We start from the raw sequence: 121,896 nt of genomic DNA, 5'->3' as shown, positions 1-121,896 counted from the left end.
GCAGTTTTAATAAAAGCACTAAGTTATTTTTGTATCCTATCTATTTCTAATTCGGACCTACTTTAATGACCACAAAAATACTTCCTTTTGTTCCTATTGTCACTAGGTGAAATTTTAAAAGATTCGTGAATTATTATTTATATTTGTTATATTAATCTATGAAATGCAATTGAGTATCTGTTACCGTAGTATTAGTTTAAAAAAAATTGCTTTTTCCATATGAATGTGGGGTATACCACATGTGCATGTATGTTCGTATGCAAAAAAATAAAAAAAATAAAATTACCTGTGGTGGTAAGAAATGCACTGACACCAAATGCAATAAAAAATTAAGAAAAGCATCGTCATTCCATATTTTTAAATAACACGTTCGGTGCGAAATATCCTTTGCAACAGTGCGGCAGCTAATCAGCAGAGGATCAAGGATTGCTGCAATTGTTGTGTACGGCAAACCCACCCATAATCAAATGGATATACTTAGACATTCTGCCAGCTATGTAGTAAAATAATGAGTATTAACACGATGTTTAACTTTAAGTTAAACCCAATTTAGAGCGCTATCGAGAATCCCGCATCACACCCCCATTTCAGTCGTTGGTGTTGTTGTTGTACCAGCATAAACGGTCCCCCCATAAATATTTGTTGAGGTGAGTGATTGGTTTGATAAAAATCCGGGTCGTACTGGTAACGTAGAACCGACTGCCGTGAAATCCCTGTTCAGTTGTTACTGCCTTCTACATAATAAAGTAAAACACTTTTATTTTTGTATTATTATACTCAAATGATTAAAATGTAGGCATTTATTTTTAATCTTGTTTCTTATTTTCATTTTGCATTCAACTTAACGCAATTAGATTCCTATGTTTTTTTTGTTTTTCTCTTTTATTCTGTGTATTTTCCAATTAATCCGTTTTTCAATACAAAATAATTTTATTCACAATAACTCTTAAATAAAAATCAATACATCTAGGAAAATGCCTATTTTTAAATTACATTTTACAAACTCCAGCATATCCTTATCATGTAACTTAGTTTCCTTTCCGAGTTATGGTATTATTGTTTTACTCAATTACTCAATTGCTGCTATTTACAAGCAAACATAAAAAGTATACCATCATTCTTAGGTGTACAAAATATACTTACGGACTTAATGTTAATATGCGCATATCACTGATATTAATGTATTGTTCAACATTAAACATAAATGGATTAATGCACTGATTTGACAACTATAATTTAATTTATAAATTATAATATATAATATAATATAGTTTTGTTAAAAAAACCAATTACCTACTTTTGTTATATATACATACGACTAAGTCAAAAAGTTATTCGTATTTATGCGAGCGTTATATATAATACACCTTCCATTCAATAAACTGCTTACAATACAAAAATTTATGAAACAAATTAATAATAGGAGCTGCTCTTTCATTTATTTCGTACGTTTAAATCTAAGGCAGAGTAAAATTTCTGCAAATGAAACTTATGCGTATTTACGAAGATAAGCTTATTATTATATTATGCAAAGGCTCTACCGAGAGTGGAAGAGTGGAGTAATAAAGAAAACTAATTACTCTTATTCACATTCATTTCACTCTCCATTTATATTTTTCGCTCATTAAATTAGTAGGCAAAAAACAAAACAAAAAAAAAACCTATGCGTCTACAATATTACGCCTTAATGCCTAATAAACTCATGTTTAACTGCAAATATTAAACGATTGTTCAAATAGTTCTAAACTGTTTACTAAAAAGTATATACAACAGGACACCAATTGTCTGCTGGTGTTGTGCGGCAGCAGAATCCCATGCTTTCTCATTTTGTTTAGCTGCTTATGTTACATAATCATTTGCACATGTTTATCACACGCCTCTTTGTTTTTAATTAATCAAGATGTGCGCGTCCACCCAAACGTCGACGCTGTTGCTTAAAGCTAGCATACTTCTGTCAAATTCAACTTTCTAAATGTCTGTTGTTGTTGTTATTACTGTTGCCTGTGTTGCTGATGCTGCTAGTAGGCAATTTAGATGACTCCGTTGTGGATGTAAGAGTGAGCGTCGTAACCGCAGTGGCATTTGAACTACTATGTCCGACAAGAATTGTGCTTGCGGGGGCTAATGTTGTAGCGGGTGAAGAGACGTTAGAGGACGGCTGGGTGCTACTATTGCAATGCGAAGCAATAGTTGCGACTGTTGTTGGAATAGCGTTCGCTACCGGCACGTTGCTACTACTACCGCCGCCACCAGCAGCACAATTGCCCCCACCACTACCACTGGAAGTCACTTTGTAACGGTTATAAACTCGATACGGTGTACGTTTCACATCGTTCTGCGGTATTACTTTGGTTTTCAAAGCCCAATTCACACCATTGCTATTCGGCACGGTCTTGCCTATCAGCCAATCGGTGCATTGCTGTTGCATCTGATCGCTTACGTGCTCTGCCAACCACTTTTGTGTAAAACGTTGGAACAGTTTATGTTTACGTTGCGTTACAACAGAATGTGACTGGAAAAGAGGGAAGAAAAATAAATACATCAATTGAGTTGAAAGACAATTAAACAACATAAATTGACTTTAGCATACAACTAATACAACTACTCACAATTTTCGCACGACGAACAGAGTCCCACTTGAACAATTGGAGATTCTTATTAATTGTGATTACTTGTCGTCCGGATGCGTTGAACTTGATTTCGTCGCGATCATTGACAAAGTATTTCTCAGCGCCACTACCCATCACAATGCTGCCAACACGCTCTAGCGGCCGCTTGCTCCAGTTCCACAGTGGATCTCCACTAGTTGTCGAAGTATTGTTGTTTACATTGGCCGCTAATGAGGCGCTATCTGGTGATGCGACGACGGCGCCGCTACCAACACTGGATCGCAGCGCATCGACGGAAGAGTTCGATATTGATACAGGTGCTGCATTGGCATTGGCTGTTGAAGCCGCCACTTTTAATTGCTGCAAACGCGTTTGCTGTTCGGTACGTAGACAAGCCATGCGTTTGTTGCGTTTAAGGAAACGTGCTTTGCGCGTGATCTGCGGGTCCTATAAACACAAAGTAAAAGTAAAGTAAAAGAAAGTGATTAGTGCTTTTTGTGGCTCTGGCAAGAATCAGCATAGTTTTTTTTAGTTCGCATGCAAACAACTTAAATGTAAGCAATAATTTTAACTTAAAATCAAAATCTATCAAGAGTACTTCACGAAGTTAAAAAAATGCAACATATTTATTGTTCCCAGGTGAAAGAAAAAAGAATGAACGACACCATGTTCGAGACGGACAGGAACCGTAAAAATTAATAAGTACCAGGTCAAATGAGATTTTTTTTGTACAAGTTTTGTTTAGCACTTGCATTCTAAATGACTTAGAAAAATTACTGTTGTTATGTACATAAGTGTACATACATAAATACATTCAAAAAAATAGTGCATCCAAATACAAAACAAAAGCGATTATCAAAACATAGTACGATTTCGAGTTGGCTGTTGTTTATAAAAACGAAAAAAAAACAATACAAAAACCCATTTCTAAATTAATTTAATGCTCTTTCCCTCAACTCTCGAACCAAAAGCAATAACCACCATAAACAACGAAACAAGCTAATTATAGGAATTGTGTGAAAAAAAAAACATTTAAATTTCCAACCTATCCATATACGCACTCATAAGATCTATTTACACCAAGAACTTGATGAAAAGCGCCTCATCTCGATCTAAAAATTCAATTTGTTTATTGCATTACATAAAAACAAAGGAATACAGTTTCAAAACGAAAATTCCACACAGAGATATGATTACAACAAAATAAAACGAAAGCAGCAACTAAGGAAGACACAAATGAAAGAAAATAGAAAATAAGGGCATCATCAAGTGTACGCGCACACAATTTACGATGACGACGGTGGGGGGGATTAGTATCAGTCCCTCACTTTCCATTACAACAACACATTACAAATTATACTTATGCTTTTCAAATGAATCGACAGATTCTGGTTATTCATTCTTGCCCAAGTCGTACACTTACCTTGCAATGAATTTCAGTTTAGCAAGCAGCCGATGCGTGCATGAGTTAGTAAATGCGTTTTTTTATCTGAAGACAATGTATTAAAACTATTATCAAGCCCTACTTTTATGTTTCCAAATAATATGTGCATAACAGAATACCATTTGCCCCAACACCAAATTGAGATAAAAGAAATATCCGCGTTTTCTTATAAAAACAATCGCATATATTTATTCGCCCAATATTAATTTCTGTTTGGCATGGCCACAATAACTTTAAGATTATCTACATTTCAAAACTATTCAACTAGTTTCCGATTGCTTTTGTGTTTAATAAATGCTATTAAATTATGAATGTAGTTTACGACGTTAAAAGTGTATATATGAACATTTAGTATCTACATATTTTGAAATCTTGTAAATTAATATTCTATACAAGAAAATTTAAAAAAAATTACATTTATAGTTAACAACTGGTTAAAAAAGTTTGGTGGTTTCGTAACTATGTGTATATTCAATCCTACTAATATTTGGACCGCAAATGTATACTCGCATCTTAGAGTAAGTGATCTTAAGCTAACTTATGTACATCCGATCAGCATATATTTACAAGATTTATTTGATAGTGTCAACATAATGAGCGAAAAATAATAAATATATGCGTGTTAATCTTGAAAAAGAGCAAAAGTAATAAGACACTTTCCACAAACATCACTAAAAAATAATATATAAAATATTTATTTGAAATCAGAAGCACACTAACGCCGCACAGTTTGAAACAATAAAACAATGATAAAATTTCTTTTATTTCTATTCCCGGTCGTCCAATCGTTTGAAGCCAAAAAATTAAAGGATTCGATTAGATTATTTTTTTTTTTAATTTGGCAATAGTAAGTTGAATAGCATCTTCTTTTCTCAAAGTTTCTCCTAATCATTTTCTTTCAAACTGCCTTTATTTAGAGAAAAAAGAATAAGGTGCGCGGGCACATGTACACTTGGCTTTTTTATTTTATTTTTTTTTTTTTTTTTCAGTTTTTACAAAAGTCTAGCTCATTATATAAGCAATTCCATGAAAATGTAAGTTTTACAGACTTTCTGCAAAATTATTAAACTCTCATCCGATTTTCAACAAAATTTCACTTGTTAATCAGAACTTTTAAAAAATTTAGAGTATGTAGTTTGAGTACAAGTAGCTAAAATATCGATTTGATTATTGACAATTTTATTTTGCTGACGGTCATGTGCATTTGCTCCAAACTGGATAAAGATGCAAAGCAAATGGGTCTGGTCGAGCAAGCAAACAGTCGGCACACTCGCGTGTCGACACCCACGTCACTGTTAACAATTATGATTTTGAGGTGGTAAGAGGAACCAGCATTAACACCCATAACAATGTCAGCTTTGAAATCCTATAGAGAATCTCTTTTGCCAACAAGTACTACTTTCGATTAAGTAGTAAAGTCCTCTCTCGACGAACAAAACTAACACTTTTTAAGGCTATCATCATGCCCGTCTTAACGTATCCGATTAGGCGTCACTTGGAGTGTTTGAAAGAAAGATTCTGAGCAAGAATTTTGGACTTTTGCACGATAGTGATGGCGAGTTTCGCAGGCTATGGAACAATGAGCTGTATGAGCTTCACGACATAGACATAGCGCAGCGAATGAAGATCCAGTGGCTACGTTGGGTGGGTCATGCCGTCCGAATGGATACAAACGTTACGGCTTTGAAAGTATTCAATGCGGTTCCAACTAGTGGTAGCAGTGGAAGAGAAAGGTCTCCTCTGCGTTAGACAGAAGTGGAGAAGGACTTGATGTGTCTAACTGGCACCGGTTAGCATGAGAAAAAGCCGACTGGTGCGCTTTATCAAACACGGCCAAAATCGCGTAAGCGGTTATCGCGCCAATCTAGAAGAAGAGAAAGAACGAAGGCACGATTTCTTTTTTTTTGTTTTTTTTTTTTATTAAATGGAGAAAAAATTATGAGTATTTTGCGCCATTTCAAATTTGCACTGCACTTTACTAAAATTTAAAGGGTACCACAAGTTTGTTGCGAATTTCTTCTAAAAAATCTAAATACAAAGGATTAAATTTGTAGGGAATATTTATAATTTTTGTAAAAAGTTCAAAATGTGGATTTATATGGTAGTGGTATTTCTTATTTGAGCAAGACTTTTATAAAAAAAGAAGAAAGATAAACATTAAATAAGTAAAAGAGAAAAGAAAAACAACCAGAACTGGTCAAAATGTTGCTGGTCCACAGCTGTATATGCGTCGAGGCTCTGAATTGAGTTTAATTTACATACAGACTTACCAGGCCATATGTAAGGGCGATATCACGAATTTGAATCATTCTTGTGCATATTCACAAAGTGCAGTAATATTAAATAATGTTTATGCTATTTTAAGTAGCAAAAATCTAGACATGATTTGAAAAATTGTACAGTGTAAAAAGAGGTACCTCATTGAAGAAGCAAACGCTATAATATGTAACATGTTATACTTGAAGAACCATTCCAGATCTGCATGCTTTGCTCGTATTTATCCATTTGGCTATTATTATAAGCCAACAGTGCATAAGTGAAATCTACTTTAGCAATAATATGAACTAACATTTGTTCGTATGGAAAAGGAGTTCGAAAGTTGCCATAGGCTACTTTTTTTTTTAACTATGACTGTATATAGCTCAAGTACACTCCTCCCCTACTCAGTCATAGATAGTTATGAATTTTGCGAAATTCGCTAATTTTTGTGAATTTTCAAAATATAATCGTCGACTATTTAATTATGAACCGAATGTACTCTCTTTTTAACCCTTAAAGGGTAACGTTATTTCACATATTTAAAAGTAATCATTATTGATGTAGCCCTTTATATTTTAGATTTTTTTCAAAGAAAAATTATCATAGAAGTTTGTCGCATCACTTTTAATAACAATAAACTTTGACAGGAAAGAAAAGAAACTCTACTATGACATCGAAACGTCGACGACTATCCCGTTAGGGTTAAACACGTTAATTTAAGGTTTTTACATATAACGGTCGCTCACGATAACATGGGTGCCAGTATTTTATTTATTTTGCAATGAAAATAATTGAACACAAAAAGTAAGACTTCAAATACGGAACAACAAAAATAAGTGAGTGGTGTGGAAAACAATTAAAACGCCAAATAGATTACAAAATATGACATTACTTGATTTCTGAAGTGCTGCTAATGTTTTTTTTTGTTTGTTTTTAATTTTCAGCATATTTACTATGTTAAATACAATATGAATAAGTGCATGTGTGTTCTCAGTGTTTGTTGGGGGAAAACAATTAGCATTGATTTATAAATATGTATATCACTTCCGTTTGACTTTAACATTCTGCAGTGTTTTTTTTGTGCAATAGTTATGAAAATGTTAGAATCGGGTCAACTAACTTTACAACATTTATCAGTTAGTTTTTGTTCATTTTTAAGCCTTGTTGGGAGATTTGACCTGGTACGAAAAAATTGAAAAAATGAGAAGAAATGCAAAAAAGCATTAATTAGTGATTTGAGGCGACTTATACGTTTTCTAAATTGAACAGAGTTGTACTTTAAGGCGAACCATTGCTCAAAATTATGTGAAACAAAAACCAAAATAAATGATTTTACATCAATACACTACATTCAATTCAAGCGGATGCAGCAATGAAACCCAAAAGTGACAAAACAACTACTATCTCGCAAACATTTTCGGACAGGTTTTGTACATAATGCACCATCGAGTGAATTTCAATGCAATTGCCACACAATTTCAATGAAACTCAATTGAAAGTGAATTACAGAGAATTACCGTCCCGATTGTTTCAAAAATGTGTGTATATAAGTATTTACAGATAAAATAAAAGGTTTGTTAAAAATTACATTGGTGCTAACATTCAATCGAAAGTGCTTACGAGGAGGTAAGAAAGAAGGTAAGGAAATACTAATGTTTTACCAATAGATAATCGGAGTTCTGGTTTGAATTCGATTTTTTAATGTTTACATTAAAATGACAAACGTGCTAGCGTAATTCAAATGAACTTTTTGTGGAAATGTTGACAGTGCATGCGTGTTTTATGTACAGTGCGTTACACAAGAGCGTATATACCTAATACATTTTTTGTGAACAACGCTGTATACAGATGGTTAACGGTAATTCTCTAAAAGTGCAGCAAATTATAGCAACTTTAGTGACGTTTGTTGAAAACTGAATCTGATGAAAGGATTGGAAAATAATATATTTTATCTTCTACGTAACCTTAAGTGATTGTCTGAGATATGGATTAGGTGGTAAAAGTTAACCAAACTTGCAAAAAACAAAAAATGGAATTCGAAGAAATATTATCGCACTCACCAATGGTATGGAATTAATGCTAAGCTATTATTTTTAATGAATACTTGTTTTCTTATGCATTTGTATTGAGGAACATTTAACTGGATTTGAACCTCAAATAATAAAAGAAACCGTTAGAGCACCAGTTGCAAACATTGTTTTGTAAAAATATTTTTGGAGATTCCTGCTGGTTTGGCTTGGCATGCAGGCCTTTGAAGCCGTTGAATATAAATTCGGACCGTTCCGTATGCGTGGAGATCATTGACTGTCAACGGGACAGGGCGTGCAACTAAACAAAGTACTAGAAGCAAGTTAGAAGCGTAACTAAACACCTTTTCGAAAAATACAATATCTTTTAAAATATCCTCTGCTCTGTATTCAATTCATACCCGTTTTTGTGAATCGCACTGTATGCATGCAATGGAAAGGAAATCAAAATACTATATGCGACATGCCATATTCGAACTGCTAACAAAGTGTCAAATTAAAAAATCAGACACTAGCACCAGCGTATTTCGTTGTTAATTCACTTCTCTCCTACCCGCCTCCCATTTCACTCTACATATTAACAAAAATTACATTGTCATATATGCATATACAATTTTCGAAATTAAATCAAAAGTGGCGTTTTATTTCCTCGAAGAAATTTATTATTATATATTAATTATGCATGTGTAAAACCGAGTGGAAAAAAATTTTAGATGTAATGAATTCTTTTTTTTTTGGATTGTTTAAGGGCAACAAAAAAAAATAATTTGAGATTAGATTTTTTCGCGAAAAGAAAACGTCATCACTGAACTCGTGATAAGTATAACTTAATTAAATTAAAATAGCACACACACATAGATTTCCATTTAAAATGAAGGTAGATCGAATATAAAATTCTTTACTCACCAGTGAGTCATCATCCATGCGTTCCAGCTTCATTTCGCTTCCGTTAGCGTCCAAAACACCACTGCTTGGCATTGTTGGCAAACCTGTCGCATTTAGATTCACCGCATTACTTAACATACTCATGCTGTTGGCATTACTCGCCGTACTACCGCCAACACCGGAGCTAGCTAAATTCGAAGAGCCCATCGTATTTTGGCCCAAATTGGCATTCCCCGCTGGATTGGCCAGACGATCAACATATTTACTCCACGATTTTACTTTATTTACAGGCTTTTCAGCTTCTTCCACTTCAGTGTCAAGCAACTCGATTGTAACACGGCAGTCAATTTTGTACTGAAAAAATACCACAAACATACGTATTATAGAGTTTATGCATAGGAATTACGTTAGAACTGATTCCATATTAATAAACAAACTTACAATATAAACTTTGAAGCAGTTTTCTTCATGCAGACTGGCCTCGGCCTTGCGTTGGTACGCTAATTCGTTGGCATAATTCTTAGACGCTTCGCGACAATAACCACCTGCACCGCCCCGTCGTTGTTCATTGTGGTACAGTTCAACGCACTCAAGTGCACCACGTTCAGTGACACAGTTTTGTAGCTGACGCACAGCATTCGAAACCACCTGCAAATCAAATTTTTCATAAGCACTCATTTTCAAACTTTTACTATCATAAGCACAATTCAAATGGATTTTTTATATCCATAAGTAATGAATACCCACCTTATCAAGCGTAAAGGATATGTACGCGTATATACCGAACATCTCACGCATCGAATCTTCGAATGTATTAGAATCCATATTGCCATCCAGTACATTCTTGAGCATTTCCAGGAATGTTGGGTAGTAGTCCTCGACTTGTATTTCGGATTTCTGTTTCAGTCTTAGTGCTGTCGCTGTACTCTCGCGACGTTTAGAGCGTTGACGTTCCTCTTCAGCAACCAGTAATCGCGCTCGTTGGTACATTGTTCGCAAACGTTCACACAGAATGGCATGCAGACGCAAGAATAAATACCAATTGTTATTGGCAAAGAATAGTGTGTACGCTTCGTCCTGAAGTAAAAATAATTATTAATTGAATTATTAAAATAGTTTAAGTTAAAAATTGTAGGAATTCACACTAGGCTGTATAATCTAACTATATCTATTAAATGTGTTGTTGTGTAAGAGCATAAAAATTCCCCGGGTCGTTCCAGTATCGGCATCCCCTGTGGAACTTCGAAGTGGGGAATGAGAACAATTGATAACCGCTCTGTAAGCAACGAAATACTTACCAAATGCTTGCTGATCGCATGGGGCGGCAATACTATATCCACATCCATATCCTGCACTTCTTCCTTAATTTGTATATCAACAGAATTACTACCGCTGGATTGACCCTGTGAAGCGATAGTTGCGCTTGCGGATGTTACATTTGTGCCCGTTGTTATGCTATCAGTAGCAGTGTAGCTGCTTTTCTCACTTGACTCTTTCGTTGCATTTCCTTTTAACCCTGTCGGTGTTGTGGCGTTAGACGACGCCGCAACTCCCGCAGTATCACATTTATGTGCAATTGAACTTTTGTCTCCCGAAATGGCACCACTAGCACTATTACTTGCGTTTTCAGACGTCGCCGCTGCTGATGTTAGTATTGTTGTGGCGGAGACTACTGCCGAGTTGACATTTATTACGGAGTCTGATGTTGTTCTCCCGCTGTTATTGGCTTCTTCAGTGGCAGTATTATTGATTACTTGCCCCTTAGTAAGCGCCAAGGTGGAATCCTTTGGAGAAGAGGATTTTTCGCCCGGAGTCAACGTGGTAGACATAGATATAGTGGAATTGTTGCCATCACCACTAGTATTGAGTATGGTAGTATTGTTGTTACTTGATGATATCACATTTGGTTCAGTAGTTTTGTGATTTTCAAAGAAATTGCCACTTGCTGCCGTCGTTGTTGGTGAATTTTTATCAAGAGGTTCAGTGCCATCGGATTTAGAGCCCGCAGTGCCACATGATATGTCGGTGTTAGGCAGAGCAGATGTGTTCCCACTTACTATTTTACTACCACTGCCCTTACCACAGCTGCCAGCATGAATTTCGCCTCTGCTACTTGGTACGATGGAATCTGCATCCGTCTTTTCGTTGTCATCTATTGAAAATGGAAACAATTTACAGTTAAAACATGAAGCATGGAAAAGCGTGGGATTAAATAGTGGGACAAGGGTAACAATGCAATGCAACTTAACCAACTTTTTTCCAAATATATGATACATAAAATTAGCTTGAGTAGATGTACTCACCTTCCTCGCGCTCATCGTCGCTTAGCGGCTGGCGTGCCGAGAAAAATAGATCAGGCACGAATTGCCTTAATATATGTTTTATTTTAGTCTTTTCCTGCTTCTGTATACCTGTCTGACGCTTTACATGATGAATCAACAAATTGGCAGCATCATCAAGTATAGTTTTGTCGTTATATGGCAGCACGAGATGTGGCCCAGTGACGGGTTCCCCATTCTCATCATCTTGATCATGGCGCTAAATAATAGGTAATATGAATTTCATTATTTATTGTTTAACTAGTTTTGAAAACACATAAATACAAAGCACAGCGACCAACTAGGGACACTCACCTCATCGTACAAGGTTTCTATTTCATTAAAAAGATTTTTGGAGCGCAATGCCTTCATATCGTTTGGCTTGAAATTGATAGCTTGATGATCAAGAGACTTTAAGTAATACTTTTCATTTTGTTCACGCCACACCTTATTGAAGGCCTGAAAAATATTAAACAAAGTTTAATAATGTGCATCCTATGTTTTTCGAACATAATCATACGTACTTATGTATATATCATATTAAAACTAACCTTTTGAGCATCTCGCCATTCCTCCTCTTTAACTTTCAAACGCTTCAGTACTATTGGCACTGCTACAGATGGGTTCTTCTTTAAGCCTTGAATTATTTCGCCTGCTTTGTCGCCGTATATGCGATGTATAGCCCGTTGGTGTATCGTCTGCGAAGTGCCACCCAAATAGTCGTCTAAATAAAACCGGCCCAAGTCCTCTGGCGGCATGCGAGACATTCTTTTCTGCACACCCTCGAGCACACGAATTGTAGCACTGTTGGTTTCAATCACTACATCCAGTTCGAAGCGTTCATCTTCCGTTCTGTGAATGTTCCTTTTGGTTAAAATTTTATTTTTTTGTTGACATAGTTATGAGTTCGTTGTGTTTAAAATAGTGAAAGTGGTAATGGAAATGTGTAATAGTATATCACCATTAGACACAATGAACAAACATTATTTTCATGAACAAACTATGATGAATAATACTCAATATATGTAGGTTAAAAAATATTATAAGTAACCCCACCTGTAAATCGTCTCCTCAAACTGTGTTTTGCGTGAGGTCACAAATGTGGAATCCTCACTAGCCCAAGTTGGGAATGAAACCCACTTGTCGTTTAGTACTTCACGGCATAACGCTGTACGACCGGAACATTTTTTTGGTACAGTCGATTGGGGCAACGCACAGTAGGACGCACCCAGTCTTTTACATGATGTTAAATCGATATCTTGTGCCAATTCACCGCCTTGGTGATTACCTTGGCGATCGTTTATTGCTGCTGAATTGCTTAGATTATTGTTTTGTCTATGTGCCGCCTGCATGGGTATTTCCTCCAAGCCGAAAATGCCGGAACTACTGCCCCCAGCACCGCTCGAAGCCATTTGCGATATTGGTTGCCCCAGAAACTTAGTAAATCCGTTTAGTAGATCAGGGAACCTACTCAAGAATGGCGATACCAATTGTAGCAATTCAGTCTTTGAAATTATCTCATGATTGAAAACAGTCAGACAACGCAAAAAGTTGTCATATACATCGGGGTTTCGTAGTGCTTTGCGCACCTTGTCGAAAAACGCAGCATCGGAGATCGTACACTTTCTAGAAGCTTCCGCAAATGAAACGTCCTTACAAATAGCTTTGTGCTTTTTAGCAGGAGGTGGCCCACTACCGAGACTTCCACCCCCACTACCACTACCGCCATCATCAATTGCTGGACGCCGCGTTGCCGATAAGTGATGATGTGAGCCACCAACTACTTGTTGTGGATAGTTCATACCAAGAGCGGAGCGATCCATGCCGCCACTACTCAACGCAGCATTGCCACTGCCGCTCAGCGACGAGGCCATACCCGAATTGTAACTTGGCGACTTCTTAGAAGAGTGACCGGAAACCCCACCAATGTTAGTTCCTGGAGCGTGCGGATATTTCAGCCCACTTAGCGCGTGGTGATTGCTACGATGTGTGTCTTTCTCATAACTACGTATACTTGTTGTTGCAGCATTTATATCGTGATGTACACCGCCGCTGCCAACAGCACCATCATGTATTACCTTCATATGAAGAGCACTGCCAGTAGGGTGAAGAGTTACATGGTGCGGATAATCTTTGTCATAGACTAACTCTCCGCCACGACCGCTTACTGAACTCGTGTTAATTATATGGTTTTGCGATTGTTGCTGTGCATTGTTATACGATTTAATGCTCACACTAGTATTAACGGCCGATAAATTACCCAAAGCGGTTGCATGAGTGCTGCTACCGATCTGCGATAATGTAGCGCCGCTGTTGAGATGTAGCGGAGAGCCTGAGGCTGCCGGCATAGTCATGTGATGACTACTGCCGCTTCCACTTCCTACAGCACCACTAGAGCCGCTGCCCAAAGGTCCACTAACTGTGCCAACATTAGAGCGTTTGTCGTTGTGTGATTTAGACATATATTGGGCGCCTTGGTGATTTGTAGCGTCCGGAAGAAATTGGCCAAACTCTCTCAGTAAATCTTCATCTTGACCAAATAACTTTGCCACTTGGGTATAGACCTCTTGTTCAGTTAACGTTTTCCCTTGGTTGGGACTACCTTCTTTAACTACTTTCTGTTCTTTTTGATAAGTATGGAGAATTTCAAGGAATTTTTTATATTTCTCTGGTTTATTCTGGAAGCGACTCTGCAAAGGCCAAAATAAAACTATATTAATTTAAGGAGAATATTTTAGGAATATTAATATAATCGCTATTTCGTACATTTGACAGAAAAAAATTAAATGTCGATTTTAAATGTAAATAAATTTACCTTAATTTTATTAACATACGATATGGCATGATTGAACTCGACCGGTTGATTTTGCTGACCAACTGTCTCACCCATTAGTATTGAATGATGCGCCTGTGAAATGTGGTGAAGATTGTGATGCGCATTACTCCCTCCAGTACTCCCACCACTGCCGGGGACTTGTGAATTAAGTTCGCCGAGCGTATTCACTGTGGACGGGCCACCGGTTATATTAGTTGTAACAATAGTTTGCGCTACATTGCGATCTCGGTCTCGCGAAAAATTTTGTGGTAGGTGTGCTGCCGCAACTGGTGCCACCGTCACATTCTGCATTTGTGGCACCGTCGATGGTGCGGGTGATACAGAAACGTGTGCATGCTGAACCATTGCTGGTCCACTTGGCGATGGTTGAGAAGTTGTGGACTGTAATGCATGTATTGTTGTTTGTGATAACGACGCACCACCATGCGTCATAAGATTAACAGCACCACCACCAGTAGTATTTGTATTGCTCTGCAATTGGTGGTGTTCAATATTACTAGAAGCATTACTAGTTCCAGTCTGATTCGCAGCACTGCCTCTGATTAGTGGAGTTTGAATACTTGAGACACTGCCAGCGACATTTTGAAGACCACCATGTATACTGTTCGGCGAAGCTGATGGCATTGATACGACAGGAACAGAAACACCCAACTCATCTGATTGTATTTCGATTTTATAACCGGCTGGTAAAAACATGTTGAAGCCGTAAATTAGTTCTGTATGCCCCTTAAAAAGAGTGGAAACGCGCTGAATAACTCCAGGTGTGTCAATACAGTGTGATTTGAATTCTTTCATTATGTCCAAGAAATTATTGTAGATTTGGGGCTGATCAGCATATTGAAATTTCACTTGATCTAAGTAACTTAGGGCATCCTCCACCTTAAGCCGAGGAGGAGCACCTGGCTGGCCGGGCTGTGGAGGACCTTGTTGAATCGCTGTTGGCGGTTGCGGTGCTGCTTGTTGCACAGTCAAAGCTGGCGGTGCTGTCAGCGTACCCCCACCGCTAACAGAAATATTTTGAGAGGAGCTAATCGTGCGTGTTCGCAAAGAATTTGGCTGAGATATAGAATTCGAAACATTACTAACGGCTCCTCCCGATACATGAATTTGAACGGGTCCATCTGAAGTAGTTTTCAAATTGCCACCACTGGAAGATACGGTGGAAACATTGTAGGCTGAAAACGGAAAAACCAAGTTAGTAGATATTCGAAAGAATAGAATATGTACAATTTTGCAAAAGCTCGTTGAAAAATAAGTAAATTTTGAGGAATCTTAATAGATACAGATTACTAAATCGAAATAGCAAGCCAATGCAAAAATGTTTTTTAACTGTATGCTACATTTAATTTATCGTCTACTCACAAGTTGAATACTGTACAGCCTGTGTGGGAATAGCCCCTGTATTGACCGTACCGGCAACTGCTCCACATGAGGTAACAACTGTTCCACCAGTTAACTGCACTGTACTGACACTGCTGCCTCCACTGCCGTGACTTGCTACACCGCTGTTACTATCTACAAGTCCCCCCGTTCCCTTCAAGCTGGTCGCCGCTGGTGTTGTTGATGGCAAATAAGCGATCGTCTGTGCACCGCCATGTTGCGGTGTTAGGAGTCGATGATGCGGAATAGAACCGCTTGCGATAGCCCCCGATAATCCGACACTTAAAGAGGTGCTACCGTGACTACCAGGAACAACATTGCCTAGATTAACGGTATTACCACCAGAATTGGTGGTTCCCCCTATACCTCCACCACCTCCACCGCCACTTCCACCCACTCCCCCAGGGCCAGGTCGCGTGCCATATTGGATTTCATCCGCACGCGTACGTTTCATCATTACGGTTGCAATTTCTGCAATTAATTTTTATCGGGTTCGTTATGCACTTTATGCAGTATCTTAATCGTTCTCAACAAATTGTGTTAAAGTTAATTCAAAGATTCTGTTGTTAAAAATCTGTCGGGCACTGGATCAAATGTTTTCAATATTTACTTAATTTTCAACTATTTCCTTTAACTTTCATAAGGTTGAAATTTAACCCCCTTCACTCTTATTCCCTTTTTTTGAAATTTAGATATTTGTAAATTATTTTTATATTTCTCTTGGGTGTACTGTAGTTTTGGTTGTTGAGAAATGCGATAGCTGCGTTGTTTTCTCATTGCGCTGTGCGCCTTCGCCGATTCACAGGATATGAATTAGAATAGAAAACTCTGATTAAGAGTCCTATCACTTTTTCTACAACCACTGCTTTTGAATTCCAGAGCTGAAAAAGAATTAAAGATAACATTTGATTTTGACATTAGTTGAATATGTGGAATGTGAGAAATATAAATTAATTATTCTCAATAGATATATCTTTTTATCGAAAACAATAATTTAATAATAAGCACTGATTAAAGAACATATTGTTGTAGTTGTTGAAGCAGTTCACTAGATCCTGCCATTGCGTCACCGTTATAGTCACCGATCGTCATCGTCTAACTCATCTAACGGTAGGCCTAGGAAACGTGCTGAAACGTCTCTTCGTCTTAAAGCTCTGCTTTGGGCTTTAACTAGGCAAAAAACACACCTTTTTCAGGGATGAGTGTCACATCAAACCAGCTTGTACACTGTGGAAGGACGACACTCCACTTTAAAAGAAAAACAAAAACACATTTAAAGCACTTTGCTGGGCAGAAATCAACTGGTTTTCTTGTGTTTGATGTTAAAGTTTGTTTCATTTTAATTTCATTGTTATTTAATGTTATTTTTGTTTCATCTTAATTTCATTGTTATTTAATGTTATTTTTCAATTTTTATTTAGTATTATATTATCATTACTGTGTAAATCTGTTGTATTAAAAAATAGGTAGTTTTTACTTTTATTTAAATGTATTGAATAAAAACTAAATTAAAATACCGTTCACTTCAAGAACGGATGTGCAGCTCAGGTCAGAGAAATAGCACACGTAGTGTCCTCTATACGACTTGTTATATCTTAAAATATTAACCAAAATTCGTGCATATTTTTATGCTAATGTCATCGGATAATGAGTCCCGTTAACTTTGTTAATGTTCCTTTTTGTTACATATATATGCTTCACTCGAAATACATATTATTGCGAGGGACGACGAAATATCGCAGTTCTATTTCAATTAGTTAAGATGATTAGTACTAAATTTTCCATTAAATTATTGTTTGCTACAATTGTAAAAAAATTGTTTCCTTTAAAATTGTTATTGGACACGAAATGGGGAATAGGACCCACCTGCTCACTTGAAAAGAAAAACATTATTTCGGACCTTTACAAAAAAAGGTACAAAATAAACCAAAATTGCAGAAATAATGAGTAGTTCATGTAAAATGGTACACAATATCATCAAACATATTAGTGCAAACAAAAATATTCTGAAAAGAAAAAAAGTCCGAAAGACACCTGCGTGGAAGACTAAAATTCAAAGGAACAATTCATCTTTAAGAAAAGTAAACATGACCTTTTTAAGTCCTCTCGAGCCTGAATATATCAATCAGACTTATGCCAAGACGTCTTAATGAAATTAAATTGCATGGGTGTGTCAGCAAAAAGAACTGCTACTATAGCAAAATAAAATAAATAACGAGGCACGTTTTTCTTTCGCAATTCCTATATGTAGAAGGAAAGACGTAAAATTCTGGAAAAGAATACGTTTTACGGAAAAAACTAAAATTAATATGATTGATGCGGATGGGATGACTAATAAGTTTGTTACGTTCCCACGACAGTCGGTTCTACGCAACCGAAACGACCCGGATTTATATTCGGCCAAGGAATGTCACTTCAGCAGCATTCCTCGTAATTGCACGGGGAATGTTTATGCTGCCACAACAACAACTAATAAGTTTGCTTATCTTTAAATTGTCAAAAATACCATTTTTTCGAGTCCATGCCATTTAACTGGTTAAACATTCATGAGCGGAAGTGGGGGAAAACTGATTTTCAAAGAAAAAATTTCAGTTCTGTGGAATGATATTAATAAGTTGGGGAATGAACTCATAGCGTTTTATATTTTCTTTTATTTTACCACGATTGTTTCCTGTTTGGCAAAACTATATTAATTGTATTTCAGTTATTTAATTTTTTATTAATTTTGGGGTTTAGAAATTGAAACCCAGGAAGCAAAAAATCAACTTTTTTGACACCTGCTCATCTTTGCTTTTCATCGAGGTCAAAAAGCAGCCGAAGCAACCCGGGAATTTGCGAAGCGTATGTAGAGGGTGTCATAGGCGAATCTACACCACACAAAGTTCAAGAATGGCGACTTTGACATCGATGACACATCCCGCAGCGGAACAGTGGAAGGCCTTTTTGTGAAGACATGTGAAGGAAAACGGTCGCCAAACTAGTCGTGAATTGGCGGAAAAAATGAACTGCGATCAAAAAACAATTCTCAATCACTTTCATTCAATGGGATTTACCGAAAAATTGGGAGAAGAGGTGCCTCACGAGCTGAACGAAAAAAACAAAGGTCGCTCAAATTGTTTCTCAGCATCTCGCCGCCATTGAGCAACACGCGGACATATACAGCACTTTTTGTACCGAATCTTCATCGGAGTTAAGAAATGGTGCCTATACATCAATATCAGCAAAGAATGTAGCTCCAGGAGATACGCCAAAGCCAAGAGCCAAGCCGGATCTTCATCTATAGAAGAACATGATATGTGTCTGGCGGGACTGGGAGGGCAAGGTGCACTGAGAACAGACCGATTACCATATTTTCCGATCCCTGTCGAACCATATGAAGAGCGAAAGCAACAGGGGCAATAACAACCAAGGGCGATAACAAAGAGGTCCTTCGTTTCCACGACAGTCGGTTCTACGTTACCGAAACGACCCGGATTTATATCCGGCCAAGGACTGTCACTCCAGCAGCATTCCCCGTATGTAAATATGGGGAATTTTTATGCTGCTGCTACAACAACAACAACAAAGAGGTCCTTAAAAACTGGCTCAACAACTACTTTGACACCAGACCAGGCGATTCTTGGCAAAATGGCACCAACAAATTGGTTGAAAGTTGGGAAGAGGTTGTAAACAACAACGGCGAATGTATAATTGATTATCTTATGGATATAATTATTGCTTTTTATTTAAATAAGTCTTTGGTAAAAACGCTATGAACTTATTCCCCAATCCAATAAAGTTAGGAGAATATTTTGGATTCGCACATTATTAAGGCCGGCGGGCCAATTAAAAGGTCAAAAAAATCGATTTTTTTTTTTTTCCTGAAATCAATAGCTTAGATATTCAAGAACATGAGACACAAATTTTCAGAGTTAAATTCCAAGTATTTGCAGAGCTACAGAGCCGAGCGTAGTGCGGCGTCGAGCAACCGTGCGCTTACTTTGAAACTTTGAAGCGCGTTTTCTGGGCTTTTCATTTTCACGATTTTACCTAATTTATGTACACGATTGCAAAAAAACTAAACGAGCTATCCATTTCATTCAAAATGCGTTATCTTCAGTATTGTTTTCTCTTCTATGTGAACTAAAAAAAACATCCAAAAACTTTTTTTAAGCGACTCTTTTACCCAGTTGAAGAGTTTTTTTTTCCTTGAAAACCCACTTTTTTTTTCTACCTTCCCCAAAAATTCGAATTTTACGTGTTTCTCCCAATTTTCTTAGTTCACATCGAAGATAATTACATCAAAATTAATAATCTTTTTTTTTTTTGTTTTAAGATGAAAATTGCAAGTTGTATCTTGTACACAAGTTGGATACTTCAGTGGCAAGGCGCTCTGGGAATCTATTGATAACTCGGCTTACAATATATTGTTGGAGATTGTACAAATTATTTTTTTTAGTTCAAATATATATTAAACTATCCCCAAAACTTCATTTGGCTAATTGTTTTTTTTCTCATCCTACAACGCTTCGCGAAAACTACTGAATTTAGGACATCTAATTGGCCCGCCGGCCTTAACATACTTGATTCACCAACCATTTTTAAGGCATTTCAAGATTTTGGAAATATGTATGATGTTATATTATGAATATCTTAGTAGTTCCGTTAAGTGCATTGATATTTGCGGCAGGAATTAGAACGCTGACTTGAGATCTATAAGCAGGTGGGCTTCAGACAATAATTAATTCTTAGTCTTGATAAATCTCAATGTGACGCTAAATATAAGAAACATCAGAAGTAAATTCAGACAAAATAGCGTTTTAATCGGAGAACCGAACATACTTCTTCCGAATGGTAGTCACACACCAACCCATTCGCGTTCCAACCCCTTTTAGTAGTTACCGCAGGCCTCACCCATGTAGACACCTGCTCGAGCCTGGGCCACCTCCCACATGGCACATCAGGAGGCATTTCCTCAACTACGCGGACGAGATCTCAGACAAAACAAACAGACAGTTACTGGATCGGACAGTGTACTCGTACAGACAGGCCATAAACGACATTCATCGGGAGACTCTCACCACCTTCTTAAGCTCCCGATCCCTGAATGCCGTTATCCGAGTCCAATCACCACCAATCGAAAACGAAGAGCTCCAACTTCCCCGAGAGTCCCGCGTAACCTGGGCACAATTACGTTCTGGATATTGTAGCAGGTTAAACTCCTACTTATTCAGAATCGACCCCGACATACTAAACATATGTCCAGCATGTGAAGGCACCCCGCACGACACTAACCACTTTTTTACATGCCCTATTAAACCCACTCATCTAACACCCCTCTCCCTCTGGACCCAACCCGTCGAAACAACTAGTTTCCTGGGCCTACCGTTAGATGAGCTAGACGAAGACGACCGGTGATTACGCTACACTGACAGGGCGAAGATATTGCTACAACAATAACAAGTAGTTACTTTTGGTTGAAACACTAAATTTTAAATGGTTTTAAATATAATGCATGACAAAGAAGATTTTTTGGTTTTTTTTTCACTGTAGACATGAAAACGTTTATTTAGGCTTTGAGCTTCTGCCTGCCTATAGAAGTAGTCAAGCATTCTTCTATTTACTTATTCTCTAAATTGTCAAATTTCGTTTAACTTACTCAAAATCCATCTTTCTTTTGTTAGACCAAAATCAAAAACCAAATTCCTTTCTGTTTTTTTCTTTTGTCTACTGCTACTACCTGATCTAATGTGTATTCAACGAAATTAAAGCATAGGGAAAATAGCACGTGCAACGCCTAAATCCCACAGATAGGTAACATCGAATAACTGCATACATACTTGTCTTCACTACATATTATTATTATTGTAATGCATGTTTATATATTTATACTTTAAGGCACTCAATGACCAAAACGTCCGGAGTCTATGTCATACTTTGCATAGTTATTTGCAAATTATGCTCCATAAATACTTTTAGTAAAATTTTAAGAAAAAAAAAAACCAATCGAATATTCACGGTAAAGACGCAGCAGCCATACGTTTCGATTGTGGTGATAAACGAAAGATGCAATAATTCTCAGTGCTTCCCATTGTTAATTACGTCGACATTTCATTCAAATTTTTATTTATAGTTTTGACGGAAAAATATAAAGCATATTCTCCAACCAAATGGAAATGCAATATTGTGGTATGTATATATTTCACCATATATAACATATTTATACAATGTACATACATATGTATGTTGCACCGAATATTTATGATATATGTATATATAATACATTCGTATGTATATCTACGTATTTTGTATTTATATCATTTTATTACATCGGTGACGAAACTCGTATTTTATTAAATATCTAAATGAAGCGATTCCTATTAGAAGAAGCGATTCCTAAATAGAATTAGTAAAAACAATCCAAACAGCATCATCAGTGTTGAAGAATACTGTATTTTTAAATTATATTTTTAATCGATTTAACAGTGCCCGAGTATTCGAATTTTTTATTATTGTAAACTGTACTAGCAGAGATAAGAAAAATACAAACACTTCGTCGTTTTGCTGATATGTGTACTCATCGTATATAACAAGAGAAAGCTACGAGCCGAGCCATACCAACCAAACAAACACGTGTGTTAAAGTGAAACAACCTCAGCGAGCGCCACTAGTTGTGACATCACCGTGCGAATGAGTGTAAAGGAGAAACCAAATGACACAATCCTTGAAAATGCGTTTGCTTGTGTGCGATTAGTTGTTTTTGTTATTGTTTTGAATGGGTCACCAGTGACGACGCAGACTGGCGACGGTAACCAAAAGCTAGAGTGGAATATTCGAATGCGATTTTTAAGACTTGCCTTGGAGAAGAGAACTTGGCGACGAATGGGGTGGTGAAGCTGCATACGAATATGAGGTATGCGACCGCGAGCACACCGCGTCTTTCTTTATACTATAAACGGCGAAGCAAACGCTAAATACTCTTGGCTTCCAAACAAGAGCTCCCAAAAAGCGCCTATACGAACTGAAAATGGCAACGATTGTCACTTGAGGCGGGGTAGGGTGGGCATGCGTAGGGTTTCCCTCCATTTTTTTTGCGGGTATCTTATCTTCATATACAAAGTTAATTGCATTCGTTGCTATAATTAATAATATACGCGTATGCATATAATAAAATGTGAAGTGCAAATACCAATGAATCGGAATCGATTTCGAATATATAATTTAATTAAACTGATTTTTCACCTTAAGTACGAGTACATTCATGTAAAGTTACACTCAAAGTTTTCAAGTTTTTCGACTATTAGATCCGTCCTACTATCTTCTCTCTTAATAAATTTGCGAACTCACAAAACAACTGAAAATGAAAATACAATAAAAGAAACGGTATGAAATAAAAGTAAATTTTCAAGTCGTTCTCGGCTTTCGTTGTCTATTTTATTTCTATTTTGCTTTTTTCACCAGAAAGCGTACAACAACCGAACAGCCGATTGCGCACGAACGTTTGTAACGATTTGCTTTGTAGCCACTTGCCGTTTTTCCGTTTAGCACACGATTTTTTTCTTATATGTTACACAAAATCTCCAACTCTCAATTCAAATAAAATAAATAATTAAGCTAATATCATTAATTTTAATATCTCTCATTTCCACGTAATGCTGCCATGTGAAACGGTCCTGTCCGTATAGGTATCATAAAAAAAAATTGTCAGCCTCACCGGAGCGGCGGCTCACCATTGACTTCATCGTGGTTGCCAGTCATACGCAATTGTCAGAAAAGAAAATGTTCGTACATATATTCACAATTCACACACTGTATATATGAGTATGAAAATGTACATATGTTTCTCAACTCTGCATATATCGTTCGAGTGTGTGTTTTATTTTCACGAACGCGTGTGTATGTAAGTGCACGATTTCAGGGGAGGTGAAGCAGAGGAACAAAACGACGTATATAAACCAATTGAATTGACCTAACCTAAAAATTTATGTATTTTTTCATACAACTTCTACACTTCAGAAGCTTTAGCAAATGTTGATTTTTCCAAATTATTTAAACAGGGGAGTGTATTTGAAACCATTAACATGAGCTAAAACGTATAGAACCCAGATAAAAATCTCCAACATTATGAAAATTCCACTTACATCAGCACCGTCAGCAAATGCAAAGAAACCAATTTAAATTTGGCCTTTGTTTTATATTTCTGCCCAGCTATTGAATACAGATTTTTTCAGTACAATTCATTTTTTTCACAGTTTTTAGTATGTTTCACTTGATTTCATTACAAAATAGCTGTACCCGTTTACCCGCGCCATAACTTTATTCCAAAACTTCATTTAATGTTTCACTTCACAGCAAATAAATCGCATACACTATTTGCTCCTTCATCAACGAATTCAATTATTTTAATCCTCACTTTTACTTAGTCTTTTCTAATTTTCAACATTTTCTCACTATTGAATTCATTTTTTAATAATTTTTTTCTCAATGAATTTCTACAGATATTCACAAATATTTGGCGAGAAAATGTTTTACTACATCTTAACGCCGCCGCAAACATTTTCGATTAATGCAAACTTTTCAAAAAGACTACCAGCGAAGCAAGACGAAGCTTGTCGATTGCAAACGAACGAACTCAGCAAGTGGTGCCACCTGAAACAAATTTAAAAATATTGCATGACCGTAGAGGTGCATACAAGGCAAACTCAATCTAGATGGTAGCCAAGCAGAACTTACACAGGTAGAGTAATAAAAGCAATACGAGAGGTTTCACTATTCGATTTTTTAGATTGTCTAAAACGAGTAAAGGACAGAAATGTAAAAACTACTTACCCTATTTTTTCGGATATTTCGCCCGCTATGAAAAATAATTAACCCGGCACAAGTTATTCCATTAGGTCTGATGGAATGTATGAAACAACTTTTTATACTTTTATGAAGCCCTATACTTTTTTATATTATATTTATTGGCAGCTTTACTTCATTTATCAGTATGCCTACAAAGTAACCAAATCACAAATTTTGCGTTCTAGAGATACTAAAAATGTTTTAAATTCGGGCAAAATAAAATGAAAAATTGCCAAGCAAACAAAAATCATTTCTTAATCATTTTTTGATAGCTTCACATGGTCAATTTCAATGAAATTGCCAATCGAGACAACAAATTGAAAAAATTTGGCAATTCATGTCATGAAATATTTTCAGTCATATATAACATAGCACACTTAAAAGATTACCACCGCATTCAATTAACTATGACAGTTATAAAATGAACAATTGAATGTAGATTTTGAGTAAAAGCATCTTGCTCTAGAGGCACCAACTTTTATAGATTCGCCTTCTTTGTGCATCTAGCAGTTTGACATTTAGTTGTTATTCCTTAAGCTCATTCACAATATTTTTTTCCTAATTTTACAACACGCCATCAATACTCAATATATTATAAGATTTTTTTGAGGGATTCGTGCCCAGAATAGTGGCAGCACTCTATTTATTCCTCTCTCTCAATGCGCTACTTCTTACTCACGTAATGCACACACATATATTTCGTATTGTGTGCCCTGTAGAAACTGCTTAGCAGTATGAAATGATGATGACAAGGCGAATGCATACATAATCATAGCGGTAAAGCAGCTATTTGTTTTTTCTCGCGATTTGGTGGTTTGAATGTCAGTATTTTTTTTTTTATTTCATCACGAAAATCGGACTAATGTATATGAAATTGAGAAAGCGGAATGCGTTTCAAAACTGGAGAATGCCGTTAATTTGAGCTCGTCACTTCTCGCATGGCAACAAAAGGGGTACTCACACCTATTTCATTACTTTAATGATATGCTGGTTAGCAGTTCGGCAAATGTGTTGTGCTATGAACGGTCTTTTTTCTCATTTCTGATAGTTTGGTTTAAAACAAAAACCTAAAAAATGGCATTTCGCGAGAAAAAAAAATTAATCAATTAACCAAAAGAGCTGTGAAAATAGTTACTTTGATCGCAGGTAAATAAATTTATATATTTCAGTTAATTGTATTCATTCCACAGTGCATATTTTCTATTAAATTCCACAGAACTTAACTATAACAGTTAGACCCGATTTACACGAGGAGACATCTGGAAGGGAAACATTTTGTTCAAGGGCGAAGGACGGTCGGGGAAGAGAGAAGGGATTTTGTCTCCCGTACTCGGCGACACGCTTTGCTCTTCTTATTCGTATTTCTTATCTTAAAACAATTTTTGACAGTTGCTTCATTCGTTTTCTTCTTTTGTGGAAGAAAGTTCTAAGTTATGGTATGTGTTGGTTTTCAATCAAACGAAAGATAACAACGATGACAAACATCCGAACGCTGCTTGGGAAATGCACGATTATTTTTGCTAGTAAAGTAGGTATAATTTAAAATAGTTATGGGATATGTTTATGTTGATTTCTAATTTTTCCCTGCATTTCTAGATACTCAAGTTAATTTTAAGTTAATTATTTACATATGAAGTATTTTTAATTTAATTTTTTTTATTCAAGTCTAAGAATTTATAAATATATTTCAATAAAAAAAAAACAGCAAATTATTTATTATTTAACCAGTTTGCATTTTTCATTCATATATTTAAGAAACTGTTGTCGAACGCTCTCTGCTTTACATGTAAGCGCGTGCTAGAATACACCCGACCCAGACGATGCTAAAGTATTAAATGTCAAAATGTCGCGGAAACATTTTTGCCCGTGTGTACGCGAATGAAACATCAAAAGAGAATTTCCAGTGTCTCCCTTCCAGATGTCTCCTCGTGTAAATCGGGACTTACTTACTTTTTTTCTCTAATTTTTTTAATCTTTTAAACTCAAGCGCACATTTTTTTCACATTACTGGTTGAAAGATATACTTTCTTTGTTTCAGAACAAATATATATTAACAAAAAGTATATTATTTGGTTTCCAATATTTACCAACAAATTTCAATTCAAAAAACGCATTATTTCTTAACCAATTGCTTTCCTGCAAGGTATTTTCGAATATTATGTTCTCTTATGCATATTTTGCGTAGTGTGCCCAGATTGTGCCAAATTTGCTTTAGGCTCGGTATATGGTGCAAACTCGGGGTTATTCAATACAAATTAATTTCAAAAATATTAATGAAAATTTATATACATGCATATCTGACTTCATTATATATAATTTAAAATAAAAGTTCAAAGCCAATGTATACTTCTGAAGTTAATAAAATTAAATTAATTAAAATAATTTTGAAGTGAAACTTCTTTAGGCTATTTTTTCTGAGTTTTTCCTTGTGGTTGCCAATTTCTAGTGAGAAATATCACTGCCTACTTTTTGGCGCTTGTTTGTTGGTGCAAACATGTAGGAAATATATTTTTGGTGCCTACTTTTTGGCGTTATATTTCCTTGGTGCCTACTGTTTGGGGCGTTTTTTGGTCCCAATTTTTTTGGCGTTTTTTTGTGCCTACTTTTTGCGCTTATTTCCGTTTCCTGGCTAGTGCTTGTGCATACTATGAAGTGCTATCCATTCCGGCGTCGGATTTATTGGTATTGCCTCCCTCTTTCTTTGTCTGCCTTGAAAGTTTCACTTCTGTTATGTGTACTACGATACACGCACTTTTTTTTATTTTTTACTTCAACTTTTCAACAAAATTCAAAAATTTAGAGGCAATTGAATGTGAAATAGGACTAATCTAGACCATATGATTTGACCAGAGCATGTAAAATATAATGCATTTAAATTTAAGGGCCAAGGAAAAATTAAAAATAATACTGCAAGTATCGAACGGTATATAGTGAACTTTTTCTATCATTATGTGTTTCATGCCCGGGCAATATCGAATGGTAGTCACGCATCAACCCATTGTTGTTCTCTATATACACAATATGATCGTCATATGAAATCAACATTTTTCCGATATTATTTAGAAAGTTTAATTTTTTTTTAATTAATCAATTTAATTTTCAGCAACTTAACATAATAGCCAACAGCATTTATAAAAGTCGTTAATGCAACAGCTGAACAAGTCTGGTAACTCTGGATGCCTCTTCGTGACCGTAGCACTTTTATGAGCAAATTTTAGCGACACACACTCTTGCGAACAAAGTGTTAAAAACAACATCGTACGTTGAAAAGTGCTCCGCCCAGACATGAATTGATCATTGGTCGGTCAAATTTAAAACTTTTAAAACACGTTTACATGAAGGATGGGATTTAAAATTGTGGTGCTGAAAATGGTAAGGTTGTATTATCACATATCACTACTTCATTTATATTTCGTAGTTTATTTTTTCAGATATTAAAAATTAAGAATATTGTACGATTCGTTTTCATTGATGAAAAAGGCCAGCAAATTTAGAGTGTGAAGCAGTGGAGCCGTATGTGAAAATTAGAGGCAAGAAATTACATGGCCATTTACAATTATCAGCGAATATATGGGCAATCAAAAGTCATGAGACACCAACAACAACTGCCACTTGTCGTGCGCTCTTTTCTCTTTAGTGTCGCTTTACATCCCACATAAGTGTAATCGCTCTTGTAGGAACGAATACACCAAAATTCTAAACGTTCGAAAGCAGCTGGATTTGTCTCGCGCGCGGATGGGATCATCACAACGCGTGATACAAATCGCAGCTCTCAATGCCTCCTCAGCGATTTTCATTGCCCAGGCGGATGTGGGATATTATTGCTTGCTCTAATAGTCTTCAACGGTTGCCGTCCACAAGTTTCCATCGAAACAAACGGCCCGCCTGCGGCCCTTATTCAACCAACAACTCAAGAAATTCACAAAATTCTCACGTTTACGCGCGTATCTGCGAAGCGAGTTTATTTGAGAGCATCTACATATGTGTATACGAACAGCATTATGCATTTGAATTTTTGTTTTTGTCAATCGCTCAACCAACAACGTACTCATCGAAACGGTGAGCTAAGCTACGTATCACTTATGTAAGGTGAAAGGTAGATATACAATGTGCAATATGTTTGAGAGAGGTAACACGATTTTACTAACGAAAGCAAGTAAATGGAGAAACATAAATACACTAAAAATGTATCTGTTAGATGGAAAAACGCGGTCTCTGCAAATTTAGAGTTTAATTAAACCAAAAAACGATGTATAATTTTAAGAAAATATCAGCTTGCATTTGACAACTAAAAGTGTGCAATATCGATATCGCAATGCTTTCTAAATCGTATAAAATGACCAGTGATAGGATTTTATTTTACATCCTAGTCAACTTCAAAATAATACCTCATCACGAATACCTTTACGAACAGTCACTCGTGCCGAAATGCCCTACTATGTACACATAGGGTACCAAGTCAACAAACTCTCTTATAAAGCAAGCAAAAAAAAAATACTTGAAAAAGTGCAACACATATTACCAAAAACAAATCAAATATTAGCGAAGGAATAAAATTTACTTTGGACTGGAGCTCAAATATAACAATATTCTTAAATTACATATGGTTGTTGCCGATTGCTGTAAAATATTCCGAAAAAATCAAATATTTCAGAAAAGGTTACAATGATTTTACTTGGTCGGATGTAAATATATAAATCTGTGTAAATGTTGTTTTAGCAGTTCACAAAATTCTTTAAAGTGCAGTGAAGTCATTGGTCGGCGTCGTCTACATACCTAACGGTAGACCTAGGGAAGAGGCTATTTCGAGAGAGTGCGACACATTGTACATACATATGTACTCCTCAAAATCCATGTGCCATTTCTGGGATCAAAAAGAGAAATAATAATTTAACCACCAGTAAAAAGTAGTAACATGAGTCAATAACAATAGAACATAGTTCGGTTCTTGACATATATATTTTAGTGGAAAAATGCGATCAGTTTTCAAGAAATTCTGAGCAGAAATTGCAGACCGGTTTCAAAATTTCCGGAGCCCAATTTGAAAATGCATGGCGTTACACATGCGCAAAAATGTGTTTTCAACAATTCCTAGTGGTCAGTAGAGGCTATATTAAAATTTAATTGATTTAACAATTTATAAAATATGTGGCTTTAAATATTTCAGCATGTTATAATTGAAGAGATTATTGTTCAATTCTACTACTGAGTGTCTGGCAAAAACTGCATGGACGTTAGAGTAGAGGTGGATAATTATTATTAAGATTCTTTTTTCTCTTGTTTAATATTCCTGCCTTTTTTTACAGGGAAATAATAACCGGCTACGAATAAAGATTCAACTGCAACATAAACTTCACAATGCATCTTATCAAACAATTTTCACTTAAGAAGTATGGATCTAACTAAGCAAGGGGTTTTATTGATCCCGGGATTTTCGAGTCCTTATTATTTAATCCGGGATCGCAGATTGATTTTGAGTTTGGTAAAAATTATTATTAGAACAGCGTAATACGTACATATATACTTAGTCAATTAAAGTATTTTAAATCAAACATTATAGCAAATGTATATAATTTTTGGTAATTCGCATATTTATTAAGACAATAATTTAATATTATTTATAAACAATACAATGGATTTATGTATGAATTAAATGTAGGTAAATATAACCATCCAGTTTATCAAGAGTCTGACACATAAATTAACGTGCGTTGTGGGATTCTTAATATTCGGTTAAGGGGGGACCCTCATTTAGACGGTCGAAAAATGCATCATTTTTGGGATTTTTTTCTCAGGTAAAATAACTTCAAACGTTTTGTAATTCATAAAGTACTTTAATAAATGTCTTGACTGTCTACAAAAATTTTCGGAGAAGAAAAAAAACATTTTAAGTATGGAAATATACACCTCGTCCATGGCACCTCATTCTATCTGTGTACATTCTAGCGCTCTGAATTTTTTTCTGAAATAAAAAAACCAAATTTTTTTTAAAACTTTAGGATAATACCTTCGATGTGACATTTTGATTTAAAAAAAAATGTCGAAATTGATATTTTTTACCCAGTTTTATGTTAAAAGTGATTTTTCATGCATAAAAATTGACTTTAAAATTACAAAAAAATATGAAAATCTTTTTTTTTTTAAAAACACTTAATGTCACATTGAAAACAATTTAATTATCTTTAAAATGAGCTATTGTAAAGCCTGATTGGTTCAATACAGCGTTCTCAATTGTGTACACGAAATCGAAAAATGATGTTTCGAGAAAAACGCGTTTAAAGTTTTGGATACAGGCGATCAGGCCACCCGTCGCGTCCTGTTAAAAATTTTGTCACTCCTTCAAAAATACAGATATCGACTTGAAATTTTGAAAGTATATTCTTAAATAGTTGTAGAATAGATTAAAATTATTTCCAAAAAATCGATTTTTTTGACCCGATAAATGAGGGTCCCCCCTTAATCGATTTGAATACGACGTTAGTCGACTAACGGTACTCGAGTAGTCGAACGATTTCAACTAATCGTCCCTTTTCGACTATTCGGTTAACCACTGATTTTCAGTTGGTCGATTGTTATAAATTCTTATTATAATTACATTATGTGTCCAAATAACTTTTAAAAATAATAAATCCGTATTGATTTTTTGTTTCATATACACCGCTGCTCCCGCCTCAAAAGAAAATCCACCACAGATCTCCTCTTTTAGTGGGAAAAAATGAAATGGGTTGTACCACTGAGTGCATCCCATAAACGACTGAAATTCTCTAACTGCTAGTTTAAGTTATTCTACAAATATTGCTTAATGTATTACAACATATCAATAATATTAAATTAGTATCAAGCTTTCTCAGTGATTTCAATTTACCATCCATAACCTGGTCTTATGTTGACGGGACTTTCATGCTTTTTACTAGTAAATCCGATATTGAAGCAACTGTTTTAATTTGCACCTAAAAACCTTCAACAAATAAACTACTTATTGAAGGATTCTAGTAAATACATATTAGACTTCCACAAGGTGTTCAGTGGAAGAATTAGGTTTTAAATTTAAAATTTGTCCCTAGTCGCTAAGCGCTCGAGCGGAGAGGGGCCCCCGTTAGCTTCGATATTCGGGCGGACTATTAATCACGATGTCCCAATGGACAGGTGAAAAACGTGCGTTTGCATTCAAAGCCTATTTCAAAAGCAATGATTCGTCTACCTTGCTCATCGTAAATTTTGTTTACGTTACCATATTAGCCGTTTTCGTAATGCCTCAAGTGAAGATTTAATTCGTCGATGGGTGCGGAGGTTCCGAGCAACAAGTTCGGTAGCAAACAGCCCACAGCCGAGTATGGCGAACAAATGGAAATATTCCAGTCGACGCTACAAGTTTGCAGGATAATCCGCGTCAGTCCGTGCGCAAGAGAGCGGCTGGCTGACCTGGGCTTTTCAAAACGTACATACGGGGAATGCTGCTGGAGTGGCAATCCTTGGCCAGATATAAATCCGGGTCGTTTCGGTAACGTAGAACCGACTGCCGTGGACACGATTGAGGGAGACTCTTCGACTTCACCTCTTCAAAACTCGTGCAAGTGCTTAAACCCAACGATTACAATTTGCGTCAAAATTTCTGCCTCGCCGCGAGCGATTTCTTACGGTAAAAACTATCTATTGGAGTGATGAAGCCAGTTTCATTCAAATGGAAGACTAAAAAAGCCAAATTGCTCGAAACCCACTATTAAAACATCGATAACCACTTCACAGCCAAAAAGTGACGGCACTGGAATAATTGAACCTTTGTTTTTTTTTAAATTGTCAAAGGCAAGCAATTTCTGTGGACGATGTCTGTTATGAGCGCATGCTGAACGATTATTTTCTGCCAATAATGAGAAAACATCCTTCCTTCAGTACATGGCCAAAGAGACTATGGCGATACTAAGTGATTTCTTCCTTAACAAACTGATAAGCCGTTTCGGTGGCTTATCCTGGCCATGCAGGTTGCCCGATCTTACTTCTATGGACTTATATATGTGGGTCTACCTCCAAAGTAAAGTTTATGAAACAAACCCAGCGACCATCTCAGCACTAATAGAAAACATTGTTCGGGAGGTTAAGGGCATCCCGACATCACTTTTCCAGTGAGTGGCACGGAGTTCGGACGCCAGATTCCAAGAGTGTGTCCGATATAATGGTCAACATTTAGAGGTAATAGTTGCCTTCATTGTAGTTATTGAAATAAACGCTTATCATTAGCAATTCTTTTTTAATTTAGCTCTCAATTTCTAATCTGCCACCGAACACCCTGTACTTGGTACTAATAGACTGAAATCAGCCTGTGAATTGAACTTAGCACCAATATCACCAAATACTATTCACCACAAGGCAATAATCGTAAAATTTGAGTTTTATAGTATTCACTGACATCTCTACACTACCAAAAACAAAACTTTCTAGCTTGAAATTAAGTCACAGCTTAGTATTATTGATTGGAACTATTTAAAAGCACTTTCAAAAAACACAGATATGATATAACGATCTATTTGCAAGAGGTTCTCCTCTATTACGCTTCAAGATTTGTACCTAGTGAGCCACAATGATTTAACGTCAAATAATGCCACTTAAGAATACGAAAAAGAAAGAATTATAAAATACAGAAAATCTTAAAAAAACGAGAGATTTTTTTTTAACATTTTAATTAAAAATCAACTTCATTAGCTTTTTGGCATTTTATATATTCAAAATGTAACATTTGGGTTTGATCTCCGACTATATAGGTAAGTACACCAGCAAAGCATATTTAATGTTAGGGTTTATTAAAAGAAATTCAGAAAATTTTAATCCGATAATACAGTGAATATTTTTTACGTCTGGCGGCCGGCGTAGTCGAATGGGTTGGTACGTGACTACCTTTCAGGAGTGCGTAGGTTCGAATCGCCGTGCATGAACATCACATAACAGAAACAAGTTTTTCTAATAGCGATCTCCTATCGGCAGGCAATGGCAAAACCTCCGAAAGTATTTCTGCCATGAAAAAAGCTCCGTATAAAAATTATAAATTATGAAACAACATCAAGACGGACACCACAAATAGGAAGAGGAGCATGGACAAACATCTAACAGAAGTGTACGCGACAATTAATATATTTGTTTAATTTTTTTACGTCAGTCATGTTGCACCATTCAATAAAAGTATTTTAAGTACTTAGAATTTTCAGAGACGCAACATTCAATTCTGTTCAAAAAGATATATTTTTTTATTTATTAAATTTTTGTGGATTTTGTACAACAAGTCATTAAATAAATACAGTGTATTCCGTCTATACTTGGCCAATACAGCCTTGGTTTTCTATTGAACTTTGCCAATACTTTGCTCTGCCAATCAAACGTACAAAACATTGTTGTTGGCTATAGTGTTTTAGAAACATTCCTCCAACACAATTTTAACCATGCCGTAGAATGCGAAGAAATCATGAAATTTAATTTTGAAAACAACTCTTCCAACGTCTTAATTCAACGAGCGTATCGGCTGGTACGGCGAACGAAAAGTAATTCATGATGTTAAAAGTCACTGATCTGTGTGGTGTAAGCGATACGAATATTACGGTCTAATTTCTGCGGCCATTCATCGAGTAAAATCATTTGGAGATTTTTTCCGGCAAAATGGTGCGGTAGACCATAGATACGCAAGAATTCAATTTTGACTGTCGTCCTCGCTCGGCCCATTTCACAGCGCCAGCCTTTTTTCTGAGACTTAAAGGAAAAGTGTACACCAACAAGCCTCAAACACTCAATCCTCTGAAGACCCATACTCGCGAGGATATTGACGCCATAATCACAGGAATGCTCCAAAATGTTATGAAAAATGCAGAAAAAAAGAACCCAAGTGTGCGTCACTGAAAAAGGCGACACATTTTTACTATTATTTATGGTCATTGACCCAATCAATTATACTGAATATAATGAAATTTCCATCGGAATAATTCGACATTTTTCACTAAATTATTCATAGCTTTCGTATATATAGAACATTTGATTAAACGGTTGAGATGAATCAATATAATTTTTTCAAATAATGTGAGGTTGCAGATATTTCAGAATAATTTTTTCGTAAACCCGTTAAACTTTGAGAACATGCAGTAAATTTTTTTAAGTGCAGTGTTCTTCAGATCCTTAAAATCGCATAAAAAACATCTCAAACCAAAAAGCACGTCTTGAACCATTGATAAACTTTTTTAAACAATAAAACTTTTACAACTTAAACGACTCAAATATTTAATTTCCATGAAATTAGTTTGCACATTTCTGAATATACATGCACAATTTACCGACCAACAATATTGAGGATGAAAAAAAAAAAAATACCGGTGATAAGGAAGCTAAATATATTCCACATGCTTGTTGCGATTCCCTCGTCAATAACAAATTTGCAAAACAAAGCAACAATCACGAAGAAGGCCAGGGGCAATTTTTGGTTAGAATTTATATGCATCCGTTAGCATTTGTATTTGTGAAAGAAAAACAAAAATATTAACTTAACCTCAAAACCTGCCAGACTACTAAAGAAAATGGGTGGGTTCACCTGCGAGTGAAGCGTCTAAAATTTAACAAAGGAAGAAAAAGCCAAAAGAAAATCACCGACATATACTAGCGAATTTCCTTAATTCCTTGTTATACCTTCATATGGATCTCGAAGGGTTAGACTCCAGATAGAAAATACATATATATTTCTGGTTTTGTATCCGGGTAGGAGCAAAAACCAAAAAGTAAGGTTATAAACACGTATTTTTTTTTTGCATGCAATAGCGAAATAAATTGGAGTATGGGGGAATTTTATAATTATTCGCTGTGGTAAATGTGACTAAAGTTTTACTGTGTATTACTTACCTCTTGCCGCTGTTCAAAACCATGTGTGTGTAGTATTGTATATTAGTTGAATTCGTACACTTTTTGGAAGCACCTATATACTTCTAGTAATTAAACTTTTCTTATGTGCAATCGATAATGTTTTGCTGCCGCGTACTCAACTCTTTTAGTGTACGCCATCTCATCACTGTTTCCTTTTGTCATACATATGCGCACATAGTACATACGTATGTAAGATTATTTATGTGAGCCCCAAATTCTGCTTTGGAATACTTTCAAATAAAATAAAATCAAGTGATTTCGCCTTCTCCACATTTGAAATTACCAATGAATCAAATATACAAGTATTTATGAAATTCCTAACCTTTACTCAATCCGATTTCCTTGACTTTGGCCTTCTACAAATTTTTACCCGGAATCCTTCTGCGGTTTTCAGTTTCAAATTTCTGGCTGCTTGCCTGTCCTCGTATAACACTACAAATATTACTACCCTTTCTGCCAATCACACTTTTCCTATGCTTACGTATAGCTTTTCTGCGAGCCTTTCTTTTCATTTACACATACACAAACTAATGTTTTGCGAAAAAATGTTATTTCTACACTTGCAGTTTTTTCATTATTAAATTTCAATAATTTTTGGCAAAAAATTTATACAATTTCACAAACTGGCACACGCACAAAATTTTATCACTCCGAGCGTAGATTTTGCAGCTGAAGAACTTTACAATATGGCGCGCACAGTGTTGTGCAAATGGACAGCTTTAGAGCAATTCGCTGAGAAGTGACGAGCGATGACAAGGTTGTAATTCAAAAGATCTAAAATCACAAAAGGTTGACCTATTCGTATAGCGTGCCTTTATAAAAAAATTTTACTTGTATTATATTAAGGTGTTAATAAATAAGAGTGTTAGTAAAAAACTATAACAAAAATTTTTGTAAAGAAAATCAAAAACTTGAAAAAATGTGCAATCAGTTCGTATTGTGCTAAATACGGGGAAAGAAAGCCAAATACGAGTCCAATGCTCTATTGTTTAAACTTTAATTTAAAACCAAATGTTACACTTGTGTACACAATTCTGTACCATTTCATTTATTAAACAATTTTGTTTGAAGACTGCATTTTTTTTGTAAATTTCGGAAATAAGAATACATTACTCAATGTTAGTCTGATTTATATAGATATATAATTGGCGTTTACATTCTTTATTGGGTAGTTGGCCGAGGTCATCCTCCTACTTGTGGTGTGCGTCTTCATGTTACTCCACAAATGGAGAGACCTGCTGTTTTAAGCTGACTCCGAATGAAAAATGATTTTTAGGAGGAGCTTTTTCATGGCAAACATAACCTCGGAGATCTATCATTGCCTGCCGAGGGGCAACCGCTATTAGAAACAACGTTTTCTATCATTTGATAATTCATGCACGGAGATTCGAACCTGTGCACTTCGTAATGGTACTGACAACCCAACTATGATGATTTTTCTCAATTTTAATTTTTAAATGGAATGTTAAAACAGCAAGGTGCCCACATATAAAATGAGATAAGGTTAAAACACAAATTTGAAAGATGTATAGAAGGTGTAGATGTGGGGTTATAGAAATACTTTTTCTCGACTAATCGAGCAATTTGAATCAATGTAATAAACAATTTTGTCAATTTTTTACAGAAAAGAGCAAGTGGAAAAAGCTCATGCAATATATCGGGTGTTGTTTATCTGTATGGGAACTATCGATATCGATAGTTATGGTTTGATAGCTGAGAATGGTAAATTGAGTTGACATTTCTGTTCAGTAAGGTTTGGCAAGTCATCACGAATCGTTTAACACCTGAACAACGCTTCCAATTTCCGGAAATTTGCTTTAAAAAAATATATATTTGCTCGAGAAGTTCATATACCACAATCGCCATCATCGGTTCTTATTTCTTTCGAAATGAGGATAGGACTGCCGTTACGGTGGATGAGCACACGCCATTGAGCTTTGCTGGCTGAGTTTTTATTTCTAAAAATTAATCAGCTAATCATCGACAACATTTGGTTCCAACAGTACGACGCAACTTGCCATACAGAGCGCTTAACAATCGATTTCTGTAATGTTCAAGTCACCATTGACGCCATACGGCCAGATTTATTAAAACCGTTAGCCAAAAATTGGATTGATCGAATAGACCATGTAACTCGCAAACGCGGCGGGCATATGTGGATACTATATTCAAAAAATAAATACCATGAAATTATCTACCAGATTATAACAAAAAAAATTCATTCTAACAATATTTATCTTTTAAATTCTCAAGCTCTCAAAAAAGACCCGATTCGGCAGTATTTAATTTTGCCTTATCTTTACATCACTGAACGTACCCAACGTGGAGGAGAATATAAGCCTATAACTAACCAATAAAACAGGGAGACGTGGAATTTTATTAGCCTGTTGGAAGATATGCGGTTTTGGAGTTAATTTGTTGTACTTAGGGCTACTATATATTCTGATTTAAATTTTTTGTCAATTGTATAAAAAGTGGAGAAATACGCTCCAGCAATTACAATCATCAATAAATACGATCAAAATGAACTGTAAGGTATTAATAAACATTGCTTGTTTATTGCTATCGTGGTCCGTTGCAGAAGGATTCACTTCAAAAGATGTCAAGTGCCATGGTAAATATTATATTGTTTGAATAGATTTTCAATAATTTCTGGTTATGATATTTAGTTTGCAAGGCCACAGTTCAAGAAATGGAGAGCGCTATCGCCAAGGAAGATCCAAATAAAACCGTTAATGTTAGCGGTTTTCGTCTGGACACCAAAGGAAATTCCATAAGCAAAGCCGTAAAACTAATTAAATCGGAGATGTACCTGACTGAGTTAATGGAAAAAATTTGTGAGTGATAGATCATTGACGATCAAATTTCATTAATGAAGGAATTTGTGTACATGTATATTTTTGCAGGTGATAAAATGGAAGATTATTTGAAAGCTACATATAAGAGTAATGGCAAGTTCACACTTCTTAAGATGATTGTCGATGACAAGATGAATCCAGAGTCATCGCTCGTGGATTTTGTGCAAGATGGGGATTTAAATAAAAGCCTCGGCCACTACGTAAGTGTTAACCTCTTGGATGTAAAATATTAGCTAAAAATATTTTCTTTTTAAAGTGTTTGGAGATTCTTGACGATCAAGAAGTAGTATTTTTAAAGGCCTTCCAAGCGGCAACTCTTGCTGACGATTTGGACTCTCTAATTTGCGGTGCTCAGGCGAAATATTGTTCCTATACACCCAACGAAGTAGATTATGATTTTTCTGACAAAGATGAATTGTGATAACGATGTATGTATATAGCTAACAGAATTTACTAGTAACTAGCCTTTTTGTAATGTGTATTTATTTCCTAATAATACGTTTTCGTTGTGAGCTTCCAGCAAAAACTAAATTAAAAGAAACAAAAACGACACTGAATTTTATTAAAGATTGTGAATACAATACATTTATTATTTTCCCTTGATAAAAGACCACATAACTACAAGCCATGGGGCACCCAGTCCAATACCAAAGAAAAGCGTCATAATCATTGTAATCTTTACTTTTCCAGCATTTAGGTTGAGTGGAAGATTCTTTGAAAAAAAAGTTTAATTCATTTCATTGTCATTTCTCAATATCAGTTATTTCTCACCTCTCCAGGACAACCTGGCCTACCGTGTCCTCCATAACGCACCGTGGTAGTAGAAAATTGGCGTACACCGCGCACAAGCATTCCCAACCTTCCAGTCATATTTAATGCTCAATTAAATAGAACTTCAATTCTTTCACAGCGTAGAAATTATTCAAGTTTTCTGTTTTCAGCCGTTTGCTTAGTTTATCGCTGTCAGCTTTATTTTAAAAAAGTATTGACAAGTAAGCCTTTGCTATAATTTCGAGGTAAAAATTATTAGACAATGTGACTATTTTCAGATACTTGGGAAACGGTGTTGTTTACATTAATTAAATAGTACATTTAACAAGATATACTCACGTTCAATAAGATACCCGGATTCATATACATGCACATGTATACCAAGGCCGCCGTAACCGAATGGGTCGGTGCGTGACTACCATTCGGAAAAACGGAGGACATAAGTGCGAATCTCTGTGAAACACCAAAATTAAGAAAAAGTTGTTTCTAATAGCAATCGCCCCTCGGTAGGCAATGGCAAACCTCCCCGTAAAATAATATCTGCCGTTCGGAGCCGCCTTACATATATTTATAACACACTTGTAAAATACATGACTCTTAAGGAAATGTTTAGAACTGCTCTATACAACTTGGTGCTTTAGTAAAGCAATTGAATAAAAATATACATGATAAAACTTCTAGTATGACATAGAGTGTTTTATTTGTGAATATGATTCCTCTTTAATCTTAATCATAAATTATACACTTGATAGGTGTAGCCTTCGCGAAATTTAATTTTCATGCTTACGAATTGGAATCTGTAAAGAGAAAGAGAAAGATATTAATCGCTTGTAAGGATACTGTTATTTTAATTATATATTTGAATCACGTTTTAAGCGAATTATATACTTTTCCATCAATTCAACAGGAGAGAGAAATGTTTAGTACAAAATAATAATAATACGATTTTCACTAACCTAAAATTTTACTTCTTCAGCAGCTGATGTCTGACCACCAAGAATGGAGCAGCTAATCCAGATCCAAAGAAAAGAACGAAATATGCGGTCAACTTGTAGCGGTTAGTTAAGCCAAAGGGCAAGTTCTGTAAAAAAAAAAAAAAAGTAAATTTCATGAAATAAGCGGTGAATTTGCTACTTATGTAACAACGTGACCATAGGGATATATATTAGTCGATACCCCAACGTTAACATACCTCTCCGGGAATACCACCATGGCTGTGGTGCCTGACCAGGCTCTGGGTAATGTTACGAGCCAAAAGACCTGTGCGCCCCAACATTTTTAACTTTTATTTGTAATACAAATGGTGTTAGACACAAATAAGAAAATTGCAGAAGGCCTAAACTTGATGTACTAGACTACTTTGCAAATACAGAAAAACAATTGGCAGTAGAAATTGTCAAAATTTACGCAGGGTTGTATAGAAATCTTGCAAAAGGTTTGTGGTGATGTCGATTACAATATAAAAACCGCATAATAAATTATATGGTTATGGCAGCACATTTTACTTGAATCTTTTTTTAAATAACGTTATACAATATAATAATAATATTAGGTTATTGTACATTACAATATATGTGTATGTAATGATTCCTATATAGTTAAGCTCCAAGGCGTTACTTTATTTGCCGCGATTTTGATAAGTCTGACGTCAGGTTCCTTACCAATGCAAAACAAACCAACAAAATAAAAAAAGGAAGAGAAATTACATGTTTGAAAAAATTCAGTGAATGGCTCGGTAATATTGTTGTGATATTTAAACTAAACAATCTATTAATATATATATATCTATAAAATTGTGAAAGCACAAATATATATAAAGCCTCCAAATGCAGTATTTTGCGTTTTTATGCGGATGTCGTCGTGGCAAGAAAGTGTATGTGTATAAACTTTCTTGTGTTTGGTAGTTTCTAATGCTTTTGCTTATTATTCCTCCGCGAATTCGGAAGGTAGAATCTCTTATTCTATCATTCTTGGATCTGTAGGAATATGATTGAACTTCGTGTAAACAGACAAATTTATTTTTTTGTGGAATCTGTTATTAAGTGCTTTTTCTACTCTTTGGGAGTGAATTCTCACTTATGCTGTATTCATGTACCGAATTCGTTCTCCCATTTATAATTCGTCCTCTCATTTGTAATTCAACTACATTCGAATTACGTAGTTTGCCATACAAAAATTTGAAAACGCATTACCTCATTTGGAAGTCGTTCAGTTTCAATTACCGAGGTAATTTCTAATGTGATCCTTAATTTTTTGCGGAAATTTATCGAAACTAGCTATCAAATCGAAACAAAAAAGTAAACCGAAACAAAATTAACAACCATTGAAAAATAACCACAAAATGTAAAATTTTAATAATGGAAGAAAAAAAGATATTACCTTAATACCTTTCTTAAATTATAAGTTATACATACATATATTATATAACTTAAAAAATTAACAGTCCTACATAGATTTTTGTGTATAATCAACCAAATTAATAGTTTTCAATTTTTAAGTTTTTACAATGTACATACATATCTTATATCTATAACATAGTCAATGTATTCATATAGGTAGTATACATTATTAATACTGTCGGAATGGACTAGACTCTGAGTAGCGCAGTATCCTCAAAGGACTCATTCTTTGATGTACAGGCGTCTGAAAGAATGAGTTCCAACACTGCACTGATCATTCGGTTGGAAATGAGCTGAATTTTCACAAACATGCAATTTCTCCTTCTTTTGTTTGTTTTGTATTATTAAGGAGCCTGAAGTTATAGTTATTAAATCGCGAAAAATAAAGTAACTGTTTTCAATTCGCCTTGCTACAGATCAAATATTTTCGTGAAGGATAATTTTTGCTGGCAAAAATTTCTTCACCACAAAATAAGTGCTTTCTTGCTTTGAACCATCGCTTCGTTCCCTCAAATTTTAAGTGATGGATAATTGTTTGCCTTAACGAACGCTCACTTGCAAAAATTATGCATATTAAAAATTTTTCTCTTATCGATCACGATTTATAACGTATATCGATCTGCGACCTTTCCACTCAGAACAGCTGATCACATTATCAGTGCTATCGCAGGTGATGTAACTTTGTTCAGCATTAGATCTAGCTGTTATCCCTTCTGTTGTTGTTAGTTTAATTTACTTTGCTAATATCAATAAATTATGTTGAAGTTAGTATCGGCATTTAGAAATCCTATTACACAGCATTCCTCTCGATGCACAGTGCGGCTTTTGCATGTTGGCGATGCAGATAATTTGTCAACCTCAATTGATAAGACCTCCCATGAGTTTAAGGTTTGATAAAATACAGTATCTTTAATTAAACAATATATGTACTAATGAAAATTTGCAGGAAAATTTTAATCAAATGACTAAATTGGTAAATGAGTTGAATGACATCACTCAGAAGGTTCTGGGCGGTGGTGGCCCTACAGCAAACGAGCGTCATACTTCACGAGGCAAACTATTAGCCAGGGAACGCGTTAATTTATTGCTGGACAGAGGATCATCATTTCTGGAATTAAGCACTTTGGCAGGCTATGAACTCTACGGGAAAGAAATCGTGAACTCTGGTGGTATCGTTACTGGTATTGGCAGGGTGTGTGGGTATGAATTGTGTTTTTATATATGTACATACATACTTCGAGTAATAATTTAACAAAAACTAACATATTACAGAACTGAATGTGTTGTCGTTGCCAATGATGCTACGGTTAAAGGAGGTTCCTACTATCCAATAACTGTGAAAAAACATTTGCGCGCCCAGGAGATTGCTCGAGAAAATCGTCTACCATGTATATACTTAGTAGATTCAGGTGGAGCAAACTTGCCACGCCAGGCGGACGTATTTCCCGACAAGCTGCATTTCGGGCGCATCTTCTATAATCAAGCCACCATGTCTGCATTAGGTATTCCACAAATTGCAGTTGTAATGGGCAGCTGCACTGCTGGAGGAGCATATGTTCCCGCAATGGCAGATGAAAGCATTATTGTAAAACGGCAAGGTACTATATTTCTAGCAGGTCCGCCGTTAGTAAAAGCTGCTACCGGTGAAGAGGTTTCTGCTGAGGACTTGGGCGGTGCTGATTTACATTGTAAAACTTCCGGAGTGACTGATCATTATGCTGTTGATGATGAACACGCTCTGTACTTGGCCAGACAAGTTGTGCGAAACTTAAACTTTCCCTCAACAAATAGTTACAATGAACAGTTGTTGTACTCAAGTCAAAAGGCGAGCAAATCAATCAAGGCTGACAACATGGAGTTAATTGAAGAGCCAAAGTACGACCAACGCGATTTGTATGGAATTGTAGGTACCACACTAACCAAGAGTTTTGACGTGCGTGAGGTCATAGCACGTATAGTCGATGGGAGCCGTTTTACAGAATTCAAGAAACTATATGGTGAAACTTTGGTATGCGGTTTTGCCAAACTTTATGGCCATACAGTGGGCATAGTCGGCAATAATGGTGTACTCTTTTCGGAAAGTGCTCTTAAAGGCGCCCATTTTATTCAGTTGTGTGCTCAACGTAATATACCATTGATATTTTTGCAGAATATTACCGGTAAGTTACAGTCAAAGAAATAATTCTAAATATATTTTTTGAAATGCTAGTGTATGTTTCTCTTTTCTCCAAAAAGGGTTTATGGTAGGCCGTGATGCGGAGGCCAATGGTATCGCAAAGAATGGCGCTAAAATGGTTACAGCTGTGGCTTGCGCGAATGTGCCAAAATTCACGGTTATTATCGGAGGTTCTTATGGCGCTGGTAACTACGGTATGTGTGGCCGTGCGTATTCGCCACGTTTTCTTTACATGTGGCCAAATTCCCGCATTTCCGTGATGGGTGGCGTTCAGGCAGCTAATGTACTCGCGCAGATAACTGCAGATCAAAGGAAACGTGCTGGAAAAAGTTTTACCGAGGAAGAAGCAAACCAGTTGAAAGCTCCCATTATAGAGACATTCGAAAAGGAGGGCTCGCCATATTATAGTACAGCTCGTTTGTGGGACGATGGAATTATTGATCCGGCCAACACACGTCTAGTTTTGGGCCTAAGTTTAAAAGCGGCTTTAAATAATGCTGGACAGTCTACACGATTCGGTGTATTTCGTATGTAAAAGCGTTAAGGAAGAAATCAGACATTTATTGCATTTATATTTTAGATACACTTTGTATCTGGTTGTGAATAGTTATTGTAAACGGTTGCATTTATTAGAATTAAGAATAGTTTTTTTTACCTATTATTATTTTTTTAGCTTGAAAATACACATTTCAATTAATGAAAAGTGATAAGAGAGTTTTTAATATGAAAAAAATTTGGAGAGACTTTGGCAATTAAATACTCGATTTATTTTACCGGAAAGTTTGTGGATACGAATGCCATGTTCTTGCCCGTTTACATTGAAGTTTTGATTTTTGTTTTTTGGAAATTATTGTACTTCGGGGATGATGAGTTTAAAGGTTAAAGGTTAAAGGTAATTTATTTAGAGTGAAAAATTTACTGATGAGAGTTTTTAAATTGAAAAAAAAAAAAAAAATGTTTGAGGCCTCTAACATTAAATAAACGATATATTTGAGCAGAAAATATATGAATAATAAGGTTTTTTCTGGGACCCGAGTGCTTTTTTCGTCTTGTTCGAGGATCCTTTTTGGGAAATATTTAGTATAATGTATATCGCTTGGAAAAAAAAAGTTAAAAGGGGAGTGGGTACAGGGGTGTATATGCCCATCTTAAAACTGAAAACCGCACCTGCCGGAGGCTTATAGTTTTTAAGTAATTTAATGTTAAAGTTCTGTAATTTAGCGAAAAGTTGGTGTTGCCATACACCTGAAATAAAAACGAAGTTGTATGCAGAGATGTTCAGAGGAAGGTTCATTGTAAAACTGCAGTATTTTTTGCTGTAATTTAAAATTGAGAAATATTTTTGAAAATAAAAACATACAACTCATCGAGACTTAAAAACAATGATATTAGGCATATCACAAAAAATAATAAAGTAATTAAAAGCCAAAAATTACGGTTTATATGTAAGTGTATTGTATTGCTTCGATCAGTTTTACAAACGGGTCCTCATGATTTTTATAAAGAGATTTTCTCCACAAAAATTCGATTATCGCTCGTTTCCTTTCAAAAAAATAAACCTCATCAGTCCAACTTCTGCTACGCAATCCACAGTACTTTTGCGTAGAACTCCTTTCCGCGTGGGCGGCTGTTGTTGTTGTTGTTGTAGCAGCATAAACATTCCCCATTCTTACATACGGCGAATGCTGCTGGAGTGGCAATCCTTGGGCGGATATAAATCCGGGTCGTTTCGGTAACGTAGAACCGACTGTCGCGTGGGCGGCCTTCGGCCTTGCTTCGAAAAAATAACCCTCATCAGTCCAACTCCGGCTACGCAATCCACAGTATTTTTGCATAGAGCTCCTTTCCGTGTTAAAACCATTGAACCCAAAATTAAAACGTCTATGTAGTAAGGAGACACAATAACCCCCATCCCCATCATTAACTCTAAACTCAAATACTTAATTTTTGTTAATATTTTTATTTTCATTTGCAGGCATCCGGCAACACCATACTGTTGTCATTCCAATCTTCTTCTTATTCGCGTTTAAAATTGGAAAGTGATTGTGTGACAAATGCATTTGCATTTAATTTTAATAAAAATAATTCGAATATAAGGATAAAAATAAGTAAAAACACGCGCCTGAGTGTATATTTGGTGAATTTTAGTGAAGTGTTCAAAAATATATGTATAGTGTAATGTGTCAAATTATACTGAAGTTAACGAGGGTATTTTGAAGGCAAATAATTACGAAATTATTATTTCCCGAATAATTTGGAGTTATAAAGAGTGTTCCTTAACACCTCACTAACATCTGCACCAAGTTTCATTAATAAAGACATTATAGTTTGCCAAAAATTGCCCAATAGACAATATTCTAAATTCTAGCCGTTAAAACTGCATAAAGAAGAAAGTATTAAAAAAATAAAAATCTCAGAAAAATAAAAACTGTGTACGGCTGAGTATATTTACCATTCGATCCAAAATTCAACGATATAAAGGGCTTTCCAATAACAGGTGGTGTTAAACAGGGGAGATGACTAATGCTTTTTAAGGCCGGAATTGGTTGACATTGGTCTGGACAATGTTTATTTTCAACAAGACGGCGCTACTGAAGTTGGATTCTCATCTATTCGAGTCACAGACCACCCTTTTAACTGATCTACTACTCTTTCAAGTCGTTGTGTTTGTCTATTCACCACAGCTACTCGTTGTATTTGTACAATTCGAAAATATCCGCTCGGCGCTCGGCGTTCTGCAAATGAACAACGACTGATGGACTGAACGAGTTTGAGCAGACAGTTTGGTCGCATTTTCTGTGTTGGTTACACGCGTTGTTTAAATTTTGTAATATATCGGTGTTAGACCACTTGCACCATATTAAATCAATTGAAATTTCCTGAAACTAGAAAACTACTAAAGCAAAGCGGCTGGCAGGAAATTTAAATCGGCAAGTGAAAAGGCAGAAGGCCAAACTATTTAAAATTGTAAATCTTAAAACGTTGCGTTTTAAATCAAAACTAAGTCGAAGAAAAAACGAAATACAGTCATTGAAATTATTGTGGAAGATTGTGTTGAATAGAAGAAAAGAAGCAATTTGAGGTTCTGTGTAAAAGTTAATAATTTTGCTGGGTAAATTAAGAACAAACAGGAGTTGTGAGGAAAATTTAGAGCGTGAAGTTGGGGGAAAAAGCAAGAAACGAACGAGAAGAAAAAAGAAAACTGCGAAATTTCCGCTTGTAGAAAGGTGAGTGCATGTGTTTGTGAATGTGCATTGCGCTCGTTAAAGCGACGAATGCTTTGGATGAACGAATGATTTACTGTGCGAAAGAGAGTGCTAAGGTACAATGTTGCGGTCGACAAGGCGCGGCTAGTACGTGAGTGTAAAAGAGTGCACAATTGAACGCTAATTTTTTGAAGTGCAAAATATTTCAAAAGAAAGAACCGAAAAGGAGTAAAGAAAATAAAAGGATGATGATTAATGCTGTGTACGATGAAGGAGAAAAAAAAGTTGCTATCGACTGCGGATAATGGTGATGACGATGCACTTAAGAAGACTTGAAGATTTTCGAAGTGAATCTCACAAGAATACTGCAATAATTCGTGAAATAGATGAATGAAAGAAACGATGCTATATGCACTTTGGAATATGTTGTGGCTTAAAATAAAAAGCAACAATTAGGCGAAGCAACGCATTTGATAAAAAAGCGTTGGGATAGAGAAAGAGGGAGAGAAATTTCTAACTTAAATCCCTGATACACTCACGCATCTGCAGCTATGCACACAAAAAATGTATGTAGGTATAAATATACTGAATCTCCATAGGCGTGCATATTCGAATGCTTCTTATAATTGTTCTTCATATACAATTCCACAAATGAAAAATGCATATGTGACTGGTTCGTTCTATATGAATAGCAATTTGTGATTTCGTGGTTACTATCAGCACCTGTTTTGTCAGTGCGGCCACTCCCATATCTATAGAAGGGTTTTAAGGTATTTTAAGAGAGGTACTATGAGTAATGGGGTTTATCGGGAATATCTGCTGAATAATCGCATAGTAAACATAGGGGGTGTCTTGTTACTTTCTTCACCTGATAGCTAAAATATAGATAGACATATCCATATATACATATATATTTCTTGAGTATTACGTCATCACTTCATGAACTAAATTCCATTGGCACTATTAATACCTATGTATCTCAAAGTTGCTCAACATGTTTGTAGCCGGTCTTGAGTTTGCATACAGCCGCCTACTTAACTTTTTGATATTTTGCTCAAATAGCTATCGCCTATCTTGTATAGCTCATTTTGCATTGAATTTACCGCAAACACTAGACAGCGACGATAAGAGTGAAAATGTTGGTATGAGAAAATAAGAAAAAATTTCCTAGTGATCAATGGCAATGACAACTTTTTTTCATGGAGTCCCACTTTGCGAACTTTTTTGCATAATAAGATATATATATATGTATTACTACTACTACTTTATATATGTAATACTACATATAATATGTAGCTTAAATAAACGATATCAGGTATATTGTTTAAACGCTCATATTCTATTGATAATTTTTAAACTATAACTAATTGTAATAACTCATAATGAGTTTATTTTAGAAACGATCAATGTTTGACATATTTCTCAAGTTTCGCCGTAACCCACGCGTTTGGCGTGACCGGTTACGCGTTTGAAAGATTTATGGTAGCTTTTTTTGAATCGTGTTGGAAGAGCCTTTGCAATCGGAGTTGCCAACTCAAAAGGAAACGTAGAGTGGCTTTCCAAATTCTTGTTCGCAATGCTATATCTGCTGCATTTTTAAATTGGTATATATACTTGAGCACATACATAGGTATTTCATTCAGCTTATAATGGGACACTTCCCTTATTTCATATTATTTATTTTAGTTTGCGAGTTTGCAAGCACAAGTACGCCATTTCCTATGAGCATACATCGAAGAAATAAGTAATACTAATATATATGCCGATATTGTGCGTAAGGCCAATACCATGCAGTCACTTGTTCCTCTAACTAGCAGTTTGCATGTTCGCCATGTCCACTTGCCTCTGCTTGACGTCTATTTAATCAATACCAATGCTTTAAGTTAATATAAGCAAACCCAAACAAACGGACCGGCAAGATACGGAGCAACGGAGCAATGTACTAATGACCACCGGGGAGGGCAATCGAGCTAAGGTCGTTGTACGCTTACTAAGTGCTACTATATCTTAATTGATACTAACAGCTAGCAGAAAATAATAATTTCACTGGAATGCAGATTTTTATTTATATGCGATTGTTTTGTAAAAGTTTTATTTCTTTGAAAAAAAATATTAACGAACCTACTATTCAAAATGTTTTATTTGACTTATTATACACATTCATTGGGACATTAAAATAGGTACGCTGCCTTTATCTATCGATTTGCTTGTGCCGCTCGAAAAAGTTAAAGTTATTATTGAAATTTCGCTGTTTTTACGAATGACATCACTGCTTCGATGTGAATTTAAATTACCCGTTTTATTAATTTGCGTTATTGGTTGCACAGATTGCGTTATTTTCATAAAGTAATTTTGTGTGGCCACTGCAATAGGTACTTTGCGGATAATTCTTGCACCTTAACTAATTAAGTGAAAAATATTGAATGCAACGTAAGAAGCAAATTAGATTGTACAAATTTATAGCTGAGTCACTTGGACGGTCCAAAAATTTTGTTGTAAATGATCTTAAGCCCAAAAAATCCACAGAACGAAGCGGTGGCAGAAATAAACCGACTTGCATTACTGATCATTTAATTGTGACTTGCTAGGAGGGAATCTTTTAAGTCATTAAATGCCATTGCAGCTGAAATCAACTACCAGGCAGAACAGCAGAAGAAGAAAAATTTTGCTCAAGAGCTCAAGACATGGCGTGGATCAGAGGGTATGAAAAAATGGTATATCACACTTTGGAGCGATAAAACAAAAATAAATTTATTTGGAAATGATGCTGGACGAAATGTCAGAAGTCGTAAGGGCAATTGTTCTCACTGCGGTTCACAAAACAAGACACAGTGGAGCACGGGGACGGCAACATAATGATTTGGGGATGCTTCTCTTGGTATGGAGTGGGGCCTGTGGTCTAAAATGGACTAATTTATTTCCACGGACGTACTTCAATAAGTGTTGCTACCATTTGCCGAGGAGAATATACCACTTCGGTTGCTTTTCATTCAAGGCAATGGCACTTTCAAAAATAAGTAAGATTTGTAGCAAAAAATTAAAAAAACTACGACATTTCACGCCTGCAGAAACCTACGATAGGATTACCCTGTCTATGCCAAATCGAATACAAAAAGTCATTCACAATTATAATGGACACAGTGGCATCGTATTTATTTCTATTTCGTACTTATTTCAATGCCTACATGAATATTTCCTTTTCGTGACTACTATCACTAGTTTAAATTTTAAAAGATCCTTCAATCAATATTTATATTTGCTATATTAATCTATGAATTAAAAACCACATACAATTAATATCTGTTATTATCAATTTAAAAAAACTTGAATATTCCATATGAACGTGGAGGCTATATACCATATTTCAAAAACCATTGCGTACATTTAAATTGGTGTTCGTCAGTGTAAGGCATTAATTACTGGACAACTTTGTATATACCGCCAAATCGTTCTTTTAAAATAAACTAAATATCCATTATAACAAAAATGAACGGCGGTCGCCCTAGCCATGAAACACCAAATGATAGAAAAGGGGTTTCTTGTTGTTGCTGTAGCAGCATAAATATTCCCCATATATATAATATAAGTGGAATGCTGCTGAAGTGACAGTCCTTGGATCTAAATCCGGGTCTTTCTGGTTACGTAGAAACGGACTGCCGTGGAAGCGTTCGAAAGAGGGCATTTCTACCATACAAATTTAGGTTGTTCCATGGCGTACAAAGTAAAATGTATACGCTTTCTCTCTTTTTATTTTATGCAACCTGTTTTTGAACATTCCAGCATTGATATAACATATGTATTTGTTCCAGAAGCATTCAATGACCAACATATGGTTTAGAGAAAGAGGTAAAGAGAGCGCACAAACACCTAACTGCAGAATGTATACGTACAAACATAAAAAATACAAGTTGGCTGTCGTTTCTGTTTGTTAGCAGTGCCTGATTTTTGCAGGTATTCAGCAGGGCTATTTAGATTTCTTCCTCTTTTTTATTTGATGTGCATATTTTTATGGAAAATGTCTTGCTTATTCATGGCCTTGCTGAAATTGCAATAAAATTTAGTTCCAATATATACTGGTACATAATACAAGCAAAATATTGCCGATAACAGAAATATGGTTAAGAACCAAAGAAAATTACACCTTCCTATTAGTGAAAGACACATCTTTCTAACTGAATGAATCTGAAAAATAAAATATAAAAATAATTTTCAATGCTCCAAATGCGTATACATTCATGCCGTGACCATTGACTCCCTCGACAATAGTTCGATTTGATTGATCAAAATGCTTCACAACCATTGAGTGGTGATATTAATTCATTCTCACTTCTAATTATGCTCACAATTGTTAGTACAATTGTTTAACATTTACAATTTTTGTGTTTGTCATTTTTAAATACTTACCAACGCTAACTTCCTATTTCCCTATTCAGGTTCTTCCTCATTCCACAACAGCAGCATGCAGCGGTTGATTTGCGTAGGCTTGCCGGTCGGTCGACCCAGCCAGAGTTGGCTGGCGAACGGTAAAGTTCATTGTTCGCTTGATATTGTTCGTGAAAGTGCTGATGAATACTTCGGTTGTTAGTGTTGTTCTCATGTTGTGTCTATTTTGGTTGTTAGGCTTTAGAAAAAATAGAAAAATAAACGCGGGACATTGCACGTTGCATACGATAGCAGCAATCACATTTGGGAACTCGGTTCGTCATTTGAGCATGCGGCATGCGGCATACGGCATGTGGCATTAAACATTCTCGAGCATCGCGCCTATTCGGTGGCCATTCAGCAACAGTTGCTTCAGATTTGTATGTATGCAATTTCTAAATCTTAAAATTCAATTTTTTACTGTTTGTTTAGTTGATTCTGCATTTAATGTTGTTGGTGTGTTTAAAATAGACTCACGTAATAAAGTCCGCTACATACCTTTGGAGCAAACATTTTGCTCTCACACAAGGTAAGAAGTTTGTCAGATGCAAAATTGAATTTCCGTGTTAACTTTCGTTCCATACTTAATTTTATACTACGCACACCGGTAGTGACTTAAAAGATGGTCTAAGCAATTGGGTATATAAATACTATACATATGCACACTTAAATTTTTATTGAAAGGTTAAAAATTACAAAAATGATTTAAAACTCTCAAAGCGCAATTTAAGGCTGTCATATGATGTAGACTGAATAAAAAACCAAGGAGAATATACTAATTAATTTTCCTGCCAAGTAATATTTGTAATTTCGCTGTCTGCAGCGGGTATCAATCATAGAATTAAATTAAATTGTAAATTAAATAGTATTGCCACTGTGGAATTTACGCTACTTGAAATATCCGAATTATAAGCATAATCAGAGCTGCAGCCCGAGTGTTTTTTAAGCGGTCGTGCTTCGAAAGTCTGTGAGTAACTTCCTAATTCGTTTATGCCAAGAAAATGCTCTTCTTAATAAAAAATGAAGGCGTGAAAGAATGCACGCACCCGTCTTCTATTATATTTTTTTATTACTGTTTCTCTAGTAGCGTTCAGCAAAAATGACAACTTTTTTTTTATTATTTCGATATGGCGATTATATTTCATATAATAACAATATTTATCTAATAACAATGGTAAACCTTCGAGAAACTAATTACCAATTATATATGCACTTTCACTATTGTTTTTTTTTTTTTGTTTTTTTGTCCGCACCTAGATGTCAATGATAAAATATAATATAAAATAAATTCGACCCAAAGTCAATTAAGTCAAATATTAAAAAACTAACTCTAAAAGTTTATTGAAAGTATTAGACTACTTTGGTTTTTTTTCTCATTGAAAATAATAAAGCGCCCGAAAATATGCAAAAGCGAGACGACATAAAATTCGTCACGCATATAAAATATGTAAACCTGATAAATGAAAGTATCTTATTTTTGTTTGGCATGTAGAATTTTAGAACGCGGAATTTACAACGTAGTATTTGCAAGTTAGAAAGCGGAGTTTTTGAGCGTGTAGAAAATACTATCGCAGTATTTAGTATGGAAACCCTTACTGGAAAATGTGCATGTGCCTTATCGGCTACTGAGCGTGCCAAAACATACTATAGAGAAAAAAGAAAGCATTAATAACAATAAAAGGTAAAATTATCAAATGCGAGCGATGTAAAAAATATAGTGAAACTGTAAAAATAATATAAAGATTTGTAGCCATTAAAAAATAATGCGTGCATTTATTTTTCAGTCGCTCGTTTGATACATAGTAAGAACGCAATGGCTGAGATGGACATCAGACATTGATTTGAAAAAAAAGTCGATAGTTCTTCGGAAAGTGAAGATGGAAAACCCAGTGAAGTTATTAACAATAACAAATGCGTAATAAAGCCAGAAAGTGAAGATTTTGATTTTGATATCGCAGATGTGAAAAAATGGTACAAGTCTTGTTATTGATAAACCGAATTTTGTACAAGGCCACACAAGCAGAAAATTTAACAAGAATGCTAACATCAAAAGATTGAATTTTACTCAATATATTACAAAAAACCAATTAAGTTTGCATGCATTAGAAACATGATCGGTATTTTTTTGAGTAATTCGGAAGACTACCGCAAAACAATTATGCATAATATTAACGCTTTAGAGGACAATTGCCAATTGTTCAATTGGACGCGGAAAGTGCCGAGATGTTTAAGGAAATATTCGTAGGTTTTATCGAAGACTGGCTCAAATTGTCTACAAAATCTCATGAATTCACGAATACATGGCATCGCAAAATATTCAAATTGATGAAGTTAAGGGTATTTTGGAAAAACTGCGTACTAAGCATATCACAGGCTCAAGTGTTTGTATTTGCAAACTTAAATTTATTCGGTATAAAATGTTTCACGACTCAAGTCCCGTAGGTCAAAATCACGTCAACTGTTATGAAGTTCAAAGGAAAAAAGATTGGTTGAAAGTAAATGGAAAAAATTTGCGCAACCATCTACGTTCACGCGTTGAGCGTTAGAAAGTTTACTGGTTCCAAAATAACAAAATATGGCATTTCTTCGCATTTATCTCTTGATGTCTTAGGCTACATTCCGCTAAAAGACATTGACATGAAAACATTTAAATCTATATATCTGACATCCTATCCAAAAAATATAAAACTTCTAATGGCGATGTAAGCAGTGGCGATGAAGGCGACATCGAAATTGGAAGGCCTTTCAAATTTTTAAATATAAGAAAATCATCGTTTGATGCACAAGCGGTCTGATAGAACGAGTTCCAACGGCACCTGACCATTCGGTTGGAAAGGACTAGTTTCCAAGTAGAATTTGCTTTATTGTAGGCGTGCGATCAGAATGGACGTGATCCAGAGTCGCACTGCTACGATGGATGGAAAGGGCTAGTTTCCATGCTGAGCCTTTCTATCTATCTAATGGGCAATGTTCTACAGTGATTAAATAGCAGCCTCTTGAAAATTTTCATGTTACCACAATTTTTTATTTGAGTTGGCAGTTAAAACTTTTTAATCCTTTTCTCATTAATTTCTGCTTTAAAAAGTGGTAGTCTAAATCTGTTACTATCCCTGAGTAAATATGAGTGGGGTTCGTTTATGTATCTTAGGTTGCCGCTCAGACAATCAGGTATCCTGCCCTGCTTTACATTAAATACAAACCTCATAAATGATAAAATATTTGCTGTTTCACGTTCAGCCAATTCAAATCTCGGATCATTTCATCATTATGCTGTTATAATATTAATTATGACTATTGTTGATTGCGTTTAAATTTTTAAAGAAACATCTACTTTCATTTCATAATTTGGGTTTGATTTTTGGTTCGCTACACCCCAATATCTATAGCAATTTTTATTTTTATTTTTTTCACACACCTTACATACACTTAAAGAAGCAGTAATACAATTAAGACAGCTGTTTTTGTTTATTAAAAATGCTCATATTCGTACTTACGAGTACAAGATTATAGTGGGCATGCATCCAAATTTAGCTAAATTGTTTTTAACGTTGAAGTTTGGATTTCGTTGAACATCTGTTGCTTGTGCTGTGTGCCAAACTAACGTGAGTTCATAGTACACACGCGCATGTCATGCTTCACTTATTGGCTTAACAATTAAATTAAATATAGGAGTAATTAGTAGCGATAGCAGAATAAAGAAAAATTTATATTGTACATATATACAGTAGGTTCTGTTTTTATGCGGCTTTTTTTTATGCGGTTTTGAAATAGTGCGGTTTTTTTTTTAATTACAAAATGCATGTCGACCTATCGGGAATTGTACATATAAACAAGATTTTTAACCAGCTAAGCAAAAACTCATCACAGATTACATCAGAAATGCTAACCCTACAAGTATGGAACCGCCTGCATAACTATCTAGATCAGACGTGTACATTTCCTAAAGTGACGAAAGTGATTTTACGCCAAATCCTAAACGAACGCGCAATATGTGGGTATTGTCTGATTCTATTTCTGACTTAAATTTATTTTTCGATTCTGACGTTTCTTGAATAAAGATATAATTTTCAAAAATACAATATTTTGTTTATGCGATTTTATTTAATTATTTCAGATTCACGCGGTCTATGGAACGTATCTATAGTTATAATATTGGACTAGTGCCCTTTTTTATGTGATTTTATTACATTATTTCAGATTTATGTGGTTGTAGCATTTGAAACGTATCTATAGTTTTACTATAGAACTAGTAGCTTTTTTTATGCTGTTTTTTTTTTATGCTGTTTCTTGCGGAACGTATCTACCGCATAAAAACAGAACCTACTGTATGTATATCACCGCAAACAGTAGTAGCAGCAACAAAAGCACTGCTGCAAGCAGATTTGGTGGCGCTACCACAACCCACTCCACCTTAAAACATGCCAAATTCGTAAAATAAAGTCCGAATCAAACAATCAAATAGCTTACAAATGGCTCTGATGAAGATCTTTGCCACGGCTATAATATAAATTAGTTCAACTATTCGATCTGCTTCGCTTGCTTCAAAAATTGGTTGCAACTTGAGTCGCTCTTCAAGTAATTTTGTCTTCGTTCGCGGTTTTGGGGCGCATTTCTTATGATACCACATAATATTTACATACATACTTTAAAGGCATACTATAATATTTGTGTTTCGTTCTTCTATTTGCTGCAGTTATTGGCGTGGAGAGATAAGACGACAACGAAAAGGAAGATATTAAGTGCAAGAGCACCACAATAACCACTTTGGTTTACGTCAGTTGCTCTGTCAGTCAGCCAGTCAGTCAGGACAGAGAGAAGAGGAGACGAGACAGTTAGCCAGCTATTGAGTGTGCAGTAAAGCAGAAACGAAGCAAGATAAAAACGGGAAAAATAAAATAAAATACCAATACAACAATGGCAGTAAACGTGTACTCCACAAATGTGACTACCGAAAATTTATCCAGACATGATATGCTTGCTTGGGTAAATGATTGTCTGCAAGCACAATTTGGTAAAATTGAAGAGCTGTGCACTGGTAAGTACAACTGTTTAGTAAATTTTACATGACCTTCATTGCCTGCTTTAATTTTAGGCGCTGCTTATTGTCAGTTCATGGATATGCTGTTTCCCGGTTCGGTGCCAATGAAAAGAGTCAAGTTCCGCACAAATCTGGAACATGAATATATTCAAAATTTTAAAGTCTTGCAAGCATCTTTTAAAAAGATGGCGGTTGACAAGGTAATATGAGAACTAATATATCTTTTTTTGTGTAATTTTTTGAATATTATGAAAGTATTACGTGTTATATGAATTTAATTTTGAGTTATTTGAGTTTTAAATAATTTTTTTTCTTTGTATGGTTAACAGAAAATTTTGTTTGGTATGCGAAAGAAAATAAAATTAGGGCCATAAATTAAAAAACAAAAAGAAAAAACATATATATGTATATGAAGAAAGCAACTTACTTTTGACGGAAGAAAGTTGTATTTTCCGAAAATAAAATGCAATAGGAAACATTATAATAAAATCAAAATTTCGTAAGAATATTTAGTTTTCAATGTGATTTTTTTAAATACAGCTTTAAATTTTGGTTTCACAAATACTAGAAAGGAAAGTTAGAATTATAATAGTTATTTGCATGAACGCTGTTTAATTTTTTAACACGTATGTACATTCATATATCCCGTAAAAATTGCATACGAATTCCGAACAAAAAAGTCGTTTGCTATAATAATGACTAGATTTTGTGATATTCAAGTGTGAACACTAATCTTGCTTTTAAAAAGAAGAGTCATTAAAAATTACTGTTCAGGATTTTTAAAACTCTTAACCCCTGACTTTAATCAATTTCGACTGAAATCCATTTCTACAGTTTGTGCGGAGTTCTTTGTCTGAAAGTCCTGGTAAATTAGAATTTTTTAGTAGTAGTAGTCTTAGAAATACCACTTTTAATTATATGATACTTAATTTATTTAATTATATGATACTTTTAAGAGACTGAGAAATTTAAAGTTCATGAAAAACTTCAATATTCTAAATAATATGATTTCTTAAAATTTAATTTTGTGCCATTAATTCTTAAATGGGGAGTATTCCAAAAAGTTAAGTAAAAGTTGTTCAAATTTCGAGTATGCCGTTTATAGCTCATTGAATTTTGATAAATTGCGACCTTGAAGTATTTTAAAACTCATGTTGATTTTTGACAATTTTTTTGTTGACGCCGGTGGGTGTTTTTTTCATCAAAACAAAAATATGTTTATAATTTTTGATTGAAAATTTGTTAAATTTTATTTGAAATTTGAGTTTGAAACATGCATTTATGTTGTTTTTGTTGGCGAATTAACAATGTTTCCATAAAGAATTATTAAAACAAAATAAGAAATAAATAAATTGTCAAAAAAGTTATTTGCATTTGAACATAAGTGAAAATTTTGAAAATTTTCGACGCATATTGCTTTTTTAATATTAAAATAAGTAGAATAAAGGTAGCAAGGCGAATTCATTAAAGGTTGTGGCACTAGACGAACAACGATGTTTTATACATTAGAATGTCAGAATTGAAGAAAGAAGAAAAGAAAAAGAAAGGGACGAACCACGTTGAACAGTCGACATGTAGTTGGAAGCACTCGATAATGATGCGAATGGAACTGCTTTTCGTAATTTTATTTTGTGCTGACATCCTAATGTACAAGGCGAAACAAATCGAGTCAGCTGGTCTAGTACCACTTGAAAGGTAGGCTGTAAACTAAATTTGCGTTTACGGGCATAATGTATCCAAAAAAAAACTACAACCGAAAAATTTTGCTAGTTTTCGCTTTGAATATGGCATGGTAGCAAGAGAACTAAACATCCATTACTAAATAGTTTGAAGTCTTTTTCAAACACAAACTTAATAGGAAGAATTTCCTTTTCCGGAACTTTGCTGAAACAAGACATTGTTAAAGCGAAAAATTACCAGTTATGAAAAGTGGTCAATGTACGAACCATATTATGAACGAAGCGACCTTAAGCTTCTAAAGTCGGGACTGTTGCCAATAAGATATAGTAGATTATGCGCTGTTGCCGCTGGTCTCTGTAAAACTCTTCTCATGCGTAAAGTTGAATTCAGTAGAGAACTGCGAAATGCAATGGAACTAGTTTTTTCACTTAGAAAAATTGTAAAGGGCTTTGAAAAAAAAAACGGCATATAATAATACCTAATAAAAAGTTGTGCCTAAGGGCAAAATTTTTTAACTTTGCTTTACCAAACATTTACGACCACCTAATATTATTCCCAGTATATGGGTTTTTTTATTGCTGCAGTACAAAATATTTTTAATAAACCTGATAAATGCTGCTTGATGTAATTATGGGTCGTTTTGGTAATGCAAAGCTGATAGTTGAACTACCTGCATATGACCTAACATATCGACTGTGCCTTAAAAGCTTTTCATTCGTTTTGCGTCTTTTAAGCAGATTTGTATTTTGATTGTCTATTTCGATGCTATCCATATTTACAAACAAAGAATCCTTGATTATGTTTCATGTGGTTATCAACCACTAACTTTAACATAAGCTCCAGCGTAATTTAGGAAGAGGTAAGGGTGATCGGTTCTACGTTATCGGAACGGTTGATTTATTGTACATACAGCCAAGGACTGTTACTTGAGCAGCATTATCCAAAAATTAAAAAGACAATAACAAGAAGGGTGGGTATGATATCGATTACTTGCCAATTATATCAAGCACATGAACTGCTTGTCTTGTCTTGTGCGGTTGTCTTTCCAAACCCATGCTCAAATAAATAACTATTCGCCGCAACTATACGCTCCAGTAATTAGAACATAAAATTTTAATTAGGGATAAAAATTAAAAAAAATCTTTATAATTCTAAAATAAATCAACTAATTTTTCGATAAATGAGCCATTCTTTGATCAATGTGACAAACTATAATGAATAAATATGGCTGTCTGAACTTGATAGCTTCCGTCTTCTTTAACAGTTTATTTTTCTAGAATATTCTATCGGAATACACCTAATATGTAGTTCAAGCCGCTTCATTCGACCACAATAGCTGGGATTCTAAGCACTACATATATTACATACATACTTACATTAACATTCAACTACCTAAACTGAATTCTGATCCATGATTTGTAGATAATACCAGTCGATAAGTTGATAAAGGGGCGTTTCCAAGATAATTTCGAATTTTTGCAATGGTTTAAAAAATTCTTCGATGCTAATTATGATGGGCGCGAGTATGAGCCGTTAATAGCACGTAGCGGTATTAAACTGGGCAATGGCATTGGTGGTGGTGGCAGTAGTGGCCGTGGCAGTAGCAACGATTTACTCGAAAAGCGACACATACAGATGCCAAATCGAACACACACTCTACCGGCTGTAACACAACGTACTACCGGCAGGCCGGACCGAGGTGGAGGTGGGCAAAAAAGAAAGACACGAAGTCCTATAGATAGTGTGAAGTGATGAGAGGAGGCGGAGAGGAAATGATTCATCTAACTTTCCAAATTCTCGGCACTTCATAGGCAATGCTGGAAAATATTTAAAATTAAATATTAAACGTGAAGCACGAGTTAATGAAAAAACTAACAAAAATAGAATGAGAAAACGAACAAAATTGAAAATAAAATTAAGCGCGCATGTCTATAAAAGCGAATTCAACAGTGCCGCATACATACCTTCATACATATTGCTATGATGACAACTTTTAGCACAAAACGCACTGCACTCTGTACTAAGTAATTGCACATATGTACATACATACACACACATATGCACTCACGTGCACTCCATCATAGAGTTGAATACATGGCGATCATAATAAGGGGCAGAGGTCGCCTTGAACTTTACATAGAAGACTTGTTATAAATGGCTGTTGGGCACGAACCGACCTAGTACAACTCAAGACGACCTCTCTACGCCGTCATTTAGCTAACACCCTGGGGACTGGTTTTTGTATCTATGTATTTATATTCTTTTTTTAGTTTCATATGTTTGCTAGTTACATACATAGTTATTTTTTTATTATACGTGTTAAGGCTGTAGACGAATATGTGCGGCAACTTTTGTTTACTTTTTCATATCCATGTGGATTTTTGTTTTTATTTAATTTTTTGAATTTTTTACTATCACGACATATTTATGTGCATACATCACACCATTTTAAGAGCACTGCTGTTGGCACTCATTATGCGTTGATCTTCGCGCCAGCAGGTTTACGTGGTGACCCTCACTAATTTACAATTTCGTCACTAGTGTGTACATAAGCATTAGGGTGACCGTCGGTATGAAAAAATTGCTTGAATTACTAATCTTAGTAATCTCTGACAGAACTCACAAGTCTCAGTATTGACTATGAGGGCTAATTTTAAGGATTTTCTCATATACCTATGTACATAAAATACACTGGAAAATCAGACATATCATTTTGAAAACAAGTAACACAACAGTGTAATGCGGTGCGCGGGTGTAACTTAAGTTACGATAAGTATACATAAAAGGGTGTGATACCGAATTTCCATATGGTGTGTCTAATGTTTCAAAAGGGAGCGTGTCATTATTCTGTTTTACAAAATTCTGGATGACAAAATTCTGTAAATTGCAAAAAAATTCTGCTTTTTAAAATTATGCTTTTTAAAATTCTGCTTTTTAAAATTCTGCTTTTTAAAATTCTGCTTTCTAAAATTCTGCTTTCTAAAATTCTGCTTTTTCAAAATTCTGCATGTTTAATGCGAAAAATTCTGCTTTATTCAAGTTTTGTGATTTTCGTCATACAAGAAGTAACAAAATAATACGGTGGATGATTGCGTAGCCGGAGTTGGATTGATGAGGGTTATTCTTTTGAAGCGCGGCCGAAGGCCGCCTACTGGATTCTATCAAAACTGAAGAAAAAATTATTATTAATATTTTTTATTTAATATCTCGAATAATAATAAAAAATAATAATAATAATAAATTAAATAATTAATATACATTACCTCTTTAACATTGTTAACATTGTATTTTAATACAGAATTTTGAAAGCAGAATTTTAGAAAGCAGAATTTTAAAAAAGCAGAATTTTAAAAAGCAGAATTTTGTTTTTAGAATTTTGTACAGACAGAATTTCGACACCAACCCGTTTCAAAATTATGAACAAATAAAAATTTCTCATTGCTCTTGTTTAAGGCAGCTTTTATGTAGCCGATAGACCAGGTGTCATAGCCATACTTTTCAGCATTTTCCAAGTGAAAACTAAAAAAATCGAAATTGAACTTTCTGTGTCTGATTTTTTTATATTTTATGTGCATGAGGGGAAAGACTGTACCTAGCCATTGTGAGACCCCTTAGAATAGGTTCACGTAGTCGATTTTAATTGGCAATACTGTGCTTTAAAAGGCACGTCGGTGTAGTCGTTTTTTCCACTTGGTCACCTTAATGTGGGCATATATAGTTATGTATTCATTGTGTTTTTAACGGTTTTAATGAGACTTTAAAATCGTAATTTGTTCATTGTTTGTTTGTTGTTCAAGTGCTGGTTATATCACATTTTTTATTTTATTTAACTTGTGTTGATAAGTTTCACTTTTTAATAAAATATGAATTTCACATATTTTTACTATACTTTCAAGCTTAAGTTTATTATATACAACTTATGCACTTACAGTTATGACCCCTAAAGTAGCAGTTCGCACTACACTGAGTTCAAAAAAAAAAAAAATTAAATAAAAAAGGAGTTCGAAAGAAAAATTTTACACAATTACCAATGGAAGGCAATACCCAGATTTTGAATATGTTTCTTTTAAAGTATTTTTGCGAAGATTTACAGTATTTTAACGAAGATTTTAAAGTCGATCTTTCTACTAGACAAAAACAATTACGGGTTAACGAGGAGACTAATTTACATTTATTATTGTTTCCGCACTTCCACGGTTTTTCAAAGTACCAACTTACACAGCGATTTTCCATTTTCAGCTTGCGATTAGCGAGATTTTACTTTAATTTAAGATTGCGAGTGTAATTTTTTTCGACGCCTTGACTTTTCCGTTTATATCACAGTTGTTATAAGCGAAGACGACATTTCCACTGTACGTTGATTGATTTCAGCACTCGTGGGTTAGTTTTGCGGCTCTAGAGTTTTGCATTTAGATGTTGAAAGAAAATATTGTATAAAATAATTTCATACGCAGCATTAAGTAAAGCATACAAAAAATTAATACAATTGTGCAAAAGCTAAAAGCTAAATTAAACAATATCCTCTGTAAGTGAATATTTAAAAATATTTGGTTTATTGCAATATTTACAGAGAATTTCATACACGGTATTCGTTAGGTCCCAGCGGCGCGTTGTAGATAAAAAAAAGTACGAGATCTTCTTTTTAATTTTTAGATGAACTGCAATTTTTGTGCTGCTACTTTTACATATCCGAACTCTTTGTGCTTTATTGTGATTACAAATAGTATTTTTCAAAAAATAATATACTTATAAATATTGTACATTGTTTTTAACCTTTTGTACTATCTGTTTTTTTTTTAATCACTATTTCACGTTTCTTTTGTATTTTATCATTTTATTTTATGGGTTTTGTTTCGTCTTTTCTTTTGCTTTACTCTTTGGTTTTTTATTTTGTATATTCCATTTTTTAGATAATCCCAATTGACAAACTGATCAAGGGCCGTTTTCAAGATAATTTCGAATTTTTGCAATGGTTTAAAAAATTCTTCGATGCCAATTATGATGGCCGAGATTATGATGCCAGCGCTGCTAGAGACGGTGCACCAATGGGTTTTGGTTCGGGTGTGGTGAAGGCTTTGCCTGGCACCGGTGGCGGCTCGTTATCCTCACGCAAGCCAGTGTCCATAGCACCGCCGGCGCGTACCTCAACAACATCGACAACACGGCCCAGTATGTGGTGTTGAATTAGCTATATACATATATATTCTATATACAAATCAATCATGACTTTTCAAAAGCTTAGTTTCTCCTCCCTCAATCTCTTTTTACTCTTATATATGTTATGTTTTCATATGTTTGCACTTTTTTATTGTTTGTACATGCATATATGTATATATATATATATAATATATATACACATATTTTGAGTACCAAACCATTTGGATTCGGTAGTATTTATGTTTATAAGTCCATTTAAGACCATACGTCCCGTCTATCCATTTTCTGTATGCAAAAGTAACTTGTACTAATTTATAACAATATGATTTTGAATTTGTTTATCTTTTCTTTTTTATTAATCAAATATTCATCCAAACTCATTGTTTAATGCTTTGTAGATTTCTTGTTTTTTTCTTCGTTCCATTTAACAAAATTGAGAGCACAATTTTTCCGAAAAAACATTTTCACATAGAAAAAAATAGAAATGTATCAGAAAATTTTATAAATATTTAGAAACGCGTACGTGCTTCACGTTTGTTAAATTTATCCTTGAAATTTCTAAAACTTTTATTCACAATAATTTAGAGTATATGCTAAGGGTGTGCTAACATTGCTATTCTTTATTTTCCCCTGACTAACTACGTACCTACGCACCTATGCAGTTTCTAAAGTACCACCACGCGCCGCAGCACCAGTCGTAAGTAAGCCAGCCGTGAATAATACAACCGGGGCAATCAAGAAGTCCGGGGATCCATCTAATGCGGTGTCGAACCAACAAATCGAGGAATTGTCCAATCAGGCATGATTTAGAATGGTTGTAAATAAATAAATAAATAAGATTCTAAATTTCTCTGCTCTTGCAGGTCATGGATATGCGTTTGAACTTGGAAGGATTAGAGAAGGAACGAGACTTCTATTTTACGAAATTGCGCGATATAGAAATTCTGTAAGTAAATGGAGATTGCGGAATAATGAGAGAAGCGTTGGTGATGCGTATCATTGAACATTCTAAAAATTTCATATAGAAGATGAGATCAGAGTTGACATCATTTATAAACTTTAAACGTAGTTAATGGCGCCAATAAATGTATCTATCATGTGCCATAAAAAGTTAAGGGAAACGTGTTGGCATAGCAGTGTTGCCGAAAAAGTTATGAAAAAAATGTATTGCCTAGCTTGTAAAAGAGTTTTATTTTCAACGCTTTCAAACAAAATGAGAATTTAATTTTTGCGCTCGTTAAGTTAGAATTTGACATAGCTACAAAATATGAAATGAGGTATATTCTGCACGTTACTGAGTATTTTATTACAAATTTAAACGTAAATCATCTATTTCACGGTTAATGACATGAAATGCACCATAGGATGTGGTATATATAGTTTATTTACTATTGTAGCAAGCAATTCTGCATCCTTTGAGGAATAAGTCTCTCATCTTTCTTACTGAAAACCCTTGAGAGACTGATTGACCTGCACATAAGAAGTGAAATTCCTCGGGGTCGACTATCGCATACTCAACATGCTTATTGCAAGGGTAGATCGGTGGAATCTGCCCTACATACAATCGTGAAAGAGATGGAGGAGTCTCTTTTTCAGAAGAAGTTTGCGGTAGGCGCCTTCCTCGACATTGAGGGGTCTTTTAACAAGGTAAACTGGCGACAGAACTGTCGCGGCAGAGTGGGGCGGTATCTCCATCCACCGGAAGGTGAGTAGAGGCACTCCGCAAGGTGGGGTTCACTCACCATTCCTCTGAGTTGTTGTTTTAAATGAGGAGGAGCTGGTGAAGCGAAGCTGCAGTGAATCCTCTTAAGACGGAGCTCGGCCTATTTACGAGGAAACATAAAATACCCAGAGCTCAACTTCCCTCACTAGGGGGGGCTCCTCTGATCTTTCTTCGTTCAATTCTTCACTGCGATGCCAAAACGACTGCCATGCAATGATTTAATAACATGGGGATGCTTTTCATCAAAAAATCGCGTTTGTAACGCGTATCTATAACTTGATGCATTCATTTAGGAATATCGAACGTTTGCGCATTATTTTCCCCTTTGTTTAGGAACATTTGACTTTTTATTTATGCAGCGCAGGTGGTATTTGGGAAGTTAGTCACTACGTCTACTCTATAATTCTCTCGTGGAAACAAGTTGAAGCAGACTTACGGGCATGGTCCTTATTATATATATACATATATATATATAATTGACGCGTACATCCCTTTTGGGTGTTTGGCCGAGCTCCTCCTCCTATTTGTGGTGCGCGTCTTGATGTTGTTCCACAAATGGAGGGGCCTACAGTTTCAAGCCGACTCCTAACGGCAAATATTTTTATGAGGAGCTTCTTTTTTCCTTAATAAGCTGATAAAATAACAACAATAAAATTCGTAGTTGATTGTCCACTGCTAGTTTTTATTCTTGTGGACTAGTCTTTGGGTATACTCAATGCAAATCATAACCAACGCTTATCTATTATTTTATAGCACACATATTCTACATATTAAAAATAATATTTTCTTACATTTTTTCAAACAGCTGCCAAGAAGCGGCAGAAGGCGACCCGCATCCCTTAATACAGAAGATTTTGGATATTATGTATGCGACCGAGGTAAAGCGCAACACTTCTGTATGTGTAATTTCATTTGTATATTTAATTTTTTCACCCCGAAAAGCTCCCCTTCAACAAAATTAGTAATGTTTTTTATTGTAGTTATTTCAAATGCCAATTTAAGAAGTGAGAAATCAAAAAAGAAAGAGATGTACTATTTACTAAAAAAACAGCAAAAAATAATCAATTTCTGTAGCTAATTTAAATTGTTTATTTAACTTCTCGGTATTAATGTTAGTCCTATTTTTGGTTTCTAATTTCGTTATAAACTGTTGAAATTGTGTAAATATATATTTTGTAGAGGTTTTTAAATTATGCTTTCAATGTACAATTTTTTAATATTTGTCTAATGTCAAAAAAGTTTAAAATTGTAAATTAAGTATGTAAAAAATGCAAATGCTTATTTTAGCGTTGGCGTATTTGACAGTCTTTTTTAAGTAAGTTATTGCGCGCAATACATTGTGCTTACTTTGGGGCCTTTGGGGTGCCCCAACAATGTATTGGAATTTTTTAAATATTTTTCGCGGTGAATTGGCATTTATTTATTTGATATGTATTATATAATACTAACACAATTTGGCATATGTCGTCTTAACAGCCAATGACTTTCTATTTTATGTATTAATTTAAATTTATAACTTTACTTTTTCTTTTTTCTTTCTTTGTTATCATCAATACACTGAAAACAACAATAAATACATCATGTCGCCGTTGAAAATTTAATTGAAAACATCACACCACGCCAACCCGGCACCTGGCACTTGGCACCTCCTTTACAACCTTCACCAACTGCCACAAAACCCGCTACATCATTCATCCCGTCATGCGCATATGTCGATGCTTGCACCGCTCCAATATGTATCACTGGAATATGTGCTTAATTTTTTTTTGTGTGCGCAACCACATTTTTTGTATTTATCTGCTCACTTCCATGTAACGTTCATTCTGTACCTGTACACACGTCCTCTCCATTCGAAACATTACACACACATTACACCATTACACATTGACAGGATGGTTTTGCGCCTCCGGATGAAATTCCGCCCGAGGATGAGGAGTATTAAAAGCAACAACTACCAAGGATTGATTGTAGAACTGCAAATTAAACAGAAACAGATACTGAAACGAATGATTATAATACAAAACAAGATTAAATATAATAATACAAGAATTTAAGCATAATAAACTATGTTAAACATGATGGGTAAATGTTGAAAATATTAATGTACTCTCAATGACAATTTAGAATGGAAAGTTACGGCTACTGCTATAACTACATATTAAAACACTGATGCTGAAGTGAACAGATATTAAGGCGAAGTATCTAAAATTTGCAAAATTAATATAAACTAAAATATAAACACGAAAATAAAATTTAAAAAATGTTTTAACACGAAACACGTTAATAATAAAAAGAGAACAAAAATTAAATTACTAATTTACTAAGAACTGACTACTGTACTACTATACTAATTTACTACATACTTAGTTGACGAGTAACGAATGACTGAATTATATAGTAAGATTATTGCACAGCGAACTAATGGGTAGCAACTTAACTTTCGGCAGGTGGCCACCATCGGAACAACCTGGATTAATTTTCGTCGGAGGACTGTTGAAAGCTTTCCTGGAATGCTTTTTGCTGTTAAAGCAAGAACAACAACCGTATGAAATAATGTGTAGCATAAATTATCCGAAATTATTATTAAACGCACTAGGACAGTTAAATTGTTTATTTTTGGAATAACAGCTCAATACAATTTTACAGTTGACCAGTAAGAAAATTGAACATTCTAACAACTTTAATAACTTCAGCCTACTAACTTCCTATGCTGTTATCACAAAACACAACTGGGTTCAAATTCGGTATGCTTATGTTAGACGCTCTGTAATTTGTTAGTGAAGACAAAAATAATTTGCTGCAATTTGAATTTTCGTTTTTCGTAATATTCATATTTTATAAAATATGTTGTTCTTAATTATTAGAAACTGTAAAAAACGTAAGTTTTTTTGAGTTGTTCTTTAAATATTTAATTTTATTTAGTACTTTTCAAATTACTAAATTGATTTATAATTCAAATTGTATTTTTGGGCTTAAGTTCTTCGGGTAAAATATTTTTTTTTATATTAGTTGAGATTTTTATTTCTCTATGCCTTGCCTTGGGCATTCGCATTTATTATTATAATTTTTTTTTAATTCGCGAAGAGCATTCGTGCATGCCATACATCACATCCGCTCACCTGGTCTCTTAACACGCGCACAATAAGCAATGTTTTTTTTTGTGCTATAATGTTACTTTTCGAAAATTCGTTTTGTTCATTGTGCTTTTTTATGACTTCTGTATCTTTATGTATCTTAAAACCAAGTTTGTGAAAAACATTTTTAATAAAAATGAAGTTTAAATATAATTAATACATACAACTAAAATATCCATTTGCATTAGAGGCTGTGCTTTTTATTTATTTTATTTTTAATCACTAATTTTGCTTTCCGAAAATTTGAACTTGTATAGACTTGAGACATGAGAAATATGAATCGAGCGAACTTAAACCATTTTGTACCGGAGAAATTTCATCTGAACACTGAAATATTGCTCGCCAATCTGAACAGAGTAATAATTGAGAGACCGTAGTTGAATAAGTTCTGCGTGACTATCATTCGGTTGCCTCGAGTTTGAAACTAACAGAAGGCATGAAACATTATATGCCAGAAAATGGTGATGAAGTTGGAGCAGATGCCTGAAATCTTACCACTTTATAATGGATACGTTTTCATCATCAATTTAACTAAACAGATTATGAAATCCCTCCATCGCAGAAGATGGGTATTGGGAGGGCATACATAGATAAAAAAACACCGTAGTCGTATGTTTGCGCGGGACTACCATTCGGTATGGCCACAACTATAGTCTTTTTTTTTGATAGCGGTCACCATCCCCAAACCTTCGAGTGTATTTCTGTCATGAAAAAAGTTTTTGATAAAAAACCATTGCCGTTCGGAGGCGATATTTAACTATCGGCCCCTTTATTTGTCGTACAACATCAAGACACATATCACAAATTGGTAGAGGAAAAAAATATGTATGTATGCGCCAATTATATATATAATATATAGTGGCCGCCGTGACCATGCGGAAGTGACTCAAACCTGTTCACTTGCATAAAATACCAAATGATAGAAAGCGTTTTGTTTTTTCTAAAAGCTGGACGCCCCTCAGCAGGCTATGGCAAACCGCCGAGCATATTTCTGCCATGAAAAAGCTCCTCACTGTATGTCCTTCCATTTGTGGAACAAACAGAAGGAGCAGCACGGCCAAACACCCAATAAAACATGCAAGCGCCAATTATATATATCGTTCGGGTGATTTATATCGTTCTCCAACAAAATTTGAAATCGTTCTATGCTTTTGCAAGAGCAACAACGAAAATAGGCAAGAAGTTTGGGATTTATCACAAAGGTGTATAACATAGAAAATTTTTGAAAAGTTGGGTTTCGTTTTCAAAGATTCATTTTAATTTCTTTAGATTTGAGTGTTCTTTGCTTATATCTTTGTTTTTTTTTGTAGCTTTAGTTGTAGGTAGGTACTTTAAATATTTGGAGGTTTTTTAACATAATACACACACACAAAGTAGTTGTATTTTTAAAAGCAGGAAACTATTAAATACATATTTTCTATTTCGTTCTATTCTTTTTTTGTTTGCTTTAGGTTTGAGCTGTTTTCTAAAGTAACTTCGCTAAATAAACTGTATAAAAAGCTCCTACAACATGCGAATGGACCACCACTCTGTGTTAGACCTATTTTTGCGAACCAGTTTTTTTGTTGTTGATAACCGGTAAACAAAAATACAACGATTACACCGATGGTTAGAATTGAATTTAGTTTTAAAGTGCTAGCAAATTAATGACATATTTATAGTTGAATTTATCGTATTTGTTGTTGCGTGCACATTACAGACTCACTTTGAAGCATAGGGAAAATACTATACATATACAACAAAACGAGGTATTAAATATGTTGAAGACGGTTAATCAAATAAGTTACAAAGTTATAGAGCAACATTATTTTAAAAAATCCGGCGCTCGCGGTTACATATCATTAAATGCAAACACAAACCTTTTGATGCACGTATTTGCATTAAGAGTCATGCAAAGTTTACGATGCATAGCGTAAGTCTATGTCTTAATTGAAATTATAACTTTTCCACATTCAAAAAACCGATTTTTCACGTGTTTTTTGAGTGGCGGAACTTATCAACACATTTCTGAACACAGGCGTACTTACATTAATGAAGAGGAACTCTTAATATATTTTATATAAATATATACACAGCTACAGTAAAACGCTTTATTATGCTAAAATAAGTATTATGTATCATTGAAACATTTAAACGCCTTTCGAAAAAAAATCACAGACTTAACTTACGATACATGCATATATACATATATGAACATGGATAAATTTAACAGTATATTATTATTTTTTTAGGTTAAAGCGTTTATATTCTTGAGAATGAAAAAAAGCAACGTTTTTGTAAATATTGTGTTAAACGTTTCTTATTGAACTGATGTCTTTAGATCAAGTTTGTAATATGTGCGTTATTAGAGTTTTGCATACAAATTGACACAAAATCATCAAATCTTTATTCATCTGATAATCAGGCAAATATTGCTCATTTGATAACAATATATACACCTACATACCATACATACTCATAAAGAATATAGAAATACAACATACTTGTGAAGAAAACTATTTAAAACTAAATATACATAATATATAAAAGAGAAAATACATATATCAATTTGTTGCTTGCATTAAAAACAAGCGTTTCATTACCATTATTTTATTATGTACTAACGGTTGCGGTCATAGTAAACAAAAATTAGACTTTAATGCACACACTTTAGTAAATGAAAAGGTAAGTATTTTGAATCAATTGGCAGTTTTGGAATTACTGGTTATCGCACAGCGGCTTGAATGTCCGGTTGCTTATGTGTGCCATCGCAGAAAGGACGATGTTTGGTCTGCTTGCAATTGCATAGCCAGTAATCGCCTGTTTTTTCCACCTGAAATCTCACGGGTCTACGAAAAAAAAAAAATACAGGTAGGTTTATAATAAGCCTGTTATCCGTCACTTTAGCTCGAAAAACATACCGTAACTTTATTTGCATGAATACGTTCTTATGCATACCGTCGCAAATTGGTTGACTTTTTGATTTCCCACACAAGCACCAACTATAAGTTTTATCTATAAAGAGATATACTATATTTAAAAGCAAAGTGTTCCGAAGATAAAACCTACTTGCTTCTAAGTGAATTTTGAATGGTTTCTTGTCAAAGATAGCACCATTCTCGGCCTGCAATTGAGATGTTTGACTGTCTTCAAGTAAGTTTTTAGGGATCGTTTTACCCTCGGTGCTGGTTGTTGATTTAGGCGACTTTTCGGTAGAATACATCCTTGACTGAAACAAGAAAAATTACCGTGGTTAGTTATTCCTTCGTCAGTGCAATGCCGTTAATAAATCAACCCTACTTTACATACATATATTAGGCCAAAAATTATAATTTTGAAGTATAATTCTGCTTCACATGCATTAAGAAGTTCACATGCAAGTTATTCAATGCTAAATAGAGCTAGAACCTCAGACGTTCTTGCAACACATTTCTCTAGCTCATGTTATTGAATGAATGAGTTTGTCAATAGCTAATAACTTACCAGTAAAACTTGCTGTATACGCGCATATCTGATTAAAACCGCCATTTTAAACTTTTTAATAAATTTAAATAGTTTTCGAAGGCCTTATACGCTTTTCCTTTCACTAAATTAACAATTCATTCGTTTTGTAACCTATTCGGTAGTCTCTTTTGACAGCTCACAGCTGATTATCAGTGTAGCCGTCATTTGAGGGGCCACACAATACAATGCAGACGAGATTTTGCGGAATTTTCGGACTAATTTGTTCAACAATTCTGCCTAGATATGGTTTTCATATTACTACAATTATAACAAATAAATTTTGATGCCCAACTGTTCGCATTCTGAAATCAACAGATTCATAATTTGGAAGGGTGCTATGAACTACAGCAGACCAACATTATTCAATTATTTTATCTTATAGATTCGAAGTATTATTCTATTTGGACTTTTTGAAACATACTTTTTACAGGTTAGACAACACAGATATGAGAATAAACAACACAGTCTAGCATTGGTAAAATATAATGCGGTAATTTTGGCACTTGGATTCCGGTTCTTATGTAAACATAAATGTAAATATAATCATAATCGTCAATATGGCGCACCTGGTCTTTCATTCACTCCGCAAATGTAGGTAAGATGGCAAGAGTACCACAGGTACACTTCAAGTAGCACTTACGTGCCGTTTTGATAGCATAATGTGGACCACTACCAGTGAAAAGGTTTAGGGAAAAGAAAAACCGTCTACAGCCATCCTGCTGTTGATGTAGTGGAGGAGAGAAAGAGATCTAGAAAAGGGATTCACTCCGCATACTCTGGCAACGTTCTCAACAGTCAAACTCAGCTGATCATGACCCCAGCATGCCAAAACAAAAACTAATCAGCCGGTTGTGCCGGATGCGGCGAATTGAATGATCGAGAGAGTCTCTATGTACGAAGAGTTTTATTTTTAAACAAAATTTCTGTGCCCACATTTTGCCTCAATTGTGCCCATTAACGATTACCGTTTGTTTCCATAGCATGGGGAGCACTACCGGTCCAGTAGATCATTAGCCGTGTTGGGATTGTGTTGTTGGATAAAAAGCGCGGCGGTTTCGGTCATCATACGGGCGTAAAATTTTTTTCAACTTTCGGCCGAAGTTTTTAAGCAAAGTGTTTACGGATAAAATACATATATTTATAAAAAAATTGCCAAATTCAACTTATCTACATATCTTTAATGTAATATAGAAAGTGTAGAAAAACGTGAAAGAATTGATAGCAGAGGTGAAGGTAGCGAAAAGGGTGCGGTGAAATATGTCGGGTGACGTGCAACCGCGCAAGCGAAAGGATAAGAAAAAGAGACGTGGTGAGTTCACGAAAACGAATAACAACAATAATATGAATGTTTGTATAACTTTATTTTAAAAATGTGATGCCAAATTATTATTTTTTTAAGGTTGAAATCTATTTTAAATGAGGGCAGTTACAGTTAGTTGAATATCATGTGGATGTCGTGGGCGACATACTTTTCTGATCTTTAGCTGTGCATTATTGCGGTCGTATTATATAAAATAGAATAAGTACTTGGTACATACACACATGCGAGCATATGCACGTACATATGCATATTAATACCTGACAGAAGGCAAATGTTGGATATGCCATATACCATATCTATTGTATAAGAATAAAATCACACTTTTGAATTAGTGTGCATGTGTTTGTGCAAGTGCTTGATTTTCGTCTTTCTAATGCATTTCAGATGTAAAATTCTTTTTAACAAATTATTATGCTTTATGATTCCGCATTACATTTTATTGTAGAACACAAAAAAATTGCTAATAATATTCAGGTGGCAGCTAACTTAAAAAGTCTTTATTATTATAAAAAAAAAAAATATTACATATGTATGTACATATAAAATGCGGGAATTTAAGTTGCTTTTATTCAAATCTGTCTTCATACGTATGTATGGAAATACGAAAATCTAAATATATAGGGCTCCTTTTTACTGACTTAGACCCTCCCAGATTTAAATATTCTGGATATTAGCAAAGAATAATAGTGAAATCTTAAAAAACAAAAGAAAATATTTAATAAGTGCGTAGGTAGGTAGGTAGGTAGGGTGGTTGTCGCAAGACACACTTAGACCTTCAGCAGGTCCATTGTGATACCACTGGAGCTTATCCTTACTCTACGTGTTCCTTTTCAAACCATCCGGTTGCTTTAATAAACGAGCAGAGCTTCGTTAGTTTTAGATGGGCTATGTCCGCTACATCGGTTAGAAATGCTGTATCGAGAGTGCGCAGCCTTCTCATAGCTAGGCTTTCACACTCACATAAAAGGTGTCTGACTGTTTCCTCTTCTTCTGTATTAAGACAGCTTCTACAGAAATCGAAGTAAGGGAGTCCTAACCTTCTAGCGTGGCTACCTATTAAGCAATGACCAGTTAAAACACCTATCATTTTTCTTATAGATTCTCTGTTGAATCGTAGCAAGATCTTCGATCGACCGCTGTTCTAGTTCGGCCATGTCTGTCTGCTTAGTTCGCATGTTGTGAGGTTTTGCCAGATTGTATTTACCTTTTTGATGGTTTCCCTGTCTATAAGTAATTTACAAGTGGCTATGGGCATGGGTATCAGCGCCTTATCCGGTTCGAGACCGAGCGTTGTACCGGTTCTTGCGAGTTCATCCGCCTTACAATTTCCTGCAATGTTTCTGTGGCCTGGTACCCAGATAAGGTGCACCTTGTAGCACTTAGATACGTCATCTAGTAGTTTAAAACATTCTAGAACTGTTTTTGACGAGTGTGTTTTTGATTCCAGCGCTTTTATTGCTGCTTGACTGTCCGAGTAAATGAAGACTTCATTTGCGGATAATACTCTCGTTTTTATCTCTTTAAGCCCTTCTTTTATGGCAGTGACTTCCGCCTGAAATACACTGCAATGATCAGGCAAGCGAAATGATTGGCATACTCCGAGTTTGTCGGAGTAGACCCCTCCGCCTACTTGGTTGTCTAGTTTTGAGCCATCTGTGTAGATGTTTAAGTCATTTATCTTGACAATGAGCCCGTTATCCCATTCCTCTTTGGAAGGAAATACTGTGACAAAGGATTTATCGAAATTGATGTCCTTGGTCTTACAGAAATCCGTTGTGCTGGGAATGCAGGGGAATTGTTCCAAAATTGAGGAGTGCCCTCTTTGGTACGTTCTGAGTAGGCCGATTTCTCTTAGTCTGAGAGTTGCTTTGGCAGCTGTTTGCTTACCGTACTGCTCTATTGGTAAAATGCTAAGAATAATATTTAGTGCATCTGTGGGTGTGGTTCTGAGGGCCCCGCAGATGCAAAGACTGGCCATTCTTTGTACGTGTGCCATGGTTCTTTTGACGTACAATTTATCTAAAGCTGGCCACCATACTAATATGCCGTATGTTAGGATTGGTCTGACAATTGCCGTGTAAAGCCAGTATACGATAGATGGGGAGAGACCCCAACTTAGTCCTATTAGCTGTTTACAAGAGTATAGTGCTATTGTCGCCCTTTTTACTCTATCTTCGACATTTGCCTTCCATGTTAGCTTTCGGTCTAGTATTAGACCTAGGTAGCGGGCCTCATCACTGAATGACAGTGCCGTTCCACCTAGAGTCGGAGGAATTATATTTGGAATTTTGTGTTTCCTGGTAAATAGGATGAGTTCAGTTTTATTGGGGTTGACGCTTAGCCCATTTGCTTTTGACCAGTTTTCAACCATGTTCAGTAAATCCTGCATGACTTCTATGAGTGTATTGGGGAATTTCCCCCTTACTACCAATAATAAGTGCGTAACTGTATTTAAAATAAAGCATTATATTCCAAAAAAGAGTAAAAGACGTATGTAAATCCAAACGAAGCAAACTGGAAAAAAAGTGAAATAAAATAAAATAGATAAATGAAATGAAATAATTAAAAGGAAGAAAAAAAAAGTTTAAATGAAGTGAAACTAAATTTATTATTCTTAAATATAACGAAATTGAATGAACTACTAATTGGTAGCTTAAAATTAAATCACACTGCAGCATATAAAACATCGTTAAACCTATTTAAGATATTGGATTCATTTAAGGTTTTCACTTTGGCCTAATGGTCTTTTGTGCCCTCTACTCTTCGTCACCCAGACCCAGTTCCCTTATTAAACTTAAGATAGAGCTGGGTTTTAAGATATTAACGTTCGTAATAAAATTAATATTGTGCATGTGAAAAAACGATTATTCCCTTGTATTGTATTTTTGTTAATTCTGTTAGTCCATTTGTATGAATAATGTGTGTACATACTCAGCCGCCGGATCTAATAATTCTGAACTACCAGTTTGCTTCGCATCGGAAGTAGTTCATCTTCTACCCTTTTTCAATGTCATCAACAGGTATTTTTAATATGGGAATGACCTATGCCAATTGTCGGCCTGTGTACCTGAATCATGCGATCAGCATTCTATCAGCATGCCATATTAAGGAACTAGTAAGAGAATGCATTAATGTTATAGCAGTTATTGAACTAGTTCATAACAGACACAAAAATGACTGACTGTGCTGCTTTAACGTCTGACGCAGTCTTATTTAATAGAATAATATTTTTTATTTTGCTTACAACTCTAATTATTTCAATTTGTTACCAATGTAACATTCGTCACTCTTAATAATAATACTCGTAATGTGACTTCTTTCATCAGATACCAACTAGAAACTAGAATGAACTAAAATGTTTGCTGAGTAGTGTAGCTTTTCACTGCCGGGTATGCGTGTACATTTGCATACAGCATACATATGTACGTTCTTTACAGTTACCCTCACTCCAAATGCGACAAAAGCTGATATAAATTTGAAATTTCGAGTTTATTAAGTATACGCATAATTTAGTATTTTTTTTTCAATTTACCCATAGTAGGGCAATTCACAATTAGGTGCAAACTCATGTCATAGAGGATTTGCAAATTAGCCATGCAAGCAGCAACTATTGCTCTAATAATTTTCAAATGTCGAGATGTCAGGTCGAACACTTATTCCTCATATTAATTTCTCTAACCTGGATTGCTTTCCAACACTTATTCCCATATTATTTTCTCCAACCCAAGGCGCATTCATTAAAGTGGCACTAGACCAACAACAATTTTCTGTACTTTTGATTGTTAAAGCATAGTATTGGGAAGTTTTGGTGAATAAATATAAATATAAAGTTATGCTTTCCTTTATTGCATTTCTTGGAAAGCTGGCAGAGTTCTCTGTATTTTATTTCATAAATTTGTTGAGAATTCCAGACGTGTACTAACGCATGAAAAATACAGGGCGATTCAATTAAATACATTTTAAATACATATGGACATATAAAATATGTGTGTGGGCATTTAGTTTTAAGATTCGACGCTTTAGAAATTACATACATATGTATACATACATACAATATATATGTGGGAATGCACTGTATTCGCTGTACCTCGTTTCGAATGTGAGCCACTGTACTCAGTTTGCATTTTATGATTATCTCGCTGGGCTGTCTTGATTAAGTTCTCATGAGAGTATTTCCTCGAATTTTCAGCATTCCCAAACCTTGCATGTGCTTTATTATTCTACTTGTTTGTTGTTGCTCAAGCTGATTCTTGTCTTTATCTAAAGTGAATTTACTCGTGTGTTGCCATCTACCTAATATTCACATAGATACATACATATATACATATGTATACGTATATATGTATACTTGTGTGCACGACGATGACAAACATTGCGTGTTGCTTTCTGAAATTTGCGCTAAAATTTATTTCAGGAATCCTACAAATATTTTCGATGAAATACAAATCATATGGGTATTAAGAATACTCTCACGAAGAGATAGCGCCTATATGTATAGTATGTATGTATTTATGTAAGCATATGTGCATTCATATGCACTGTCCTACAAGTCCCAAAAGTTGTTGATCTCGGAAAATCTACATACGTGTGTATGTGCAAATACATATATATTTACATGCATAGGTACATATGCATGCATGCTTAGCATATAAGTAAATATGTATGTAAATTTGGTTATATGCGCGCGCTGATATGTAAATGATAGTTTTTTGTTTTGAGGTTCCTGTAATATTTTCTCTGCGTTCCAGCAAATTTTTATGGCGTGCGTAAACGCCCCCTTCTTTCAAGCGTGATTTTGATAATAATTGAATATAAATATATTATCGTACATACTAAAAGTATAACCTTTAACTATAGTGCCTATGTGTGTGTAAATATACGAGCAGTGGTTCTCAGTCTTGTTTGCATTGCGACTCCTTTTACAGAACTAAATTTTTCCAATAACCTTACAGTAGAATATAATATTTAAATATAACTCTTAAGGCTATACATTTTTTATTAAACATATTCTTACTACTACTACTAATTACTTCTTATTATATTATTCAATCGATTTTCTGAGCATAATAATAAATTATAGCTTTTCAATACTTCTAAAAGTTTTCGATAAATCGGTGTGTTAAAATTTTAAATTCGAAACAGGCAAAGTGAAAATACATACATATATACAAGTGCTAGAATAAAGAATCATATTTATATCATCAAAAATTCTTGGTGGTTTCTCTTCAACTATTGAAAGTGCAGATTGACAGGATTCTCTGGAGAATATTTACCTCAGTGGGTACCAGAGACCTGCATGGCTCACTGTTTTCTTGAGTTGTTCATACGTTAAATTTCTTGCTTCACATTCAGTCAATTGAACCAAAATATTTGGTCATGTGCAGTCAGCTCATGCAGGCGAACGCGTAGTTCAGCTCAGTCAACACGTATGATCTAATGTCTTCGGCTCAAATCTAATCATTGAACAAAAAGCAGCATTGAATGAAATTAGCATCGGCCTTTGCGTTCAAACGATCAAACTTGTTCAAAGAAGTAATTGTCATTATTGTAAATAGCACATGTTCGAGCACTCGAGCGTTGGCGTACAATGTACGCTGTAAATTGCGTTTCATATTTGAAAGGATTAGTTGGTTTCAGCAATGTTTCCTTATTTACATTATTTTCTTTCGTGTTTTACTATAAGTTTTAAGAAAAAAAAAAACAAATATGAAAATATAGTGTTTTTGCTTTAAAATTTTGCTTTTACTTTGCTATCGTTAGTTACAAGCAAAAACTCATGCGGGATCATACGTGTTCAAACCGGCTCATTTGGCTCTATAGCCCTTTTATTCTTGCTCAAAAAAATGAATGTATAGCCGAACGAGCAAATACCCGAAACGGCTGCTATGAAGACGATTGGTGATAGCATCGGAGAGCTAAAACGCAGCATATGATTTGATTGAGCTGAAATAACTTATTTGAACAAGTTCAATCATTTGAACGCAAAGGCCTGTTTTTTTGTTCAAGCGAAGCGTATGAATGTTTTACACTGAGCCGGTGCAGTTCTCTGGTGGGTACCCATAGTCGATAAATGTTAACCCTTGACTGGTATCGTAAATTTGACTAACGAAACTAGTATCGTGGGGGCCGCGCGGCCCCCTATTAAAACTAGATTCTAAGACAAATGTCTACAATTTTTTTCAAGAATTATTTTGATAGGACAAATAACAAGGTTGCTTTATGAAATTATTAAGTTTTTATTCATATACTTCTTTTAACTTATTTACTACAAGAGATCACAAAATTTGGACAATTTTTTGGTATTTTTTTCTTACCACTATAAAAATAAAAAAAAACTAGTATTTCGAAAGTCTTTAGCTAACATATGTATGTTTTCTTATTTCTTATAAGATCAACTTTGAAAAAATAAACTAAAACATAAGTACTTCAACGTATAGTGGGGTCCGCACGGCCCCCGCAACGTACGTAGCTCCGCTCTGGTAAAAGCTTCAGCGCCGAACGTCCGACACCCGCCGCGTGTCGCGACGTAATGAGATTACTCAAAATGGCAGCCGCGTACTATGCGTAGTTTTTAAGAAATTCAAAAAAATAAAACGCGTGGGGTCTGCGCGGCCCCCACGATACCAGTTAAGGGTTAAATAAATATTGTTCGAACATTTTCTTCGTGATCCTGAGCAAATTTTTCGTAAAAGGAGCTGTTTAAAACCAAAAAACACTCAATGTTACCTTGATCGTTTAAATTTGTTCCTTTACATAAAAGAAATTTTGTCTGAAACGCTCCAATTTCATCCGCTAGCGTACGATATCCTTCAGCGAATTCATTCAATTCCATTGTTAGTGACACTGAATGAAACTTGAACAACAAGGAACAATAACATATTGTGTACGTTCCAATGTTGGTCACTTGAAAGTTACCGGAACGACCCGGATTTATGTATATCCGGCCAAAGACTGCCATACATGCTGCTACAACAACATTTTACATCTTAGGGCGTCTGTGTGTCGTAGTTTGGCAGATTTTCTAAGTACGCAGGTGTTCCGAAACACACAAGTGTTAGTTGGAGTGAGAGTACATAAATCACATGTATTTCTAATAATCAATAGAGTAAAATTTTGTACTATAATAATAATATAACTGTAGTAAACAGTAAGTAAACTTGTTTACTTTACTAATAAAAAATATGCTGGGAGGTCAGAAAGTTCGCGAAATTGAGGTTATGGTGAAGAGATTCAATACTCAGGGTCTTTTTACTTAGCTTGAAATGGCAAATACAAATGTGAAAAGAAATCGACTTTGGTGCCTTGGTTGAATTTCTCACTAAGTAGGGGGAAACACCATAGGACATTATGCAAGAGATGCCAACTGTTTATGGGGACTCTTGCTCAGGACTCTTGCTATTTTACTGAAGCACACATTGAAATTTATGTATTTATGTATACATATATTATTACAAAACTATTTATTTTTTATTATCTATTTGCTGGTTTATAAAATCCATCTTCTAGCCTTAAAAATAAATTATGAATATGTCATGATTAAACAATTATATTTGTCTTAAACATTACATTCTTTCTTTTCTTCTTTGTAAGTTTTTTTGTATCCATTTGACGTATGTATGTACATACATATGTATGTTAGTAAGTAGGTGTGTGCTTGAATTTTATTTATACGTCTCTTTTGCAACAATAATTCTTAGGCTATTTATATTTTTCTTTTGTTTTTATTTTTGTTACGATCAGTCAAGAAAGCATTGAAGAACAAAGCATAAGAAATAACGGAAATATTTGCTGGGCGGAGAATGGCCTGGGTGGATATATTAAGAGTTGCCAAAACATGTATATTTGTTTTTGAACTATCTATATAAACTAAATTAAAACTGTATAGATAGTTCCTATCGACAAAGTGTAGAAAAATGTTAAGGCAGAAATTTTAGAACTCTTATTTTCAATATCTTTCGTTTCTTCATTGAAAAGAATCCACGCACATTTTTTTGCTAGCAGTCTTCATCTACTTAGATCGCTGAAGATAGGAAGTAGGCTTTCTTTCGCTTACTTTGCGATAAGTACGATGCCATTTTTGTTGTTTGACTAGATGTAGGCTCAAATTGAATGCAGCCTAGGTCATGGCTTTAAAGTTTTATGATTTTTGACATTCAATAAGTGTGATAAAATTGAAACACAAAATTGATTATGTCAGGGTGAAATGCTGCTCTAGCGAAGCACTTGCATACATATTCGTTTTTGTTGTTGTTATAGCAGTTCAGCAAGTCATCGTGCTATCATCTAACGTGCTGTTTCGACGGGTTGGGCCCAGAGGGAGAGGGGTGTTAGGTGAGTGGGTTTGACATATGCTGGACATATGTTGCGTATGTGAATGTCAATTCTGGATAGGTAAGAGTTTTACCGGCTACAATAACAGGAACGTAATAAAGTTACGCGGCTGACATAAGACAGCTGAATCTTGTTGTTGTTGTTGTTGTAGCAGTATCTTCGCCCTGTCAGTGTAGTGTAAATTACCGGTCGTCTTCGTCTAGCTCATCTAACGGTAGGCCCAGGAAACTGGCAGTTTCGACGGGTTGGGTCCAGAGGGAGAGAGGTGTTAGATGAGTGGGTTTGATGGGGCATGTGAAGAGGTGGTTAGTGTCGTGCGGGGTACCTTCACATGCAGGACATATGTTTAGTATGTCGGGGTCGATTCTGGATAGGTAGGAGTTTAACCTGCTACAATATCCAGAACGTAGTTGTGCCAAGATTACGCGGGACTCTCGAGGAAGCTGGAGCTCTTCGTCTGCGATAGGTGGTGGTTGGACTCCGATAACGGCATTCGGGGGTCGGGAGCTTAGGAAGGTGGTAAGTGTCTCCCGATGAATGTCGTTAATAGCCTGTCTGTATACTGTCTGATCCTGGAGAGGTCTGTCCGTTTTGTCCTGGATCTCGTCCACGTAGTTGAGGAAGTGTCTCCTGATGTGCCTGGGAGGTGGCTCAGGCTCGAGCAGGTGTCTGCATGGGTGAGGCCTACGGTGACACCCAAGCAGAAACTGCTTACCGAGCATTTTGTTATGCTCCTTAACCGGGAGCATGTGCGCCTCGTCATGTAGGTGGTGAATAGGGGACATCAGGAGACATCCTGTCGCGGTCCTGATGGCAGTATTCTGGCAGGTCTGAAGCTTCGTCCACTGCGTATCACTGGTTCCAGGCGACCAGACAGGCGCGGCATAGTTCAGAACCGGTCGGCCTATTGCTTTGAAAGTCGACAGCAACATTTCTTTGTCTTTGCCCCAAGTGCTGCCGGCAAGCGACTTGAGGACCTTGTTGCGATTCTGTACTTTCGTTGCAATAGCGGTTGTGTGCGCCGAGAAGGAGAGCAAGCTGTCAAAGGTGACTCCCAAAATTCTGGGGTTGTTTATCGTCGGAATTGGGGTATCATCGACGTGAACCTGAAGTGGCAGCTTGACCTCCTTTGTCCAGGTGGTAAATAGGGTCGCCGTGGATTTAGTGGGAGAAAGTTTTAAGTTTCTCGCAGTGAAGAAGCGAGAAAGGCTGGCGAGGTAGTCGTTTACTTTTGAGCATAGGCCATCAATGTCATTGCCCGACGCCATTATCGTGCAGTCGTCGGCATATGAGACCAGTGAGACTCCCTCTGGTGGCTGGGGGAGTTTCGAAATATAGAAATTAAAAAGCAAGGGTGAAAGGACACCACCCTGCGGTACTCCTTGCTTTATTTTTCTTTGTTTTGAGGTTTGGTCTCGAAATACTACCGACGAGTGACGACCACTCAGGTAGTTCGCGGTCCACCTCTTCAGCCCTGGCGGGAGTGTCGACTGTAAAATGTCATCTAGTAGCGTGGCGTGGCTGACTGTGTCGAAAGCCTTTTGTAGGTCCAACGCTACTAGGACAGTCCTCTCGCAGGGGCGGTTTTGGTTGAGGCCGCGGTTTACCTGGGTGTTTATGACGGTGAGTGCCGTGGTGGTACTGTGCACTCTACGGAAACCATGCTGGTGTGGGGCTGGAGTCAGGTGTTGAGTGAGGAGTGGGAGTAGAAGGGCCTCAAGTGTCTTCACTACTGGGGAAAGGAGAGTTATTGGACGATAAGACTCCCCTTGGTTGGCGGGTTTCCCAGGCTTCAGCAGTGGGACCACTCTCCCTAATTTCCACTTATCAGGAATGATGAGAGTGGCCATAGACAGGTTGAAGACCTTTGTGAGATATTCTACTCCCAATGGACCCAGCTTTTTCAGCATCAGCATGTTTAGTCCGTCGGGGCCAATGGCTTTTGATGGTTTCATGTTTTTGATGGCCCCCTGAACCTCGTCGCTGGTGAAAGTAAGCGGTGCACTGTTGTAGGGCAGTTTGTGCAGCCGTCTGGTGGCACAGCGCTTGGATCTGTCGACCGGAGGATGCAATATAAATTGCCGGCTAAAGTAGCTCGCGCATCTCTTCGGGTCCGACGAAGTACGACCGTTGAAGGTGATATCCACCTTGTCGTTGTGCTTCGTCGGGTTCGACAGGGACCTTACGGTGGACCAGAGCTTGCTCACACCAGAGGTGAAGTTACAGGACTTCAGATGCTCTACCCATTTGGTCCGCTTATGTTGGGTGACCAGTTGCCGGATCTCCAAATTGAGATCCTTTATACGAGGATCCCCGGGATCGGCCTGGCGTAGACGGTCACGCTCGTTTGCCATAACGGCTGCTTCGGCTGGGAAATTGGGACGTAATTCCCGGATCCGTCCAGCAGGTATGAAGCGAGCCGCGGCGGCTGTAATCGCCTTGCGGAATGCGCGTTCGCCTGCGCGCACATCGGTGGGAGTGGGTAGGGCTGCGAAGATGTTCTCGGTAAATTCCGCGAATCTGGTCCAATCAGCTTTGTTAAAGTTGATATATGACCGGTGATCCGCGCAAACAAAATCGGCGGGTCTCTCGATCGAGATGATAATGGGCAAGTGGTCTGATGCAAGCGATAGCATAGGTCGCCAGGTTATGCTATTTATCAGACCAGCGCTAGCAATTGTTATGTCAGGCGAGCTGCTACAATTGCCCACTACCCTAGTGGGGGCGTCGTCGTTTACAGTGCTGAACGTCGAATCGTCTATCTGCTCTGCCAATAGCTGTCCCCTACGATCATTTGGCAGGCTTGAATGCCAAAGATCGTGATGCGCGTTAAAGTCACCTACTACCAATCGGTTTTCTCCCCTGATGAGCGCACCAATATCGGGGAGATATCCTGCCGGGCAGCAGGTGACAGGGGGTATATAAATATTATAAATTTCGAGCTCGGCATCGCCTGACCGGACAGCTATACCTTGACGTTCTAAGGTGCTGTCCCTGCGGTCGATGCCTTCATCAATAAGACGATACTGCACTGAATGGTGTACTATGAACGCTAGGCCACCACCGTTGTCTCGCTCGCGGTCCTTTCGGTGCACGTTATAGCCGTCCCTGGTAATCAGGGGGGAGCTAGCGTGCAGTTTTGTCTCTTGGACCGCAGCTATCTTAATTCCGAACCGATTCATGAAGTCGACTATTTCGTCAATCTTGCTCGTTAGTCCGTTGCAGTTCAGTTGCAAAAGCTTGAAGCTTCGCGGGAGGGTCGTCGTAATTCGGGGGGTGAGGGATGCGTGATGTTGTCTGCGTTGGACCTGCTGTGCGTTCCGCAGAATGGGGAGTGGCCTGATGTTGTCGGGAGGCCGCGCCACGGGGGGCGGTTGCGGGTGCAGAGCTCTGCAGCAGGGGGCAACGTAGTCGCGCGTCCACTCACGGGTGGTGTGCAGGCCGGAGCACCTCCGAAAGTGACACCAGCCACTGCAAGAACTGCATTGGACAGTTGTCAGGTTCCGAGGTACTACGGTCTGGCACACGGAGCAGACTGTGCGGGGGACCAAGAGCTGCTGGTTTGTCCCCGCACTGGGGTAGGAGCAGGAGGGTTGTGGGTTGGAAAGGGAGTCGTGTTGCTCTTGGGGGCTCCTGGCCGTTGAGGTGTTGTTAGTGGCGGCAGTATGGTGTGCCGGCACTGAGGGCAGTGTCGCCGTAGAGGCGGTGACCGCCTGTGGGCGGGAGCAACACGTGGCCACATACCTTGTGGACCACTCCCTGTGGGTCTTAAGGCCTGAACAGGTCTTAAGATGGCACCACCCGTTGCACTGGTTACACCTAACCGAGGTGGAGTTCGGGTGGAGCCGTTTGTGGCAAATGCAGCAGTAAAATACTTCAGGTCCGGGGTTGGGTTCGACGCCAGCCCGGAAGAGAAGTATTTGGAGCAAACTGGCTGCAATGAGTTGCTCCTGTGACGAAAGGTTTAGGGTAAAATACGGTGCACTAGACAGGGCTAGTGTACTGGGGCGGCAGCCCTTGGTCGGGAGTAAAAACCCGAGTCATTCCGGTAACGTAGAACCGGCTGCCATGGGAATGCTGCGTAGAACAGCTGAATCTCTTCGTCTGCGATGTGTGGTGGTTGGACTCAAATGACAGTATTCGGGACCCGCTAATTTAGGAAGGTAGTATAAGACTCCCGATGAATGTCGTTTAAGGTCTATCTGTAAAAGACGTATATATTCGTAAATTAGGTCTGTTTGCAAATCGATCGAAGCATCGCTACGTATATTACAATAGTAAGCAGAGGAACATAACTTCAAAACTTATGGGAATCCTATAATGAAACTTTTAGGGATTACTGAGCATAATCTCAGTTATTAGTAAAAAAAATATAAAGAGAGGGTGTCTTTGTTTTCAAAAATGACAAACACTTTTTTGAAAAAGTATATTTTATCTTCGGTAGGTAGGTGAAATGGTTGAATTACCACTCTGTCACTCCTCAAGTAGCACTAAAGCAGCTTTTTGATACCATTACGAGACCTCCAACAGGCAGATATTTACAGCCAGCCAGAGCTGTTGACGTAATGGAGAAGATTGATGGAGTTTATGTTGGCTCACTGCCCCAGGTTGTCGAGGAACACTCACAGTGAAGTCCTCCTCTGACTGGTCCGCACAGCTTTTCCGTGCGTGTGCCGATCATCCAATGACCGGTAAACACAGCTACGAGTTAGGAAATTGAATGGCGTGGGGACCCCAGGACTTTCTGAGTCCTCCGTCTATTATACTGGGGCAAAAGGGGTTTTGAAATAGTCTCCTTTCTGGCAAGCTCATCAGCAATTTTATTTCCCTCTATGTTCCTATGTCCTGGAATCCAGATCAAAGAAATGTTACCTGCACATCCAAGAGATTTGATCTCCTCCTTACTGGAGTTGACTAGTTTGGATCTGCACCATTGCATCGTCAAAGTCTTGATCGCGGCTTTACTATTCATTTATATTTTATCTTAAAAACTTAAAAATTTATAGAAATGTTAAAGGGAACCGAATTTCACTTAAAAACTCGGTACCAAAATTAACAACATTTAAAAAACTAAATACATTTTTTGGATAATTTTTTATTTCTATAAACCAATTTTCAGAAATATTTAAAATAATGCCCAAAATACTCGAGTCACTTGACATGGAATTGCTCATTTGTAAGAAAAACGTGCAAGTTAATTTTCACTAGAAAACAACATGAACAGATCTATGACAATACGTTTTTAGATATTGGAAAGATTTTTTTATATGATTTACATAAAAGCCTTGTTTACTTAATTGGCAACTTGGCTACCCATAACCAAATGAGATCGTTCGCCCGTCTACCTTTCGCCGTATTTATAATTACACGTAACGTGAATATTTTATATTATGCGCTTATGTATGTTCCTACATATGTAGCTCTGCATACATTTTCTGCGCTCTATTATTGTAGCCGGGTGTGCCACCCGGTCGTGTAAATTTGTGTGGAAGTCTACATCCATTATTTATGTGTAAGTATGTGTGTGGGTATGTATACCTCATAGGTCATTCACAGTGATTTTGTGGGTGACGGAATTACTGGCTAGGGCTCGTTTAGCTGAAAGTTACACACAACCATATTTATTTTTTCTTTTTTACCTCTGATGGCTGCCTGTGTTTTCTACTATTCTACTGACTTATGCGAATATACAGTATTGTGCGCAACGTAGGCATTTAGTCCAACAGAATTTTTTCAAAGAAGAGTGACCATATAATCCTAAAAGCACATCATGTAGAACAAATGTGTAGTCTAACAGACTCATTGTTTTTTATTGAATCAAGTTACAAAGTTTGTTCACAGAAATCTCTATATTACGTGTAAAAAGGATTATACTCGTAAGTCGATTTTTGATAAAAATATTTGTGTCAATGTTTTATATGAGAATTACTTTTGTGCAATATTCCAACCGTTTAGCCTTTTTACAGTTCACATTGGTATTTTCTGGTAATATTTTTATTCAACAGAATATAATCATATATTGATAAAATATGTCGCGGTGTAGCTGGGCAATGTAGAACTCCTTGTTGACCATGGCATTCTTTTCGAGCATTTCCTAGTGCACCATGCCCTCCCAGTGCCACTAAACACATATCATTCATTACCTCTTTTGGATGAAGATCTGGCTTGACTCTTGGCGTATCTCCTGTATCCACCCACTCATTTCTTTGGTTAATATTGATGTATAGGCACCATTTCTCATCTCCTGTGACGATTCGGTACAAAATAACCGCGTGTTGCTCGATGGCGGGCGAGATGCTGAGAAGCAATTCGACGTCAAAGTCGCGATTCTTGAACTTTGCAAACCATTTCCGTGCTTTTCCATACACGTCGCAAACGTACCGGTCTACTTCGGCCCCTTTTGACCCCGATGAAAGAAGAGCAGGTATCAAAAATTTTGATTTCTTCCTCCTGGGTATTCCGTTTCTAAACCTCAAAATTAATAAAAAATTAAATAACTAAAAAATACAATTTACATAGTTTTTTAGAGCAGAAAGAGTTCTATCGAATGAATACTTACCCTTTGCCAAACTAAAGAGCCGTAGTACTTATCGAATAGTCTAAATTCGGGTGGCATCGAAGGCCAGGACAGGTTCTAACTTCAAATAAGCGGTATTCCGTTATTTAATTGAAGACAGGCGGAGCATCGCTCCTTTTATACTTTTTTTTGCAATGGTTTCCCTTCCATAATACCGTTCGTTAGTTACAGAAATTTCCAATTTTTGGCATTTTTGAAACTCATCATTAAATGAATACTAGGTGTGGTTGTTAAGTGATTTTGTGCTTTAGAAATGGTTATAATACCGTAGTTTCGGTTTCAAAGAAACTATTTTAACCTTCATTTTCTCTTCAAGAAAACTTATGTTTTCTACCCTTTGCGTCGTTTTCGAAGCATACCCTGGATATTAGTAGATATATGAGGTTTGCAATTTGACCTCACGGCCTTTTGTGCCCTCTTCTCATCGCAGTACCTCATCCAAATCCAGTTCCCTTATTAAGCTCAGGATAGAGCTGGGTTGGATTGAGCGTATGTGCCTTTTTTCTGGCTGCAATTGGGTATGATGTCTCAACCTTCTCCGCGCTATAGCGAGAAGGTGCATTGGAGTCTCCTGAGATTGTTCGCAGAAACGGCAAGAGTCCGTAGACCAAATCCCGATCATGTGCAGATGACTTCGCAATCTGCAGTGGCCTGTTCGGATGCCCGTTAGCATTCTCAGATTATCCTTGGGGAGGGTTATGAGTTTTTAAAACCTCTTTTGGTTATACTCTCCCAGTAAGGATTTCGCCTGACTTAGCCCTATAGTTTGGTGCTAGCAAACCTCCCTTAGCCTTAGCTTTTCACTCCTGAGCCTCTCCTTGATGATGTGTTGTCCCATAGCAAGGGAGGGCTCTGGTCCTATTAAAGGTGAGGCCACAGCCAATGCGTCCGCTACTTCGTTCCCAGTTATACTCCTGTGTCCTGGGACCCAAATCAGCCGGATGCAATTGCGCATTCCTAGAAGATTAAGTTTCTCGATACAATCAAGTACAGTGAGTATTTGGATTATACTAAAACGTGGAGAGTGAAAAGTTAAATCTCATTCTTATTTGATTCACGCACGTAATTAAAATTTTAGATTTTTCTACAGTTTAAAGAAGACATTTCGAATGTCTTTAATTTGTTAAATTTTTGCATGCATCTTTTGTGCAAAAGCCATAAATATTAGTGTGTTTATGAAGACACGACAGTCGGTTCTACATTACCGGAATGACCCGGATTTATATCCGGCCAAGGAGGTGTCACTCCAGCACCATTCCTCGTATATGTATGGGGAAGGTTTATGCTGTTGCAACAATAACAACGATGCCCCCACAAGACAGGGCTAGTTTACTATCGGTGACTACACCGTATTGGCTGAGCCTAGTGAACTGCTACAACAACAAGAATCATAACGCCCTCATCCGGATAGTGGGTAACTGCAGCAGCTCGCCTGATCTAACAGGCGTTCCCACGACAGTCGGTTCTACGTAGCCGGAACGACCCGGTCTTATAACCGGCCAAGGACTGTCACTTCAGCAGCATTCCTCGTATATGTACGGGGAATGTTTATGCTGCTACAACAACAACAACAACATCTAACAGCTGCTAGAGCTGGCATAACTTGGCTATGGCGGGAGGCTTTGAAAAACAATAAAATTACATAACATTTTGAGCGATATGAGGTGAGAAGCAAGACGCTTGTCCTTTATATGCATTAAAATGTGACTTCATTTTGAAATCAATGTGGAATGTGGCAAATAGTGCTTAACTTATTTATTGTAAGGTTAAATTTATGTGTCTATAATTCTCTACTTTAATTATACAATAAACACCTTAATTTGCGAAGTTAACAAAATTCGTGCACACATTTTGGAAATAGTGGATTGGTGTTCCAATTACCAAATTTTTCGAAGTTTGCAGAGTTGTTGTCAGCATTTGGATTCTTAATGCGAAAACTATTTAGCATTCAGTTATTAGGCGGAGAATATTGTATGGATAAATACATATGTATATACAGGGTTGGCCATCTTAAACTGACCCATGTGATTATTAAAAAAATATGGAAAAAGAAACATTTTTTTGTGTTTCATTGTGAAAAACATTTAATTTAGTTCAAGGAGATTCGTTTACATCACTTTTTGAATATGATATCGCGCAAGTGGTCGCCCTTAGCTCGTATAGCGTAATGTGCCCGTTTTTCGGCGTTTTCCATAGTTTTGGCCAGCGTCTCGGCCGATATGGCGGCTATTTCCCGTCGGATATTGGCCTTAAGTGCGCCTAGTGTCTTTGGCTTGTTGACGTAAACCTTAGATTTCAAATTACAGTAAAAAGTTATAGGGTTACTCAATGGTCAATTTAATATGGCCACCCCGTATTTTTGTACATTTGAGTTGCTTTAGGAGTTAAATGCACTAAATTTACATTTCGCGTTCAGCAAAACGGCCTACTACTCTCTAGTCAATGTTAGCCTTCCAATTTAGCTTAGGATCTAGCAAGACTCCCAATAACTTTGCCTCTTTCGCCAGTAAGATTTGGGAATTCAAAGCTGTGATTCTTGGCGTTGCACGTACATTAATAACACTAATTCTGATTTATTCGGGTTAATTCTGAACCACAACACTCCACTTATGTGCTCAGCTAACAGCCATAGTTTCTGTCACAAATTTCAAGGAGGAACCAGCTGCAAACATTTTTTTTGATCATGACCATTATCTTTTATAACACTTTGTTTGCTCTCTTTTCGCGGTAATTTCTTATTTCTAATTTTATCTAATCTTATTCTCATTGCTCAACCTTATATTTGTACTCTGATCAAAATACATATATGTATGTACGTATAAAATATGTGTATTGTAGGTATGTAAGCAGTTTTCCCATTTATCAGTTGGCATATATGTATATATAATTGGCGTGTACACCCTTTTTGGGTGTTTGGCCGAGCTCCTCCTCCTATTTGTGGTATGCGTCTTGATGTTGTTCCACAAATGGAACCTACAGTTCAAGCCGAATCCGAACGGCAGATATTTTCATGAGGAGCTTTTTCATGGCAGAAATACACTCGGAGGTTTGCCATTGCCTGCCGAGGGGCAACCGCTATTAGAAAAATGTTTTTCTTAATTTTGGTGTTTCACCGAGATTCGAACCTACGTTCTCTCTGTGAATTCCGAATGGTAGTCACGCACCAACCCATTCGGCTACGGTGGCCGCAGTTGGCATATGCCCATTAAAATTGGACGCATATGATTTTCACTTTGTATTTTTGGCTTTGCTGTTGAGTTGTATTTTTATTTGCTTTGTCTTGAAAGTATTTTTTGGTTTTTATTTTGTCCATTTTGCCTTTTATTTTTACATTTTTTTGTTTGTAGATTTTTATTTTTACTTGCAATTTTCATTAGTGTCTTTGTTTACGGCGCTTTTACGTAGTCATTTAATTTTGTTCTTGACTACATCTGCCTTAGTACGCATTTCTCACGCTTCCTTGATTAATTACACACATCTGCACATACATGTGCATATGCATGTTAAAGCGTTAATTTAGCATGTAATGCTTTTAAGAGTTCATTGTGTTAATATTTTTTTCTGTTTTTAAAGATTCGCTTTTCATTTGTAGCAGCATATACAGAAACGATTTATCGCTATTAGAGTTAATATAAACAAATATCAACTTTAATATTTATTTACACTAATTTGCATGCACATGTATAGGAAGATCACGTTTTCACAATATTCCTATGAGATGTGATGTTTGTTATAGGGTATACAATTTATTTAATAAAATATATGAAATGCAGACCGTTATTTGGCTCTGAGCGAATTAGACAGATATGGCGACGTCAGTCGTTTTGTGTTTCACAAAATTTAACTTTAGCTTAGTAGCTTTTTCTTCACCGTACCGAACGAAGAAATCTGGGGGAATGGGGAATGTTTATACTGCTACAACAACAAAAACAACAACAATCAAACCTGGTATCTATCTTCCTTGTGTAGTATATATTCACATACTGACCTCACTAGTCATCCATTCTCTTTATTCCGCTCTTATTACTCATCTTAATTACCATAGTATGTTAACCACGCATTCTTAATTCCACCACTGTAACATAATTAATACTATGTTCATCCTCTTTAATATTTCCAGTTAATATTTAATGTAAACCCAAATTTTAAGCTTGGATTTCTGTAATGTTAGAAATAAGTTTTAGTTTGAAATAGAGAACAAATGAATAAAGTTGAATTTTATGACTTTGTAAGTAGGTGGGATAAAAGGATATATAATGGGAATAACAAATACTCATGCTTACTTGCCTGGCATCTTGATTAGTATGCAGTAGAGAACGACCGAATATCGATTTGTGAAGCCAGTTTAAGCCGAATCTGAGCTGAAACCGAACCGACGGTCCAATAATAAATACGCAACGATTTTTAAAAAATCCCGTATTTTTTTAATAAAAACTCGAAAAAGGTACATAAACATAAGTTGTGTTTATAAAAAACAACAAAAACGTATTTTTAAATGTGTACATGTAATTATTTAATACTCATAAGTGAATAATTTTATATTGTAATGTGAAAACATTAGTTTATCGCCATTTTTAATATGTTAGAGTTGACTCGCAGCACTGAAGCATTGATTACTAGCCATACTCTATGAGGGGCGTTCCCATCGGTTCTACGTACCCGGAACGACCCGGATTTATAACTGGCCAAGGACTGTCACTTCAGCAGCATTCTCAGTATGTGTATGGGGATTGTTTATGCTGAGGGGCAACAAGGGGCAGATGAAAGCAATGCAAGCAATTAAAAAAAATGTGGACTTTGAGACCAGTAATCAATTTTTTTCCAAAAACTAAAAGTTTTTAGGACACTTTACAGAAATGCTCCATTTTTTCTTGGTCGAACTGAAATTTTGTGGCCGAACTTTTCCGAAGTTGAAGTTCGCAAGTTTCTAGTGTACAGGGAGAAGTTTAAATATGCGACATGTTTTTTCTGTTGAAGACGACTTAACGACGGTTTTAGGTTTGTTTGCTTAGTAATTCGTCATAGACTCACGCTCGAATGGATTACTGTTCACAAACTATTTAAATTTATTTGGAAAAATATCAATTCGATGATAATCCATAAGTCATTGTAGAAAGACCGTTACATCCAGAAAAGTCACCATTTGGTGTTCTTTACGAGCCGGTGGAGTCACTTGACTACTTTAGATTATTTTTTCTCGTATCAGAAACAATTGCGCATATGGAAGCTAACATGCGTCGCGTTATAACCGAAATACAACCTGGTAATATACTGTGAAGAGTGAGCAAAAGCTGGGCCTCCGGTGGTCACATGCCGGGAATCCTATTTAAATATATACAAATTATCTGTCGAAAGAAAGACAATTTCATGGATATTTAAAACATTCTTCTTTGTTTTATTTCCCTTTGAGGTTGTTCACCTCTTTAGGTGTATTTTCTTCTTTCTTTTCTTTTCTCATTCCAAAAATTATTTAGACTCTTGTTTCAAAAAAAAATTGAAAAAAAAACAAGTTCTTGTTTCTTTTTCGGCTACTTGACAAGAGCTCTGAAATTGATTAATAGTTCTAGTATAAAACACTTCGGTAGAAGTTATAATATTTATGTTCACATACAGGGTTTCATTGAAAAGTAATGAGCCTTCCCGCGCGGAGCGTCTGCCAAGCGATCAACCGAATCGGCTGGTGGGGCAAAATGATCGTTGGACCTTCCCCTTCCACAGTTCGCTGGCATCAGTGGCGCAGTCAACATCGCTCCGCGCGTGAAAGCTGTTTTAAAAGTATGTTAGGATTTTGCAGTGGCGAATTGCAGCGATCGTTGGAGCAACGTTATTCGATCAAATTTTGCGTAAAGCTAAACAAAACGAGTACCGAAACAATTGGGATACTCAAGGAGGCTTATGGGGACCAATCTCTGTCCAGTGCCCAGGTAAAACGGTGGCACAAGTCGTTCAAGGAAGGCCGGGAGGACGTCGAAGACGAAAAGCGATGTGGAAGACCTTCGACGACGCCTTCCTCTGCGTCTCTGCATTGGCCAAGATGGGGGTTCCGGTGCTTCCCCACCCTCCCTACAGCCCAGACCTGTCCCCTCCGGACTTCTTCTTGTTCCCGCGCCTGAAAATAAAGCTGAAGAGGAAGAATATTAGTTGTATAAGCCAAAAGGTTTAATAAAACTGCTTAAAAAAATAAGGCTTATTACTTTTCAATCAAACCCTGTATAAGTATAGGGCCCGCCATCTATCGTTACAGATTTGAACTAGGTATTATTTGAAGAATGGTAACACTTAGCTGTCATCTGATTTGACAGAAAATTAGTTTTATTCTTCCGCTGAACGAAAATGGTTGTGTATACGCTCAAAGAACGCTGGGAAATATTGCGACATTACTTTGAAAATCACGGTAATGTTGCAGAATGTGTACGAAAATTACGTACGGCAATGGGAAGAAGAAAAGCACCGAATGAAGCGTATGTGCGTTACTTTGTGAAAAAAGTAAGAGAAACTGGGTTGCTTATTGACAAACCAACGCGTGACCGACCAAAAACCGTGCGTACACCCGAAAATATTGCTGCTGTGGCCGAGAGTGTTCGTGAATCACCAGGAACATCAGTTCACCGTCATTCTCAACAATTGGACATTTCGGAGAAATCATTGAGACGAATTTTGCGTAAAGACCTTGGTATGACGCCATACAAAGTCCCAGCCAAGAGCCATATGAATGAAGTTGTGTTCCATCATTAACCGGAAGGATTGTATTTCAAAAAAAAAAAAAAAATAGTTTGGAAAAATATTGAGTAGTTTCTTTTTTATAGCATTTTTAATTCCGTAAAGTTATATGGCGGACCCTGTATAATAGTTGATCTACTTTTTCGTGCTTAACTGTCAATCCGTAATTAAAAAGCGGATTTCCCATACAAAATTTCTCTCCCAAAATCTGAGATTATAATATAATCCTAGATAATAACCATACTTTTTGGCATACAACTCTGTGTTTTCTGTGTAATAGATTATTATTTTTACGTATGTAAAGAAAAACGTAAAAATAAAACCTTAATAAAATGGATGCCGACAGAGAAAACAGGTTTGTAGATATAATTCTAATAAAATGTTTGTTAGGTATTATTAAATATACATTCATATAACAGCCGTAGCCGAATGGGTTGGTGCGTGACTACCATTCCGAATTCACAGAGAGAACGTAGGTTCGAATCTCGGTGAAACACCAAAATTAGGAAAAACATTTTTCTAATAGCGGTCGCCCCTCGGCAGGCAATGGCAAACCTCCGAGTGTATTTCTGCCATGAAAAAGCTCCTCATAAAAATATCTGCCGTTCGGAGTCGGCTTGAAACTGTAGGTCCCTCCATTTGTGGAACAACACCAAAACAGCCAATTACACAATTAATTCTCCTTGTATTTTCTTCATATCGTTAATAATAATAATAATAATTAAACAAACCAAAGCACTGAAATATTCCACCAAAATAATTTCTATAAAGAAATAACCGTTCACAAGAGTATTGATTGTCAATTTTGTAGGTAATCTGCCATATGTGAACGGGTAGATTAACTTTGTGGATTTATTGGTTGGTAATTAATGCATATGTGAACGTACTTTTAGCAAATTTTTTTTATAGAATACAGCTGGAAATAATTTAAGTTTTTCATAGGGGTGCTATATTTATATTAATTGAAAAATTTCTTAAAGCTTTTACCAAAATTGTATATTGTTGCTGTTGTTTATTTAACAAAATTGTTATATAAAATAATTTGCTCGGCTGGTTGCTGTTCTCATAAGGACTAAGGTATCTGTTAGGGTTGGCGTGCGTATACGAAAAGGACCGCTTATCCAACAGTCGGGAAAACCTCGACATCATCTCAGTCCAAAGCGTGATAGCCTTTAGTACTAAAAACTTCTATCACAGGTCGTGAGTGCCTCCGAACTGAAGAATTAATAATTTCGATTGGTTTGTTGCTCCTCAGAGATGCAAAACAAGCTCGGTTACGAGAATTTATTATCCTCTGGATATAGCTGCCTAAGAATACTATGATTTCAGCAAACTCAGAAAGACAACAAATAAAGGGTTTTTCAATTGGCGCGGGTCGATTTTGGCGCCCTGTGGCAGCCATTTTGTTTTGGTGACATCTGTCAAATCTTTTGTTATTATTCAGTTGTTTATGCCAAATCATCATGGCAAGTTACACGATTGAACAGCACGTTCAAATGATAAAACTTTATTATCAAAATGAGTGTTAATTGGTGGCCCTTCCAATTTCTTATGGCCCATATTGAACCATATGGACCTAGACGACATGTGGTTCCAGCAGGACGGCACTACGTGCCACACAGCAAACGCCATTTCAACATCTACCCGCCCTTATTGAAAAACCTTATAGAACAACGAGAAATATTACGCCCACGACAGTTGGTTTTACGTAACCGGGACGACCCGGATTTATATCCGGCCAAGGACTGTCACTGCTGCTTTTTTGGGACTGGTCGACATTTTCGAAAGATTTAAAAATGTGTTTCTTAACATTTCAAATTTCAGCTAAATGGTTTTAAAAGTTACTCTTAATAAATATATGTATAGATATGTAAATAAATACATAATTCATTTAACAAAATAATAATATTATTTATTTTTCTGTCTGTTATTTTAATTTATCTTATTACTAATAAGTATATTTACGACCACAAATATTCTCTATAATATTTATTTATATTATTTAGATGCATTCGATCGTAAATCGGAAGGTGAATTATCTTTTTCGCGCCATTCAAGCTTTGAAGGTAGTTGCAGAACCCCATCCATAGCCGTTAAAATACTCCTCCTTCATTAAAACAAAAAAAATATCTATGTGCTATTCGTATTAAGTAAAAAAAATTAAACTGCAATTTTCAACGTACCACATCCCTATGCAATTGTATTAAGAAAAAAATCCATCACTCATCATAAAATGCTGCACCACCCTCCGTGTTTTTTTAATTTTAAAGTGTTCTTTTTAATTTCCTAATTTGTTCACATAATCAGTTTTTGCTTAATACCTTCGTTATATCATATCACTCAGATGACGAATCTTCACATGGCGTACACATTACAAAGATGGGCAACGATGATGTCCATCTCCATATCCAGCACGAACACGGCACTGGAGGCCATTGGTGTGCGAAGATCTTTTTCTTTTCACTGCTAGCCATTTTATTTGGCCTGGTGGCATTAATTATATTGGAAAATCGTGGGATATCCGATTGTGAGTATTTAATGACCAGTTCTAGTTCTCTATTAATAAAATTAACACTTTTCAAATCTTCCAACATTATTACAATCACTTTTTTGTTTTAGTGGATACACCATTGTCAGAGTCACGTTTTTCAAATTATTTTGATGGCTGGGTAGACGAGAGTCGACAAGAGCATGACGATCATCATCCTCTACAGGCGTCTAAAGAAGACCATGACGAGCATGATGAGCCGTTCGAAGAGGAAGAAGATCATTCAGAATTGGATGAAGATGCAGATGAGGAACATGATGAAGATGATGATCATGACGACGAAGATGATGAGGATGCCACAACAGAACAAACAAAAGAGCTTGAAGAGGACGAGAACAATGATGAAAGAGATGAAGAGAATGATGACGGAGACGACGACGATGAAGACGAAGAGGAAGATGCAACCAAAGAGGCTATATTAGAGCAAACTAATGAAGAAGAGGATGATGATGAAAATGAAAATGATAATAATACAGAAGAAGAGGATGATGATAATCTAACGCAAGAAGCAACAACAAAAGAGGAAGACGATAGAGCTGATGCGGACGATGACAACGATAATGATGATGGAGATGATGATGAAGGCGAGAATAATACCAATGAGCAAACTGTTGAGGCTAGTCAAGAAGCAAATGAGGATGATAACAATGATAGCGCGTACGATAAAAACGAAGATGATAACAATGATGATGATGACGACGCTGATGATGTTGAACCAAGCTATGAACGTTCAACACAACAAATAACAACCAGTCAACAATCAGAAACCAATAAAGCTAATGATGATGATGATGATGATGATGCTTTCGACGAGGTAAGTTAACTACGAAAAAACTTTGCCGTTTCACTAATTTGCTGGCATTATTTTTGTAGGAAGATGATGACGACACATTCGATTCTATTGAGAATGTCGTCGATAATGATGCCGAGGAATTACTATTGTTGCAAGAAAAAGCACGAAAACAGGCAGCAGAGGCAGCAAAAAATGAACCGGCATCTACAGAGAAAGACAAGAACGAGGATACAGCAGAAGCAGTGCCATCATGGGCTTCATCTCGTAAGTAGGATTTAGAGCTGAAGGGAAGGAGGGGAAAAAGTAAGGGAGAAAGAAATAAGGCTACATAGTTTGGTAGTACATGTTTGTGATGTTAGGAAAAAATTGATGTGTATTAAAATTTGTATGAGTGAGAAACAAATATGTTTACAGAGTTAGATAACAGATGTTTCTGATGTTAGGAATCGAAAGAAATGTTATGTGAAGTGTGTTAAAATATTTCATCAAATTCTTTGTTAAAAAAAGGAAATTCATAATTATATTTATGTACACGTATGAGTATTCGAATAAGGTAGCTAACATGAACAATACAATATTTACCACTTAAGTGTCTGTCTAAAGTATATGTGCCGTTTCTCCACCTTCATACATATATACTTGTGCATATGTATAATTTATTTTTTGTGGCGATGTACAAGAAAGTGCAAATACCTCTTACACTCGTATCCATCATTCACTGCTGCTATCGCACTCATATACATACCTACATATGCATATTGTTTCTATATTTTCTCTACCTTCTTCTTTTCTATAGTACTTTTCTTTTGTAAAATACTGAATTTAAATATTTCTGAATATGGAAATAATTCAACTAAAATCGTTTCCTATATATGTGTGTATAATTTTGCAGTTGCGGTAAAAATTGGCGTTGGTGTGGCACTCGCGCTAGTTGCACGCCTTGTATTGATTAGGAATAATCCAAATACAAGTGAGTTGAACAATTTCACAACTGTTGAATTTAATTCTTAACAAAGTAAAATTAAAATTACAATATTTAAATCAAGCTTATTAGTGCTGCTTTTACGTTTTACGTTTTACGTTAATCCATATTTGGTGCCACTTAACTTAAAGCCAAAAATAAGTACAACCAAACAACTTTACTTTGTTTTGTTTTTTTTTATAATTTTCTGTTGTAATTCTTAACTGGAAAAATTAGAACATATATTTCGAAACTTGATGTCAGCATGGCTTATTGATGTTTTAAAAAATAATTTAATTCTAATTTATCACATAACGATTTTAACCGTTTTAAAAATTTTGTTTTAACCCAACCTTATTTGCACTTTCTTTTAGGACTCTAAAATATATTTGTAAAACATTATTTAATTTGTAAATGATTGATGTAAATGTTTTTATTTTTTCTTCTTTCATATTTTAGTCGTTGAAATGTTTAAGATTTTATACGCATATTATATTTTGCGCCATTGTATGTATGCTGCAAAATTGGCATTGTTTATTGTAAATTATATTAATTAGTCTAACAAGGATTGTATGTGATTATTAACTAAATATGAATATATTTTTACTTCAATGAAAAAATCAAAACAAAACATGAACGCTTGTCGTCGTCGACTCAGATGAGGAACCTGCCCCAGAGGTGGTCATGAAGCGACGCCTAACAATTGCAACAGAAGAAGATACATATGAAAATGATGACGAGGCGCCTCCGCTGTCGGATGATGGTTAAAGATTTTCTTTACATACATACATAAATGCATGTGCTTAACTATGTTGAGATGAACGGGGTAAAAGCGTATGATTGAGGCAGTTAAAAAAGATGATGAGTTAATGTTTTCAAATTAGCTAAATTTTTGTTTTCAATGCTAATCACATGGATCCACTACACGCGTTTGAATTTTTTTCCTACAAACACCTCCTACTTCGGCGTTTTCGAATTGCTTTTACTAGGTGTCCCTTCATTTTGAGGTTTGCGTCTTAATGTTGTCATACAAAATGGAGTGACCCACAGTGTGCCGCCTCCCAACGGCATCTTGTTTTTATGGCGACCCCTTTTAATGGCATTAATACACTCGGAGGTTTTTGCCTTTCCGAGAACCGATCGCTATTAGAAAAAACAGTGGATTTCGAACCAACACTACGGTGGCCGCAATATACTCGTACCCATATGCATACTTCAATTAGCAAAGTGACAGTTCATTGAATGCGATAAACTTCATACCATATGGTATGAGGCTGATAAGCGTTGCATTATATCGTATGAGATGAATTGCATGCGATCTGCGTCCGCATGTCGAGGCAGCGGGTATACTTATTTTATATTTACTATAGAGGCTTCAAAAAATTATAGAAAAATTCTAGGAATAAATTTTTGTAAGTAAATAACGAATGGAAGACATTTTTTATATGAAGTAAATGCGCAGCACTGCCAGTAAAGTAATAAAAAATCAACGAGAATTTCGAGACATTGCAAACATGCACCTTCTTACATTCAAATTTAATGGACTATAAAACTGTGTGCATTAGTTTTTCTTAAATTCAGATTACATAGTTAAATTTTTTATCTAAACTTGCCGAATCTGGTATTTGGCTTCATATTCAACGCCATGATACCGGAGCGTTTGCTCTTAATAGTCAATTGCCGCACTCTTTTTAATTTTTAGTTTAGTTCTTCTCAGAACAAATTTTTTAAAATAATTTCTATCAAATAAAAAATAGTCAAAAAAGTTGGTGACTACCATTTTGGGACTCAATAAAATTTTGTAATTATGAAAATTTTGCTATGATTTTCTCCTATTTCTTTATGAGAAGTTTTCTCAAATAGGCCCGCCCTAGGAATGTGGGAGAGTGTTTCATAGAGCGAGCGCTATTAGAAAAAAACTTGGTCACTTTTATTACTTTCATATCTATAGTGGGTTTCGAATCCGAAGACCATTGTGTTAAATCACATTTTATAACACATTATCTCTTAGTTTGAAATGTTCAAGCGTCTCCTCAACAAGGCAGTTAAAAGACCATGGAGCTTCCAGTGCAGTTTGTAAATTTCACTCATCATACATATTTTAGGTTTTTAACTGCCTCTTCGACTTTACCTCTTCGCAATATTTTAGTTATTTCCACAAGCTTATTGTAACTGCTTATATAATTTCGTTACAAACTGGGTTTCTATTTACATAAAAGGGGATTACTCTGAAGAAGAAATCGAAATCGAAGAAGAATATGAATATGACGAAGAAGTGGAAATGCCCGAAGATGCCGGTGATAAACTATCTGCCTTGGCGGGCGAATATATTCCCGAAACCTTTGAGCAGTTAAACAACCTGTATCGCTCCCGATTAAGTGAACCTGAACAAAGTCGAGCAACCTCAACCCCGCGGCATATTGAAGAAGTGAAAGATCAAAGCTTTGCACAAAAGAAAGCACCAGCTATATTTACTGCACCGCCGCCGCCATCAACTTCTGAAATGTCATCCAAGAAGGTATCCCCATTAACAACAACAACAACAATATTGAAAACTACTCCAAGTGTAATGCAAACACAATCACCAACACCACTTGCACCAACAACTAGTACAATAAGAACGACAAAAGCCGAAACTATGAAACCAATGCAACATTTTAGTGCCACCCCTACAAAAACAACAACTAAACCATATATGCCGGACTCACCGAAACCGGCACGAAAGCACGAAATTACACACGATATGGACTATCAGCCCGATGAGGAGGACATTGATTATGATGATGATGATGATGATGGTGTGGATGGAGCGTACATTCGCGAGGTATTGGAAGACACAGAGGAGGAGGATGAGGAAGGGCAGGAAGACGAGGAAGATATCGATGACGATCTATTAGATGATGAGGATATTTCCGATGTCGATGACACCGAATTAATGAATAGATTGGAGGCAAAATATGGCCGTTTGCCGGCAAAAGAATATGAGAGTGACGAAGATCCGGATGATCCAACTTGGACACGTAATTACTAATTACTGCTTGATTGGCATTATTAACGTCGAAATACATATACTACATCTACATAAAAAATCGTAAAACATACATATCTACTCACTGATCGGCATCCGTTAGCATGCAAATACAAAGCACACTATATATTTAATTTAAAAAAATTGTAATAGTAAAAATTCGAGCATGATAATTAGCTCAGTTGCAAACATTGTTTGATTAGCAGCATCATCATTATCATCATCAAAGCAAATTTATACCAGTTAGCATTAAGAAACAAATGCAACGAATTCGATTCGAATGAATTAGAGCATAAACATAAATACATATATAGTTACTTAGTATTTTGCTGAAGTAATATTGATGATAGTAAGTAAGTCTTGGCCATTTACAAGTTATTTAAAATAATTATATATTATAAGCATTTTGGTGGAGAACGGTGCCGCTTGGGCAATCATTAAAATTTAATGCAAACATTAGGAATATTTTTGACATTTTATAGCTATTTAATAATATTTCAAAATTTTAACTCATATATTTAATCTTTTTTCCGTGTGTTTAGAAATCAAGCCAAAAGAAGATATAGGTGGTGGACCCCAAGCACAGAATGATGAGTTGGGTATGTTTGAACGCGAGCTGCGCAGAGCGAATGAAGAAATGATGCGAGAGGTAAGTAAATTACTGATCATAAATACAGTCTTATTAAAAGCATATTTAGCAAAATGAATTATTAAAACTTGTAAATATTGAATATATTTATATAAATAAGCAGTGAAAATTAGGGCTCAGAATAGTTCCATTCTTCACTGACTCACAATTTACGAAAGTGCTCACGCTCTAACCTTTCAGTACCACTTATGTAGAACGACTTATCTTTTGCCTCAAAATAGGCCTCAGTTTCAGTTTCTTACCGGTAAGCATTTTTTTAGGTCTGCGAACAGCCGGTGGGAGCAATTCGAAGTCCAGTTCCTGTAGTTCTGCCATTGTTTTGATTGACTTGTGATACGGTGCGTTGTCTTGGTGAAACAAAACAGTAAGCAAACGCGGCACGCGAATTTTTTCATAGCCAAATGCTCATGAAATATAAAGCCAAAACACACTTTTCGATAATTCAAAACGATTTTGTGGATTTTTTTGATGTTTTCTGGTATATCTACGACCACGTTTGAAGTCAGCAAACCATCGTTTTATTGTTGTTTTTGATGGAGCAGAGTCTCCATAATGGCTTTTCAAGCCATTGCTTCCCTTGAACGGTATTTTTTCCCATCCAGAAGTAGTGCAAAATTAAAACACGAAATTCTTTTTGATTCATTGTTTTCAAAATAATAAAAGTAGCGTCATTCTTAGCACAATAACTCACGAACTAATGAATAGAATATTATGAAATTTTAGCAGCTGTCTTTTTAAGGTTAGTTCTAACTGAAAAATAGGTGAATGCAATAAAACTAGTGTCACAAATGTTGTTCCATAAATGGAGGGACTTGCAGTTTCAAGCCGATTCCGAACGGCAGATATTTTTTATGAGGAGCCTTTTCATGGCAGAAATACACTCAGAGGTTTGCCATTGCCTGCCGAGGGGCGACCGCTATTAGAAAAAAACTTTTTCTTAATTTTGGTGTTTTCATCGAGATTCGAACCTACGTTCTCTCTGAATTCCGAATGGTAGTCACGCACCAAGCCATTCGGCTACGGCGGCCGAAAATGGAAATTAAAAATAATAGCAGAGCAAAAAAAAATTATTAAACATCTCAGGCGGTAATATCCACTAATAAAAATTTGACTTTCGCAGTCAAGCTATGTTATGACATTTTCAATAATTATACAAATGGCTCTTATGATATAAATACTAAATTTTCTGTTCGAGTTGGTTTCAAAGTTATGTTACTTGTTTAGTTAATTTTTTTAAGTGGGCATTCAGTTCTGTTGCTCATTTTGTTGTCAAACTTGAAATAATATTTTCTGGCAAATTTTGTAAGATCGCATCTCCCAAGGGGTGTAGTATAAGTAATAATTAAAAAAAATCTGACCATCACAAATATAATTTTTTCCACTAGTTATCCACTGTGCGGCTGTCGTTCGGGTTAGATACCTTGATAATAAAATAAAGCAAAACAAAATTGTAACTTTCAGCAAACAAAATTAAGAAAATTACAACCTAAAATGCAAAACTTTTCATAATAGAAAGAGTGTTAAAAAAAGTGAATATAAATATTCTTTAACTCTTTATTTTTGGGTTCCTTTAGCTTCAGGTTTTGGAAAATGTATTGGGCGAATTACTAAGTTTTAACTATATTTTTTTATTTAAATTTTTTCTTCTATTTTTTACTTTATAAAAGTAAAGTCAAATCTAGAACAAAAACTATACAACTCAACTATATCGTCCCCTTAGTATAACAATAGCCTATGTGCTCATAGGCTATTATTTTTTTATTGAATTTTTGGATTCTCCATCGTCGATTTTATATGTGGTCAAAATTTTGTCAAATTCTAGTTCCACAAAGTGGGTCAAAACGTCAGTCAAAAAATAATAAATATTTACAGACATAACGAGATTTGAGTGAGAGCTACTTTCGACAAAAAGTTTGAAATTCATTTTCTCAAAACATCAAAAAAATTATAGGCTATTTTAATACTAAGGGGACGATATAACCTGTAAATTTTGTACAAATATTTAACAAATGTAAAAAAAAATGCCTAAAAATGTTCACCGTTTTAATCAGAATCATTGGAAAACTTTAAGGTATGCTGTTTTATAGCGCTTACGATGTTGAGAATTCTCTGCCAGATAAAGTAGATGTTCGGAAGTCTTCTATAGGGAAGAAAATGCTTAAAACCTCATAGATAAAAAATTTGTTAAAAATCAACAAGAATTTTGAGTCGTTTAAAACTTATACTTTGGTAATATTAAATGGGCTATAAAACTGCATACCCAGAAATTTTCTAAAAATAAAAGTCAAACAAAAATAAAATAAATATAAAGTTTCAGATTTTAAGTAGTTTTTTAGTTGAAAAAAAAATTAAGACTTGGTATCTCGTCGCGTTTCTATTATTTTGGACACAGGTTCATATATTTGATATATGTAAAAGCCCCCTGTTCCAAACGATTCTAATGGGGCAACACTATTGCCAGATGTTTACGACCGGGTAACTGTCACTTTATTGTCATGTCTTTACTTGTGAATTTAAAAGTCTACGAATGTAGTAAAATTGATATATATCTACACAAGGTGGCGCAAAATTAGTAATCCCATTTTGGTTTTGAATAACTTTTTTATTAAATAAAAAAACAATATTTTAAATGATGGACATCTTTGTTGTTGTTTTGTTGTGAGTTAACACGTGTTAAATATATGTATTGAGTACGCCGCCATTTGCAAAAATTATAAATCTTCCGATAGGTTGATTAATTTTGCGCCACCTAATATGTGCCATTAGTTATACTTACTTTTATGTAATATATTTTCTTTTCATTATTATTTTCTTTTTGTTTCCGCTCCCACAGTTCACCTATCAATGAAACAAAAATCGATTGCATAAACTCACCCACCTCCCTTCGCATAGCTTTTAATGCGTTTGTTTTAGTAAAGAAAGCTAGTTCTTTAGATTTTAAGCAACTAAAGAAACATTTTTGATAAATAATATTAAAATAAAAAGGTATAGACCAATAACTCTTAAATAATTTGAAGAAAAGGGCAAAATTAATATACAAACACACTGACTGGATTGCGTTATATGTTTAATTAACTATCAATAGACAGACATATACATTTGTTTTCGTTAAAATTTTTTAAAATAGAAAAAATTATATGTTAATTGTTGCTTTTAATTAAATGCCTTACTATTTTCTAACGAAATTAATAATCTAAAGAAATTTTTGCGAACTCGTAAAATATGCAAATCAATCAGACCGGAACAGTTTATTATTCGCAATTGCATTAACAAATTAACTTATTGCTTAACTGAGTCACTGCCCGCGGGCGCGCCCAACACCCACTTAAGCAGAGCGCGCGCCTGTCTAGGCCACAGACAGCCAATTAAGCAATGATTTTAATTTAATTTTAATTTATGCCTCTATAACGAATTTGTGAAATTGTGCGTGTGCACACTCACTTACACTTACTAATACGCATGCATACATGTATGTATGCAGCAATTTATTTGTTTTCTGCATGGAATGTTCTTACTAATGCTGCATTTTGCCTTATTGTTCTTGTTATTATCATTTACTATCCAATGATGTTGCTTGCCGCTTTTGTTTCTTGTTGATGGCTGATGGCTGATTGCTGATGTGACTCTAATTGCTCGTATTTACCCTGCGCCACACCACCTACTCACCTTCCCAATCGCACCATACTACACGTACCACACACACACTAACCGCTGCGGTTGGTTTGAAATTCTAAAGAATTATGCTGAAGCCATTAAACGATTCGATCAGCTTGCTCGTCAATATCCAGACAAACCACAGGTATTTTTGGCACAGGCGAGACTGCTCGATAAACAGGCGGATCGGAAACATAGTAATGATTTGCTGAGTCAAGCTTTGCAGGCGTACAAGCGCTATTTAGCGCTAGACAGCGCCATCACAGATAACGTCGAATTTCGCATCGTAGCTGAGCGCTGCATCGAGCGTATGCGCTTCATGGGTAAACGCAATTGGCTGTAGGAGCTGAGACAATGTAAGTCACCCATTTTATTAATTCGCGATGCTGTTTGCAGGTCATCATATGCAGGCGGTGCCAATACATCGGCAATTGATTAAACGATTTGCAGATGAACCGAATGTGCGAAATCAACTGGCTATTACCTACCTGCTGCAGAATCGGTAAGCACACTTCTGTGCCTCGAGTTCAGTTTCTGCATAAATTTCACTTACATATTTACTTTTATATTTCCAGTTTATCCTATGCCAAATCGGTTTTGCAAGATGTTCTAAGTCGTTGGCCCAACGATGGTTTTGCACAGGCGCACTACGGTTTCGTGCTGCGTCAACTGGATTTAGACTATGCGAATGCAGTTATCTATTTGCGTAAGGGAATCGATTCAAAAGCGACCGGCACTCAGGATGGTCGCTTCTACTTCAATCTCGGCGACTCGCTGCAACGCTTGGGTCGTCAGGCAGAAGCAGTTGAGGTGTATAGGCGTGGTGCTGCGCTTAAGCTCTTTCCCTCTGCCTACCAGCGTTCACTCTACAATGAACCGAACTTGCTCGCAAAACCCTTTTGGACGAAAGCGGAAACCACTTATGACAGCTACTTCAATAAACTGGAACTTAATTGGCGGACAATACGTGATGAAGCGTTAAGTTTGTTAAGTAGGCGTGGTTATTTTCTTGACGAAGCGGAAAGTTTGCGTGATACCGGTAATTGGCAGCAATTCGAATTGTATGCTCGCGGACAGCAGCGCGTACAAAATTGTCGAAAAGCGCCCATAACTTGTGGATTAATTGAGAAATTTAGCGCGGCAGCCGGTTGTCGACGTGGTCAAGTTAAATTCAGTGTCATGCAACCGGGAACGCATGTGCATGCTCATTGTGGGCCAACGAACTGTCGGTTGCGTGCTCACTTGGGGCTGGTGGTGCCTGAAGGGACGCGATTGCGTGTGGCGGAGGAGGAACGGTGAGTGTTATTTGGGTTTACTGTGCAGATTTATATACCAAATGCATGAATGTGTAAAAGTATCATACACTAGTGATGTAAGTGTACAATTCACAAATGGCAGAGCAAAATGTTTTTCTCACTTCTATCTTTTATAAAGTGTAGTAAAAAATATTATTTGATAAATAATAGTCGGGCTTAGTTCAGCAAATATTTCTTATGCGAGAACACTGGAAATTACAAAGTACATTGCTAGAACTCGGATTTCAGCGTCTTACTCAGCTGCATACAGGTTGCTCGGTATTTTGGGTATGTGAGTAAAGAAGATCATTAGATTTTTTATATTAAGGCCTGCTATATCAGCAGGCGTAGGAAATAAGTGAAAACCAAGATGCCTAAATCTTAGTCGCGCGAGAGCAGGGAAGCCAATGAAAAGGTGCTGAGATGATTCCACCTCGTCCTCCATACAGCAGACGCAAGGCATGCAAAGCTCACGAAAGTGACTTGTGAGGACACCTACGAAGTTTGGGAGCTGAGATTTTGCCATCCATAGAAGCTTCCTCAACCGCCTCTGATCCATACGTGGCCAGAAGGATGTCGTGACCTTACAAGTTTGTGTACTTGGCAAGCGCTCGCAGAGTTGACGCGAATCCCATCGTTTAAGAGCGCAAAATATTTACTTTCTTAACAGTTATTGCTTAATTATTTATTACACCGATTGCATTGTGATCAGTTTTATTGGAGATATATTTCTTAGTTTTGATTTTTTTCTCACTTGAGAGTCTTCGTTTGCATATCTAGTTATAGTAGAGTTCAGTGTAATTATTTTTGTAGCCAGTTTTTTCTCCTTTTGATTTTTTTGCTTTTCTCTTCGAGGTGCTGTACTCAAACTCAATATTTGAAGTTTATTTCCGTTATATAAATCGGTATTGTAGCTTTGAGTTTTACAGAACATGAGCAAGACGCCGACTACCGAGCTAAAGAAATCCTGCTTCTTCCACGTGACTTCTCTTATATGGAAACTTCGTCTAATTTAAACATTTTTGGTTGTATAATTTAATAATTTTAAATCGCTGTTAAGTTGTGTAAAGTTTCATTATGGACAGTAACATTGGCATGAAAACTGTCATTGATAGTTCACGAAAAATTAAAATTCACCTGGGTATACTTCTGCATAACCTTTCAGGTTGGAAACAAAATTGAGAAATTAGAATTATATTTATTAAGGAAATATACGAAAAATAACATAATAACGGCACAAGCTCAAGATCATCGGTTTTTGTTTCATATATTCAATCACCTCTTGGCAAACAAAACATTAAAATGATACTAAAAATGTTTTTATAATTGATTTTTGATGCCCATAGCGAGTTTCGAAAACGGGTCATCCCGAGTGATAGTCACGTAGAATCTATCCGGCGGCTGCTATCATTTTTATCATGAAAAGCTTCCAACAATTCCAGCAATCCCAAAATTTTGGGCGTAACCTTCGACAGTTTGCTCTCCTTCTCTGCGCACACAACCGCAATTGCCACTAAAGTCCAAAATCGTAACAAGGTCCTCAAATGGCTTGCCGGCACTTGGGGCAAAGACAAAGCATTGTTGCTATCGACATTTAAGGCAATTGGCCGGTTCTAAACAATGCTGCGCCTGTCTGGTCGCCGTGGATAAAGCTTCAGACATGCCAAAACCCGGCCATTCGGACAGCGACGGGCTGCCTCCTGATGTCCCCAATACAACACCTTCACAACGAGGCGAATATGTTTGCTGTCAAGGAGCATCACAAACTGCTCAGCAAGCAGTTCCTGTTAGGGCGCTACCGTAGGTTCCACCCTTGCAAACACCTGCTTGAGCCAGAGCCACTTCCCAGGCACGTCAGGCACCTACTACACTACGCCGACGAGATCCAGGACAAAACAAACAGAGACCTACTGGACAGTGTTTGGACAGTCATTAAACGACATTCACCGGGACACTGTTACCACCTGCATAAGCTCCCGTCCAGTAAATGCCTTCATCGGAGTCCAACCACTACCCATTGCAGATGAAGAGCTTCAGCTTCCTCGTGATACCCGCGTAACACTGGCACAATTACGTTCTGGATATTGTAGAAGGTTAAACACCTACTTATCCAGAATTGACTCCGGCATACCTAACTTAATGTCCGGCATGTGAAGGCACCCCGCACGACACTAACTACCTTTTCACATGCACTTTTAAACCAACTCATCTAACACCCTACACAAATTTGTTTAAATTTCGATTTTTATGAATGTTTGTCTGATTTACTTTTGAAAGAGTAGTCCTGAGAAGTGTAAAAAAATAAATAAATAATTGGCAGATATTTTTATGAGGAGCTTTTTCATGGCAGAAATACACTCGGAGGTTTGCCATTGCCTGCCGAGGGGCGACCGCTATTAGAAAAATGTTTTTATTAATTTTGCTTTCACCGAGATTCGAACCAACGACCTCTCTGTGAATTCCGAATGGTAATCACGCACCAACCCATTCGGCTACGGTGGCCGCCTGAGAAGTGTAACGCAGCATATTAATAGCATGGGGGAGGAGAGAAGCTAAACTACCGCCCTTTATCTGAGTTACTGAAATGTGGTTTGAGTTGGAAGGTTGTAAAGTCACGCAAAACTAGTCACGGAAGATTTATAATTTTTGCAAATGGTGTCGTACGACAATCATATTTGACACAGAATGATTTATTTTGCGCCACCTTGTATGTCGTTGCTAACAACAGTATGCTACTATTTATTTTACTACAATTAAAAATAATCTTAATTAATTACAAGCTTTTTTAACTATACAATTTACAGCACTTGGACTGAGGGCCAAATTCTGATATTCGACGACAGTTTCGAGCACGAAGTATGGCATAACGGTAGCAGTTTCCGGCTTGTTTTGATTGTCGATGTCTGGCATCCAGATTTGAGCGCACAGCAACGTCGAACGCTTTCACCGATTTGAAAGCACATATGTACATATGTATATATTTAGTGTCGGCTATTCGCTTACCGTATTGAGTTCCTCTTCGTAATGCACCAAATACATAAATACGTAATAGCAAATTTATGAAAATACATACATACAACTTTCAAGTAATCGCTTTTTGTTAACAAAAAACGCTATCGCCCTTAAAAAGTGCTTTTATAGCTTACGTGTATTTTAAGCTCAGCTTTCACACTTGGTAATATTGCAATCGCCCATAATACTTGTTTAAATTTTGTTACTAAAAATATTAACTAAATGTATTTTATTATAAAATGTAGCTCAAAGGTATATTTTTAAGATCAGATGTAGAGCAATAAGAATAATTTAATTTGGATATGTGAAAACTATGAAACGACTGTTGATATTTGTGTTACTTAAACAAGAGAATTGAACAACTTTTTATTTCTATTTATTTATTTCCATTTTTATATTGAATGTAAATATTATTTGTATGATTGCATATGAACTCCACGCAAACTATTTAAACAATTTACTTTCTATTATATAATAGCTGTTATTTGTATGAAAACAGATTGAGGTAATTTATAACTAATACATTTAAGTATGTGTTAAGGCTGTTAAATAAACGAACACCTAACCAAGCACTAAGTGAAGAACGTGATTAAGTTAGTAATGGAGTTTATAAAAATTAATAGTATATAAATCAGTTGGCACGGCAACATTGAAGTGAAAAATGGTTTCGCATGTAGATTTGAATTTGTTGTTAAATTTTTCCTACACACTCTTTAATTTTCATAAAGTCGGGGAAAGATGATTACACTATGCTATTATTTAAATATATTGAATTTTACTCTAAGGCTCTAAGGAAGCCCAAAATCAGTAGGAGTTCGAAGTAAGCTTTACTTTATTGTATTTTCAAAGAACAAATTACATAAACGAAGGATTAAAAATACATACGAGCATAATTGATTGATTTAATTTTTTATAGAGTTAATTTTGTTTGCTCTTTATAAACTTTAGTTTATTTTTTTCTTTGTGCACGCCATTCAATTAATTATAAGCTTAAATATTTATTTATTCAACCTTTATGTAAAGACATTTGTGTAAATTTTTAGTTAACTAAATGGAAGGAAATCTATATTGAATAATTATAATTCATAAAAATGCCGCTGTATACATCTTAGAAAAAAGAAATGTGTTGTAAATATGAATTTCTAATAAAATGGCTTTCCTTTTCTACACCAAATAAAATTGTGTTTTTATTTCTAATTTTATTGAGTTTACTATGAATTCTGCGTTTTATGTATGTATGCTTGTATGCATATTACTCGAAAAGATTAAATGCCAAATATACCCTTATATCTTAAATCATATTTTTATTAGTTCGAGCAAGCCTTGCAGCTCTACTTAGCTTTCAGGATATGGCTGTTGGTTCTTCCGCCATCCAAGACGAATTTGAGTTCCAAGCGAGTCTGTATGGCTATGAAGACATTAACTTTGCTGCCTCCATTACAGTCTCCCTTTAGGTCTAAGCATAGTTGCAATACATAAAATCCTTGATGATGTTAAGGTACCATTCGATAATGGTGATTTAACTCTTCTTTGTCTCTTAGCCTTTTCTAAAGCTTTAGACTCTGCCAACAATACTTTGCCCTTATCGAAACTCAGGCACTTCTGTGCATTCTCCGACAGCTCTTTACAACTTTTAGCTAGCTGCCTTCAGGGTAGAGTTCAGCAAGTCAAAGCGGAGAGCGTTTCATCTGGGTTTAAAAACTATAAATTAAGTGGAAACATGAACACGTTTTGCTACGTCGAATAATATTGGAAAGCAGTAAGTGAAAATTTAATAGAGTTCCTTTTCAGCTTGAATCTCCATTTGGAGTCGGTGGCCTTTCTTCCTGGTGGCCATTCTAAATTAAAGTGTTATATTCACGTAACACGGCATCACTCCATTCTTTGCTGGCTGCACCACTCAGCGCATCTCTGATGGTGAATGGTTCATTCGAGTTACTTAATGTCGTTATGCGTTGCTCCATCAATTGCCTGATGTTATTTTTATCGTCAGAAATGTTAATAATTGACATCTCACATGATGAATAATGTTGAGGATTCTTCTCCTCACTGAAACTATCATTACCCTCACTGAACCCGCAAAAATCAGACGGATCAACAGAAAAATTATTGCTCTCATTTGAAGTTTGTTGATGCGACGCGCACTCGTTCACACTTTGCGCATCTGCAAAAGATTCTTTGTGAGTTTGCATTTCGAGTTATCGGCTTCAATGCAAAATGATCGAGAACATAACCCTCTTTGTATGGCGTTTTACTTTCAAAAAATATTACAGCACGATTTACCGTAATTTTCTTTGTTCCGAGGTTATACATTTTATATATGCCTTATTTGTTTTACAATAATAATTCAAAAAAAATGTATTCGTATGATTTAGAATCTAGCTTGCGTCCTCTCTCTTTTGGTATATGCAGATTGGCCTTACATCCAAAAACTTGAGTAGTTGATGAACTCGGCTTCAGCTTTGTCTAAATTTGGTCTGGGATAATAGTTTTATGCATTCCCCCTTTTTTGTATGACTTGATTGACTAAACGGGATTACTTGATAATATCGGCTTCAATGTCCCTAGCAGAGCCTTGCACATCTTTCCGCCGTTTTTATAAAGCTAATTAATACCATCAGTCTCCGATACGAAGGGCTCCTACTGAGTAAAATCTCAAAAATGTTATATTATATATTGATTTTTTTTATACATAAATAGGCAGTCATTTATTTATTTTATTTTTGTTCATAGTGTAGTTTTTTATGTTCCCCTCTATTAACTCTACTCTAGTCTAAACGACCTTTTTTTGTAAATCATAGCCTTAAGAAATATAGAATTGAATGGAATTAACTTATTATTACTGTAATTAAATCACTTAGCAAATTTTTGTATTATAGTCTGTAAGATTGTAATATCAGAGACTGAATAAAAATAAAAGAATTTTGATTGATATTTTTTCCATAAACATACAAATACCTTTTTTTAAGTGGAGTTCACTTTGATCACGTTAAGCATAAATTCTTGGTTTAAATGTACAAGGTGAAGTCCAAAATTAACAAGACTGGCGTCATAAAAATGTTTTTAGTGGCGCAATCTTTTTAATCAGTTCGTGCGTTGGAATTTACATCCCTAGCTGGCTTCCCGTGAAAGCTTGGTGACATTCGGTTCAGTGGAAGCGAAGTTACTGCGTCAAAGTGTCAGTATGTTTGTGTCATCGGTACAAAAATAAGTTTCGAACAAAGAGCTAATATCAAATTTTGTTTTAAAATCGGTAAAACGCTTACCGAAACATTTGAATTGATGAACAATGTTTATGGCGATGGTTGTCTATCTCGTGCCAGAGTTCATGAGTGGCTTACACGTTTCAGAGATGGTTGTGAGGACATAAATGACAATGAACATACAGACCGCCCAAAATCAGTAATCATTGAAAACTCCATCGAAATTGTTCGTAAATTTATCAAAAATGAACCGAAATCATTGTTGAAATTCATCTCCAAAACATCGATTTATCGCATTTTAACTGGTCATATGGGCTTACGAAAGATCTGTGCACGTTTCAATCCGAAAAATGGCTCAGAATTCACCTGAACCCTGCAATTGTTGCTTAATTGCTTAATTAAAAAGTTTATCTCAATAACTAATACAGAGAAGACGAGTGAAGTTTTTTTTTGTTTTTTTTTAATTATTTTTTCTAAATATTGACCGTTACGTCGGATAAATTATTGTAATACGGTTGCTATACTCCGCGCTACTCGGTGGAGAGGCGATGTCGGGATGCCAATAACCACGCGGATGATATTTGCTGAGATGGTCTTCGAGTTTGTTTCACCGACTTGACTTTTGAGGTATACCCACAGAAAAAAGTCCATAGCGGGAAGATCAGGCGACCAGAGTGGACAGCATATGCCACCGAAACGTCTTATTAGTTTGTTAGGGAAGAAATTACGCATCACGTGCACTGTGGCGCTATTTTGCGGAACCATGTGTGAAAATAATCGTTAAGCATTTGCTGATAAGAAGCACCGTCCCCAGAAATTGCTTGCCCTCGACAATTTAAAAAAAAAATATGGTCCAATTATTCCACTGTTTGGCAATGCACACCAAACCGTCACTTTGAGACTATTGGCCAAATTATTGGCCTTGAAATACGTTTCGATGGCGAACGAATGTTTTTCACCCGACCACTGTGACATTGTGACTAAATAACTCGCATGAATAACGAAGCCAACGCGATTAGAGACTTTAATTTTTTGTTTTATTATTTGATTTTGATCATATAGCCAGATCAGTAAAAAATGCATGTCAAAAAGTAAAAAAGGTCCATATTACAATGTTAGAGGAAGAAATATAGATAAAGTTGAATGAGTGTAACAGGAGATGACTTATAAACTACATAACCTTATGTCCAGGTTATATAATATTTGAGTGCATTACTAGGTTAAAGGCTTTAAACTTAAAACCTAATTCTGTTACCGAACACCCTGTACATAAATATAGCTAAGTGAGTAGGAAAATATAAAAAGTGAAATGAGGTAAGTTTAAATGTCTGAAAGCTAACCCTAGTATTTAAATTTAATTTAATTATACAACTTATACTTATATATATAGTAAACCGATTGAGGCTGAACTATTGTACGTTCACTTTTATTTTATTTTTATTATTGTTGCACTTCATTTAACGCACGCTAACAACAGCCATTTAGTACTTTCGGATTTGTATAAAAGCTTTTGTGAACTATTCGTACGATCATTCATATTTAATTTCATTCATAAAATGATTATCAAAATGTACACTCGGCTAGTTACAGTTTTAATATTTTACTTGAACCTTAAAAAAATCAAAGCAGATGAACTGGAAGTTTGTATGGATACACTGGGTTGCATTGAGGGTACATATAAACCAGGGAGTGAAGTGCAACAGTATGAAGCCTTCTTGGGTATACCTTACGCCAAGCCGCCAATTGGTGAACTAAGATTCAAGGTAAGAGGAAAGCTAAGCTAAGAATTTCGAAATATCTTTATACATATTTTAAAAAATGTTTATGTACATACATATGTGGCAGAGCCCGGTACCAGTTGAGCCGTGGAAAGGTAAACTACTGGCAAAAACGCTGCAAGCAGATTGTATACAAAAGAATTACTTCTTATCTCCAGCCGTTGTGAGTGGCGAAGAGGACTGTCTGTATTTAAATGTCTATCGTCCCGCAGTAAATATTTTGTAAAAATTTGATTTTTGTGTTTCCTTTATAAGCATACCAATTTTCTTACGCTTAGCTACGATCTGCTGACAAACTACCCGTTTTGTTTTATATACACGGCGGTGGATTCTTTACTGGCTCCCCGGGTCTGCTCTTTTATGGTCCTGAATATTTTATGGATACGAATGAGACTATACTGGTAATACCGGGCTATCGTTTGGGCCCATTTGGTGAGTGATATTTCTTACTTATCAAGAGCTATTCACATTAGGCGTCTCACCAAAAAAAAGTTGCGGGTTTTCCACCGAAATCATAAAATTCATTATGTTTTAAGATTTCCGTCAAAATAATTCGGAAAAATAAAAAGATTGACGGCCGCCGTAGCCAAATGGGTTGGTGCGCGACTACCATTCGGAATTCACAGAGAGAACGTCGGTTCGAATCTCGGTGAAATACCAAAATTAAGAAAAAGTTTTTTCTAATAGCAGTCGCCCCTCGGTAGGCAATGGCAAACCTACGAGTGTATTTCTGCCATGAAAAAGCTCCTCATAAAAAAAAATATATATATCTGCCGTTCGGAGTCGGCTTGAAACTGTAGGTCCCTCCATTTGTGGAACGATATCAAGGCGCACACCACAAATACGAGGAGGAGCTCGGCCAAACACCCAAAAAGGGTGTACGCGCCAATTATATATATAATCGTTTTTCCCAAACGGCCGAAGTGACAGACAGAAAAAGAAGTGGTCGTCATCGCGTGGGTCGAGCCAGTGCAGCCACAAGAGCCGTACGAGAAAGAATTCGCAGAAATCCCCTTAGAAAGCAGCAAATCATGCCCAGGTAAATGAAAGTATCGAGACTATTTAGAGATGATCTCCACATGAAAGCCCTTCGGCGCTCAACTGATCATCTTTTGACAACGCGCTTGAAGAAGTTCGATGCGACAGATGGTGATCATTTCGAATGAGAAGTGATTTTGTTTTTAATATTTAGGTACATGATTAAATTGAACTAACTTCATTAAAACAGGTATTATAATCTGTATTTGTAACAGAACTTATGGACACGGTCAAATCGGCTTCTCCAAAAGTTTGTATCTGTGTTAGTAAAATTTTGCGTTACTTAGGTTTGGCAATACGCAGAACTCTTCAGATACAAAGTGGCACAAAAATATCACCGTATCGGAAAATTTATAATTTTTGCAAATGCTGTCATATGTCAATCATATGTGATACTTGCGAGCTACACAGCCGCAGTATAGAAACAGACAAGCAATGGAGCACGTAAAGGTAAAAACAAAGTTTTCAACGTTAGCACTCTACGGTTCACAATGTTCAATACGGAAAAATTTCTCTGAAAGAAAAGAAAAAAGAAAATATTTACATAATTTAGTAAGAAAAAAGTATTGGTCCCTTTTTGGACGATATTATCGATATCGAAGATGTGCAAAGTGGTATTTTCTTTCGAAAGGCATGGCACTTGCAGTACCGCATAAATATTTCAACAATTTTCGTAAAACCTTCAAGTTGAAAATAAAAACAAATATTTGTACTAGCTGGATTATATCATTGAAATTCCGAAAATATCTTTGCGTTGTTTTTCTATTTATAATGAATTCACCTGATCAGGATTATCTACAGCAAAAAAATGGATTTCTCCATTAGTGCCTAGATTTGGAGTACCAGTGATATTTGATTGCAAATCTGCGAACAAGCTTGGAAAATTTTGCTTCTTCATTTCGTACTATGAATAAAAAGAAGGCAAACATTGTTGTATACAAATAATTTGGCAAAGTGAGTTCTTTTACAATATAGGAAACGTTTTTTATGCTAATTTTTTTTCATTAAATTTTATGACAAAGCACGCAAAAGTGGAAGTTTCAAACTATGTCTAAAATTAAAAAACATCCCGAAGTTTTCATTAAAATTTCTGACGTTTTGCTAAGAATTTTTAAATTTATTTCTGGTATAACATTTCATAGACCGTTCTGACTCACTGTATGTAGCTCCAACAATTCAATTACCATTTGTTTTCTCATACCAATTATCGTTTCAAGTTAACATTGAAATACACGTTCAAAACATAGTCAAATAGTTTTCAAACACCACTTTGAAATTCAAAAATGTTGATTTGGTAAAAATTTTCTTCGAACTATTTAGGCGTAACAGATATGTACATAGAAATTTAATTTAATAAAGGATTATGAAGATTTGAAGCCGATTTGACTGTGTCTAGGTGCCTTCAGGAAAATCAAATATTTTATGTTTAGAAAAATGTATGCTTAGAAATTGACTTCACATATAAAAAGTCGAGCTGACAAACTAACTTAAGAGCTGGGACACTAGTAAAATGTTGAAAAAGAGCAACAGAAATGCCAGAGACCACATCTAACCTTATCTTAGCAAAAAATAGGCAGCTGGCTTATTTTTTCTTAAACTTTTTTTGAGGGCCATAAAGCAGCCTTTAATAGACGATTGTAACATTTTTAGGGTTTCTCAGTACGGGCGATGAGCATATGACCGGGAATTTCGGATTGAAGGATCAGAATTTAGCGCTCAAATGGGTTCAATCTCATATTTCTGCTTTCGGTGGTGACCCGTCGCGCGTTACTATTTTCGGACATAGCTCTGGCGGTGTATTAACGCATTTGCATATGCTTAGCTCGGCCTCAAAAGGTATGTTTTTGTATTTGTGTTTTGCTTTATTATTGAAATAATAATGATTAATCGAAAATTTTCGCAATTTCAAAGGTTTGTTTCGCAATGCCATTTCTATTAGTGGCCTTGCAATTTCGCCATTTTCCAGACCAATTGATTCAAAGACACAAACTATTAAAATGGCCGTTGCTGTGGGAATTACCAACGCTTCAAAAATGTCTTCAAAAGAACTTGTCGATGCGCTGCGTAAAATCGAATCGACGAAATTGGTGGAAGCTTGCGATGCCCTGAAAATATGGAATGTCTATCCATTCATAAATTTTAGGCCTACAATCGAAAAAGAATCATGGCCGCAACCATTTTTAACTACTGATATCTTCAAATTATTCGATAACAAGCCGCCCAAGACAGTACCGTGGATTTCAGCTGTTTTACCATCGAAAGGCGAAGGTACGGTTTTAGCGCTAAGACTTGCTGCAGATCCGGCTTTGCAGGCTGAGTTCAATGAGAAGTTTGATGAATTGTTTAAAGTGATATTAGAGTTTCCTGCTGTAGGGAAACCAGAAAAGGTTAATGAAGCTTTACAACTTATAGTGGCAGAGTACATGGGGGGAATTCATGAGTTAAATAATGATACCGTGACTGGTTTCTTAGAAGTAAGAAGAGAGCAAATGGATATCAATTTGAATGGCTCGACTGAAACAAATACGAGTAAAATGTCATTTTTGTTTAGATTTTTGGCGATGCTAATTTTCATTATCCATTCTACAAAACTATGGTCGCCAATGTGAACTCTGGTGCTGCAGCGCAAAGTCCTATTAGACTTCTAACGTTCGATTACCGTGGACCGTATTCATATTCTACTCTCTTTTCGGGCACTATGGATAACTTTGGCACTGCGCATATTGATGATACCCTCTTCCTTTTCCGTGCACCATTAATTGCACCGAAAGGATATTTAAAATCGTCGCCTGAGGTTAAATTAGTTAAGAGTTATGTGGGCCTGTATGTGGAGTTCGCCAAAACTGGGTGAGTAAATAAAATTTTTCGTTTTATTGCGATTTTAGAATGTATAAGCTGGATGGTCAAAGGATTTTTTATGCTACCCGCTAAATTCATAATATGACAAAAAAAGTAGATACTCATTTAATTTTATATTTAGTATTCCCCTGCGCCGCGAATACTTTGCAAATCACCTTTGAATTTTCCTAGGAAAAATTCATTCTTCCGTAATTTTAGTACAAAATGTCTACAAATCGATTTATTTAACTTCCTATGCTGATTTCCCTTTAAAAATTTCCAAAATCATAGCCCTGACCCTGAAAAACACTACGAATTTCTAATTAAGATAAGAAAATTATTAAATATAAAAGATTGCTTAAATATAAATAAAAATTGTTTGGGCTAAAAACAGAAAAAGGGATGAAAATGTTGGTCTTTTTAATTCTTACCTTTTCTTTAATTTTGCGGTTTCTCAGAGTCCCTATCAAAAATATTAATTTTTTGTTAGATCAAGCATAGGATATCATGTTTCGAACATTTATGCACAGGAATATTAGAGGAGATTAAATAATATCCATATGGAAAATATTGTATACCAAGTTTACAGAAAAGTGTATTTTTCCCATGGACGAACAATTTTCAAAGCATTGGCAGCAGTGACAAATACTAAATCAAAATTAAAAAATAGGTGACCTATTGTTTTGGCCATAGAACAAATTTAGGGGGTAGTATCAAGAAAAATAAATTGTTTTAGATTTCTAATGTAAACACTGTACGAAATTATTCACTTTAATCGGAAGTTTGTCATGGTTGCTTTTAACCTATGATTCACGAGAAATAACTTAGTTTTTGTATCCGGGCGAATACAAAATATTCTTTTTATCAACGTAACGGTATCGAGGTATATCAAAATATTGAGTAGGAACAAAAAATCATTTCTGAATCGAACTTGATACAAATATTGAGCTTAAATATGCTGGTATTGAAAATTATAAAAACAGGCACTAGTCACGCCCAATTTCCACCTAAAGCTAATTTTGAAAAATGCAAAAATCAATATTTAAGCAATTGATAAAGCGAATTCACTTAACAATGTTTTTAATTTTTTTTATACGGGTTGATATTAGATAGAGCAGTAAAACTTCAAGTCTATCGATCAAGATTTGTTTGGGTTATGAGTGCAGCCGACTAGAGAAATTTAGTTTCGCGAAAATCGCGTTTCAAGTTTTCGGATCGGTTTGCATCAGATTGAGGGGGGGGCTGCAACACAATGTAATTAAAAAAATAAACGAAACTTCTCTATCAAACTTGATTTTCAATTTTTGTTTTTGGAAAAGAGTATTGATAGTTGACCTAACTCAATTATTGTCTTCTTCTTTCAATTGCGTACCCGTTACTGTCGCAGTGGCTTCTATTTTCGAGATAACAGAATTTGAAAATTTTCCTTGGTGGCACTGGTAGCCTTTGGAAATAACCGTACAGCGTAAATTTTCGGATGTAAAACCATTTAAGTCTTAATGCACAAAATAACTTGCAATACATTTTATCATATTTTTTTATTTTGTCCAGGACTAGTTTTTAATAAGAGGCTCAGTTACCCTCGAAAACTTGCAGGAACTGATTGTTAAATGTGAGGTTACTGTGGGATAATTATTTTTAATGTCAACGTCTCCAAGGAAAATTTTCAAATAACGTCCTCTAGAAAACAGGAGAAAATCTAATAAAACGGTGGACGCCCTTTTAATTTACAGGATCTCAATTAAATAAGGTCAATTTATAAGAGTTTTGCTAAAATTTTGAGCTTGTTCAGTATTATTCAGTTCTGATAAAATGGAAGCCCACTTCGCACAAGTCCACAACTAAAATTTTGATTTCCTTCCATCAGGCTGCCGTCTAATAACTCAAGTAAGATGTGAGTTGTCGTAACGAAACTTGGTACACATGTCACTTTGGACATGAAATAATGCCATGTGGAATGGGTAAAATTTTTTTACAATCATGCCCACCTAGAATATTGCGGTATTTCAGTAACCAAATAGCGAAATTGTGATGAATTCGAACCTTGAACAAGAATTGTGGAAAATGGGGCTATTGCTTGCTTTTAAATCACTAAAATCACTTTATTAATCTTTAACAAACTTGGTGTTAAAATGTAACTTTAGTCTGGAGAAGACATTGAAACTGAATAAATCCGTGAGTACTTTTGTCCGCCGTTTTCCTATAAACGCATCAAGAAGTGTGGGTTTTTGGTAAATTTTCTGTGTTAGTAATTAAAAGGAAACCAATTTTCGAAACATGTGCCGGGGATGTACTTAAAAGTTTCAATATCACCCAGACTCAGATAGTTCTTTATTTATTAATCATAACATTATCGTTTGTTGATTGATTGCAGGCAATCTAAAAATTGTTTAGAGCACAGGAATACTTTTGGCAGTGCTACATATTATATGTTTATGTACGTCTCCACTACTTGAAAGATCTTCTAGACCTATAGATAGTTATATAGACGGATATTGATACGAGGGAATCAACTTCGATATAAAGTTCCATTTGGCCCTCCTCGCAACCTATGTAGAACCAATAATTTTATAAAATCTGAGAGGCCAGATGGTTGCGGTGAGTATATCGCTTGTCTGCTGGAAAAATGTCATGC

The 121,896-nt window shown here is 35.9% G+C and overlaps 8 protein-coding genes and 2 long non-coding RNA genes across 19 annotated transcripts in view; 7 read left to right on the top strand and 3 right to left on the bottom strand.

Moving 5' to 3' along the window:
• Nucleotides 1-912: 912 nt before the first annotated feature.
• On the bottom strand, nucleotides 913-36,150 carry LOC129246187 (uncharacterized). 4 transcript variants are annotated; one of them, XM_054884774.1, is made up of 14 exons: nucleotides 35,791-36,150; nucleotides 35,448-35,698; nucleotides 15,741-16,639; nucleotides 14,358-15,553; nucleotides 12,599-14,232; nucleotides 12,094-12,406; nucleotides 11,858-12,001; nucleotides 11,528-11,762; nucleotides 10,523-11,376; nucleotides 9,972-10,301; nucleotides 9,666-9,872; nucleotides 9,246-9,578; nucleotides 2,610-3,056; nucleotides 913-2,512 (listed from the first exon to the last, which is right to left on the bottom strand). In XM_054884774.1, the coding sequence occupies exons 3-14, from the start codon at nucleotides 16,213-16,215 to the stop codon at nucleotides 1,961-1,963; spliced, it is 6,720 nt and encodes a 2,239-aa protein (XP_054740749.1). In that variant the 5' UTR covers nucleotides 16,216-16,639; nucleotides 35,448-35,698; nucleotides 35,791-36,150; the 3' UTR covers nucleotides 913-1,960. The 4 variants fall into 4 exon arrangements, with proteins under 4 accessions (XP_054740749.1, XP_054740751.1, XP_054740750.1 ...); XM_054884776.1 differs by having other exon boundaries at nucleotides 12,094-12,394; XM_054884775.1 differs by lacking the exons at nucleotides 35,448-35,698; nucleotides 35,791-36,150 and adding an exon at nucleotides 23,879-24,286.
• On the top strand, nucleotides 21,397-29,159 carry LOC129246189 (uncharacterized). Of its 2 annotated transcripts, XR_008582449.1 has the most exons (6): nucleotides 21,398-21,551; nucleotides 21,636-21,789; nucleotides 21,871-21,926; nucleotides 24,236-24,474; nucleotides 27,685-27,953; nucleotides 28,013-29,159. It is a non-coding gene; the product is annotated as an uncharacterized LOC129246189 (long non-coding RNA). The 2 variants fall into 2 exon arrangements; XR_008582448.1 differs by having other exon boundaries at nucleotides 21,397-21,551; nucleotides 21,636-21,926.
• LOC129246188 (uncharacterized) lies at nucleotides 29,449-30,290 on the top strand. Its single transcript, XR_008582447.1, has 3 exons — nucleotides 29,449-29,678; nucleotides 29,749-29,826; nucleotides 29,888-30,290. It is a non-coding gene; the product is annotated as an uncharacterized LOC129246188 (long non-coding RNA).
• A 1,643-nt stretch (nucleotides 36,151-37,793) lies between the features above and the next one.
• On the top strand, nucleotides 37,794-38,883 carry LOC129246185 (protein seele). Its single transcript, XM_054884771.1, has 4 exons — nucleotides 37,794-38,082; nucleotides 38,138-38,305; nucleotides 38,375-38,526; nucleotides 38,583-38,883. The coding sequence occupies exons 1-4, from the start codon at nucleotides 37,992-37,994 to the stop codon at nucleotides 38,745-38,747; spliced, it is 576 nt and encodes a 191-aa protein (XP_054740746.1). The 5' UTR covers nucleotides 37,794-37,991; the 3' UTR covers nucleotides 38,748-38,883.
• Nucleotides 38,884-39,772: 889 nt separating this feature from the next.
• On the bottom strand, nucleotides 39,773-40,475 carry LOC129246186 (cytochrome c oxidase subunit 7C, mitochondrial-like). The gene is made up of 3 exons (XM_054884772.1): nucleotides 40,290-40,475; nucleotides 40,054-40,178; nucleotides 39,773-39,894 (listed from the first exon to the last, which is right to left on the bottom strand). Exons 1-2 carry the CDS (start codon nucleotides 40,371-40,373, stop codon nucleotides 40,062-40,064), a joined length of 201 nt encoding a protein of 66 aa, XP_054740747.1. The 5' UTR covers nucleotides 40,374-40,475; the 3' UTR covers nucleotides 39,773-39,894; nucleotides 40,054-40,061.
• A 1,659-nt stretch (nucleotides 40,476-42,134) lies between these two features.
• Nucleotides 42,135-44,382, top strand: LOC129245567 (probable methylcrotonoyl-CoA carboxylase beta chain, mitochondrial). The gene is made up of 4 exons (XM_054883821.1): nucleotides 42,135-42,384; nucleotides 42,443-42,696; nucleotides 42,769-43,655; nucleotides 43,732-44,382. Exons 1-4 carry the CDS (start codon nucleotides 42,253-42,255, stop codon nucleotides 44,205-44,207), a joined length of 1,749 nt encoding a protein of 582 aa, XP_054739796.1. The 5' UTR covers nucleotides 42,135-42,252; the 3' UTR covers nucleotides 44,208-44,382.
• A 2,228-nt stretch (nucleotides 44,383-46,610) lies between these two features.
• Nucleotides 46,611-66,977, top strand: LOC129243396 (microtubule-associated protein RP/EB family member 1). 4 transcript variants are annotated; one of them, XM_054880370.1, is made up of 8 exons: nucleotides 46,611-46,899; nucleotides 55,994-56,335; nucleotides 56,393-56,538; nucleotides 59,441-59,723; nucleotides 63,838-63,974; nucleotides 64,039-64,121; nucleotides 65,704-65,794; nucleotides 66,790-66,977. In XM_054880370.1, the coding sequence occupies exons 2-8, from the start codon at nucleotides 56,215-56,217 to the stop codon at nucleotides 66,838-66,840; spliced, it is 912 nt and encodes a 303-aa protein (XP_054736345.1). In that variant the 5' UTR covers nucleotides 46,611-46,899; nucleotides 55,994-56,214; the 3' UTR covers nucleotides 66,841-66,977. The 4 variants fall into 4 exon arrangements, with proteins under 4 accessions (XP_054736345.1, XP_054736346.1, XP_054736347.1 ...); XM_054880371.1 differs by having other exon boundaries at nucleotides 46,613-46,899; nucleotides 65,704-65,776; XM_054880372.1 differs by lacking the exon at nucleotides 59,441-59,723 and adding an exon at nucleotides 62,929-63,187 and having other exon boundaries at nucleotides 46,619-46,899.
• A 3,598-nt stretch (nucleotides 66,978-70,575) lies between these two features.
• Nucleotides 70,576-71,643, bottom strand: LOC129243397 (CDGSH iron-sulfur domain-containing protein 3, mitochondrial). The gene is made up of 4 exons (XM_054880374.1): nucleotides 71,495-71,643; nucleotides 71,081-71,240; nucleotides 70,933-71,026; nucleotides 70,576-70,860 (listed from the first exon to the last, which is right to left on the bottom strand). Exons 1-4 carry the CDS (start codon nucleotides 71,537-71,539, stop codon nucleotides 70,737-70,739), a joined length of 423 nt encoding a protein of 140 aa, XP_054736349.1. The 5' UTR covers nucleotides 71,540-71,643; the 3' UTR covers nucleotides 70,576-70,736.
• A 799-nt stretch (nucleotides 71,644-72,442) lies between these two features.
• Nucleotides 72,443-111,542, top strand: LOC129246394 (protein starmaker). 2 transcript variants are annotated; one of them, XM_054885184.1, is made up of 13 exons: nucleotides 72,443-72,824; nucleotides 96,471-96,530; nucleotides 96,809-96,991; nucleotides 97,084-97,826; nucleotides 97,886-98,069; nucleotides 98,698-98,775; nucleotides 99,425-99,529; nucleotides 100,986-101,786; nucleotides 102,337-102,443; nucleotides 106,180-106,420; nucleotides 106,494-106,599; nucleotides 106,673-107,392; nucleotides 110,197-111,542. In XM_054885184.1, exons 1-13 carry the CDS (start codon nucleotides 72,773-72,775, stop codon nucleotides 110,345-110,347), a joined length of 3,531 nt encoding a protein of 1,176 aa, XP_054741159.1. In that variant the 5' UTR covers nucleotides 72,443-72,772; the 3' UTR covers nucleotides 110,348-111,542. The 2 variants fall into 2 exon arrangements, with proteins under 2 accessions (XP_054741159.1, XP_054741160.1); XM_054885185.1 differs by lacking the exon at nucleotides 96,471-96,530 and having other exon boundaries at nucleotides 72,444-72,824; nucleotides 110,197-111,540.
• A 3,624-nt stretch (nucleotides 111,543-115,166) lies between these two features.
• Nucleotides 115,167-121,896, top strand: part of LOC129243758 (juvenile hormone esterase-like) — a 7,930-nt gene continuing 1,200 nt past the window's right edge. Inside the window, exons 1-6 of one of the 2 annotated variants that reach the window (XM_054881038.1) lie at nucleotides 115,167-115,370; nucleotides 115,453-115,548; nucleotides 115,664-115,817; nucleotides 118,074-118,259; nucleotides 118,335-118,897; nucleotides 118,975-119,270. In XM_054881038.1, coding sequence (XP_054737013.1) covers nucleotides 115,176-115,370; nucleotides 115,453-115,548; nucleotides 115,664-115,817; nucleotides 118,074-118,259; nucleotides 118,335-118,897; nucleotides 118,975-119,270 — 1,490 coding nt within the window. In that variant the 5' untranslated portion in view covers nucleotides 115,167-115,175. Of the gene's footprint in view, nucleotides 115,371-115,452; nucleotides 115,597-115,663; nucleotides 115,818-118,073; nucleotides 118,260-118,334; nucleotides 118,898-118,974; nucleotides 119,271-121,896 lie in introns of both variants that reach the window. The other variant, XM_054881037.1, reaches the window with a different exon arrangement.

Source organism: Anastrepha obliqua, chromosome 4 (genome assembly GCF_027943255.1).
Source record: "Anastrepha obliqua isolate idAnaObli1 chromosome 4, idAnaObli1_1.0, whole genome shotgun sequence".
NCBI classification, from domain to species: domain Eukaryota; kingdom Metazoa; phylum Arthropoda; class Insecta; order Diptera; family Tephritidae; genus Anastrepha; species Anastrepha obliqua.
Note: the sequence above shows the minus strand (reverse complement) of the source record. Positions and strands in the feature narration are given on the sequence as shown.

What these genes read in the sequence shown, in the direction of transcription:
- LOC129246187 (XM_054884774.1), bottom strand. Translation starts at nt 16,215, where the DNA reads ATGATGAAACGTACGCGTGCGGATGAAATCCAATATGGCACGCGACCT. An exon ending in TTTGAGGAGACGATTTACAG is followed by an intron (nt 12,407 to 12,598) that starts GTGGGGTTACTT and finishes TTTAACCAAAAG; the next exon opens with GAACATTCACAGAACGGAAG. An exon ending in ACTGCTTCAAAGTTTATATT is followed by an intron (nt 9,579 to 9,665) that starts GTAAGTTTGTTT and finishes GTATTTTTTCAG; the next exon opens with TACAAAATTGACTGCCGTGT.
- LOC129246185 (XM_054884771.1), top strand. Translation starts at nt 37,992, where the DNA reads ATGAACTGTAAGGTATTAATAAACATTGCTTGTTTATTGCTATCGTGG. An exon ending in AAAAGATGTCAAGTGCCATG is followed by an intron (nt 38,083 to 38,137) that starts GTAAATATTATA and finishes TATGATATTTAG; the next exon opens with TTTGCAAGGCCACAGTTCAA. An exon ending in TGAGTTAATGGAAAAAATTT is followed by an intron (nt 38,306 to 38,374) that starts GTGAGTGATAGA and finishes ATATTTTTGCAG; the next exon opens with GTGATAAAATGGAAGATTAT.
- LOC129246186 (XM_054884772.1), bottom strand. Translation starts at nt 40,373, where the DNA reads ATGTTGGGGCGCACAGGTCTTTTGGCTCGTAACATTACCCAGAGCCTG. An exon ending in ATGGTGGTATTCCCGGAGAG is followed by an intron (nt 40,179 to 40,289) that starts GTATGTTAACGT and finishes TTTTTTTTACAG; the next exon opens with AACTTGCCCTTTGGCTTAAC.
- LOC129245567 (XM_054883821.1), top strand. Translation starts at nt 42,253, where the DNA reads ATGTTGAAGTTAGTATCGGCATTTAGAAATCCTATTACACAGCATTCC. An exon ending in AGACCTCCCATGAGTTTAAG is followed by an intron (nt 42,385 to 42,442) that starts GTTTGATAAAAT and finishes GAAAATTTGCAG; the next exon opens with GAAAATTTTAATCAAATGAC. An exon ending in GGTATTGGCAGGGTGTGTGG is followed by an intron (nt 42,697 to 42,768) that starts GTATGAATTGTG and finishes AACATATTACAG; the next exon opens with AACTGAATGTGTTGTCGTTG.
- LOC129243396 (XM_054880370.1), top strand. Translation starts at nt 56,215, where the DNA reads ATGGCAGTAAACGTGTACTCCACAAATGTGACTACCGAAAATTTATCC. An exon ending in AATTGAAGAGCTGTGCACTG is followed by an intron (nt 56,336 to 56,392) that starts GTAAGTACAACT and finishes CTTTAATTTTAG; the next exon opens with GCGCTGCTTATTGTCAGTTC. An exon ending in AGGTAAAGCGCAACACTTCT is followed by an intron (nt 65,795 to 66,789) that starts GTATGTGTAATT and finishes ACACATTGACAG; the next exon opens with GATGGTTTTGCGCCTCCGGA.
- LOC129243397 (XM_054880374.1), bottom strand. Translation starts at nt 71,539, where the DNA reads ATGGCGGTTTTAATCAGATATGCGCGTATACAGCAAGTTTTACTG. An exon ending in GTATACAGCAAGTTTTACTG is followed by an intron (nt 71,241 to 71,494) that starts GTAAGTTATTAG and finishes TTCTTGTTTCAG; the next exon opens with TCAAGGATGTATTCTACCGA. An exon ending in TTCATGCAAATAAAGTTACG is followed by an intron (nt 70,861 to 70,932) that starts GTATGTTTTTCG and finishes TTTTTTTCGTAG; the next exon opens with ACCCGTGAGATTTCAGGTGG.
- LOC129246394 (XM_054885184.1), top strand. Translation starts at nt 72,773, where the DNA reads ATGTCGGGTGACGTGCAACCGCGCAAGCGAAAGGATAAGAAAAAGAGA. An exon ending in GCGCCATTCAAGCTTTGAAG is followed by an intron (nt 96,531 to 96,808) that starts GTAGTTGCAGAA and finishes CATATCACTCAG; the next exon opens with ATGACGAATCTTCACATGGC. An exon ending in TAGGAATAATCCAAATACAA is followed by an intron (nt 98,776 to 99,424) that starts GTGAGTTGAACA and finishes TCGTCGACTCAG; the next exon opens with ATGAGGAACCTGCCCCAGAG.